The sequence below is a fragment of the Bos indicus genome, chromosome 13 (assembly GCF_029378745.1).
Source record: "Bos indicus isolate NIAB-ARS_2022 breed Sahiwal x Tharparkar chromosome 13, NIAB-ARS_B.indTharparkar_mat_pri_1.0, whole genome shotgun sequence".
In the NCBI taxonomy this organism is placed as follows: Eukaryota; Metazoa; Chordata; class Mammalia; order Artiodactyla; family Bovidae; genus Bos; species Bos indicus.
In genome coordinates, this window is record NC_091772.1 from 35,383,089 (window position 1) to 35,527,267 (window position 144,179).

General features: G+C 43.8%; 2 long non-coding RNA genes and 1 other non-coding gene across 4 annotated transcripts; 2 read left to right on the plus strand and 1 right to left on the minus strand.

Annotated features, from left to right (window-relative positions):
- The first annotated feature begins 16,053 nt into the window (after positions 1 to 16,053).
- TRNAW-CCA (transfer RNA tryptophan (anticodon CCA)) lies at positions 16,054 to 16,126 on the plus strand. The gene has a single exon. It is a non-coding gene; the product is annotated as a tRNA-Trp (tRNA).
- An 8,755-nt stretch (positions 16,127 to 24,881) lies between these two features.
- Positions 24,882 to 31,709, minus strand: LOC109568008 (uncharacterized). The gene is made up of 6 exons (XR_002182167.2): positions 31,570 to 31,709; positions 30,605 to 30,793; positions 28,402 to 28,458; positions 28,081 to 28,202; positions 27,468 to 27,553; positions 24,882 to 25,620 (listed from the first exon to the last, which is right to left on the minus strand). It is a non-coding gene; the product is annotated as an uncharacterized lncRNA (long non-coding RNA).
- Positions 30,588 to 92,785, plus strand: LOC109568009 (uncharacterized). Of its 2 annotated transcripts, XR_011570042.1 has the most exons (6): positions 30,588 to 30,725; positions 36,620 to 36,710; positions 70,819 to 71,082; positions 74,871 to 74,980; positions 90,185 to 90,377; positions 92,464 to 92,785. It is a non-coding gene; the product is annotated as an uncharacterized lncRNA (long non-coding RNA). The 2 variants fall into 2 exon arrangements; XR_002182168.2 differs by lacking the exons at positions 70,819 to 71,082; positions 74,871 to 74,980.
- Positions 92,786 to 144,179: the final 51,394 nt, after the last annotated feature.

The window sequence follows — 144,179 nt, forward strand, 5'->3', positions numbered from 1 at the left end:
AATAAATAAATAAAATGGAAAACCAACAAGGATCTACTGTATAGCACAGGGAACTCTGCTCCATGTTACATGGCAGCCTGGATGGGAGGGGAGTTTGGGGGAGAACAGATACATGTACATGTTTGGCTGAGTCCCTTTGCTGTCCGCCTGAAACTACCACAACATTGTTAATCAGCTCTACTTCTATAAAAAACAAAAATTAAAAACAAAACAAAGTGAGATCACATATGAGGACAGAGCATGTCCTTCACTTATGATCAGTGCTGGGGTAAATTCTAAGCACTTCACCTTCAGACATCTGTTTCATCAGAAATTGCAGAGATAGAAGTGATAAAGGCGAGCTTATCTGGGTGTCCAGAGCACTAAAGCTGATTTCATGCTGCTGCTGCTGCTAAGTCACTTCAGTCGTGTCCAACTCTGTGTGACCCCATAGACGGCAGCCCACCAGGCTCCCCCGTCCCTGGGATTCTCCAGGCAAGAACACTGGAGTGGGGTGCCATTGCCTTCTCCGCTGATTTCATGAGATCCTGTTAATTCTGGTGACCATACAAGTGAAGTGAACTGGAAATACAAACAGCAAGGAATCAGCTGGAGGGCAGAATATTCTTCTCATTACAGCCCTCTGTCCACGCAGAGGTGCCCTGAGTTGTCTTGGTAATTGTATTATCCTTGGAATAACCCTGAAAATCAGAAGAGCTGGGCAATTGCTCTTCAACTGTTGACTATCATTCTTATTTCCTAAACTCATGCTAAATTTCCTCTCTATGATGCTTAGAGTACTTCAGGTCTCTTTTTCCTACATGGATGTAGAACTCCAGGAGTAGGAATCATTTTGCATTTCATCGGAACATGTCTCCTTAGTGGTCCAACTAACTCCAACTGACTTGGTTCTTCTGAGCCTAACGTTCTTGCAAGGCATCCAAGGGATGAAAAGGAAGAAGAACAATCTCAGGAACAAGAGAGCAGTGCACCCGAGGGGTGGGGCTGATCTCTAGGTCAACATGGCTTCTCACGAAAGCACGTGGGTGGACTCCGGGGACCATGAACCCACAGGCAGTAAGGATAAAGGAGAGGTTATAGAATGACAAGGGCTGGCGTCAACTTTGGGCCTCAGCAGAGCCTCCCCACTCTCTGCCTGGGTATTTCTTCTGCTTGGAAATTCAGGTCTTGCCAAAGCTTTGCTTCCAAAAGATGAGAAGGCTGGGTGGGGCCTCAGGGGCCCAGGCGACGCCCTGGATCTCTCACAACTTCCCTGTGTGGACTTATCTGTGAGTCCTCTCCAGAGCCCGTGAGCAAGAAAGCCCCAATTGTTTCTATCTTAATTAAACTATACAGGAAAGAGAGAGTGCAAACAGGGTAATTAATTCAGATTTTGTCTCTGAAACCCCAAGTTCCTTTTGTCCCCTGGCCAGCAGGCAAGAATGAACAGAAAGATTTTGGCAAATACCTTCCTCATTCTCCTCTGTGGCCCTCCCTAGGCCCCAGCCAGCTCTCCAGAAACAGCTGCTGCTCCTAGCGATATTCTGGGCACACACACATGTTCGCTTAGCTAGCACCCTTCCTTGGAAAACAACAACAACAAAATACATAATGTCTACTTAATTTTACATCTTGGTTTTTGACAGAAATATTTCCCAGCAGTGACAGAAGGAAGCATTTAAATAAGAGTGATCATATTTAACAAGTGTCTTGCATTCGTCTTAGACAAAACTTTCCCTAGCTGTTTCTGCCTGGTGGAGGGAGACTTCAATCTGCCCCACCCCAGTGTCCTTCCAGCTGCTTTTGGAAATGGAGGGGTGGAACCAGAGGAGTTGGACCAGAGGGCCATTCTATTCACTCCCAGCTTTTGATATCTTTTAGGTTCCCTGAATATTCATTGAAGGGACTATTGCTGAAACTTCAATACTTTGGCTACCTGATGCAAAGAGCTGACTCATTGGGAAAAACCCGATGCTGGGAAAGACTGAAGCAAAAGGAAAAGGGGGCGACAGAGCATGAAATTGTTAGATAGCATTACCCACTCAGTGGACATGAATTTGAGACAATCTGGGAGAGAGTGGAGGACAGGGAAGCCTGAAGTGCTGCAGTCCATGCATGGGTGGGAGAGTCTGACATGACTTCACGACTCTAAGTAACAACAATAACAACAAAGATTCATTGAACAGGAAAGGAAATTGAACAGGCCACGTTTATGGAGCTGCCAAAGGTCTGAATCGAATTGTTCGCAGGGCAAGATGGGAACCAAGGCTGCTGACTTCTAACATGAGGTTCTTGCCTTCAGACCACATGGCTGTCTTGAGGGGCTGGGGAATCCCAGAGCAGAAGTGAGACAACACTTTACACACCCATTAGCTCTGGGCTGTGCTGAATGGACAGGGCTGGACTGGACCCATCAATCAAGTTCTCTTCTTGAGGCTGGATCCTGTCTCCAGCTGAGGTCATGAGATGCTACCCACAAGAACAGGCTCTGGGGCAAAGGACACAGAAAGGAGGGACTCTAGACATGGAGACAAATATCAAGGTGATATTAAAGGGGAAGAATTGCTGGTGTTTGATGCAGAAATAAAGTCATGAGCTTCTCACTGATGTTAGCAATGACAAAGTACGTTGCTACGTGCCCTCTGTTCCCCAGAGCCGTGGGATGTAGTGGAGCAGACAGTCCTAATCCAAGGAGTGAACTTTATGGTATTCAAACTCCTTTTGATGCAAACCGTACTGTAGTTTTGACCTTGACCAGATTTCTAGTCACCAGTTCTGATGCAGGGGATGCTTTTCCCCACAAGACCCCCCAGTTCTCAGGTGCCAGCTAGTAGTCCTACCATTCAACACAATTCTGACACTTTCTTCCTGGAGATAGCATCAGGTCCCAAGGTAAGGGGCTCAGTCCTACACGACTGCCCCCTACCCCGACTCCCAGATCCCTGGGTTTCTGGGATTCCCACAACCCCTTCCTGGGGTTTGATTAATTTGCTACAGTGGCTCACATTACTCAGAGAATCATTTTCCTTACTGCTGCAGCTGCTGCTGCTAAGTCGCTTCAGTCGTGTCCGACTCTGTGAGACCCCATAGATAGCAGCCCACCGGGCTCCCCCGTCCCTGGGATTCTCCAGGCAAGAACACTGGAGTGGGTTGTCATTTCCTTCTCCAATGCATGAAAGTGAAAAGTGAAAGGGAAGTCGCTCAGTCGTCTCCGACTCCTAGTGACCCCATGGACTGCAGCCCACCAGGCTCCTCCATCCATGGGATTTTCCAGGCAAGAGTACTGGAGTAGGGTGCCATTGCCTTCTCCATTTCCTTACTAGATCACCTGTTTATTACAAGGCATACTGAAGAAATAACCAGTCAGATGAAGCAATCCTTAGGGTGAGGTCCCAAACAAAGGGACCTTTGTGGAGGTCCTTCTGTCCTTGTGGAGTTTGGGACATTGCATGGTGGCAAGGGGAAGGTTCTGGCTGGAAACTTGGAAGCTCTCTGAGCCCCTCCTTTGAGGTTTTCTTTCTTTTTTCTTTTTTGGCTGCAGTGTGCAGCACGTGGGGTCTTAGTTCTCTGCGTGTGTGCTAAGTCACTTCAGTTATGTCTGACTCTTTTGCGACCCTACTGACTGTAGCCAGCCAGGCTCCTCTGTCCATGGGATTCTCCAGGCAAGAATATTGGAGTGGGTTGTCATTTCCTACTGCACTTAGTTCTCTGACCAGGCATCAAATGTAGCCCTCTGCATCGGAAGTGTAGAGTCTTAATACTGGACTGCCTTTTGTGTTATAATGGAGGTCTTGTTTCACAGATGCATTTACTGAATCATTGACCATTGATGAGTGACTCAACCTCCAGCCCTTCTCCTCTCCTAAGAGGTCAGGGGGTGGTATAATTCCAGGCCAGTAGAGTGAGGGAAGAGGGAGTGAGACAGAAAATGATGAGAAGCAAATCAGTGTATTACTGAATTGGCTACAGCTTCAGGAAAAGACACAGGTGTCCTGTCTTGCTGGTCAAGGTTTGCCTGTGAGTGTAGGCCTTTCTGCACTGCTGGGTTCAGTCTCCAGGTACCTTTAGGCAGTTTCTGATTAATCAGGTTCCATTTACCTCAGTTTAGCACTTCACTCAAATCCATAAGTGAGGGCTGGGACTGAGAAAACCCACCACTTGACCATCTCTTCTTATCCTGACATGTGCAACCCAGAATATTACCTTTGAAAGAATAGACCAAGGATGTGATACTGAAAACTAGGCCTCTATGCACTGGTGCTGAATTAAAGCTCAGAGACAGAGTTCAGGTGAAGTAGAATAGCTTTATTGCTTTGCAAGGCGAAGGGGCACACAGTGGGCTTGAGCCCTCCAAAAACTGTGTATCTCAACCCAGGAGGATCTGGTGGAGGATTTACAGCAACTATTCAAGGGTGGCTTTGCTGATAAGATTAGTGTGTGTGCAGGGCCTACATTCCTTTAATCGGGCCTCAAGTGGTCTCTTGACAAGCTTCTCTGGTTCTTGGGGCTATCAAACCATGATCTTCTCTCTGGAATGAAGAATGCTAATATCTTCCATTTGGTGGCAGCTTTAGTTCTCTGCTGCTGCTGCTGCTAAGTCACTTCAGTCATGTCCGGCTCTGTGTGACCCCATAGATAGCAGCCCACCAGGCTCCCCCGTCCCTGGGATTCTCCAGGCAAGAACACTGGAGTGGGTTGCCATTTCCTTCTCCAATGCATGAAAGTGAAAAGTGAAAGTGAAGTCGCTCAGTCATGTCTGACTCTTTGCAACCCCATGGACTGCAGCCCACCAGGCTCCTCCGTCCTGGCAAGAGTACTGGAGTGGGGTGCCATCGCCTTCTCCATTTAGTTCTCTAGAAGAAATCAAAGATGCTATTATGTGTATCCCTTCAGGTGGAACCAGGACCTGCCACAAATCTGCACTATTGTTTTTTGACAGCTCCTCTCTTTCTCCACATCCTCTCCCTTCTTTGATTAGCAACCATTGAATATGCCCTCTGGGGCTTTCCTGATAGCTCAGTTGGTAAAGAATCTGCCTGCTATACAGGAGACCCTGGTTTGATTCCTGGGTCAGGAAGATCCCTTGGATAGGCTACCCACTCCAGTATTCTGGCCTGGAGAATTCCATGGGGTTACAAAGAGTCGGACATGACTCAGCGCCTTTCCCTTTCACTTTGGGACTCAGGGAAGGTCATGGAGGCTGATGCTTATTCTCTACAAACAAGAAATGGGGGACAGAAAGGCTTCTGTTCCTAGAAGCCCCACAGTGTCTTGCTCAGTTTCAGATGGGATAGTGGGAGCTCTCCTCCAGCATGCAGGGGATGGCGGGGCATTGTCTACAGAGACTTCACAAACCATGATGGAATCAATACAAGCAGTTGTGCTTTGACTACTACTATACCCTGCATGATAAAATGATCCTTCCTAAAAAAAATCTTTTGTTGGTCTAAATTCTAAACAATTGCTGTGGTGATTGCTGCTTTCTATAATATATGTAAGCTAAAAATTATCATATTTTAATTACTTATCTTTTTTTGTTTTTTAAAAAATTAGTTATTTTTAAAACTTGTGGTAAAATTTACTACATAAAATAGGCAATTTCCCATTTTAACCGTTTTGAAGAGTAGAGTTAGTGTCATTACGTGCATTCATGTTGTTGTGCAGCCATCACTACCATCCATACACAGAACCCTTTTTCAATTTTTGCAAAATTGAAACTCCATCCCCATTAAACACTAACTTCCTGTTCCCCTCCCCCAGCCCCTGGTGACAACCCTTCTACTTTCTGTCTCTATGAATTGACTGCTCTACATACCTCATAGTAGCACAGTCATTACTTTATATAATAAACATATGGTGCTAACTTATGGAGCTAATTGCAAAGCCATCCCCACAGAGAACTCAGTTACCTATATAGTTTCAAGAGTAAGTTTCCAACATGACATAATTGTTGACATTACTCAGTCACAGTTGGTGTCTGCAGCCTCTGTGGTCTTAGGTATATCCACGTTTAAACCAATTCAAAATAAACAATGACTTTTAGAGAATAGTTTTAGAGAAGAAGAAATAGATCTGAGTCACTTCAATGCTATCACTCTGAGTGACCACTTGGAGTTCCTATTTGTGTTTAAAATTTGAAATAGTAAAATAGAATGTGAACTATGAGGTAAAATATTTTTGTCTGGTAGGTGTAAAATTTGGTTCACACATGAAATATTTTAAATTTGAAAAAATCTTTTAAAATTATTTTTTCTTTTGTAATTACTGATTGTTATAATTAAAAGTTACTTTTTCTCTTTTAATTACTGTTTGTTGTAAAACAAAAAATGGACCAAGAAATTGGTGAGCTACAGTCCATGGGGTGGCAAAGAGTCGGACACGACTGAGCACCTTTCACTTTCACTTTTCACTTCTGTTTAAGGGAAACGAAAAAATAAAATAAAACAGGCAGTTGATATTTGATAATATTATGATTTCATAAATGTCTACTAAATACCAAGATTACAGAGAACATAGGTGGTTTATTAAAACTATTTTCTTCCGATTTTATTGAGATGTAATTGACCTGTTATGTCAAGGCTGTATATTGTCACCCTGCTTATTTAACTTCTATACAGAGTACATCATGAGAAATGCTGGACTGGATGAAGCACAAGCTGGAATCAAGATTGTTGGGAGAAATATCAATAATCTCAGATATGCAAACGACACCACCCTTATGGCAGAAAACAAAAAAAGAACTAAAGAGCCTCTTGATGAAAGTGAAAGAGGAGAGTGAAAACGTTGGCTTAAAACTCAACATTCAGAAAGCTATGATCATGGCATCTGGTCCCATCACTTCATGGCAAATACATGGGGAAACAGTGAAACCAGTGACAGACTTTATTTTTGGGGGCTCCAAAATCACTGCAGATGGTGACTGCAGCCATGAAATCGAAAGATGCTTGTTCCTTGGAAGAAAAATTATGACCAACCTAGACAGCTTATTAAAAAGCAGAGACATTCTTTTGCCAACCAAGGTCTGTCTAGTCAAAGCTATGGTTTTTTCAGTAGTCATGTATGGATATGAGAGTTGGACTGTAAAGAAAGCTGAGCATCAAAGAATTGATGCTTTTGAACTCTGGTATTGGAGAAGACTCTTGAGAGTCCCTTGGACTGCAAGGAGATCCAACCAGTCCATCCTAAAGGAAATCAGGCCTGAATATTCATTGGAAGGACATGATGCTGAAGCTGAAACTCCAATACTTTAGCCACCTGATGAGAAGGACTGACTCATTTGAAAAGACCCTGATGCTGGGAAAGATTGAGGGCAGGAGGAGAAGGGGACGACAGAGGATGAGATGTTTGGATGGCGTCACCAACTCAAAGGACATGAATCTGAGTAAACTCCAGGAGTTGGTGACGGACAGGGAGGCCTGCAGTGCTGCAGTCCATGCGGTCATAAAGAGTCAGACATGACTGAGTGACTGAACAGAACTGAACTGAATTGACATATAGCATTATATAAGTTTAAGCTACCATTCTGGGGCCCAGATTGCTGCTGGATGCATCAAAGAGATCTTGGAATAATTGGACATGGATGGACTGAGCATAAACCTCTGCCATGGTCAGGGCAATGTCCCCTCTATTGCTCTGATCAGTGTGCACAGTGGTGTCCAGCACAGTTGTAAGAAATCATTCTCACAACTTTGCCAAGTTTACTCTCTTGGTTGTGTTTCTTCAGGTGGGATATTTTTGGAATTATGGGAAATTTTAATGAATTCTTAGAAGTCTCACCCCATCAGTGAAAAATGGTGCAGACTGTAGATATCAAATAAAAAGCCTTTCCCAAAGAAGATGGGGTCAGTATGAAGCTGTCCATGCCACAGATTATTTTGAAAAATTAATCCTGACTTTGAAGTTAGGAAGATCTGCTTAGATTTTATGAAAATGGCCTTTAACTCTGCAACAACAAAAAATGAACAAGTAATGTTGACATAGAAAATAGAATTAAATATTGAAGAAGAAAACATAGCAATGACAAAAGATGCTGGCCTACATTGCCACAAGAAACCCAAAGTGTAATGTGTAAATATCCCAGTCATTTTCCCCAAGAACTCAACACTTGTTCTAAAGGAACAGAGCAGGTAATGTCAAGGTTTACTCTCTGATTTTTGGAGAGGAAGAAAAACTATGAAAGATTTTAGCAAATATGGAGGCAATGTATAGTGTCTTCTGGAGAAGATACTTGGAAGACAATGGAAGTTTTTCTTAGTATGAAGACTTTTGAAAGCCACTGGGATCAATTCCCAAGAACAAAAATACTGGCAGTGTTGCTATTTCTGGAGTTTATTGTGAAATGGGATTCATGGAAATATCTGCTAAACTGTATTCTTTTCCTAACTGTTTGTATATCTATTGTCTCATGTGGAAGGAGCATTTTGCAATTACAATTAATAAGCATTGTTCTCAAATTCAACTATAAGAAGAAAAATGGAAAATCTGACCATAGCATAGAATGTATTGCACATATTCATGAAGAAGATCAATCAAAGCTAAGTCTGTTATTGACAGATTTGCAGGAGTTATGACTGGAAAGCAGAAACTATAATTTATTATTGTCTACTGCAACAGTGAAAAGTAGAAATTCTATCTCTTTAAAAAATAAATTAATGCAATTAAAAATATTAATCATTCCTTTTTTTAAAAATAAATTTTTATTTTTAATTGGAGGATTATTTCTTTATAATGTGTTGATTTCCTTGGTTCAACAACGTGGATTAGCTATAAATATACATATATTGCCTCCTTCCCACCCTCCATCCAGCCCCAGGGAGCTCAGCCTGGTGCTCTGTGATGACCTGCAGGAGTGACATTTTTGAACTGTAATACTTATTTCATTCTTAATTTTTTTATGGGCATGGCTATTATACAGCCATGTATATATTATGAAATTTAATGAAAGAACGTTTTCATTGTGCTTCTATTCTGGTCATAACTACACATTATTTCATTTCATAATTATGACTGAAAATAATTTTGTCATATAGAGGAAGGGAATGTTAAAACATGATCTGCTCTAGGCATTATGTTAGGAGTGCGGTTGTGATAGAGTCGTCTTTGCACGCTGCACAAAGAGGTCTTTTTTAATTGAGATATTCAGAATATTGTATCTTCTTAACTCTTGATCAAAGTTTGAGGTTGGAGCTGGGACCTGGGTCATACTTGACATCTTCCATGTCCTGGGACAGTAGAGTGTATCACAAACCTCGCTCATGATGGGTTCTTCAATGAACACTTTTTAAAAAGAAGTAAATGAATGAATAAGTGAATGAAAAACTCTTCTTTCTGGCAATCCCCTTCTGCACAAAGAAGCTTGTGGAATTTTAATAGGATTTAGAAGAGATTTAAAAATACACACACACAAAATTTACAAAGGATGAAATTGTTTATTAGTGTAAGGTTTGTGAGCTCTATAAACTTTGGTGTGATTTTTAATACCGCGGTTATATACAGTCTAATTAGCAAGAAAGTACGAACCATGAAAACGGTGTTCCTTTAATGAATAAAATTTAATTTGAGAGGAAGCTAAGTTGTTAGGAAAGATGACACAGTAACAAGAACTGCAATCAGCAGAAAACAACATGAAAAAGAAGGGACATCACGTTATCTGAATAGTTGTAGAAACTCTTATGTGTGTTATGGCACTGCTGTGAAACTTAATAGAACTTTTGGTTCAAAGCTTCAATTGTGGATCCATCACATTGAATCTAAAATAACCCAGTAACTCAAGAAGGGTGATAGTTCCTTCCTTCCTCTTCTGCACTCACTGATGGTAATTAAGAAGTAAGCTGGGAAAGCTAAAAAAAGGTACAATGAAAAAGAGGAAGTGTGTGAAAACGGCTGATGTGAGATTTCAGTCCATTTTCAGTTTGTGTGTGTGTGCTGTCCATACACCACTATGGGCTCTCACACTAGGACTCCCAGCTCCTTTCAGAAACACAGGAGAACCTGTCCACTCTTTCGACTCTTTGCGACCCCATGGACTATAGCCCATCAAGTTCCTTTGTCCACTGAATTTTCCAGGCAAGAATACTGGAGTGGGTTGTCATTTCCTTCTCCAGGGGATCTTCCCAACCCAGGAATCAAACCCTTGTCTCTTCTGTCTCCTGCATTGGCAGGTGGGTTCTTTACCAACTGTGCCAGCTGGGAAGCCCCTTGTGTGCATGCTAAGTCACTTCAGTCGTGTCCAACTCTTTGCCACCCTATGGAATGTAGCCCTCCAGGCTCCTCTGTCCATGGGATTCTCCAGGCAAGAATACTGGAATGGGTTGCTAGGCCCTGCTCTAGGGGATCGTCCTGACCCAGGGGTTAAGCCTGGGTCTCTTACCTCTCTCGGACTGGCAGGCAGGTTCTTTACCACTAGCACCAGCTGGGAAGCCTGGCAAGCCCCGTAGTTCCTACCAAGTATGTAGGCTAGTTAAGGGCTTGGATTGGAAGCATGAAACGTGAGTAGAGTTGGAACAAAAAGAACTTAGGGTGAATTACGTAGAAGAGGCTATTGAGTTAGCATCTGCAAAGGGTTTCTGTTAATGCAGAGGAGAGACCAGGAGAAATGTGTTGACTGCAACATTATTTATAACTATGAAATATCAGGAACAGCAGGGAAAGGATTAAGTAAGTGATGGTACCTCTACTTGTGAATCTCCATTATCAAGAAAAGGTGTATTATGAAGAGTTAATAATTAGACAAAAGAGTTGATCCCTGCTTCATTACTGTAATTACAGCTGTCTTATGGGAAAATCTAATTAGACTCAAAAGGAAGTGTCTGGCTCTCTTGAGATAAAATACACATTCAATAACCTGGCTCATACCATCTGTTATTGCCTCTCTAGAATCAGCATTTACACTTCTCTTGTGCCCTTCTCCTCCTTGCTGCATACATGTTATTCCCTGTACCTAGAAGAGTCTTCCCAGGTAACCCCTGATAATTCTTTCTGTCTTAGCTGGGATCTCACTTCATGAGGTGGGGGGTGGGGAGAAGACCTTCCCTGACCACCCCCTCCAGGACAAGATTTTGTGCTATCTATACAGGATCATAACTGCCCTGTTACCTCTGACATTAGACCACACGTTCAAAGAGGGTGAGCAGCATTGTATCCCCAGGACCTGAAACAATCCTTCACACACAAAACACTCAATGAATATCTGGAAAGTCTTAATATTAAGTGAAAATAGGAGGATCCATAATTGTATGTATAATATAATTACAACTATTCCTTTAAAAAAAACTATCTTTCAAACAACAGAAATGATACATTGTACAACAAAAAGTTGTTTCAATTGCCAATTTTCTATTGCCGCCATGTATTATTTTCACACCCCCCCCAAAGGATACTCTTGTTATTTCAAAAACACAAGAGAAAAGAGGAAACTCTCTGAATTCAATGGTGCTGTTGAGAATGGTGTTTCAAGCATAGTACCTATATCTATGATTTGAGTTAAAAAAAAAAAAAGGCTGTGGTAATCTCTGGGTGGAGGGAAGTTGCATTTATATAAACGACTCATATGTAGGCCACAGTGGAGATGGGCCCAGAGTGAGAGGGGAAATGAAACAGAGGGCTGGTGGCATCTGCTGGGAGGCAGGCAGGAGACTGCTCCTTGGAAGACAGAGGACAAGGCTTGCAAGACAAGTTTTGCACAGGAACAGGGGTGGATCAGTGGATCCGGAGGAAATTGAAGGGATGCTGAAGAAGTAGCTGGGGAAAGCATGAGGAGAACGAAGGACAAGCAGGAGCAGATAATCTCCAGGCAGGCAAGGATGGGCTCTCATGATTTAGATCCATGAAGGGAAAGAGGGAGAGGGAAACCCAGAGGGAAAAGTGGTCAAGTGGAGATGATGGAGGTGGTCATGGTGGGGGTGTGTGGATCTGTGGATCTAGGGCACATGGACAAACAAGGTCCTCAGAAAAGATCCCAAGAGAAAGTCAAAGAAGGAGACTCAACTTGACCAAAGGCATCATCATAATTTATCTGAAAAGAAGTTCAAGGTACACAAAAGAAAGGTGTCAAAGGTGAAGGAAACTTGGGAGTTCAACTCAGATGAATCAATCTCCCATGTGATGAAACTCAGCTGAAAGTCAGCAGGCATGTGACTACCCCAGCGCGGGACCCGGAGGGAGGAACTGGGGAGAGGGACGCGGGGGTGGAGATGAGAAGCTGTTTGTTGTACTAGAACCACTGGGTGGAGGTGAGCATCCCTAACAATTTCTGACTTGTTGGGCGGCAGCTGGGGCAGTTATGTAATGACCACTCCCAAGGACCTTCCTAAAATAACATAACCTCAGCAGCAGCTGATAATCACAAAGAAAACAACAGCACAAAAGGAAATCAGGGCGAGTTTTACTGACAGAGTGTTCCACCTTCAGCAAGAGAAAGCATGTCCCCCAGGGCTCAGGAGAAGAAACATGGAAGATGGTGGATGGGCCCTGTGGGGTCCAGGAGACTCGGGTCGAGGACTCTGTGGGACTGCCCGCCAGCCACTCCGATCTCCTGGAAACAGCCCCTGCCCTTCTCGCTCCGGCTCTGGCTGATCCTCTTTAGGGCTGGAGAGTCAGATCCAAGCTGGTTCCTGTCTGAGTTTTGGGACTGGAGACCCAAAGCCATGCAGTTAATCATCTTAGTGTCAAAAGCACTGAGGTGTGTCAGATGTTCACCAAGCATATCAGTTAAGTAAAATGAATACTTCCTCACCCAGGCCTCAACAAAAACGGACAGAAGAATCTGAGAATGCACCAGAAACCACCTGTGTATGTACACTACCAGTGAACCTGTTCTCTGTCTCAAGAACCAAGCTGTTGCAAGATCTCGCCCTGTGTCTGAGCAGTGATGTCATCACTACTCCAGGCAGGATACCTGCTGTGCCCACTCCCTGTCCCTGGCCGAGTGTGACCTCCAGAGCTTCTAGTGGTCAAGCCCCAAGTTCACACCTTGGAGCTGATGGAAATATGGCTTTGGCTGCACACACACACACCACTAGAGTGTAAAACCTAGGAGCACAGAAATCACATTTCCTGGCATGGGGTGATGCTGGTCGTCAAGCAGAGAAACTCAAACTGATGACCTAAGTAGGACAAGAGATGCAGATAGTCTGGGGGGCCACTCAGATCTCTTGTTTCAGTTTATTCTCAGGCTCAGCTGCATCTCATCATCAAAATTTCTCTTAGATTCTTGAGTCTATGAATTCCCCTTTGGAACTAAACTAGCTTGAGTTGGAGTTCTGTCTCTTACCAGCCCAACAACACACAGAGGCTAGTGAAATCAGCTTGGGCACTCACCGAAAAGCATCTAGCTGCCAAGGAAGAGGAGCACAAACCTAACAACAGAAGCAGGCTAGTAAGGATCTGGTGGGAGTTGAGGACCCAGAGGTTCTTGCCTTTTTAAAAATGATTTTTCTTTTATTTTTAATTGTAGGATAATGGCTTTATAATGTCTGTTAGTTTCTGCTGTACAACATGAATCAGCTATATGTATACATAAATCCCTTCCCTCTTGACCCTCCCTCCTACTCCTCTACCCCACCCCTCTAGGTCATCACAGAACACCAAGCTGAGCTCCCTGTGTTATACAACAACTTCCCACTAGCTATCCATTTCACACGTGCTACTGTACATGTTTCAATGCCACTGTCTCAGTTCATCCCACCCTCTCCTTCCCCAGCTGTGTCCACAGTTCTGCTGTCTGCATCTGAGTCTCTCTTCCTGCCCTGCAAGAAGTTCTTGACGTTGGAATTATCCCAGTGAATGCTGCTGTAGGTAACTAGATCAAGCTAGAAAGCTGGGACAGGGTGAATAAAGGAGGTACCTAAAAGAGCTGGGAAGCAGGTGGGGGCACCAGCAAGATGCAGATGCTGCTGTTACCCGTGACCACGACCATGAACAGGAGAGCAGTTTTAACCACCAAATTAGGGAGCTCATCATTTAGAGGAGGAATTTGGCTGATGTTGGGGATGGTCAGACACATGCAATGCACGTAACTCAAGCACTATATTCAAGGTATAGTGCTGCCAATCTGCAAGATTAGGACATAAATGCAACTCGTAAAAGAAAACTATATAAAATGTCAGCCATAGAGCAAATCATATGTCTGCACACAATGGGGTGACCATAGAACCCCACCAGCAACTGTCCCCGTATACTATTGTTTGGGCATAATTGTTCACAGCTCCCTCCTTCATTCAAAAAGTATCTGTTTGAAGGATAAATTCTATGGTCACCCCAGTGAATGGCTAACTCGATCCTGTGTCACCATGGAAGGGAGGGTTGGATTTCAGCGTCCTAACATGGAAGGGCAATGGCAACTTTTGCCCTGAAAGCTACAGGGAAGCCACAGAGAGCAGTGAGAGGAGGAGGAGGAGGGAAGTGGCCATTTGGGGAAGAAAGAAAAAAGCAAAACTGCTGGCCAGTGTCGGTAGGAAAAAAGAGGAAGATATAAGAAACAAATCAAATGATTTGGAAATAAGAAAATCAGCATCCAAAAGAAAATTGCCAAGGACAGAATGGGTGGAGCTGCCGGTGAGGTCTGGTGAGCTCCAAACACAGGACACGTGGTCCCAGGCACAGTGGGATGACTTTGGGGAACACTCGAGTGTCACAGATGGAGATGAGTGAGTCACAGAGGTAGAACCAGACCTGGCAGAATCTGGGGCTGGGTGAGCTTGCCGCAGACACTCAGGTCAGTGTGTTTCACTGCCAGGGACCAGAGCTGTGCAGTGATGATGAATAGTGAGTTCAGGACTAAGGTCTGGTCAAGGGAGAAAGCACCAGGTCGCCCTCTGAGGGGTCTATTGTTCTGAAGTTGTGCTTTTTACCCTGAGAAATTCAAGGTTTCTGGTCAACCCTAACTCTGGGATAGACACCGAATCCTAAAGATATGAACACCTTAGATTGACTCCTTAGCTCAGCAGGACAAGGAAGATGAGATCCAAGGAGGTGAAGTGGCTTGTGGTGTCCCTGCACAGCCAGACAATGGCAGACCTGCAGCTAGGACCATGGTAGCCTGATGTTCATGGTGATGCATGTGTGGATCATAAAGAACACACTGGTCCTTGAGATTTTTCCAAGAAACCCTTCCGTTAGAAAATCAACCTTGAGTCCTAAAACAGTAAAGGGCCTCAGAAACCTTGAAATAAAGATCAGTTAAATTCAGGACCTTCTGAACTTATTTGATTATTCTGTCTTTTTTTTTTTTTTTTGGCCCTGCCCCCCCCACGTGGAACATGGAATTTCATTTAGAGAGGCACATCTAACAACACACATTGGAAATGCAATCCATGTGGTCCTCGGCCGCTTAGAACACACCCAATTTTCCTGGGGTGGAGGTGCTGCCTTGTCTCCTTGGAGCCTTTGTGATTCAGGTCTGAACATACAGTCATGCTCTTCTGGTCAGTAAGCATCTCAACCCTCTGGACTTTCTTTAATTTCCACCTCTTATGAAACTATAAGCTGGATCTAGCCAACAGGTATGAGACCCCCTGATATCCATGGCTGTCATTTCCTCCCTAAGATTGATGTTTTATGAACTTTACTTGGTATTTCCCTTCATTCCAGACATGAAACCTACACTTCTGAGGAATGTAACCACATGCAGAAAAATTAATACACTGGAGATACTGCAACTCTAGGAAAGGAAGGAAGGAAACATTTATTTATTGAACATCTATTAAGTGATATGTGCCATGTGAGATGCTTTACATTGTTTTGCTCACTTGGTGTCTTTCCTTTGCCACAGTGTTTTCCATTCTAGACCGTCTTGGAAAGATGGTTTAATAATTCATGAAAACATACCCACAGGCTCAGAATTTTCCTTGCAGTGGGAGTGAAGTGCATGTCAAAAGGATGGGGTTGGACCCAGAAAATCTTTGATGTAGGAAAAGGTTTTGTGCAGTTGAGATACCATCTCCCCTTCCTACCTGGTCTCCATCCTCGCTGGCTTGTCCTGCTTCTTGGTTCCACTTAGTAGACTTATGCATAGAAAAGTACCAGGGAGTGAGTGTGGCATATTTATAATTTGAATAAAAACTAGAGGGAGGGACTTCCCTGATGGTCCAAGGGCTAAGACTCTGCACTCCAAATGCAGGGGGTCCAGGTTCCATCCCTGGTCAGGGAACTTGATCCCACGTGCTGCGGCTAAGAGTTCGCATGCCACCATTAAGATTCGGTACAGCCAAATGAACAAAAAACTAGAAAGAGGGCAGTGCTTGAGGAAAGGGAGTGAATGATGGATGGTGACATTTCTGGCCTTGTGGGGAAGGCTGTTCTGCAGGAAGAACACAGGAACAGTAATCCCTCCCAAGTCCCTCAGAGCACACTCTGTGGGCAGCTGTGTGCTCAGTCATCTGTAAGGTGGAAGCAGTGTGAAGATGCTGGTGTGGTGTTTTTACATCTCACACCTTTACTGGCTCTAGCACAGGCTGGTTTAAAGCAGCTTTCAGGTGCCTGCAGGACATCTGCACACCCTAAAGCCCTTGTTGGAGACTGGTCCCTGGATGGCTTGCGCCACTGTCCCATGGTTTCCTTTTTCTTCATCTTCCTCACTGGTCTATGTTCTCAGATTTCCCCAAAGTATAGAATGTAAAACTTGGGTGTAGATGGAGAATAGTTTTTCTTGATTTTGCTCTGCTCTTCTCAGTTGCTTCAGCCATGTCTGACTCTTTGCAACCCCATGGACTGTAGCCACCCAGGCTCCTCTGTCCATGGATTTCTCCAGGCAAGAACACAGAGTGGGTTGCCATTTCCTTCCCCAGGGGAATCTTCCCAACCCAGGGACTCAACCTGCATCTCCTGCATTTCCTGCACTGCAGGCAGATTCTTTCTGTGCTGGGCTACCAGGGAAGCCTGGGGATTAAAGAAAGTGTATGAAAAGGTCCCTCCCTGGAACAGTTGAACTGTGAGTAGCCTTGCTGGGTCAGGAAATGCAAGCAGATGGATGCACTATTGCTCTGGAAATCTGATTTGCCTGCATTAACAGAAGAAAAAACTTGAAAGTTTATATATGGATGAGATTTGGGATTTGCACCAAGCTCTGTTCACAGTTTTCCTGCTTGAAAAGCTGGATTCCTGCTTGAAAAGTTGAAATTTCATTTCAAAAGGAGAGAGAGAGAAAGGGGGAGAGAGATTGAATCTTCCTGGCTATGTGATGCGAACCATCTGGTCAGTCAAGGTCAGGACTGGTCCCAGTGGAGGCCCCCAGGGCATTTTTGGAAGGGGTATTGGGGAATCACTCTAGCGTGCAGCTCTGTTCACATGGCCTGAGAGAGAAATTTCCCCAGACCGGTGCTGACCACTGTTTACTTCTCAGAGGGACTCTGGGCACCTTGCCCTCACCACTTCCTTCCCACGCTCTCCCTTGCTTTCTCTGCCAATCTATAAACACTACAGTATTAACACCTAAGTCTTCAGAGAAATGAATTCTCCTCATCTAAAAAAGTGTTATTCTAAACTATTGCCTATAGAACTGGCTGTGCATGAGTGCTAAGTCATTCAGTCGTGTCCAACTCTTTGCAACCCCATGGACCATAGCCCGCCAGTCTCTCCTGTCCATGGAATTCTCTAAGCAAGAATACTAGAGTGGGTTGCCATGCCATCCTCCAGGGGATCTTCCCGACCCAGGGATCAGACCCACATCTCTTAGGTCTCCTGCATTGGCAGGTGGATTCTTTACCACCTGCAACACCTGGGAAGCCCATAGAACTGGCTAGTTAGAACTTATCAGTTCAGTTCAGTTGCTTAGTTGTGTTCAACTCTGCGACCCCCTGGACGGCAGAAAGCCAGACTTACCTGTCCATCATCAACTCCCGGAGCCTGTTCAAACTCATGTCCATCAAGTTTGTGATGCCATCCAACCATCTCATCCTCTGCCTTCCCCTTCTCCTGCCCTCAATATTTCCCAGCATCAGGGTCTTTTCCAATGAATCAGTTCTTTGCATCAGGTGGCCAAAATATTGGAGTTTCAGCTTTAGCATCAGTCCTTCCAATGAATATGCAGGCCTGATTTCCTTTAGGACTGACTGGTTTGATCTCCTTAGAGTCCAATAGCTGTTCAGAACTAAATGGAAGAGTTTAGCATCATCTTATGTATTTTTTTTAGTTTCATGGCCACAAATGCCTGAACCACGAATTGAAAATATGCTATAAGGTGAAAGGATCGATGATCACAGCAGAGAGAGGTCTGGGGAAGATTTACCAGGATTCTGTTAATTCAGAGCTCGAGAGGTAATCTTCCAAGAAAGTAAGATGATGGTCCAAAAACCCCACAGCTGCCGAGGGCCCAAACCAGAAGAGCCTAGGTGTTTCTGACAGCTGGCTCCATCCTGCTTCTAGAACAACATGGTTCAAAAGACACTGAAGGAAAGTCTGTTATATCATAGTTTAGAATGGGAGGCTGAGGATGGATGCATTCAAATTATAGATATTTTTGAAAGAAAGATATAAAAAGTTTAATGTGATAGTAATAGGGAACCTATGAAGATTTCAGCCTGGTGGATTTATCTTCAGAATTCAACAGAGTGCTCCAACAGAAGCCCATTTCTCCAGGGACTACACATTCTCAGGGGCGGACTCTGCCATCTAGGGACTTGTGTGCAGCACAGGTCCTCAGAGTGAAGCCGCTATAGCACTCCCTTGTCTGGGACACTCCAATGTCCAAATAAAAAAAGTAAAGAAATGGGGACTTCCCTGGTGGTCCAGTGGCTGAGACTGTACTCCCAATGCAGAGGGCCCCGGTTTGATCCCTGATCAGGGAACTGGATTCTTCCTGCAGCAACTAAGATTTTGCATGCTGCAATGAAGATCATAGATCTTGTGAAGCTAAATAAACAACAAAAAATGCAAAATGATAAAAAAGAGAGGTAAAAAAATAGGCATAAGAAGAACAAACTACTATGTATAAAATAAATCAGCTGTAAAATTATGCAGTACAGCCTGGGAATAGAGCCAGTATTTTATAATAACTTTAAATGGAGTATAATCTAGAAAAATATTGTATCACTTTGCTATACACCTGAAACTAATGTAATATTTTAAATCAACTATACTAAGGAGATCCAACCAGTCCATTCTGAAGGAGATCAGCCCTGGGATTTCTTTGGAAGGAATGGTGCTAAAGCTGAAACTCCAGTACTTTGGCCACCTCATTCGAAGAGTTGACTCATTGGAAAAGACTCTGATGCTGAGAGGGATTGGGGACAGGAGGAGAAGGGGACGACAGAGGATGAGATGGCTGGATGGCATCACTGACTCGATGGACGTGAGTCTGAGTGAACTCCGGGAGTTGGTGATGGACAGGGAGGCCTGGCGTGCTGCGATTCATGGGGTCGCAGAGTCGGACACGACTGAGCAACTGATCTGATCTGATCTGATCTGATACTTCAATAAAATTTTTTTAAAAGGAATAGATGAAAAGAGAAATATATATGTTATTCTTTTAAGGTACTTTTTTCTAAAGTATTCTTTGATAAGCTTTGTTTCAGGACAGGAAATAAAAGAAGTTTGCATTTCCTTTCACTACAGCAGTGACCATACCAACCACAGTTTCTGTGGTCAAACTACCGTTCTCTGATTTTTCTGATGCCCTATTTTCACTGCTATGAGTTAGCATCTATTAGCATTAACTATAGGAGAAGGCAATGGCACCCCACTCCAGTACTCTTGCCTGGAAAATCCCGTGGATGGAGGAGCCTGGTAGGCTGCAGGCCATGGGGTCACGAAGAGTCAGACACGACTGAGCGACTTCACTTTCACTTTTCACTTTCCTGCATCAGAGAAGGAAATGGCAACCCACTCCAGTGTTCTTGCCTGGAGAATCCCAGGGACGGGGGAGCCTGGTGGGCTGCTGTCTGTGGGGTCGCACAGGGTCGCACACGACTGAAGCGACTTAGCAGCAGCAGCAGCAACAGCATTAACTATTCTTCTCCTAAAAGGCGTTTACTATTTATTTAACATCCACAGCAATCAAGACAAAATTCAAAATAGATGCAGACAATACCCAGAGGATACTGGGACACAAAGACCAGAATCTTCATTTATTTATTTTTTGCTGAAGTAAAAGAATGATAACCCCTTCCCATCAGGTTTTTGATGTTGCTTTATGAAGACAGCGTGCCAAGCAAACGTAGCAACTGATAAGACCGTTTCAACAAAGGGGTCATTATCTTCAGACTTTTAAAGTAAATGTTCCAGTTTGGCATAATTTTATTCAGGTACCCTTTCAAGAGAGCCTGTGTTTATATTTTGTATTTTACCTGAGTAGAAAAACATCTCGTTTCTCGTACTTAGGAAGTGGTTTTAGCACTTGGAAAGACCTCAGTCACAGGGTGTGATAAGCAGGGCTGGCACAGCTGGAGGTTCTGACAATACCTGCCTGGGGCAACCCACTGTGAGGAGAAACCATCCAGAAATCACACACTAGGGTTAAGCCGTTTGGGGATTTGCATCAATTTGCCCAAATGAATGACGAAAAACCAAAGAAATCACTCAGTCTAGTGTTTATACATCAAACGGTTTCTTATAAACCTTTGGTTACAACTGTTTTTCACCTATTAAGACAAGTCTCAAAACTCCTGAAAGTTTAGCTAATTTACAGTTTATCACAGTACCATTTTTTTAAGGTGTTTTTTTTTTTTTTTTTTTTTGATGTGGATCATTCTTTAAAGTTTTTTTTTAAATTAAAATTTTTTTTATTTTTGACTGTGCTGAGTCTTTGTTGCTGCACACGGGCTTTTTCTAGCTGCAGAGAGCAGGGGCTACTCTTGTTGCAGAACACGGACATCGCACTGTGGTGGCTTCTCTTGCTGCAGAGCTCGCGCTCTGGGCCTGTGGGCTCCAGCAGCTGTGGTGGACAGGCTCAGCTGCTTCTCGGCATGTGGAATCTTCCCAGACCAGGGCTCGAACCCCCTGTCCCTTGCATTGGCAGGTGGATTCTTGACCACTGGACCACCAGGGAAGTCTCATCTTTTAAAGTCTTTATTGAATTTGTTGCAATGCTGCTTCTGTTGTTTATGTTCTGATTTTCTGGCCCTGAGGCGTGTGGGATCCTAGCTCCCTAACCAATGATTGAACCCACTCTCCCCACACTGGAAGGTGACGTCCCAAACACTAGATCACCGTGGAAGTCCCACAACAGCATTTTTTTCCTGCTGTTCTCTTTTACTATTCTGCTTCCTTTGAGCCGTTTTCTGTATCTCAGCCTTTGGGATCAGCATCAGGCTTCTTTGGCACAAAGCTGCTGGGGACTTTGCATCCTCTTTTCCCTCTGCCTCTACTAAATCCCATGGATGCAGGAGCCTGGTGGGCTACAGTCCATGGGGTCGCAAAGAGTCGGGCATGACTGAGCACAGCACAGCAGTGCTTTAGTAGCTCTGGGGTCAGCCTGCACCCCCTCTATGTGGCCAAATTTCAGTTATCACAAGACAGTTGCATTTGAATATCTGAATGATGTATCAAAGTGAATTTTCCAGTGAGAGACTGTTCGACACACACACACACACACTCTCTACTCTCTGACTGTTCCCTCCCTTGTTTCCTTGGCTGCTCCATACTCAGCCCTTGTGGGGTTCCATAGGGCTCTGCCCAAGGTTGGTTCTCTCTTCCTGAAACACCTCACTTATTCCCAAGGATTTGAATTACCACGCGTCTATGTGTTAATGACTCAAATTTGCCAGATTTTTCTATTAAGTCTGTGAATCTAACTGCTTACTTGACATCTTGACCCAGAAAACTTTCAGACAACGTAACCATCATCACAAAAATGGAACACATTCACACCTTCTGTTCCCATCCTGCACTTAGGTATGTGCTTTATCCAAGATGCACAGCCATCCTCCAAGATGCTGGCCAACATCCAGGACACCCGTTTTCTTCTCCCTCCTTTTCCCTGTCTACCTCCAACAAGTTCTCAGCATCCTAGACACGAATCGTAGGCATTCATCTGAGACATCTTTGCAAAGGGAACAATTCAGTCTTCCCGTGGCTCCTAAGAAAATATCCCGAGATGATGTGGCTGACAAGGTCATCTGTGTCCTCACTTCTCTGCTTGCCTCCCCTGCGTCCTTGTCCTCCCTGCTCGCCACACTCCAACCACACTCACCTTGCCCAACCCCATGTCAGACACACATGAGATGCTCAGTCCAGCTCACTGGGTTAACTCTCACCTCACACCTACCTAACTCTTCTCTCCTCCGAGGTCGCCTAGGGTCCTTCCTGTTTATTTTTACTTGTGTGTGTGTTAAGTTGCTTCAGTCACTTTGTGAACCCATGGACTGTAGCCTGCCAGGCTCCTCTGTCCATGGGATTCTCCAGGCAAGAACACTGGAGTGGGTTGCTATGCCTTCCTCCAGGGGATCTTCCTGATACAAGTATCAAACCTGTGTCCCTTGCATCTCCTGCATTGGCAGGTGGGTTCTTTACCATGAGTGTGGCCTGGGAAGTCCCTTTCTTTTTACTTGGTTCTTTTTATTGTATATTTTTGTATGGCAATATATTTTTAAAATTAATTCTTTGTACATGTTTGTTTGTTTGGCTGCATTGGGTCTTAGTTGTGTCGTGTGAGATGTTTCACTGTGGTTCTCAGACTGTCTTTGGTTTTGTGTAAGGGTAATTGCCCCTTGGCATGTGGGATCTTTGTTCCTGCATCAGGGATTAAACCCATGTCCTCTGCATTGCAAGGCAGATTCTTAATCACTGGACCCCCAGGGAAGTCCCTTGGCAATGTATTTTTAAATAAAAGTTATAGCTGTGCATGGTTTAAGAGCTGAATTGTTTTCACGGTTTTTAACTCCCAAATCCCAGTTCCCTGAACTTCCCCCTCCATTTTCTGCTCCCTAAGGCATCTACTTTCAGCAGTTTTAATTGATTCTTTTGGTAACATTCACTTCATCACTAAATAACATCAGTTCAGTTCAGTTCAGTTCAGTCAGTCAGTCGTGTCTGACTCTTTGCGACCCCATTGACTGCAGCACGCCAGGCCTCCCTGTCCATCACCTGGAATTTACTCAAACTCATGGCCATGGAGTCGGTGAGGCCATCCAACCATCTCATCCTCTGTCGTCCCCTTCTCCTCCCGCCTTTAATCTTTCCCAACAGCAGGATCTATGCAAATGAGTCAGTTCTTCGCATCAGGTGGCCAAAGTATTGGAGTTTCAGCTTCAGTATCAGTCCTTCCAATGAATATTCAGGACTGATTTCCTTTAGGACTAACTGGTTGGATCTCCTTGCAGTCCAAGGGACTAGCAAGAATCTTCTCCAACATTACAGTTCAAAAACATCAATCCTTGGGCGCTCAGCTTTCCTTATAGTCCAACTCTCACATCCATACATGACTACTGGAAAAACCATAGCCTTGACTAGATGGACCTTTGTTGGCAAAGTAATGTCTCTGCTTTTTAATATGCTGTCTAGGTTGGTCATAACTTTTCTTCCAAGGAGCATGCGTGTTCTAATTTCATGGCTGCAGTCACCATCTGCAGTGATTTTGGAGCCCCCCAAAATAAAGCCTGTCACTGTTTCCATTGTTTCCTCATCTATTTGCCATAAAGTGATGGGACCAGATGCCATGATCTTACTTTTCTGAATGTTGAGTTTTAAACCAACTTTTTCCTCTAACATACTTACTTACTAAATAACATATTAACTACTTAATTTTCCTGTTTAGGTGTCATCTATTGATTTCTCCATATGAAAGATGAGGATTTAATTCTCCTCCCGAACAAACCTTTGCGATATCCTTGGACACTTTCTAATTCCCTATTCTTCCAACATGAGTTATAATTTCAGTTAGGTTACACTGTGTGGTGTTTGCATTATTATTATGTTACTATTTAAAGCTGAGCCAAATGGTTGTGGATGAACAATGTTGCCTGCTGTATCAGTGAAAAAGGATGTTGCTGCCATCAAGCCAGCAGCCACTGTAGCTGCCGGACTGTGTGTACCCTGAGGGGATTCAGGATGGAGAAAGTAGGAAACTGGCCCTAGACAGCTAAGGTTCATGTCAAAGGAATGAATTCAGTGAGCCCAGACTCTTGTATTTTCCCATATATGCAAAGTGTCAAATTCATTAACTTAAGATATCCGGTTTTCTTTAACTAACAGTCATCTTTGGATGTTCTGACTAACTGGTTTTTGTTACAATCCCCCCTATAGGTCCTGGCTCCTCACTGAAATCTTCAGAGCAGTCCCTCAGAGATACCTGAGAGGCTGCCTTCTGGGCTTAAGTCCGCAGTATGTCTGCTGAATAAAACATAGTTCTCAACTTCTATTGTTGTGCATTTTTCAGTCAACATAGTAAACTAGGTTTTTCCTCACTAGGGTTAACTATTGCCTTTATAGAGGGCAGGCAGGAGGCTAACTGCTTATGTATTTATCACTAATTATCCACCTCTCACTTCCACGTGTGTTAGTATTGCTCAATAAAATCAATCCTGGGTATTCTAATATTTTTTCTTCTTGAAAAAGCTTTTCCAGGAAACTTCTGACCTAAATTTGTTCTCGATTTGTGCCAATTTGGGTTCTCCAGGAAGCAGACACCAAGATGGTATTTGAAGGGCAAAGAGATTTATTAGGACAATTGCCTGGGCGAGGGGAACATAAAGGGGCAGGAGGAGGCAGGGAGAGCCTTCAGACGGGGATGCAGGTCTGACACCTCGGAAGGGAGAGGAGGAAGGAAGGAAGGTGTGGTAGGAAGAATCTCAGACTGCACTGTGGCTCCTGGAAACCTCAGGGTGGCAGCCGGAGTCTCCTTAGAAGAATGCTATGTCCGGCAGAAGAGACCAGCTGTAGGAACCCTGCAATTGCAGGAAGGGGGACACCTTCCAGGGCCTGAGAGTGGGCTCTTGTCTAACACTTGGAAGTGAATTCATCGAGGAGACACATGAGCTGACAAAACAAAGATTTTATTGTGAAGGGGCACCCAGGCGGAGAGCAGCAGGTTAAGGGAAACCAGGAGGGCTGCTCTGCCACGTGGCTCACAGTGTCAGGGTTTATGGTGATGGGGTTAGTTTCTGGGTTGTCTCTGGCCCATCATCTTGTTTGGCCCAAGTCGGTCTGACTTAGGGTTCTTCTTGGTGGCACTGGCATCTCCCAGCTGAGATGGATTCTCATGTGAAGGATTCTGGGAGGTTGGTAGGACATACTGTGGGCTGGTGCCTCCTCCCTCCTTTTGGCCCCTCCCAAATTCTCCCAGTTAGTTTTCAGCAGCAGCACCATCTTCCTTATCAGGACCTCCTGCTGTGAGACAACTCATCCAAGTGGTTATCATCATGTCTGGCCAAGGCAGGCTGTTTCGCTCAATGGTCCCCTAACACTGCCATGCTGAGGCATTGTCTGGGAGCCGCCAGCTGGAAGCTGTCACTGACTGCTTCCCTTCTGCAAGTTATCGCCTGAAGGAAGAGCTGAACAGCCATCCCACATCTTTACAGGCTGGAATGGCTCCTGGTTTTCTGCTCCAAAGGGCCACAAAATGAGGCTGGAGACCTTGAGAACTTTCACCATCTCATGGTTTCCATCTTATTTCTTAGCTGTTTGCTTCTTCATCTGAGTTCTTTCTCTGTAGCTTCCTGAGGAAGAGTCCATGAGTTTTTGAAAGCTTGCATCTCTGAAAATGTCTTTATTCTACAGGGAAGGAAAATTTGCCACCTCAAAATGTCTCCTTGGCATACAAATTATTTTGAGCTGAAAGCAATCGAGGCCCCAAAGACACAGAAAGTCACTTTCCCCTTTCCCCTTACCTGCCTAAAGAATTTAGATAAAGGGCCTTTTTCCAGAATAGGTCTATTACTGGAGATGTTTGCAAAGATTACAGGCCAGGTGTGGTTGGGGAAATTTGGCAGGGCCCAGAAATCGGAGTCCACTCTGTGTCCCATTGTCTCTGCTGACCCAGCAAACATTTGTCTGCCAAACATTTGTTTTCTCATCCTCATGTCGATTGCTCCCTCCCCTTTAAAGTCCAAAACCACTACCCCAACATCCTCTTTTGGTTTCAGCTGAACATGCTCTTTAAGATGAGAGCTTTGGCCATTTTGGCAAATTACTCAGTTTTCCTGAGTCTCTCCTATGTGTGTTGTTGCTGTTTAGTAGTTAAGTCATGTCCGACTCTTTTGTGACCCCATGAACCTCCAGGCTTCTCTGTTCATGGGATTTCACAGGCAAGAATACTAGAGTGGTTTGCCGTTTCCTTCTCCAGGGGATCTTCCAACCCAGGGATTGAACCCTTGTCTACTGCATTGGTGGGCAGATTCTTTACCGCTGAGCCACCAGAGCAGCCCCTCTCCTGTGTATGCGTGTTATTAAACTCTTGTTTGATACGTAGAGGGACAGAGGAAATTTCTCCCTCCAGAAGAACTCTCATACTTAACAAACAGCTGTGCATAGGTATCTAGATAAGAAATAACTTCCCTTCAAAACTCTGCAGGCATTTTGTTCTGTTTTCTCCTACCTTCTAGTATTGCTCTTAACAACTTTAAAGTCATTCCAGTTCTTGACCCTTAGCTCCAGTGTTCTGAAACACAGTGGTAATGTGTCTCAGCACATTTTTCAGGCATCCTGGGGTTCTTAATTTGGAAACTCATTTTGAGACTTGGGGAAATTTATATGCATAATTTCCTTAGTGTTATATTCTCATTTATTTTCTCAGCTTTTTTCTTCAACTCTTAATTAGCACCTATAAATTTCTTATGATTTTTTCCTCTTATTTTTCCTTTTTAATTTCTGGGACATTTTCTCAATTTTAACTTCAAAACCTTTCAGAAATTAACATTTTTTCTCCTATTATATATTAAGTTTAAACACAACATTTGTCTCAGGAAAACTTCTTTTAAAACATTGTTCTTATTTTATGGATAGAATATCTTCTCTTATTTTGTTCTGAAGAAATTCACAAAGTTTTTTTTTTTTTTTTTAAGCTTTCTTTCCTTCCTTTTTATACATTTTTATTCTTGCTTAGTTTGCTTTGACTTCTGTTTTTCTTACTACAAGGCTTTTTCTGATGCCTGCTGATCCTTGGCTGTTCACTCATATTTAATGGTTGGATGCTCGAAGCTGACTGACAGTGGTGGGCATACGGGCATGGTTTTTAACTGAGATTCCTCAGAATCTCACATGGAAAATGGGGATACTTATGGTGTTATCTCATAGGGCTGCTGTTAGATAACATGGGTCAAGAGTGCATCATGGCCCCAGCATGGAGATAGTACCAGATAACACTAACTGAAGAAAAGGAGCAGGTAGCCTCCTGGACATAACTGCCCGCCCCCCCTCCCCCCAAGGGAAAGCAGCTGGAGATTCATTCCTTGTGGACTGATACTCCAAGATGAGAACAGCAGAACACTCTAGAGAGGAGGATGGGCCCTGCCCAGATAGAGGAGACCACGTATTTCTCATTCTTGAAGTCAGGAGACCTAGCCAACTGCACATGTACAGGAAGTATCCTTGGAGGTCAAAAGGGAGTGATGTCAACCTACCCATAGGCCTCTTCACCTGAATCCATCTTGGCTGAGAGATGAACACGTAGCTATAGGAGGATCCTGAGTTATACAAAATACAGACTCTGAAACAGGCAAATCAAAATCATTGGTCAAAGAAACTTGGAAGAAATGCCCCTTAAAAGTGACTCAAACACCCATGAGGGTGTGACTCTCCCACTAAGTCTGCCCATGTGTCTACCAATAGGTACTGTACTCTTTTCCTCCTAATAAATACTTTACTTGTTTCACTACTTACTGTCTTGTGGGAATTCTTTTCTGCAAAGCTGAAGGGCCAAGACCTTGTTGCTGACCTTTGCTCTAGGGGCTAGGATTCAGCACTCTCACGGTCATGACCTGACCTCAGTCTCTGGCCAAGAACAAAATCTCTGCTTGCTTCAAGTTACTGCAGGCCAAGGCCACCCGAGATCAATTTGAGTCTCGGCTGGACACTCTTGAATCTCTCTGTGACTTGGGAAGTTACTTAACTTCTCCATATATTGGTTTTATTTATCTGTACAATGGGATTATAATTTTGCTGCCTCAAAGAGTTATGAGGGTTCGATGAGGTAATGCATACAAAATGTTGGGAATATGGCTTGACCTCACTTACAGTTAGTGGTCAATATCCCAGACGGTGTCCCCTCACTGAATCACTTCTTCATGTCCTTGTTTGGGAATTTAAGGAGATGTGGTTGGAAAACTGATTCTGGTTCCTTCAGAGCAGAGACACATCTGGAATAAATGTTTTCGTTTAGTTAGTAGAGCTCTGCTCTTCCAAACAGACACAAGCTAGACCGTTGCTGAAGGGTGTATTTAAAAAGAAATAAATTCATGGTCAGCATCGTCTAAACTTCAGGATAGAATCTAAACTCCAAACCCACATCAACTGCTTATTGGCCCTTAAGAAACCCACCAGACATGAGATCCCAACCTGGTTCACAGCTCGGGAGCATCGGAGGAAGATGGTGAGTGAGTGTTTACAAAGCTCCTGTGAGAAAAAAATGTCTGGTCAGATTCTTTAGAATAACGACAACCGCAGAACTGAATCTAGATTGTTAGTTTTTTGAGGGCAAAGGGGTAGAGGTTGGGATGGCTTTGACCTTCCATTTTAAGGAAATCAGTGAGGAATGACCCTCTGAAGACTGGGAGCTAAGATCAGTGACGCAAGCAATGTTGTGTCTCTCGGTAACAAGGGTCTTTAGCATTTAAAGGCGTTCCCATGATGCCTTCCCCTCCCACACCATTTCCTCCTGGGCCCCTGGAATAGAAGACACACATCTTAGCCCCTTCGCAGAGGAGAAACTGCCTCCTTGGAATTGGTCATTTTACTTGGAATTGGGATCTGCCACCTCAGAATTGGTGATTTTACCCTAGTTTAAACAGTTTCTCAGAGTAAGCAGTGGCTTCTATCTGAGAAAAAGCGAAGTCGAAGAAGTGTTAAAAATCATGATTTGACAAAGATACTCAGAAAGTTGATTGAATATTTAGCTCTTGTGTTTAAAAATAACCATGGCTGCTGCTTCTTTTTTTTCCTTTTGCCTGTGTCACGTGACATATAGGATCTTAATTCCCAGACAAGGGATCGAACCCTCACCCCCTGCATTGGAAGCATGGAGTCTTAATGACTGGACCACCATGAAAGTCCAAGCATGGCTTCTTAAAGGTCTCTTTGGTTAAATCTACAATAAAAGACATCATTCACTAGAACAGACTAAACACTAAATTGCTTGAAAATGTGCTTGTCATAGATGTTTGATTGTTTAGAAGTAGATTTTAAATACTTCATGCAAAAGTATTTCAAGGAAGTATGCCTTAATAAGTAAAGTACGCACTTTTTCCTTTTGGTACACTGAAATAATTAATACATGCATTGTTATTCAGTGTATAGAAGAGTGCTTTATTAAATGAGTGATAAATATTTTGGTTGAGAGGTTTCAAGACATAAGATGCAGAGGACTGGGCTGGAAGTTTGCGGTTAGTTGATGCAAACTGTTATATATAGAATGGGTGGACAGTAAGGTCCTGCAGCATAGCACAAGGAACTATATTCAATATCCTGTGATAAGCCATAATGAAAGAGAATATGAAAAAGGATATATATGTATAACTGAATCACTTTGCTGTACAGCAGAAATTAACACAACACTGTAAATCAACTCTACTGCCATAAAAAAAAAAAAAAAAAAAAAGCCTGGACGGGTGGTTTTGTAAGAGTTCCCAGAAGGAGTGAAGACAGCAGGAAAGTTGCCAGCCTCCTCTCCTTCCCTGCGTACGAGCAGAATTGTGGACGCGATTGACCGAATGATGACAGTGAATATTTCCCCTGAAATTACAGGAAATGTAATTTCAGTGCTTGTAGTTTTTTTTCCCCTATGACTTCTTGAAATTCCTTTATCTATTGCATTCCCACCCCCCCCTTCTTGAGGCTGAACTTCTGATGGACTTTCTCTGTGTGGCTCTGGGTTGTGTCTGACATTCGAAAATACCCTTTCCTTCTGGGGGATGGGCTAGGCCACATGGCTCTAGGGTGGGGTCAGGGAGGGTGACTGAGCTGGACACAGAAGCTTCTATTAATAGTAATTCAGAATTTCCTATAAGAGATCTCCTCTTCTCTGGGGGCATATTTCATCTTTTCAGACTTACGACAGCATAGATTGCAGGTCCAGTCATCCATGAGATAGGCAGCCTTTTAGTTATCATAGGTAATTTGTAGTCCAGGAGCTGACACTCTATTTACTTTCCTTCAGTAAAAATGGCTCATTCTTTGTGTGCTTGCTTGTTTTTTGGTAGAGAGGGAGACTTATATTTGTTTAATGCTTTTTGCTTTTCTTGGCATGTTTGCTGATAGCAACATATCAGCTGTATATTGGAAGAACTGGCCTCTTACCAGTGAATGTCTGGGAGATTTGGTTGGCTGTTCAGAGCTTTTGCTTGTTCCTTCCTAGAGCATGCACAACGGTAACTCTAGGAGGACTACCAGGATGTTCAAAGGACTTTGCACATTGCAAAACGCTCCTTATGGAGAAGTGTTTATTCTGAACATAGCAGGTGCTTGAAAAATTATTGATTAAACCTATTATGCAAGCCTGCAGTAACCTACCCCATTCAGTATTTCTTATTAGAGAGTCACTTACAGTTTGACCAGGGCTCCAAGTTTCAATCGTTTATCTTCTGCTGAGCTGGACAGCCTGTGTTTATCCCTGGCTCTGTGACTCACCAACCCCATTACCTAGGACAAGTCGCTGTCCGTAAGTGGTGAGTAGTAACAGATGGGTTCTTACTGTTGACAGAGTCCACTTGCTTGGTCATAGCTTGTTTAACTTCTGAAACAAGAGTTAAAAAACCCCCATTGAATTTACTGATGAGATGATATGACATATGGGATTTACTTTGAAATAACCCAGGGAATGGGGTGGGGGAAGTAAGGGAGGGTAGAGATGAAGTGAGATAGTCCATGAATTCAGAGCTGCTGAAGCTGAGTGATCAGTACCTGGCAATTCGTACTAAATAATTTTGAAATGTCTCATAATAAAAAGTGAAAACAAACAAACAAAGAAGTTTACTTCAAAGGATTCAGGATTTAACAGTTTGGAGACCAGCTTCTGAAATACCATTTGGTATGTTAGCACTTTTTTTTTTTTTTTCGTTTTTAAACAAAGGAAAAGCCCTTCAGGTACTTGAGCCAAGTGGGAAAAACTATTAGGCCGGAGATTCTCAAGAGTAGCTGTGGGCTGACTCAGCCCGGCTCCTGGGCCACAGTGAAGTTTTGTCTAGTGGACCGGGTATTCCCCTGTCCCAGGCCGGCTTTGGCTGACTCATACAGCAAATCAGAGTTTCACATCTAACTGTTCTGGGCATTGTTTATCAAGGTTGGAACCCAAAGGCCTGGCTGAAATGAGGAGAGGCTATTTCACACCTTCTTTAAAGGTCACAACTTTCCTCCAGAGAAGCCTATTTTCCATCTGGAAGCTTCTATCTGATGTCACCCAAGCTAGGAACTTAAAAGGGGACATTTCCTAGAAGTACACTAAGCTCTTTGGTGACATTCATTTTAGGGTTAAAAAATCAGCTGAAACCATAAGCTGACTTGTTTACTTACAGGAGAGAAACGCCTGGTGAACGGGGAGTTCATGGTAACCTCAGCTGTTCAGACTGTCCTGACAGTGGACCAGCTATGTCACTGGGCCTCTGACTTCACAGGGCCATAGACCAGGACAGGCCACTGCCCTTGATCTTGACCCATTGATCAGACGTGAATGGGTCAGGACCTCCTCTTCCATGGAGGCCAAAAGCGGGGTCAGAAACTTTGCTTGCTCGGTGTGCAGGCAGCTGCTGCCCTGGAGGACAGCTGAGAAGATTTCCCAAGTCAGTTTTCCTCTTGCTTTTCAGTCTGGAGCCTGAGCCTCGGGATGGGGTGGGGGTGGGACCACCTTCCCCAAGCTTTCCATGTGAGGGCCAGTCTGGTCTTGAGTCCGCTTCTCTCAGCCCAAGGAAGCAATGTCCACTCTACATAGAATTTAGATACAAATCAAGCCAAAGATAAAAATCAAGCCATTGACATAACTGTGTCCTGAGAATAGATGAGCCAATATTTGCCCATATTTAGAAAATAATTGTTTTTAATTGAAGTATAGTTGATTCACAGTATTGTTTCAAGTGTATAGCACAGCCATCCCATTATATATACATATGTGTGTGTGTATAACTGAACATGTATAACATATATATACATATACACATATATACACATGAACATGTATATTCCTTTTCAAATACTTTTTCCTTATAGGTTATTACATAATATAGAGTACAGTTTTCCCTGTGCTATACAGTAGGTTCTTGGTTATTTATCTGTTTTATGCATGGTAGTGTGTATATGATACTCTCAGTCTCCTGATTTATCCCTCCCTCCACCCCCCTTCACTTTCACTTTTCACTTTCATGCATTGGAAAAGGAAACAGCAACCCACTCCAATGTTCTTGCCTGGAGAATCCCAGGGACGGGGTAGCCTGGTGGGCTCCTGTGTCTGGGGTCACACAGAGTCAGACACAACTGAAATGACTCAGCAGCAGCAGCAGCAGTGGCCACCCCTCTTTCCCCTTTGGTAGCCATGAATTTGTTTTCTGTATCTGTGCGTCTGTTTATGTTTTCTACAATATATAGATTCATTTGTGTCATGTTTTTGATTCCACATATGTGATATCATATATTTGTCTTTCTCTTTCTGACTTACTTCACTAAGTATGGTAATCTCTAGGTCCATCCATGTGGTTGCACATGGCATGATTTCATTCTTTTGTATGCTTGAGTAGTTTTCCAGGGTATATATATACACCACATCTTCTTTATCCATTCATCTGTTGATGGACACCCAGGATGCTTCCCTGTCCTGGCTATTGTAAACAGTGGCTGCAATGAACACTGGGGTGCGTGTATCTTTTTGAGTTATGCTTTTCATCTTTCCCAGATATATGCCCAGGAGTGGGATTGCAAGATCAGATGGTAGCTCTGTTTTTAGTTTTTGAGGAAGCTCCATACCGTTCTCCACGGTTGACTCACATTTTTCATACCTTAAATAACTATGTGGTAACTGTGGCATCTCCATTTTACACAGAGGGAGAAGGGGCCATCCCAGATCATAGAGTGGGAGCGCAGCAAAGCTACAGCTCAAAGCGTTCTTTAGCTGAGCTCTTTCTATTTCACTGGAGCAGATGAGTAGCCCCAGGTTACAGCGGAGATTGTTCTAAAGGTGCGGAATTGTAGGAATTCCTAAGGGGTGGGATCACGTAGCATGGCCCTCATATCCCAGCATCCTCTGCAAACTCTTCTAATCTGCCCTGGATGGTAACTTTCTTCTCTTTCTCTCATCTCCTTAAAAATCTTCACAAGGCTCATCTCAAATGTCACCAACCTTCCCTGATCTTCCCAGTTATGATTAGTTCTATTCCAACCCCCCACCCCACTCCTCCACGATGCAGTTTTCTTAACCATTTTGTCTCAGTTTACTTTTTAAAAAAATATGTCTCACTTCCCTCCCTAGATTGCAAACAGCTTGAGGCAAAGGATACAGTTAAATAAATTTTAGTTTTTTATTAAAAATTATGACCTGTTAAACATGTAGAAAAGAATCAAATACACATGTTCTCACGAGGTTGAGATTATTAACCATCCTGGGGGTTGCTCTCTGATCACACATCCTTCCTTCCACTAGAGCCAACTGGAAACAATGTTGCACTGTTTGTATTCAGCAGCCACTTGTTTTCAGAAAGTTGAAGATTCATTCATATTGGTGTTTGTGGCTGTAGGTCATTGATTTCATTATGAATCTGGTGATGTATAATATTCCGTTGTAAGAAAATACCATGATTGATCCATTCTCCCATCAATAAACAATTGGGTTGTTTCTCACTTTCTTGCTTTTTCAACAATAATACCAGGAACATTCTTTTCATGTCCTTTGGTGTACATGTGAAAGAGATTCTCTGGGCTTCAATTGCATGTGTGTGTATGTAGTTTAAAAATCCTCCTGTACTCTGAGGTTGTAAGAATATTTTTTAAAGCTCACTGCTTTTCCTCTGACATTTAGGTTTATAATCTAACCTGTAATTCATTTTGGGTATGGTATACAGTAGGAATCCATTTTCTCATTTTTTCCTCCTCGTAATACATAACTACCCCTTTTAATTAGTAGCCCTTTTTAATGAATAGTCCATTTCATACACATTTCTCTGCAGTGTCCCTGGTAGAAGATGCAGTATTTCTGATCCCTGGTGTGCACCAGTGCAGCTGCACAGATTTTTACCTCTCTTACCCTGGGTTGAAATGTAAGTGGAAATAGATGCATTGGCTTATATAGTATCTCATCTGTTTGAAAGTTATACCTTAGTCATCAAAGAGCTATGGAATCAGGGGCTTGCACTGATGCTTTGAAGGAAGAAAATGTTAGGCTTGGGGTTATCAGTCATCAATTCAAAGCAAAGTGTGGAAGACAGGGTTTCCTCAGCAGCATTAAACAAATCCTGCGTGCATGTTAAGTTGTTTCGGTCATGTCTAACTGTCATCCTATGGACTGTGGCCTGCCCGGCTCCTCTGTCCATGGGGTTCTCCAGACAAGCATACTAGAGTGGATTGTCATTCCCTTCTCCAGGGAATCTTGCCAACCCAGGGATTGAACCCACGTCTCTTATGTCTCCTGAGTTGGCAGGCCAGTTCTTTACCACTGGCGCCACCTGGGAAGCTCCTAAACAAATCCTAGTTTCTCCTTTAGTTAGAGGGCAGATTGAGCTGAGTTCCGGCCTCAGGGACTGATCAGTTGATTAGCAGAGCTTTATGGAAGGTCGAATTCTTAGCCCTGGCAAGTCTCCTGCCAAAGTCAGGACTCTGATAGGAAAGAAGTAGAACCTTAAAGCTTGGGTTGGGGCAATCTGGGTATTTGTATTTATAAGCCACCGATATGCAAAACGGAGAAGGCAATGGCACCCCACTCCAGTACTTTTGCCTGGAAAATCCCATGGACAGAGGAGCCTGGTAGGCTGCAGTCCATAGGGTGGCTAGAGTCGGACACGACTGAGTGACTTCACTTTCACTTTTCACTTTCATGCATTGGAGAAGGAAATGGCAACCCACTCGAGTGTTATTGCCTGGAGAATCCCAGGGACAGGGAAGCCTGGTGGGCTGCCACCTATGGGGTTGCACAGAGTCAGACACGACTGAAGCGACTTAGCAGCAGCAGCAGCAGCAGTAGATATGCAAAATCCCCTAGCCTTCTGTAGCCTGGGAAGTGGCCCACCCCTTCCCCCATTAAGAAAAAAGGGCTCTTTCTCTTTTATAAAAAACAGCACTCGCTCCCTTCCTGAGGACCATGCAGAAGCTTTAAATGAGGTGGAGGCTGGTGTGGTCAGGCTAATGCCTGTCTTTGTATGGCACCTGCTCTTCCCTCCCCTCCAGACCACCAGATGCACCCGAGGTTAAATCCCAGGCTGGCACATGCTAAGGCATGGGAAGGAATTTGTACCCTCAAATCACTCCAGGCCCTGGCTACTCAGTCCTGGCAGGGACAGGAAATCTACATCTGAGAGTAACTCTTGGTGGTTCAGGATCAAGCCGAATCCATGTGTGTCTGGATAAAAAGGGTATTTGTCAATATGGAGCGACTCCTGTTAATTAGGAGGGACCAACCTGGCAAGAGCCCAAGAACGAGGAGTTGGCTGACTTGCTTTGCTCAGAGAAAGTGATGGGCCATGGTCAATGAAGCAGAGATGCTGAAACTGCCATGGCAACCATGGAGGAAGGGATCAAAAGGCCCTGAGAGGTGGGCCTGCTGCAATGATTTGCTATTTAAGATGGAGAACTCACCAGCTGACACTGCTAACATTTAGGAGATCCTAAAGGATATCTATTTACTAAGATGATAAGAGACGTGCTGGCTACGGAAGCACTGACATTTCTGGGAGCTCAGTAGAGGTTGTCTTTTGTACATCAGGGATAATGGACACAGACATTGTTCCAGAATTGGGATCCCTGGTAGTCAGGGTGATGCCAGGTGGAAGCACCGAACACCATCTCGGAAACCAGGTGGGTGTAATGACCAGAGCGGGCCACAGAATTTGAATAGCACTCTTGCCTGGAAAATCCCATGGACGGAGAGCCTGGTGGGCTGCAGTCCATGGGGTCGCGAAGAGTCGGACACGACTGAGCGACTTCACTTTCACTTTTTACTTTCATGCATCGGAGAAGGAAATGGCAACCCACTCCAGTGTTCTTGCCTGGAGAATCCCAGGGACGGGGGAGCCTGGTGGGCTGCCGTCTACAGGGTCGCACAGACTCGGACACGATTGAAGTGACTTAGCAGCAGCAGCAGCAGCATAGAGGTACATAGAGATGTTTACTAGAATGTATTGATCCTCAGACAAGAGAGATAGGCAGACTTGGAGGGTCTTAGTCAATGTTTAAATTCAAAGAACCTCAAAAACAGGTGAGCATAAGGCTGAGGTCAGTCACCACAATGGCAAGGTAGGGACCTTGCTCTTTTTCTGAATAGCTTTTAGATGTAAAACTCGATTGAAAGAGAGGCTGGCTTGCCATAAAGGACCCCAAAATACCATGGCAGTTGTGTAAAGAGGTGATTTTCCTGGTCTTTCTCCCAAAGGTTTACCTGGGTACCATATACTGAAGAAAGTCATGGAGCCACACCTTTTGAGGACTATTGGATGCAGGACAAGCTGACCTGATAGGGTCAGGTGAGTAGGGGCAGGTGGAGTAGGGGCAGGTGGAGATTAGGTGGTAAATGCAGTCTTAGCAGGTCCATCTCATAGCGGGTCTACTAAGGCACAGACTCACCCAGTGGCAATTTCCTGAATTCCTGGCTGTATGATGAGAATTAACATGCCTAGTAAAATTAAGGCTGACACCCTAGGCTTCCTAAAGGCAGGACCAACTCTGGTACAACAGATGCTCCAGAACTTCCTATGGGATTAGACTCCAGGTAGACTTCCTGTAGAACACATTCTTGCTAGTTTCTTTTCCTGCCACATCCTGCTTCCCTCACTTCCCTTCCCACCACCCCCCCAAACACTCTCAATACTTGCATCTGAATTCAGTTTTAGGTCTTGCTGTTAAGGGAACTCAGTCTAAGACACGTACTATCTCAACTGTTTTCCCTTCATTTTATGCCTTTGCTGTTGTAAATCATAAAATGTTTTTCAAATATCCCATTAGAGTGTGCTTGGATCTTGACAAATATAATGAGTTTTTAAAAATGAATTGTTGGTGAATTTGATCATACACTTTTACTATCCCTTCTATGAGATAGACAAAATTTTCTCCTTTAATGTATTTAATGATAAAATATGTGACTTTCTATGTTAAACCATCTGGTTGCATTCCTGGCATGAATTCAGTGATGATTTTTTTTTTAAAGTATGTTCTTGGATTAATTTTGTACATATTTTGTATAAAATTTCTGTGACTGTGTTCAGGATTAATATTTTCTTTCTCATACTCTGATTCAATGATGAGGAGGTTATAATAATCTCATTGGATTCCTTGGGGACTTTTTCTGATTTTATATTCTCTTAAAGAATTAGTATATTCAATTGTTTGAATCCTTGAATAATTGGTAAAACTTGCTTCTAAACTTTTGGGGCCTGAATTTTCTTTGTGAGATGATACTCAATTATTGGTTAATTTTCTTTAAGGGTTCTATGACTATATATCTATTTTTGGCATTAATTTTTTTGTACTCAAGAAATAATTGATAAATGAATGAGTTACTTATCTTGGCATATGTTGAAGTCACTATGCTTTAAAAAGGAAGTTAATCTATCAACTAACAATAAACTGATGGGAATTCCCTAGCATTCTAGTGGTTAAGACTTCTCCTTCCAGTGTAGGGGGCACAGGTTTGATCCCTGGTTGTGGAGCTAAGATCCCACATGCCTCGTGGCCCAAAAAAACAAAAACATAAAATAGAAGCAGTATTGTAGCAAATTCAATAAAGACTTTAAAAATGGTCCACATCAAAAAAATTAAAACAAACAAAATGAAAAGAAAAGAATAAAATATTTAACTATAAACTTAAGGAGGAAAGCTATTTACGTACTGAAAACTACAAAACATTGCTGAAAGAAATTAAAGATGTCAGTAAATAGAACACAATCCATATTCATGAATCAGAAGATTAAAGACTGTTAAGATGTCAGTGGTACCCAAATTGACCTACCTACTTAGTGTAATCCCTATCAAAACCCCAATGATGCTTTTTTTAAGAAATAGAAAAATCTATCCTAAAGTTTAAATGAAATTTCAAGAGAGAGTTTGGTGAATCCCCAAGGAGCCAAAGCAATCTTAAAAAAGAAGAGTAAGCTTGGAGGCCTCACACTTCCTGATTTCAAAACTTACTGCAAAGCTGCAGTAAGCAGAACTATGATCCTGGCTTACAGACAGACCTATAGACCAGTGGGATGAAATAGAGAGCCCAGAAATAAACCTTTATACACATGGTCAAATTATTGTTGACATAGATGTCAAGATCATGGGGAAAGGAGAGTCTTTTCAACAAATACTGGGAAACTGAATATCTACACGCAAAGAATGAAGTTAGACCTTTACCTTATGAAAGTGAAGTGAAAGTGTTAGTTGCTCAGTTGTGTCCAACTCTTTGCAACCTCATGGACTGTAGCCCACCAGTCTCCTCTGTCCGTGGAATCCCCCAGGCAAGACTACTGGGGTAGGATAGCCATTCCCTTCTCCAGGGGATCTTTCAGGCCCAGGGGTTGAACCTGGGTTTCCAGCATTGCAGGCAGATTCTTTACCATCTGAACCACCAAGGAAGCCCCTTATCTTATATCACATACAAAAATTAGATAAAGTGTAAGAGCTCAAACTACCAAATTCTTTAAGGGTTCTATGACTACACAATATATCTATTTTTGGCATTAATTTTACCAAATTCTTAGACAAAACTATAGTGAAAAATCTTCATGGAATTGGATTTAGCAATAATTTCTTTGACATGACACCGAAAGCACAGGCAGCAAAGGAAAAAGAAAAGATAAATTGACTACTTCACAATTAAAAACTTCTGTGCATCAAAGGACACAATCAATTCAGGGAAAACATAAACCACAAAGTAGGAGACAATATTTGTAAATAATTTATATGATAAGAGATGAATATCCAGAATATATAAAGAACTCCTACAACTCAACAATAACAAAACAAATAACCTGATTTAAAAACGAGCAAAGGACTACTTATGAGAGCCGGGAAATGGAAGTGACTTAGATATTCATCGACACACGAATGGATAAAGAAGTTGTGGTATATCTACACCATGGAATATTACTCAGCTATAAAAAAGAACACATGTGAGTCAGAATGAGGTTCATCCACCTAGAGCATATTATACAGAGTAAAGTAACTCAGAAAGAAGGACAAATATCGTATATTAATGCGTATATAAGGAATCTATAAAGATGGTACTGATGATCCTGTTCACAGGGAAGCAAAAGAGATGCAGACATAAAGGACAAACTTTTGGACACAGCGGGGGAAGGAGAGGGTGGGATGACTTGAGAGAATGGCATATACATTGAAATATATACATTACCATATGTAAGAAGGATGGCCAGTGGGAATTTAGTCTATAACACAGGGAATCCAAAGCCTGTGCTCTGTGACCACCTGTGGGTGGAATGGGGAGGGAGGTTCAAGAAGGAGGGGACATATGTATGCTTATGGCTGCTTCATGTTTATGTATGGCAGAGGCCATCACAATATTGGGAGGTAATTATCCTCCAATTAAAATAAAATAAAAAATTTTTTAAATGAACAAAGAACTTGGAGGCATTTCTCCAAAGAAGATATACTAATGGCCAATAAGTACCTGAAAATACACTCATCGTTCATCATTGCCTAAATGAAAATTAAAATCACAAAGAGAGAATCCCTCACACTCATTAGAATGGTAAATATATATATAAAAACACAGAAAACACTGTGTTGGTGGATATGCAAAGAAACTGGAATCCTTGTGCACTATTGGAAGGAATGTAAAATGCTGCAGCTGCAATGAAAAACGGAATAGTGGTTCCTCTAAAATTAAAAATAGAATTACCATCTGATCCATTTCTGGGTATATACCCCAAAGATTTGAAAGCAGAAACGTGAAGAAATATTTGTACTCCCTTGTACATAGCGGCATTACTCACAATAGCTGAAAGGTGGAAGCAACGCAAACATCCATTGACATATGAATGGCTAAACAAAATGTGGCATATATGCACAATGGAATACTGTTCTGTCTTCAAAAGGAAGCGGTCTCTGAACCATGCTACAACATGGATGAAACTTGAGGGCATTACACTAAGTGAAACGCGCCAATTACAAAAAGAAAAAAATGCCATGTGATTCCACTTATGGAATCATAAAATTCATCAAAACAGGAAAGTGGAATGGTGGTCTCCAGGGGTGGAGGAATGAAGGACTGAAGGAATTACTGCCTAGTTGGTAAAGAGTTTCAATTTTTTTAAGATGAAAGGAGTCCTAGAGATGGATGGTGATAATGTTGCACAATAATGTAAATATATTTAATAACACAACTATGCACTTAAAAATGGATAAGATGGTACATTTTGGGTTATGTGTATTTTACCATAATAAAAAAAGAAATGTGTTGATTTACTGAACTAATCCCCCAAGAGCTTGATATGGTATATTATCGACCTCAAGTTTTCACTTCTCTCTTTATTCATAACTTTTGCCATCTGACTACCACTCCTCCCAACCAACAGAGCATATTTCTGTATCCTTTGTCAAACCAGCCAAGCCCAGAGAATCTGCAGATGCATGAGCAGTTATAAATGATTCCTGTTTAAAACCCACTGAGTTTTGATGTGTTTCTCAGCAATGGCAAGCTAATTTAAGTATAAACACACTTCAGATTTTAGAACAGTATCTATAATGCCTATGAGCGTTTCACACTTGCATCAAAACTAATAGAAGAGCATACATGCATTACCCCAAATTAAGGAAATAAACATCGCCATATACATTTTCCACATTCCTTTCCCAGAGCTAATTATAATCCCGATCATTTCTTTGCTCTTTTAAAAAATAATGTTGTCATCTTTTTCTTGCCTTCTTGCCTTTTTCAAGAACAATTTTACCAACATTTTATGAATCCCTAAACAAGTGTATTGCTTAGTTTTGCTTATTCTCTAAACTTTATATAAGTCCGATTTTACTGTGTGAACTTGATTTGGTATAAAATTGCTTCTGAGACTCGACCACATAAGTGGGGCATGTTTTTTGTTCATTTTTTTCCCCTCCATTGGTAAATTACTGGTTCTTTCTTTGGTTGCCCTTGATGATTTAACGTGAAAACTTTACAAAAGACAAAGTTAAGTAATGCATCCCCCCCCCCCCCCCACCACCAAATCAGAGAATCTTGATGATTTAACACCGGTTTCTTCACTCCCAGTTCCCAAGCGGATGCTGTCCAGTCACTTTGAACTTCACACATTGAACACTGTATCAGTTTGTACAGACTATGATTGTTCAGATTTCCTGCAGGGCTTGCCTGCCCTGTCTACTCATCAGGTTTCTTGTATTTCAGACCTTCGCTCTGTCTTCCAAGAGCACCCCCAAAGGATATCTGTTCTTAAAGTCAGTTTTTTAAGAATTTCTTTTTGAGGATCTATTATGTTAATCATTCTCAGTTTAAAAAATGTCTCCATTTTCCTCTTTTTTAAAAAAATCTTTTTTATTTAGTTTAGTTACTATTTTGACCGCGCTGGGTCTTTGTTGCTTCGCGCAGGTTTTCTCTAGTTGCGGCGATCAAGAGTTACTCTCTAGTTGCCATACGTGGGCTTCTCATTGTGGCGGCCTCTCTTGTAGCAGAGCATGGCCCCGGGATGGGCTTCAGTAGTTGCAGCACGTGGTCTCAGCAGTTGCAGCTCATAGGCTTCAGAGCGCAGACCCGGTAGTTGTGGCTCATGGGCTTAGTTGCTCTGTGGCTTGAGCGATCTTCCCGCATCAAGGATTGAACCCGCATTCCTTGCATCGTAAGGTGGACTCTTAACCACTGGACCACCAGGGAAGCCAAATTTTCCTCTTTTTCTTAAAAGATAGTTTCACAGGTGATTCTAGGTTGATATTCATTTTCTTCTGTAATAGCATTAATATTGTTATTAATACCGTTTTCTGTCTTAATAACACTTTTGCTGTTGAAAAATAACTCATTTTAATTCCTCTGTAGAAAGTCTGTCTTTTCTCTCTGACTTCTTAAAAGATCTTTTTTGTTTATGTAACTTTGAAGTTTGCTGTAAGGTTTCTGTAGGTATACATTTAAAATTACTCTGTTTGGATTTGTTGGACTTACTGAATGTGTCACATCAGTTCTGGAAGTTCTCAGACTCACTTTTTCCAATATTCCTCCATCCCTGCTTCCTTTATTTTTGCTTTTAAACCCTGATTGAATGTATGTCAGTCTTTCTCACTCTGTCACTTGGGCTTTAATATTTTCTTTTCATTTTCTGTCCCTCTAGGGTATATTGTGGTGGTTGATCTAGAACTATCTTCCAGTTTACTAACTTGTTCTCTGATTGAGTCTAAGATTTACTCTTCAAATTTTGCTTATATTAATTATACCTTTTGTTGCTTACAATGTCAAAGTCCTTTTGAAGATTCCTCTATTTCTTCTTTTTGCTCTTTCTTGTTCATGGTGTCTTGTTTCCATGCCTGTTCATAATTTTTGAATGTGAGCCCTTGATCTCTGTCATTTTGCTATGGGGATTATTTAAAGCCTAGTTGGTTTGAGTACACATATTTTCAGGGAGGATTTGCATTTACTTTTTTCTGGCACTGAAGACATTGCCAACCACAGCTATTTTAAACCAAAGTCTCTGCTCATGCATTTCCAGGCTGTGCAAATCCTCTAACCTGAGGGCTGGTTAGGGACTGGGAATATTCGGGGAAGATTTAAAAACCTTCTTCCAGAAACAAAGCAGAAATAGGCCTATCCTTTGTTTTATGCTTCTGTGAGGTAGATTTTTTTTTTTTCTTACTTCACCTGTTCCTCATGAGAGGATCTAGTCTTTTCCTGAGTCTGGGCTGTGCCTGCATGTGTGTGTGTGTGTTTAGGTTATAAGGGTGTTCATTGTTTTGACTCCCTTCTTATTCTTTAGTTTTTCAACCTTTTTATTTTGTTTTGAGGTATAGCCAATTAACAATGCTGTGATCCTTTCAGGTGAACAACGAAGAAATTCAATCATACGTGTACATGTATCCATTCTCCCTCAAACTGCCTTTCCATCCAGCCACATAACATTGAGCAGAGTCCCATATGCTATACAGTATCCATTTTAATTACAGTGTACATATCCATCATGTGCTAGTGGTAAAGACCTGCCTGCCAGTGCAGGAGATGTGAGTATAACCCCTGGGCGGGGAAAATCCCCTGGAGGAGGGGATGGCAACCCACTCCAGTATTCTTGCCTGGAGAATCCCATGGACAGAGGGGCCTGGTGGGCTACAGTTCATAGGATCACAAAGAGTTAGACACGAATGAAGTGACTTGGCATGCACACACATACATACCCATCCCAGACTCCCTAACTATCCCATCCTCCCATCCTTTCCCTCTTCATCCCCCTCACAACCATAAGTTCATTCTCTATGTCTGTGATTTTTTCAAATGATGCAGAACCCTGCCCCCTCTGTCTCTATGTGAGGCTGTTTAAACAGAGGCTGAATCAGCCTGAATGATAGATCCCTCTGGATCAGCCTTAGAGCTAGTGTTGGCTTGCCTCGCTGAACTTGTGCTTCTACTTGGTTCTTATGGGAGCTTCCTTCCTTTCTTGCAAGCTTATTCACTCACTTAAAATATTGAACTTTATCTAAATTTTTAGATTTTGTAGCAGAAGGGTTTCAGGATTTCTGGTCCATCTTCTTCCTAAAAGCAGAACTTAATTTTATAACCTGCTCTTGAATCTCGAATCTATTTCTTTCATGTATGTTGAAGTTATGTGAGATTGCTGTGCCATGTGTGAATTCCACCTCTTCCATTAGTCCTGTTTTGCATTTCTTTTATGTCTATCCTAGCACCTAACTTAGTGTGCTGTACTTGTTTGGGGTTTATCATAATACTTGTTGAATGAATATACAATACCTTCTCTTATCTCTCTAGTGAGAGAGGTTTTATAAGTGTTTTTGAGAGCTTGTTTTATATATTGGGTCATCTGTACATTCAAAAGGTCCCATTCCATCTACTCAAAATTTCTTTTCAAAAATGTGAATCTATTTCCTTCTGTTTTGACCTCTGAATATGGAGAATAGGCAACTGGCAGTTTCCTCATTTTGAAAACAACTAAGCTTTTAAACATTGTAAACCTAACACTTCAATAAAAATCTTAAAACATTAGAAAAAGCAAGTTTTTAAATGACATTAACATGGCTCTTTAGCACCTCTTTTCTAGAGTAAACAGCATCATTGCTGTAGTCGTAAAGAAATATACTTCATGGAGTCGGGTGTGGCATGGTTAAGGTTTTATTCTGACAGTTCCATGTATCTGATTGTGCTCCAGGAGAAACAGCACACTTAATAAGGACTTGGAAAGGGGACTCGCCCACCAGGCATTTTTACTGAAACTCTCCGTGCGTCATGGACCCCTTGGCATGATGTTTCGGGTAACCGGGTCAGAGAATACAAGCCTCTGAGGCTCTGTGGTCAGCCCTTTACGAGAGCTGCATCCGCGTTCTGTGAAAACTGTGAGATGCTGCAGGCTGGAGGTACCGCGGCTCACCACGGCAACTTCCTGCCTCCCTGACTGGGATGCTCTTCTCTGAGGCCTCATGTGGCTGGGTGTGCCTGCCCACCCCCCTACACCCCCACCAGTCTTCCACCCAAACACAACTTGGCCAGCCAGAGGCTGAGGAAAGACCCAGATCTTCATTTTTCTTCCTGGGAAGGGTGCACCTTGGCCACTTACTTTGTGGTCATTCATCAGTGAACTTTAGGGCAATGGTCATGGTGTTATTTGAGGCTCCTGGTGACTGTTGGGGGAGCAGAGACATGTAAAGATGTCCCTGGATGAAAAGATGGTCTGTTGATTTTTTGCCTTTTCAATAAGATAACCACTGATCCTCTAGCAAGAATGAACTTGGTTTCCCTATAGTACTCAACCTTGTCCTTTGTTCAGAGAGGAGAAGAAGGCAAGACACAGGCCCTGCCTCTGGAAAACACCTCTCTAGAGACGGATTTCTGCAGTCTTTCATTCATTTATTCAACAAATATTTTTTGAGCATCAACTATGTGCAAGGTCTTGATGTGGGCATTTGGGATACAAGCCAAAACAAGGATCCCTGCCCTGAAGGACAGCCATCCTAGGTATCCGCACATGCATTTTTATTCTCAGAATTGTTACCGAGTCCAAGCTGGCTCTGCTTGCTACACAACAGGCCAATAAATCAGAGACGAGGTACTGAGGCAAGGAATACGAATGTGTTGGAAAGCTGATTGACCAAGAAAATGGCAGACTAATGTCTCAAAATAACCATTTCATCTGGATCTGGATGCCAGCTTTTTCTGTAGATCAGAGACAGGGAGGTGAGGAAAAGTAAAAAGACCATTAATGTTGCAAGCATTTCCTAGAATGGCAAGCCTCAGGCAGGGGATGAGTTAATTTCTTCCTTCCTGGCATCTATAGGTGGACAGGGTCCTGAACAAAAACACTTTAATAGTCAGACAGAGGGGCAGGATTTTCTGAGGCAGACCATTATGTATGATTATAATGACAAAAGCAATGAAAAATAAGTTTAAAAAACAATTCCAACATAGAAACAGAATTGGATGCTCCTCCCCACCCTACCCCAGCCCCGCCAACAGAAGGCTTCCCTGGTGGCTCAGATGGTAAAGAATCTGCCTGCAATGTAGGACACCTGGGTTTGATCCCTGGATTGGGTTTCATTCCCTGGAATAGGAAATGGCTACCCACTCCAGCATTCTTGCCTGGAAAAATCCATGGATAGAAGAGTCTGGTGGGCTACAGCACATGGGCTCACAAAGGGTCGGACACTACTGAGTGACTAACACTTCCTGACTTCCCCCAAGAGAATCTGGCTTTGAAATGCCCCCAAGGGAGACTACTCCTTGAGGAAACCTACTGAATTATTTTGTAAGACACTGGCTACTTCCTAGCCTAATGCAGTGGAAAGCATTGTAGGAGACCCTCGTATGTCTACACTGATTTTGGAGCCTCAAGCAATTCACAGAACCGGGGCTGGGTACATGACTTGAGGGCCCAGTGCAAAATGAAAAAGTGGGACTTCTTGTCCTGAAAGCAGGCAAAAAGCTATTTTCTTTCCCCGGGAGCCTCCCTCTCCATACGCTGTGGTGCTTTGTAGTTTTGGTTTAAGGTCTCACTCCCTTAAGCACGAGGACACTTGGAAGGTGAGTTCAGACTCACAGACCCCCAGGCCCCACCGTGTGACAGGGTGAACTGTGTATGCCTGCAGCTTGGCCCTTTTCAGGCCGTGTCCAGGCTGTCGGTGGCAGACAGTAGGGTTGGTGGGTGGTGGCAGCCAGGGAGCAGGTAGCCAAGAACCCGGAGGGGGCAGGGAGGCAGCAGGGCTGGGACAGTAGGTGACTCCAGCCCCCTAAACATCTTTATCATCTTACTGGACTTCCCTGACAAAACACAAATTCAAAGACCAAACTGCTAAGAATATTAATTGATAATAAATTAGTCCTCAGGTTCTGAGACCTCAGAGTGCTAAGCCTTGTGTGACTACAAGGCTGGCCACAAGGCTGGTCCTGCACAGACATATTAACTAGTGTATATAAGAAAGGGATAATAATGCCTCTCTTCTAGCTCCCAGCTCTGTTCTGAGACCCAAAAGAGGAATCAGAGGAAGTATTTTGAAAAAGTTCTGTATCATATGTATATATGTGTGTGTGTATATAAATATGTATATACGTGTATATGTGTGTGTGTGTATTGATTAATATAATAAGGTGCTTCTTTACTTGAGCCCAGTTTCCTACATCCAAGATATCATGTTGGCTTAACGTGATCCACACATATAAAGGGCTTCACACCCAATGGTAAATATTCCATTTCCCGACTCTGTCGAAACAGCTTATCTACGGTGCCATAACAGCCTGCTATAAAGGGGACATGTGATTTGGCCTCTTGGAGGTCTCATAGCAGGCAGATGGCAGAAAAGCTCCAAGATCAGCTTTGCCCAAGAGCCCCTGAAAACCTCCTTGTTGTGTTACAGGAAAATTCCATGAAGTGTTAAAAAAAATGTTTTTCATGGCAGTTTATTGGTCTTGAGGGGCTGGTATCATGTAGAGGTTAATTAGGCCTGGACTTGAACCCAAATCTACTGATACTGGGAGCATGATCTAAATAACCCTCTCCACTTACCATGAAATGGATGTGATATACAACTATTTTTTTAATGGTTATTTATTTGGCTGCATCAGGTCTTAATTGCAGCACTCAGGCTTAGTTGCCCAGCAGCATGTGGGATCTTAGTTTCCCGACCAGAGATTAAACCTGTGTCTCCCGTCACCTGCATTGGAAAGCAGGTTCTTATCACCAGCAGGGAAGTCCTGGATGTGATGTTAACAGCACCTTCTTTAAAGGCTTCTTGTAGCATGAAATATGCATGCAGAGGACTCAGCACAGGACCAGGCATGCAGTAGGTGCTCAGTAAATGTTAATCATGATTACTTTCAGCTTAGGAATTGTTTCAAATCAGATCAGATCAGTCACTCAGTCATGTCTGACTCTTTGTGACCCCATGAATCGCAGCACGCCAGGCCTCCCTGTCCATCACCAACTCCTGGAGTTCACTCAGACTCACATCCATCGAGTCAGTGATGCCATCCAGCCATCTCATCCTCTGTCGTCCCCTTCTCCTCTTGCCCCCAATCCCTCCCAGCATCACAGTCTTTTCCAATGAGTCAACTCTTTGCATGAGGTGGCTAAAATACTGGAGTTTCAGCTTTAGCATCATTCCTTCCAAAGGAATCCCAGGGCTGATCTCCTTCAGAATGGACTGCTTGGATCTCCTTGCAGTCCAAGGGACTCTCAAGAGTCTTCTCCAACACCACAGTTCAAAAGCATCAATTCTTCGGCACTCAGCCTTCTTCACAGTCCAACTCTCGCATCCATACATGACCACTGGAAAAACCATAGCCCTGACTAGATGGACCTTTGTTGGCAAAGTAATGTCTCTGTTTTGAATATGCTACCTAGGTTGGTCATAACTTTTCTTCCAAGGAGTAAGCGTCTTTTAATTTCATGGCTGCAGTCACCATCTGTAGTGATTTTGGAGCCCAGAAAAATAAAGTCTGACACTGTTTCCACTGTTTCCCCATCTATTTGCCATGAAGTGATGGGACCGGATGCCATGATCTTCGTTTTCTGAATATTGAGCTTTAAGCCAACTTTTTCACTCTCCACTTTCACTTTCATCAAGAGGCTTTTGAGTTCCTCTTCACTTTCTGCCATAAGGGTGGTGTCATCTGCATATCTGACGCTCATGCAAGAGACTTGAAGAGTAGTAGATAGTTTTGGCTGGACACATATTCGATGAGTATCATTCTTAGCACCCCAAATAAATGAGAGAGACTAAGTCTGATGGGTCACTAGAGACTCATGACTTGTCTTCACGAACTTGAAAGTCTCCCTTCAGGAAAGGTCTATTGGGAGGAAGAGGAGAAATCACAACAGAAGCGATATCTCAACCATCCTATTGTGACCCAGTGAAAACCTTGACTTTTCCCTGTTGTCACAAAAAGGCACAGATAATACTAAAGAAAGTGAAAATGTTAGTCGCTTAGTTGTGTCTGACTCTTTGCAACCCCAAGGACTATAGCCCACAGGCTCCTCTGTCCATGGGATTCTCCAGGCAAGACTACTGGAGTGGGTTGCTATTTCTTCCTCCAGAGGATCTTCCTGACCCAGGAATCAAACCTGGGTCTTCTGCATTGTGGGCAGATTCTTAACTGTCTGAGCCACACACGTCACAAATTCTGAACCCTGCACGGTATTACTTTGAGCTGAATTTTGTTTACTCTTCGGTTTGCATACACCTTTCTGGTCTCGTTCTTCAAGGTCTGCCCATGAAAGTGAACTGTGTAGAAGACTGATAACTGTGGTTTATGGAGAGCCATTTCTTAACCAGGTCACACATGGGGATCATATTCAGCACCCAGGATTCTCACAAGCTCTCATACATTTGCTTCAGGATTAAAGGTTGCTGATTACAAAACTACCCCTCAAAGAAATGGCCACAACAGGTTACCCACCACTAAGGAAAATACTGCACCAGAAACATCCAACTGCATCTCCTACATTAGAGTTGTTGTTCAGTTGCTCAGTCGTGTCCAACTCTTTGGGACCCCATGGACTGCAGCACGCCAGGCTTTCCTGTCCTTCACTGTTTCTCGGAGTTTGCTCAGATTCATGTTCATCAAATTGGTGATGCCATCCAACCATCTCATCCTCTGTCGTCCCCTTCTCCTCCTACCCTCAATCTTTCCCAGCAACAGGTTCTTTTCTAATGAGTCAGCTCTTCACATCAGATGGCCAAAGTATTGGAGCTTCAGCTTAACTCCTTACAGTTAAGAACACAGAAAAGCCAGTTCCTTTTGTGACCTGATAAATATGTGACGCCATCTGGTGATGAGTTTTCAAAAATCCAGGCTCGCTGTCGCATTTCCCAGGTCTCTCCAAGGCTGACACACACCATCCTGGAACTAGGAAGAGAAGGAACCATTTCAGTCAAAGCCATGCCGCGCCGGGGCAGAAGCACAGCACAGACCCAGGAGTCCCTGAAAGGTCACGTGCATTCTCTGCTCATCTGTTTACGGTCTGACTATGTTTACGGTCTGACTACATTATATCTAACCCAGTGGACGAGTTATCTGTGATAGCTCTACTCAAAGCCATACGTCCTTTTGTATTTCAAATGATATCCCCCTTGAAAGGTGGGCACTGACTGATCTATTTCTGTTATTGGGTTCAGTTCAGTTCAGTTGCTCAGTTGTGTCCGACTCTTTGCGACCGCATGGACTGCAGCACTCCAGGCCTCCCTGTCCATCACCAACTCCTGGAGCTTACTCAAACTCATGCCATTTGAGTCTGTGATGCCATCCAACCATCTCATCCTCTGTCATCCCCTTCTCGTCCTGCCTTCAATCTTTCCCAGCATCAGGGTCTTTTCAAATGACTCAGTTCTTCCACCAGGTCAGCTTCAGCATCAGTCCTTCCAATGAATATTCAGGACGGATTTCCTTTAGGATGGACTGGTTTGATCTCCTTGCAGTCCAGTCAGTCAGTTCAGTTGCTCAGTCATGTCCGACTCTTTGTGACCCCATGAGTCACAGCATGCCAGGCCTCCCTGTCCATCATCAACTCCTGGAGTTCACTCAGACTCACGTCCATCGAGTCAGTGATGCCATCCAGCCATCTCATCCTCTGTCGTCCCCTTCTCCTCTTGCCCCCAATCCCTCCCAGCATCACAGTCTTTTCCAATGAGTCAACTCTTCGCATGAGGTGGCCAAAGTACTGGAGTTTCAGCTTTAGCATCATTCCTTCCAAAGGAATCCCAGGGCTGATCTCCTTCAGAATGGACTGCTTGGATCTCCTTGCAGTCCAAGGGACTCTCAAAAGTCTTCTCCAACACCACAGTTCAAAAGCATCAATTCTTCAGCGCTCAGCCTTCTTCACAGTCCAACTTTCACATCCATACATGACCACAGGAAAAACCATAGCCTTGACTAGACGGACCTTCATTGGCAAAGTAATGTCTCTGCTTTTGAATATGCTATCTAGGTTGGTCATAACTTTTCTTCCAAGGAGTAAGCGTCTTTTAATTTCATGGCTGCAGTCACCATCTGCAGTGATTTTGGAGCCCAGAAAAATAAAGTCTGACACTGTTTCCACTGTTTCCCCATCTGTTTCCCATGAAGTGATGGGACCAGATGCCATGATCTTCGTTTTCTGAATGTTGAGCTTTAAGCCAACTTTTTCACTCCCCACTTTCACTTTCAAGAGGCTTTTTAAGAAAGGCAATACCAAAGAATGCTCAAACTACCACACAATTGCACTCATCTCACATGCTAGTAAAGTAATGCTCAAAATTCTCCAAGCCAGGCTTCAGCAATATGTGAGCCATGAACTTCCTGATGTTCAAGCTGGTTTTAGAAAAGGCAGAGGAACCAGAGATCAAATTGCCAACATCTGCTGGATCATCGAAAAAGCAAGAGAGTTCCAGAAAAACATCTATTTCTGCTTTATTGACTATGCCAAAGCCTTTGACTGTGTGGATCACAATAAACTGTGGGAAATTCTGAAAGAGATGGGAATACCAGACCACCTGACCTGCCTTGCAGTCCAAGGGACTCTCAAAAGTCTTCTCCAACACCACAGTTCAAAAGCATCAATTCTTGGATGCTCAGCTTTATAGTCCAACTCTCACATACATACATGACTACTGGAAAAACCAAAGCTTTGACTAGATGGACTTTTGTTGATCTGAACATCCTAATTCTCCACCAAGAACTCTATTTGGTGAGTGATGAGTGAGAAACTGATATCCACCTTTATTCCTTTCTTTTTTTAAAAAATATTAAAAGCTAGGGAGACTTGGCAAGCACGTGTTTTCTGCAGGTGGTGGACTGGGTCCTGGACAGGCCAGATGACCTGACCGCAGGGGCGAGGCTCAGAGTGGGCTGCCCTGCATCAGCTGTTTCTGGCTGGCTGGCCTTTGGCAGGCAGTTCATCCTTCTGCACCTCAATGGCCTTCTCTGTGAGATGAATAATAATCTTTGAGTAGGGCTGGAGAGATTGGAAATAATAAAGTTAGCAGCCAGAACATACAGGATATCCCAGTACATGGTATTAATTGCACTGTAAGATTTGCAGATTCACATTATCTTTGTCTTATTATTAGTTAGTAGTAACTGTGAAGATGCATGTCACACGGTAAATGAAGCTTTCACGGAGGTGCAGGTGTTAAACTGGAGGGTGGTGATGGGGGATGGGGGGCGGGGCTCTGACCACATGTCTCTGTGCTTTGAGCTTCAAAAAACATGACTAAGAAGAAGGGAGTGAGTGAATGAAAGACGCCCAGTTGTGTCAGACTCTTTGCGACACCATCGACTGTAACCTGCCAGGCTTCTCTGTCCATGGAATTCTCCAGGCAAGAATACTAGAGTGGGTAGCCATTCCTTTCTCCGTGAATCTTCCAGATCCAGGGATTGAACCTGGATCTCTCGCATTGCAGGCAGATTCTTTATTGTCTGAGCCACCAGGGAAGCCCAAGAAGAAGGGACTATTATTTTACAGGACAAGACACCCGAGGCAGGAAAACACTGGTTCCCTGTTCCTCCACCCGTAAGCACAGTTGGCAGCCCAGCTACAAGCCCACAGTGCATTCAGGAGCCCTATGAGTTGAAAAAATGTATTTCTTTGATTAAAAATGATGGCCCTTCAATGTGAGAAATGTTACTTAAAATTTAAATTACAGTTCACGAGACTTTTGAAGACCCGCAAAGAAAGCATGACTCTGGAAGAAATGTGATGCTTGAAAAGATCGTGTCTGCTCAAGAGCCGTTTGCATTGTCACCAGTTTTGTGATCTGTGGGCCTCAGCTCGTATAAAGGTCTATTGTATTTTTAGTGTGGAAGATTCCATTTACATTTAGTGGTGTCTCCCAAGGGGCTTCCTCTCCTTACCAAAGGCTTAAGGTCTTCCACTGCTGCATTTTAAAAAGCAAATCAACAACTTTGATTAACCAGGCTCAGAGGAAGGACTCCAAAAAGGCTGCTGAAATGACAACCGGCTTACTCTTCCACACAAAAAAGAACACAGGAAACTCTGGAGTTCAGCCCTTCCGTTCTGGCAGCAACCTCTTCTCAGCAAGTTCCTCTAAATGCCTGTATCATTGAGACCCTTCTGTGTCTAAACAGGACATCTGCATTTCCCGATCAGTTTCAGTTTCGGGCTTGGGGAATAATTCTGCTCAACTTCCAGACTTGCCCTTTTAATAATACTAGTTATCAGTGTTATTTGTATAACAACTGTTTAGGGCTAAATGGCAGGCAAACTCTCATTTTCCTGTAGGAGGCTGGTTTTCTGCTCCACTTCATGGGCAGGAAACTAATGTAGAGAGAAGTTATGAATGTGCCAGGGTCACCAATTAGACACGGTGGAGTGGAAGTTTGAACCCAGGTGGCGTGACTCCAGAGTCCACCCTCTGCGCATTCTGCTCTGAGTGGGCACTGGGCTTCGATTTAGGGTACAAATTGTCCTCAGCAAACAAGAGCTGATGACTCAGCATGCCTGATGCTCTGGAGAACAAGTAAGTTGTGATTCCTACCTGTGTCAGCACCGTGACGAATCACTGAACACTCTTTACTTACAGCCTTCCAGGGGAGGTAGGTATTCTTATCCCCATTTTTCAGATGAGTAATTGAAACTCAGAGAGGTTAAGTCACTTGCCCATAGTCACACAGCTGGTTAATGACAAATTCTGGCTGCAAACCCAGCTGTTACTGACTCCCCATCTGAGGTTTTTTTCCATTATGGTGTGCTACCAGTTTTACAGGAGATGATAAAGATGGATAAGCCCAGGCTTTGGTGGAAAGTTTCTCCTTCCAACCTTCAAGGACTGTCAGAATTATCACTAAAAGTTCATTTGAAATTCACATTACCTCTGTCGTAAAAACAATTTTGTCTGGTATTTTTAACTTCCGTAACCCTGGTATTGGTGATGGCTGTCGGCATTTTCAAGTCTGTTTAAGAAGAGTATTCAAACTGATGTGAAGCATGTCTCAGCCTACTTTGAGTGGCAGGTTTTCACCAGTGGATCTTCTGTGTCAGGGATTTTTCACATTAGATATTCTTGAAATTACGTGCTGCTGGGCATGGTAGATAATGCTGAGCAGGTTGCTTGGGCAAGATGCATCTTCATCATAAAAGTCAAATTATAGAATAAGTCAAAAAGAAAAAGTCAAATTTCTTTGTTCTGAGATGAACTCAGAACAAAGGAACAAAGCGAGGTGCTCTTTCCTCTTCTGATCAGAGTTATTCCTCCCAGAAGAAATTGTTATTGCTAGTTTCTTGGGTACACTTCCAGAAATTTAAGTAAAATTTAAAAGGTGAATATTGGATTGAACATCCCCACGTATTTGGTTTAGGAAAAAGTTCATTTGTCCCTTCTGGCAAAGCATTTTATCCATATGCTTCCGAAATCCTTTAGAATGAGTTTTATTTAGAATGAGTTTGGTATTTATAATTCATTTGGTATTTATAATTCTCACCTCCCTACTTCTTACTTTAGTATCTGTACAAATTTGCTTCTGAGTCTTACTGTGGGCATGGAGAGAGTGTTCAAACATCCACCATAGATTGAGTGGAAAGTGGAAAAAACTCAGAAAACTCTTCCAAAGGCTAATCATACTTAGATGGAGAGGAAAGACTTATGGCGGTTCTGGACATTACAGGACCACAAACCGGATATGCTTTTCTTTTTCATTCCCACCTTTGGGTGTGTTTGTGTCGTTGGTTCTTCCTTGTGCTACACCACGACTATTTGAATGTTCTTGTTTGCTTGCTACTTAACCATCCAGGGTGGCAGTCATTGAAGGTACCTGCTGCCAACTGAGCAGATAGCCCAGGACAGAGAGCAATGCTCTATCAACTCTCGCGATGCCATTTCTCCATTGCTTCAGTGTCACTTTGGACACCTCGCCTTTGACTTCCAGGTTCAGCCTGATGAGTAAAACAGAAGTGTGTTGGCTTAAGAAGCGTCTGTGCTCATCAGAAGCTGGTGAGTCACTGTCTTCTAGGCTAGCGTCAGTGTTCACTCAGTACAGCCTTGGCTCCAGCCGTAGCCTCTGCCCCAGATTGTGGTTAAAATGCTGACACTTTCCCCATTGCTGTTTTTTCACAATCTCCAGACTACTTCGTGTCCCAGAGGTCAGGACATTGAGAGTCATTACTCACCCCCAGCGCATTCCCATTTCTGGCCCAAAGACCTACGGGAACTTCCTGTTTTAAGTTCTCCTGAGCGTTTTTGAAACTGCAAACTAAAGAGAACTCAAGGATAGTTTCAGGTGCCACATCTTCTCCGACATTGAAAAATTCCAGGAGTTTCGCCGGGGACGCTGCTGCCTTTTCACTCTTCTGGCTGTAACTCAGAACAAAACTCTTTGCCGTCCCAGCTGGAAAGTGCATTTTCTGGCAACTTTGGGGGTCTTTTGAGGACTCTTTGGGGGGAAAATTACATTCTCAAGCCCCTGTTTGGGGGGTTTACAAAGCTTCATGAACCTGTGCTCTTTGCTGAGTTTGTTGCCAGCTCTGGGGCAGGGCTTTCTGGGTGACGTTAGGGGTAAAGAGCTTGCCTGCCAATGCCGGAGAAGTAAGAGACACAGGTTTGATCCCTGAGCTGGGAAGATCTCCTGGAAAAGGAAATGGCAACCCATTCCAGTATTCCTACTTGGAAAAACCCACAGAGAGAGGAGCCCGGCAGGCTATAGTCCAAAGGGTCGAAAAGAGTCAGACACCACTGAAGCAATTTAGCACTGCCTGGGCAGGAAGCAGAGTGTCCCAGCTCCTAAACTGGAGAATTTGACTTGCCAGAATTTAATGATTTGGGCTGGAGCAAGCCTGCTTTTGCCAGTACGGATGTTTGGGAAACTCACCAGTCTTGTCTGTATTCCTTCTGTGGGAAAGAATCCTCACTGCCTCTTCCTGCCTGCAGGAGAGAGGCCACCCACCTGCAATATTCTTCCATCCAGATCTGTGGCTGGAGGAGCAGTGGGCCGAGTATGGTCAGACTTCTGGGACAGAGAGACAGACCCACTTGATCCTTTGAAAGGGATCAGGAACGCACTTGAGAGGTTTATAGGCTTTGATGTTTGGGAGCTTGGGAGGGACCACAAGGATGATACCAGCTGCAAGACCTGCCTCAGATGCCCCTGGACCACAAATGGGACTGAGGCCTCTCCATTGTGAACAATGAGGCCCCTCACCATGGTGTCAGCCTGGGGACCTGACCTGGTGCTGGATGGGTCTTGCCTTTGTAGGTGCCCAGATTGGAGGCTAGGATTCTTTTGAAGCATTCCCACTGCTTTCATTTAAAATATATATTTCATTTAATTATATGCATTTGTTTCTCTTACTACAAAATAATACATATGTATACTAAATTTTTAAAAAATTACTGGAAAGCAAAAAGAAAGCAAATGATATCCTAGTTCAGGCAGAATGACTATTGTTCATTCAATAGCTCTTTCCAGATATCTAGATCTTGATATAAAGCCATTATTTTATTTATTTGTATATTTATAGTGTATAAAATAGTGAGAGAAGCATAATTTTCTTTGTCAAGAAGCGAAGGGACTAACAGAGGAGTCAGGTAATGAATAAATGGACAGACAAATACCTGATTACAAAATGCTGAGCTTGATGAAGGAACATGGCATTTGATGGAAATAATAGCAGGTGCTTTCCAGGGCTTCCCCGGTGGTGCTGGTGGTAAAGAACTTGCCTGCCAATGCAAGAGACATAATAGATGCGGGTTCAACCCCTGCGTCATGAAGATCCCCTGGAGAAGGAAATGGCAACCCACTCCAGTATTCTTGCCTGGAAAAGAGGAGCCTGGTGGGCTACAGTCCATGGAGTCTCAAGGAGCTGGACACAACTGAGGTGATTTATCGACCTAGCCTGCACAACAGCAGGTGATATGACAGGGCTGATGTCACAGAGGAAGGACATTTAGGCAGACCCGGGAAGGACTAGAACAGAAGGAGCCGGCGGTCTCCAGGAATGCAGGCTGAGATAGGCCCAAAGGCCCTAAGACACGCAGACCTTGGCGGGTATCTTACAGAACATTCCTCTGATGGGATTTGTCTGATATTTTTTTTCTCATGGTTGCCTGGGGCCATGGGTTTTTGGAAGTAGACCAGAGAAGTAAATATCATCCTCTTCACATCATATCAAGGGCAGATGGTGTCAACATAATGGCTGCTGTTATGCTCACTTTGGTCACCGGCTTGATCCCCTGTAAAGTTACCATGACCCCTTTCCACATTGTCATCTTTGGAAGGCAGCCACTGTTACTACCCACACCTCAGGAGTAGGAGTTAGGCTTACCCTCTTGAAAATGAAGAATCTCCATATGTTACTTGGAATTCTTCTCCATGAGAGATTTGACTTTTCTCTCCCTTTACATTCAAGTGTTTATATCAGCCGGGACTTGCGTTATTTAAAGTTTGTATGCATTTTTTAAATCTTTTAAAAACTTACATGTTTTAAACCTATACATTTAGGTTACTCCTTTTTGTTGTATGGTAAAGAATATTATAATGAACAAATGTGTGTACAAGATTTTGCTGATCTCTTTGCTCATTTATTGAGTGTATATTTCTAGACATAGAAGCTTGGAGCAGAACATATGAACACTGTAATGTCTCTTGCTATGTTCTGCCAGGTTGCTTTCTAGGTATATTACTCAGCATCTATTTCTATCTGAAGACGATGATACTCCCTGTCTCAACATGTCTTGGTGAGTGTTAAGCATTAAAATTTGTTGAAGGCTTTGTTAAGTTGATAGGAAATGTATCACCTTTTTTAGCAAATTTAAAAAATTTTTAAATATTTTCTAAGATGGTACGAAGAAAAGTGTCTCTATTTTAATTTGTGTTTCATTGCCAGTGAGGGTATATATTTTTGCTGCTTTGTGATGGGGGAACAAGCACAGCTGACGTGGTGGTCTGGCCTCTAGCTCACTGCTGAGCTGTGGTTTGGCTATTACAAAGCATCTCTTTCCTGCGAGAGCCCTAGAATCGCCCAGATAAGAAAGAACATGAAGAAAAAGTGTGGGCTAGGCCCACTTTTGCCATGATGCTCAGAAATGGTAGTTGCTACCCTTCTCTGATCACTCCGCAGTGTGATGGAATATTGTGGAATACCACTAGATGGGAATACTGAAGGCAAAGAAGGTTTTAGGATTTGCCTGATGACCTGAATTAGAAACCACCTTCCTTCACTCAAATCTTCTGTGCTGTATCTAGATGGTGAGCTGTGTGCTCCCCATGCCATGGTGAATATTGCATCTTCCCACCTTGAAGGAAGACCTTGAAGCCTAGCGAAGTCTAGTTAATCAGTACTTTTGGTGCTTTAGTAGGGTAAGTACAAAGCCTGAGTAACTTTCTGGAGCTGGGGATGGTTTCACAGAGGAAGTGACAAAATAGAGCTAGGTCTTCATAACAAATATGAGTTTGTCAGTTGGAGAAAAGAAAGAAGAGCGTTTGACACCAAGATGTGGTGAAGCAGTGAAAGGTTTGGAATGTGGGTATGAAGGATGTATTCTGGTAACCACACGACTGGGATCTAACAGAACTAAGCAGAACTGATGTGCACAACTCCAAGCCTGGGATTTGGGCTTCAGCCTCCCGTACAGGTCTCCCCTGCCCTAGTTCCCTTCCGGATGGCTGGAACGGGGACACTGCCCACATGGTTATGAAAGGCATGCTTGGCGATGGCAGAGACTGTCACCCTGCCAACTGTAACACATTTGTAAAAGAGGATTGCCCCACCAGTATGTCACCTCTGATATTTTTAAGTGAGCAAGAAATAGCTTCTATTGCCATTGATTCATTATGTATCAAACACAGTAGTTTACTATGTACTTACTAAATACACATCAGCCAGCTTACTGTAACCAACAAACCACAGGCAGAGAGGGCAAAATAGTGAAGGGCTTGGAACGCCACACCAAGGAGCTTGGGCCTGTTACTGTAGAAACAGGATGATTTTTAAAGACAGCATAGCATGCTGAGTGCACGTGTGGAGAGAAAGGGACACTCCTTCCAGTCCAAGGACAGCATCCTGGTCTCTGAGATCGTTGCTCAGTTTGGTTTCCTTTGTCAGCCTCCACTAGGCTTAACCAACTTTTGGATGTGCCAGATACAGATTCTACTGGCCTCTTGAGCATCTGCAGATACCTCAGAAATAAATTAGAAGAGACATTTGAGGTAGGTTGTTTAACAATCACAAATTCCTCCTCTTCCTCTGTGTGTGCCCTGTACTTTTCTGCTCCTTCCTTCAAGAGACAGAGTATGTCTGGGACTTCTCCGGTGGTCCAGTGGCTAAGACTTGGCACTCCCAATGCAGGGGACCCAGATTCGTTTGATCCCTGGTCAGGGTACTAGATCCCACAAGCTGCAACTAAGAATTCACGTACCACAACTAAAGATCCTGCATGCTGCAATTAAGACCCAGTGCAGCCAAAGATCTTAAAAAAAGATAGAAAGAGTATGTTTGCTCCCTCCTGAAATAGAGATATGGCCATACGACTTGCTTAAGCTCGTGGGACATTAGCACACGGGACACAGGTTGGCTCAAAAAGCACTTGTGCATCAGAGTTCGGTCTTTCCTGCTCCCCTAGACCTCCCCTAGACCTCTAGAAATCTGGACTGGTCTCCTTAAGATTGAACGAGCACACGGAGAACGGCAGACAGACATGTGAAGCTACCATGGAGGAATCATGCCAAACAATCCATCAGATGACTGGGCCTCGTGAGTGACTCTAGGTGAGACCAGCAGGAGACCTAGCTGAGCCCAGCTCAAGTTGCCAACCAGAGAGTCATGAATAACCCACAAAGTTCTGATATTTGGTTATAGAGCAATAGGCAACTGATACAATAAGGGGAATCTCACTGTTAAGAAGATCACAACTGATGCCAGTACAGAAGAAATCATCAATAGAAACATAACAACCCTGCCTCCATTCACTCAGAACTCCCAGTGATGCCACAGAGCAGCTGCTAATATTCTGTTTGAATATATGGGTTTATTTTTCCACAAAGCTGAATGGAAATAATTTCCTTTAGTCACTCCAGTTTTGTTTCTATTATTTTTTTGTCTTTCTATTTTTGTCCCTTCTCTTCTTTTTAGTTTCTCTTGTGAGGATCGTCTTATTAGATATTTTAACTCCACATAAATTCCTCTCTGTACTTGGGGTAACACCAGAATGTTGAAATTTCCTTTGCTTTGTGGATGCTCATGGTTCTTCCACATGTAGCTTCAATTACTTCTTCTTTTCAATTTCTTGGAGTTTGTGCTTAATTAAGAAAGAAGAATCTTCTTTAGATTTCTTAAAGTTTTCCTTGATTTCTCCCCCAAATTAAATATGTAATCTTTGCATTACAATTATCTGAAATTATCAATATTATTTATATAAATCTCTGTATAGAACCCTGTCTCCTATATGACAGCAATTGGTAATATGAAAAAAATTCAGAATTGCACGATAGGGAAAGTTGTTAGCTATAAAACACTTGCTCACCAATGGTTCTTTAAATTTCATGAATAGAATGCATTTCTTATTAAAGATTCATCTTTTCTATCTGAAAAGTCATATCTTTCAGTCAAAACTTTAACATCATTGTGGTTTTTCTGTGACATTCCTGCATTTAGTCACTAAATATTCAATATAAGTTTTCTGTATACTTGGCTGGGGCTTAGAGATATAAAGATGAATACAGAACTCTGCCTTCAAGATAGAAAGCATGTTGATAGATAATAATACTACTTCAACAAGCTAAGTGTCATAATAGACACACACAGGGCGTTCCAGGAGTTCAGAGGTCTATGTGTGTGTTTGGGGCCAGTTGTGAATAAGAAAAGGTCTGAAGAAGGAGATACTGGATTAGGTTGTAGGTTACAAATAGGAGTAAGTCATGAGATGCATATGTGATGTCAATGGGTTGCTGAAGTTGGGGCCACAAGCTGAGACGCAGTTATGGGAGGAAAACACACAGTGTGAAGTAGGGCATGATGAGGAGGCAGGTGCACAGAGCCTGGCCACTGGTCAGAGACTCTAGAGAACCAGGTTGAGGAAGGGACTTCATTGTGCAAAGCAGAGAGAGCCGCTGGAGGAGTTCAAGTAAGATATGGTGGTGGGTTTGGAAGGACAAGGAGACCATCAGAGCCCATTACCCTTGCATATCTGATAGAGAACAAAGAACTGAAATAGGATAGTGCCAGCTTTGCTGTCGTTATGGGGCAAAGACTTTACTAACTTTGTTGCAAACTTTATTCCCAGGCTTCTTCAGCCTAGTTGGCTGTAAAGAATAAATTTTATAAACGAAAGGTGAAAAGAAGTGCAATGTCCAAGGGGCAGGAGTGATAAGAGATAAATGAAGAAATGGTTAGAAAGTTGAGTTGGGAGAACTTGCAGTCGACTGGCTGTGGAGGTAAGAGAGAAGGAGTGAAGGGTAACTTCCGGGCTCTTGTTTGGTGAGGGAGTGGGTGGCAGAGCCCTGACATGGGGACACAGGAAGGGGTGTGGGTCACCATCACCAGCCTTGGAGGAGACTGCTCCAGCCTTGGCAGAACCCTCTTAGCGTGACACCAGAGTCATTAGTCATTGGTTTGGTTTGCTGGACAGATGACCAGTCAAGTTCATCCTGTTGGAATTGGTCTTTCCCTTCTTGATTTTTGTGCAAGGTGAGGATTTTGGCTGCAGGATGAGGAAGAGAATCAAGCCTTGCTCAAAAACGTGACACCATCATTTGAAAAGTTGTCAGTTTACAGCAAGTGATAGATACATGGCCCAGAGGAAATTTCGCAGAAGTTGTTATTGCCGTGTGCGGAGACTAAGCCTCACTTTACGATCAGACTGGCCTGACGGGCCTCTCTCCCTGCTTCAGAGGAAGGGAACCCGTCTGCTGCTCTTTGAGGGTGGTCATTGACACAATGGAATATGTAGTTGGCATAACAATTTTGCTTAATGGGCTGTACACTTTTTAACACAGGCAGCTCTTCGTGTAAATATTAGTCAGGAAAGAGTTTTTTTTTTTTTTTTTTTTTTTTAATGTTCAAGAGAAGCTGTTTTAGTTAAACAAAGGGCAGGGAGTTCCTTCCTGAATGGTTAAAGTCCTCCTGATTGTATTAGCAATGTGCTGAATACAAACTGCTCCTTGGCTACTTTCATGACGTTTATCAGAATTCTTGTTAAATAGCATTTTCCCAAAAATGATGTGAGGAAAATCAAACAATGGAGCATACAGGTGATTAACCAGGAAAAACACAATGAATAGAAAAGTTTTTATGCTTCTTCACTTTGACATAAAGGGAAAAAATATACACTTTTCTCTTTAAAGATATAATTTGTAGGTAAAAACTCAGTTTCATTGTCACTATTATGTATGTTAACTTTTCATGCTCAATGCAATCTTTTAAAAAAAGTAACATATTTTAAATAGATGCTTATATTATAGAACATTCAGACAATACAGGTAAGAACAAAGAAGAAAATACTCATCTCTCACAATTACTCCATCAGTTTTCTTTACTTATATGAAGAGAACAGCATTCACCAGTTTGTTGCGGGGAGAACATGGTCTGTGACTGGAAGGAACATACGTATGGTTTGATCACTGGAGGCCATGAAGGATAAACTCAAATACAGATACCCAGTCTGCTGGGGGCCCCTAAGCAGAGATGAGCTGGAGGATGGAGATGTGTCATTTTGTGCTTCAAGTTGCAATGAATGGAATCTGCACTTCCAGATTCACGGGATCAAAAGCTGAACTCTTCTATGTAAGAGAAGGGAGAGGATTCTGAGGTTTCTTTTGGGAAAGAGCAAGATGCCAAACTAGGAGGAGGAAAATAGGATCAAGAGAGGTGGCCATGGCAGGAGGGACAGGGAGATGAGAAATTTCTCAAAGCTGTAGTGTCTGGAGAGGACTTCTGGTTTAGTGTGAGATACATGGTGCATCCCGTGTCCTCTGAGACTCTTCCCCAAAAGCCAGGATATTCTTCATCAGTCACTAATGCTTTTGAGGGAGTAGGTTTTTTCTTCTTTAAACATAGGATCCTTGCTACCTGGCTATTTATTATGAGTCCCCCCAGTTACCGGTTCTTTTCTTTTCCACTATGGTTTATCTCAGGATATTGAATATAGTTCCCTGTGCTATACAGTAGGACCTTATTGTTTATCCATCTTATATATAATAGTTTGCATCTGCTAACCCCAAACTCTTAATCCATCCCCCCCTTCCCTCCCTCTTGGTGACCATAAGTCTGTTCTCTGTGAGTCTGTTTCATAGACAAGTTCATTTGAGTCATATTTTAGATTTTGCATGTAAGTGATATCATATAATATTTGTCTTTCTCTGTCTGGCTTACTTCATTTGGTATGATAATTTCTAGGTCCATCCATGTTGTTACAAATGGCATTATTCCATTCTTTCTTGTGGCTGAGTAGTATTTTATTGTGTGTGTGTATACACACACACATATATATACACACACACATACATATACATATATATAATCACATCTTCTTTATCCATTCATCTGTTGTTGGATATTTAGGCTGTTTCCATGTCTTGGTTATTGTGAATAGTACTGCTATGAATTTAGGGCTGCATGTAGCTTTTTGAATCATAGTTTTGTCTGAATATATGCCCAGGAATGGGATTGAAGGAGTAGATGGCACCCATTTGCCTGTTTGTTGAAGGAAGTCCAAGCTAACTAGCGTTAACATTCCCTAATGCAGTGGCCAGAGAGAATCAGTCAATGCTTCCCATTTTTCACTCCAGAATTATGTTTTGTATTTTGTCTTAAGTAGGCATTTTCTTTCCACCTAAAATGAAGAAGTAGAGTTGATCCCCACCCATTTTTCTCTTTTTCTACGTGATTGATGTGGTCAACTTCCGGAGAGTGTGACCTCAACAGAATGCACATCACTGCAAAGTGGATTTCAACTCTTGCAAAAGAGGTTGGGATTTCATGAAAGTTTGCAAGTGGTATTGGAAGAACTACTCAAAACATCTGCCAAGTCACTGACACATGAGGACCTGGCTGCATTAGAGCAGTTGGTAATAGAAACCAACAAAGAGGACCTCAGATGCTGCATCAATGAGTGTGACTTTACTATCAAAGAATTAGGGAAGGCTCCTGGGGAAAGGGATGAAACACTTGAACTGGGCAAAAGCACCCAACTAGCTTTCTGGATTCACTGTGAAACTCAAGAGTGCAGCAAAGCACATCATAGATCTACCTAGGATTAACTCTGTTCTTTCTGAAAATTGGTGCATGGATAGTTTTAACCTACATCATGTAGGGCTGGCTTCCCTGGTGGCTCAGGTGGTAAAGAATCCACCTGCAATGCAGGAGATCTAGGCTTGATCTCTGGGTCAGGAAGTTCCTCTGGAGAAGGGAATGGCAACCGACTCCAGTATTCTTGCCTGGAGGATTCCATGGACAGAGGAGCCTGGCCGGCTACAGTCCATGGGGGTTGCAGAGTTGGACATGAACTTTGTTGGATTTATGAACAGATTATGAACGACTAGCACTTTGCTTTCGTTAAGTGTTAAATAAACTTGTTTTTGCCTTTGTTAGTTTAGTTTTCCCAGATAAAGTTTGAGTCAAACCTCATTTTCAGACTCTTGACTATAAAAATTTTAGCTCATAATAGAAAATCTAAAACATGAACGAATATAGAGGTAATAGTGTAATAACCTCCCTTGTATCCATTATCCAGCTTGAATAGTTAAGTCCCCTACATACAAACCTTCAGGTTGCAAATGTTCAAATGTGTATTCCATCAACGTCAGGCATGAGTGAAACTGCATCTCGCCCTCCGTCTCCTATTGCTGATGACCCTTCAGCTCTACCATCTCCCACCTCCTCTCCCTCCTCCAGTCAGTAACTCTTCTTGCCTGTCCACTCGATGCCAGCCCTGTGTGCCAGCTGTTGTATTCTAGTACTGTACTTCAAGGTACTGTACTGGCAGATTAAAAATGTTTTCCTTGTTTGTTTTTTATGTATTATTTGTGTGAAAAGTATTGTAAACCTATTACAGTACAGTACTGTATAGCCGAACATGTTAGTTGGGTAGGTTAGTTGTTAGTTGTTGGATTTATGAATAGAGTAGACTTATGAACATGCTCTTGGAATGGAACTGGTTCAGTTGTAGAGGGCTTAACTGTATACATATAATACACTCACTCTACTCTCCTCATCCCCAACTCTGTATCCTCTTGCCAATGAAAAATTAATCAGTTGATCTAGGAAAGAAACAGGAAATTTTACTTGAGCCAAATACATGTATATATTTGTATGCACATATATACATATGTGTGTGTGTGTGTGTGCTCAGTCTTGTCTGACTCTTTGTGACCCCATGGACTGTAGCCCGCCAGGCTCCTCTGCCCAAGGGATTCTCCAGGCAGGAATACTGGAATGGATTGCTATTTCCTTCTCCAGGAGATCTTGACCCAGGGATCAAACCCACGTCTCCTGTGTCTCCTGTATTGGCAGGCAGATTTTTTACCACTGCATCACCATGGAGTATAAAACATGTAAATCATATCTGCACAGCTTGTAAATTTCCACCAATTTAAAATTATATTTATTAATCATACAAACCAAGAGATGCAGTATCACCAGCACCCCAGAGGCATGCTTGGGCTCACTCCAATCACTTTCCTCCCAAAGGAATGACCATCCTGACTTTTAGCACTGTACACGAGGGCCGCACAGCCAATTTTGTCCCCTCCCAGCCCACTCCACCCTCCTCTGCCCAACTCTGTATCTTCTTGCTAACAAAAAATTAATCAGGTGGCCTAGGAAAGAAATGGAAATTTTTACTTGAGCCATATTGAGGATTCTAATCCAGGAAGAGCCTCTCAGAAAGGTTTGAGAACTGTTCCACCCATTAGAGGTCAAAGCACAGTTGTCTGAGTTTTTGGAGACCGAGGGCGGCACATTGGATGACATGTGATTGACAGTTTACACAGCCCAGATCTGTAAGTACAAAGTGATGGGTCATTGCGGCCCCTACAATATGGAGGAGGAATGTTTTCTTTAAGGAGTTGTCTTGTTGGTGCCGGGAGAAGGTTGCCCTTTGCGGTTAAACAGGTATTTCTGCTGATGGGGGAGTCTGCCTGATGCATAACGCAGATACAAAATGCAAATGTGGGGAGAGAGTGGGCCAAAGGGCAGAGAAAATTCTTTCATGTTTAAATTTTTCTTATCTTGCCATAAAAATGAATTTTATTTCATGCTACCATTTCATCTGAAAATATTTCAGTATGTAAGTCTAAAACACAGAGACCTAAAATATAAGCATGATGCCATAATAACATTTTAAAGCTTAACCATAATAACTGGCAGCAAATATCCTGAAGATAGAAATTTCCTTGCTTGTCTCATAGGCGTGTGTATTCAGTTGTGTCTGACTCTTTGCAGCCCCATGGATTGTAACCCACCAGGCTCCTCTGTCCATAGAATTTTCAGGCAAGAATACTGGAGTGGGTTGCCATTACCTCCTCCAGGGGATCTTCCCGACCCAGGGATCAAACCCAAGTCTCTGGTGTCTCCTGCTTTGGCAGGAGAATTCTTTACCACTGCGCAACCAGGGAAGTCCTGGTTTGTCTCAAAGGTTTAAGATATTGGAAGTTGCTTGAATTATGATCTAAATAAGATCCACAGGGGTTCTGAAATGTTTTTTTAACCTGAAGGTTCCCCTTCTCCCTTTCCCAGTTCCTAGCACTTTCCCCTCCTGTTTTCTCTCTTCCTCACTGAAATGTTATTTTATTTTTTTGGTTGTTGAACTGGATATTTATTCTACAGAACTTCCCATGGTCTGACCTTCATCACTGCATGCTGTGGTGGTGTTTATTACCTCTTTCTGTCTCATTTTGATTCTGTAACTTGGTAGTTGTTGGGTTTGATCCGATTCAATTTTGATATTTTGGCAAGAATCCTTCATAGGTGGAGTGGAGTTCTTCTAGACACACAAGGCTGGTTGTCTCCTGGTTGTGATGTTTGCAGCCATAGATTATCATTGTTTAGACCCACTGTCATTATGGATTTGTAAAATGGTAATATTCTATTATTTCTTTTTCATTTATTAGACATAATGCTTCTAAAAAGAGAAAATTATCCTCATCAAAAATTTGATTACCCTGAGGGTCAGTTTATATAGGAAATGAAGAATAAACGCTCAATTTTTACCTTTTTATTTACAGCAAAATAAAAATGAGTTGGTGGCCTACTACCTTTGACAGGTGACTTTTGATTCCTGGGTTGGGAAGATATCCTGGAGAAGGGAGCGGCTATCCGTTCCAGTATTATTGCCTAGAGAATTCCATAGACAGAGGAGCCTGGTGGGCTGCAGTCCATGGGATCTCAAAGCCTTGGATACAACTGAGTGACTAACATTTGCACTTTCCCTTTTCATGAACTCTTGTCATGCTTTGAAACATTTTTTAAAAATGTAAACCTACTTAAAAATTAAAAAAATTTTTTTCCGATGTTGGGGGTCAAAAAGGGAGGGGGCGCCAACCTACAATATGTCTTGCCAACCTCTTAGAGACCTTGGCACTGGAATCCATCTTGGCTAAAAGATGTGCACATACATCAGGAAGGACTTTGAGTCAGATCAGAAATGCTCAACGAGCAAGATGATTGGCCAGAGGGAACCTAGAGAGCTGCCCTACAGAGACAATACAAGCCATCCTAAAAGCACGAAGTCCTCCAAGCCCACTCATCCGCATGTACTTTCTCCTGATAAACACTTAACCTGTTACACTACTCAGTCTTTTAGTTGAATTTTTAAATCCTTTTTATTTTAGATTGGAGTAGAGGTGATTACTCTTGCCTGGAAAATCCCATAGATGGAGGAGCCTGGTAGGCTGAAGTCTATGGGGTTGCAAAGAGTCGGACACGACTGAGTGACTTCACTTTCACTTTTCATTTTCATGCACTGGAGAAGGAAATGGCAACCCACTCCAGTGTTCTTGCCTGGAGAATCCCAGGGACGGGGGAGCCTGGTGGGCTGCCGTCTATGGGGTCGCACAGAGTCGGACACCACTGAAGCGACTTAGCAGCAGCAGCAGCAGAGGTGATTAACCATGTTTCAGGTGTATAGCAAGTGATTCAATTATACATATACATGCATCTATTCTTTTTCAAATTATTTTTCCATTTAGGTTCTTACATAATATTGAGCAGAGTTCCCGGTGCTACACAGTAAGTCCTTATTTTAAATATAGCAGTGTGTACATGTCCATCCCCAAATCCTGATCTATCTCTTCTCCCCCACCCTTCCCTCAGGTAATCGTAAGTTTGTTCTCTAAGTCTGTGAGTCTATTTCTGTTTGTAAATAAGCCAAGGGATCTATGTTGAATTTTTTTTCTCCAAAGAAGACAAGGACCAGGGAGAGACTTACATCACACCCAGAGGCCCTCATCGACTAGTGGCTAGGATTTGGCACTCTAAGTGCCACAGTCTGGGCTTGATTCCAGGATAGGGAACTGAGATCCGGATTTGAGCTGCTGTACCCCAAGCCCCACCCATCAATCAGAACTAGCTTGCAAGGCAGAGCAGCTGGAAGGCTTTGAATGGATGTTTCCGATTCTCTGCCAATCTGAAGATTTGAATCTCAAAGGTGGGCTTCCTGTGCCTTCCCTTTCTCTGGCAGGAGACCACCCCCTGCCAGAGAAAGTGATGGGGAAATGTTTGTAGAAGAGAGACTTCGTTGCGATTTCATTTTCAAAAAGACTATGATTTACTGAGCTTGGACGATGTGCTTTTATCCATTACCCACTTATCTCTGGATATCACCTGGGTTTGATCCCTGGTCGAGAAGATCCTTTGGAGAAGGGAATGGCAATCCACTCCAGTATTCTTGACTGGAGAATCCCATGGATAGAGAAGCCTTTGTGGGCTACGGTCCAGGGGGTCACAAAGGGTCAGACACGACTGAGTAACTAACACACACCCACTTATCTCAGAAACATTGTGATGATATGAACTCAGATCCCTATAGAAGAAGAAAATGAGGTTAGCAAAGCCAGAAGCTCATCGGGACCACTTGGCTTGTCAGAAGCCTACAGGGCCTCTCATCTGTCTGTGTGGCTTCTAGGCAAAGTGGTTTCATATCCCCCTGTTCACAGCCCTCTGTGCTGGGCTTTCTGGGGCACAGAGCCCTGCCTGCTCCACAAGACACCTGCGACACCCTTTGAGGACCACATTTCAGGCTTCCTCTTGACATGATACCTCTCCCACCTCCCTCCCCCCAAGAAAGGAGGCCTTCTCGGACCCTCTACGTAAAATGGCAGCCCCCACTTCCTTGTCCTGCCCCCTTTCCTGGTTTTGCATCAGTGCCTTCTATATAAATATTTTGCATCAGTGCCTTCTATATAAATATTTTGCATATTTATTGTGTTTGTTGCTTGCCTGTCTCCCCATTAGAATTTATGCTCCACGGGAGCAGGGATTTCGGCCTGTTTTGTCCACTGCTGTGTCTCTGTGTAGAGTAGTCTCTCAGAGTGCACGCAGAGCTGTGTACCCAGGGCTCCGGGTTGTCTGCTACCTGTGTGGGTTGGAAATGCATCTAACCTTCAGGCGGACTCCCCATCAGCATTTTATCACGGTGATGCCTTCGGGGCCCGAATGATCTGCATTTCCCGGTTCCTACCAGGAGGTGGCAGTGTACTCGCTCAGCCGGAACCGGCTCTGCTGAGGTTTCCCTGATGCAGCAGCGGCTTGGTGCCTCTGGCCCAGGACTGCCCCCATTGCTGCTGCTGCTGCTGCTAAGTCACTTCAGTCGTGTCCGACTCTGTGCGACCCCATAGACGGCAGCCCATCAGGCTCCGCCGTCCCTGGGAGTCTCCAGGCAAACACACTGGAGTGGGTTGCCATTTTCTTCTCCAATGCGTGAAAGTGAAAAGTGAAAGTGAACTCGCTCAGTCGTGTCCGACCCCTCAGCGACCCCATGGACTACAGCCTTCCAGGCTCCTCTGTCCATGGGATTTTCCAGGCAAGAGTACTGGAGAGAGAATTCTCTGTCGATCTACGCCTGAAAGACCTGTCATAAAACCAGATGAAAAGCCCTTCTCTATTTATCCTGCTGAAGTCAGAACAAATCGTTAGTAACACTTAAACATAGATCACGGGGCCTGGTCAAGTATACATTGAAATTACCTGCAAGAAATTCTTGGGGGGCACTTTCGTTTATCTTGGGATGTTTCTTCGTTGTGATTGTTTAAATATCTCCCCTCCCCCACCTTCCCAAACACCTCTATGCCAGTTGTTTACTGAGCTAAATTGAACAACTATTTCTTATGTGCCACACAATTTGGGGAAAACATAGAAATTTTCTTTTGGGAAAATGTTCTTTGTTAAAAATTAAAAAGCAGAAAAATAAGAGCACAGTTCATGTAGCTTTCAACATGAGTAAATATATTTTGATGCTACTGCTGCTGCTGCTAAGTTGTTTCAGTTGTGTCTGACCCTGTGCGACCCCACAAGAGGGCAGCCCCCAGGCTGCCCCGTCCCTGGGATTCTCCAGGAAAGAACACTGGAGTGGGTTGCCATTTCCTTCTCCAATGCATGAAAGTGAAAAGTGAAAGTGAAGTTGCTCAGTCGTGTCCAACTCTTAGCGACCCCATGGACTGCAGCCTACCAGGCTCCTCCATCCATGGGATTTTCCAGGCAAGAGTACTGGAGTGGGATGCTAGGCATGTTTAATAATCATGCAAGAAGTATTACAGATTAAAGAGCAAGACAATTTAATAAACATTTCTTGGGCACCTCCTGTGTGTCTGGCACTAAGTTCAGTTCAGGGAAATAAAATAAGAATCAAAAAAGGTCATTGCTTCCAAGGAACCTAATCCCTAGTGAGAGTCAAAGATATTTGTACAATAAATTATGATACAAACAGAATAAAATATATGATAAAAAAATAAACTGAAAGTGTTCATAGACTATTCACCAAGATTTTTTCTTTTTTTTTCCCGTGCAGTCATGTCTGACTCTTTGTGACCCCATGGAATTCTCCAGGCCAGAATACCGGAGTGGGTAGGGAATCTTCCCAACCCAGGGATCAAACCCAGGTCTCCCACATTGCAGGCAGATTCTTTACCAGCTGAGCCACATGGGAAGCCCAAGAATACTGGAATGGGTAGCCTATCCCTTCTCTAGGGGATCTTCCAGACCAAGGAATTGAAAGTCATCTCTCAAAGATACTACGGGACCAACTCATTTTTATTATGCTGTAAATAACAAGGTAAAACTTGAGCATTTATTCTGTATTTTCTATATAAAGCAGAGTCTCCTGCATTACAGGTTGATTCTTTACCAGCTGAGCAATGAGGGAAGCTCGTTCACCAGGATAGACTGTATATATTCTGAGTCATACAGAGACTTCACTTGAGGTGAAAGAATAAACCTGGATCTGTTACAACTGATTGCTGTAAGAAAAACTAGTTCCTCATTGATATCAAAAGGTGTTATGTCATTAAAAACTTTGGTATGAATACAGTGATAAAATTAAAAACAGAAAAATTAGGATCTAAAAGAAAGTACTTAAGGATTCCAAGGCTAAAGTGTATGTGTGTTTTGTGAGTCAATCAACTCCCAAAGAAGTCTATCAATAATAGATAGATGATGTTTTGCTGATGTTTTGATGATGGTATTTATGTAAATCTACAGTTATATATGTGGAGTTAATAAATAAATAAATATTGATTAAAAATAAAGTTGATACCAGCAATGTTGCACAGGAATGTAGAAGCTGGAAGAAATAATTTTGGTCAGGGAAATCAGAGAAGACTTCCTGGAAGAGGTGGCTTTTACACCATCCCTTGAAAGATGAGCAGGACTTTGGTAGAATGAGAATGGGAAAGAAGTGTATTCCAAGCTAAGACACAGGCAAAACCAGAAGCCCAGAAGTGTGATCATTTTGTGCTCTTGTGTATTTGGAGTGTGGGGCTGGGGTTAAATGTGGATTGTGTGGATCTAGGAATGTCCAGTTCCTAAACAGGCAGGAAGCCCAAAAAGGAAGAAAGAATAAAGGGGAAAAAAAGGGTCAAGGTCTGGCAAATAGATGCTTACTGTGGATTATGAGAACCAAGAAGTAAATCAGAACATGTGACAGCAGTGGCCCTCTTCCCACCTCCCAGTTCTTCCCATTTAAACAAAAATTCTTCCTTTACTTATTTTCGGCTGTGCTGGGTCTTTGTTGCCACACAGGCTTTTCTGTGGTTGCGGCAAGTGGGGGGTGCCCTCTAGTTGCGGTGTGTGGGCTCCTCACTGCGGTGGTCTCTCTTGTTTTGGAGCACGGGCTCTAGGGCATGTGGGCTTCAGTAGTTCTGGCACATGAGATTCGTTGCCCTGCAACATGTGAAATCTTCCTGGGAGAGGGATCAAACCTGTGTCCCCTGCATTGGCAGGCAGAGTCTTAACCACTGGACTGCCAGGGAAGTCCTCCCTTCTTATTCCAGTTTTACTGGAAGAATAAAATGGAAATAGCAAAATATTATCCCTTCTTCTTCCACCTCTTGACTGTCTGGAAAGAGTAATTAATAACTAAAACTACAGGCAATGTTCTGTTGTTTGGATGTACAGTTTATCTCTCCATTCCCCTACTAGAGGGCATCTTGATTTCTTTCAAGTTTTTAAAATTATGAATAAAAGTAGTATAAACATTCATGTTCAGGTTTTTGTGTGGACATAAAAGTTCAGCCCTTCTGGGTAAATACCAAGGAGTTTGATTGCTGGATTGTATTGTAAGAGTACGTTAAGCTTTGTAAGAAACTGCCAACTGACTTCTGAAGTGTCTGTACTATTTTGCATTTTCACCAGCAATGAATGATAGTTCCTCTTGCTCTGCATCCTCACCAGCATGTCAGCGTTTTGAATTTTGGCCATTCTAATAGGTGTGTAGTGGTATTTCACTATTGTTTTCATTTGCAATTCCCTGATGACATAAGGTGTTGAACAATTTTTCATATATTTATTTGCCATTTATCTGTCTTTGGTAAGCTATATGTTCAAGTCTTTTATCTTTTTTAAAATTAAGGTTTTTTTTAATTGTTGATTTTTAAGAATTCTGTATATATTTTGGATAATAGTCATTTATCAGAGATGTCTTTTACAAATACATTATCTCAGTCTACAGATAGTCTTTTTCTTTTGACAGTGTTTTTCTCAGAGCAGTTTTTAATTTTAATGAGGTCCTGCTAACCAATTATTTATTTCATGGATTGGGCTTTTGGTGTTATATCTAAAAAAATCATCAGCTTACCCAGAGTTGTTTAGATTTTCTCCTACTTTTATAATTTTGCATTTTAAATATAGATCTGTGCATGAGAACAGACTTGTGGTTGCCAAGGGGGAGGGGGTGATGGTTTGGAAGTTTGGGGGTAACGGATGCAAACTCTTATATGTAGAATGGATAAGCAACACATTTCTACTGTATAGCATAGGGAATTATATTCAATACCCCATGATAAGCCATACTAGAGAATAATATGAAAATGAATGTATATTTATGTATAATTGAGTCACTTTGCTATACAATAGAAATTAACACAAAGTTGTAAATCAACTGTACTTGAATAAAAAATAAACAGAGGTATATGATCCATTTGAATTAATTTTTGTGAAGTGTGTGAGGGTGTGACAGAGATCTAGATTCATATTTTTGCACTTGAATGTCCAATTTTTCTAGCAACATTTGTTGAAAAGATTGTGTTTGTCTGTACTGCTCAATACATGAATGTGGGTCTATTTCTGGGCTCTCAGTTCTGTCCCATTGATCTATTTGTCTGTGTCTTGAATTCAAGTAGCTACCATCCTTCAACTTTGTTCTCCTTCAGTATTTGGTTGGCTATTCTGAATCCTTTGCTTCTCCATACAAAGTTTAGAATCAAGTTGTCAATATCCATAAGATAACTCTCTGAGATTTTTATTGGGATTGCATTCAATCTTTAGACCAAGTTGGGAAGAATAGACATCTTGACAGCATTGACTCTTTTTGTTCATGAACATGGAATATTTCTCCAGTTATTTAGTTATTCTTTGGCCTGTTTAATCAGAGTTTTGTAGTGTTTTCAAATAGATTTTGTATGTATTGCTATATTTATACCTAAGTATTTCATTTTTAGATGCAATGTAAATGGTATTGTGTTTTTAAATTCAAATTTGATTTGTTCATTACTGGTATGTAGAAACTGACTTTTATATATCAATCTTACATCCTTCGGCTTCGCTGTAACTATTTGTTAGTCTAAGGAATTTGTTGTTGTTGTTGACTCCTTTGGAATATATAGACAATCCTGTCATCTACAAAGACTGTTGTTTTCCTTTCCTGTCCAGTCCATACACTTTTTGTTTCTCTTTCTTGTCTCATTGCACTGGCCAGAATTCTAGTATGATGTTGAAAAGGAGTAATGAGAAGGGATACCCTTTTCTTGTCTCTGGTGGAGCCATTTTTAAGATTTCATTTTTATACTGTTCATTGCAAATGTATAGAAATACACTTGATTTTTGTATACTGGTCTTGTATCCTGACCACTCCATATGCAGTCTTCACATTTATCATTTTAATGGTTGCACACAATTTCATCAAGTAATACCCTATAATTTCCTTAATCTTCTCAACCGGTTAGATTTATATGCTGTTTATAAGGTTCTCATGTTTATAAACACTCCTGCTGGAAATAATTTTGCACATCCAACTATTTTCTTTGTAATTATTTCTTTAGACTAAAGGGTTAAAGGGAATGGATATTTTGTATGTTTCAAATTTTTATTGCCAAATTGGCCTTCAATGGAGTGTTAAAGCCTGAAGCTGATGCATACATGTGCTTATTACCTACAGCTCACCTAGCATCTCATGACAGCTTATCCAGTCTACCACAGTACAGCTGTTTTGTGAGGTCACCAAAATATGAATAAGTCAGAAGGAACAGATGGCCCTTTGGCATGATGGTGTCCTGTTTTGTGTTGCGTCACTTTGACTTCCTTTAACTGTCACCATTAATCCTCTTGTAGACATGAGAATTAATGTAGACATGCACAAGGCTACTGACTTGGTGAGAAAGGTGGGTATAAGCCTTTGGGAATCACCATCACTCCCATCAGAGCTAGAAACACGTCTTGGAGCACCCGCCCCATTGATGGTAAGTTGGTATCATCCTCTGCGTTGCACAAAGCAAATGACTGTCATCAAAATCATCAACATGGATGGTGCTTATCCCTCGCTCACTATGTACAGGGAACTGTGTTATGCGCCTAACATCTCCTTTAGTCTTCACAACCCTGTGAGGTAGGTAATGTTAATATTCCCATTTCATAGGTGAGTTAACTAAGTCTTTGAGAGAGTAAATAACCATTCAAGCTCTCTCCAGTAATAAGTATTGAACCAAGGGTTGAAGGTAGGTTTGTGTGGTCAGCGTCCTTGCACTAAAGCATCATGACGTATCTGAGGAACTGAAAGACTGCTTTGCAGAGATAATAGCAATAGTTTTATAAAGATACTAACATCTAAATCATTTGCTCCACCTCAAAAATAGCTCTGAGACATCACAGCACTGCAATGAAATGTTTAACCACCAAGTAAACAGCTTCAGACCAGCAGATGAAATAATTTGATTGTCCAGTTAACTTTCAGGGAAACTGGCCAGGTCTGCCTGTGGTCCACTCTGGCCATACGAGCTGGCCTTTCTGTTCACAAGTTCTGCACCTGTTTGGTATGCTAAGTCACTTCAGTCGTGTTCGACTCTGTGTGACCCCATAGACGGCAGCCCACCAGGCTCCCCTGTCCCTGGGATTCTCCAGGCAAGAACACTGGAGTGGGTTGCCATTTCCTTCTCCAGTGCAGGAAAGTGGAAAGTGAAAAGTGAAAGTGAAGTCGCTCAGTCATGTCTGACCCTCAGTGACCCAATGGACTGCAGCCCCCCGGGCTCCTCTGTCCATGGAATTTTCCAGGCAAGAGTACTGGAGTGGGGTGCCATTCTGCTTTCAAACCCTTCCTTTCCTTGTGCCAGCTCCCTCACAGATACAAAAATAATAGCTTTCTAGTAGGCTCCAAAACCTCCTGCTTTTCATATAAGATGTGGAAATGATAAGACCATGCAGAAAAGTTGATGAAACTAGCGCTGAAATTTAGTAATGTTTCTAAAAATAGAGCTCTGAAAGATTTAACATTATAAGTCACTGTGATCCCCAGAGAAAAAGCGATGGTGGTGGAGGTGTCTTCCAGTAAGTATGAAAGTGTTTTTTTCTTACCCCCTCAAGAACATTTTCCTTTGTAATGTGGGGTCACCTGGCATTTTTCAAAGGACACAGATAGTGCTAGTGAATTCAGATGACAGTGAAGTTGTGGGGGGGGGTGGGGACCCTGGGGCAGTGATGGCAGGAACTTAGGATCAGGTCCTGACTCTGTTGGGTGACCTTGGACAGATCATGAGCCTCTGGGTTTAGTTTGCTTGTATGTGAAATAGGAGGTCACAATACCTTGCATCACAGAACTGCTGTGAAAAACAGCTCTAAGTGAGATACTATTTGGAAAAGAACTTTGGAAATAACAGAATTACCCAAATGTCAAGTAGCGGTTGCACCACCCACTTTCAGCTTGTTTGAGTTGAGAGAGATTCAATCAGCTGAAGTGCCAGGGGCAAAGATCCTGTGTTTAATTTGATTTTCTGATATTTTCCAAGATTCAGTTAAAAGTTCTTACTGACACAAACCTTCTTAGAGATTTTTCCAAGCTTCACGTGGCCTCTTGCTTGTTTTATCCTTCTCCACTATGCTGAACGAACTTCCTCTTTAGTTAATGTGGTGTCTACCAGGTTTCTCTTTCATAAAGTTTCAAATTTCTCCTTTCTGATTAAAAAGTAATTTGTGGGGAGATACTTTGAGACTGCATAAGTATCCTGTTCCTATCAAGCCTTAACCGTTTGTTTTAATGGATTCTGATTCCCTTGTTCCTTCTACATCCCTTGGTGACTCTACTATAAGAAAGGGCTATCTCTTTCCCCCATTTATTATTATTATTTTTTATTGTGTGTGTGTGCTCAGTTGTGTCTAACTCTTTGTGGCCCCATGGACTGCAGCCTTCCAGGCTCCTCTGCCTGTCAGGCTCTTCTGTCCTTGGAACTTTCCAGGCAAGAATATTGGAGTGGGTTGCCGTTTCCTACTCTAGGGGATCTTCCCAACCCAGAGATGGAACCCACATCTCTGGCATCTCCTGCATTGTCAGGTGGATTCTTTACCAGTAGTGCTACTTGGGAAGCCCATTTTGTTTATGAAAACTCACAAACTCATGGATTGTCATTCAGTGCAATGGGGCATAATCTATCATTATCATTACTTTGATGGTCAGTTGTCTCCACTTTGACCAGAGGCAGGGGTTTAAGGGTGGCCAAGATTGTTTTTGGAGAAGGCAATGGCACCCCACTCCAGTACTCTTGCCTGGAAAATCCCATGGATGGAGCCTGGTAGGCTGCAGTCCATGGGGTCGCTAAGAGTCGGACACAACTGAGTGACTTCACTTTCACTTTTCACTTTCATGCATTGGAGAAGGAAATGGCAACCCACTCCAGTGTTCTTGCCTGGAGAATCTCAGGGACTGGGGAGCCTGGTGGGCTGCGGTCTATGGGGTTGCACAGAGTCAGACACGACTGAAATGACTTAGCAGCAGCAGCAGGATTGTTTTAATCAGGTATGGTGGGATGTACAGATATGACAATGACTATCATGAAAGGAGACATGTGTCTTCCTCATGGATCCCTAGACATGGGAGGATGCTCACGAGACCATGTGGGGAAGCACCATACAGGGCCAGTCAGGAGACAGAGGAAGTGGGGGGAGAATGTGGGAGCCTTTATTATCATTTCCACAGGAAGGAATGGGTGAGGTGCGGTGGGTAGGGTCAGGATGGGCTGGTTTCACCCTTTCAGCAGGCTGTGAGCCCCAAGGACTGCCCTTCCTTGTCGAGAGCCTGGCCTTGGGGTGATTCAGGCAGGAGAATAGGGACCCTGACGCTGAGAGCCCAATAGAGGATGTGGTTGGGGTATGGGCTCCAGAATGGTTGATTTGCATAAGAAATGGTTGATTTTCATATGATTGCATATGAAAAACAGGCTCTGGAGGAGTTATTGACTATCTCTAGGAATTAGCTAACCCTGGGAGGGACAGTCCCTCCAAAGTCAGCAAGGCCACAGATGTCAGTGCACCAACTACAGAAACAGGGAAATGGCTCTTACAGGGAATCCCAAGCTAGCATCTATATCCTTTTGACATATCCCTGCCATTCTCTTGAGTTTTCCTTATTTTCTGGCACAAGAAGTCTGCCCTTCTTGTTTTGATATGAAGATCCATTTTGTCTGGTTTGTGAGCTTAGAATTGTTTTAACTTTCAAAAATCCAAAAGGAGAAAAACCAACAACCCTTAATTTCAAGTTCCGTGTTGTTGTGTCACTCAGTTGTGTCCAACTCTTCTCAACACGATGGACTGCAGCACACTGGGCTTCCCTGTCCTCCACTACCTCCTGGAGTTTGCTCAGACTCGTTGAGTTGGTGATGCCATCCAACCATCTCAAGCTCCTAAAGGATTTCTAAATTCTGGCAACTGTGGGTTGGAGGTAGGCAGTCTTGTCTCCTCTGAGGATGTGGGTCTCGGACGCCAGAGAAAGGATCTAGGAAAAACTATGGGAGCATTAAGTCTCTGTGATCCTGTGTTTTCCTCATGGGTCGCCTCATTATTTCATCTATAGGGCATCTTAGGGAGCAAACTGGTTCTACTCCACTGGGTCTGGACCTAGTCTTTTCTTGGGAGTTTGGGCAAAGTCGTATTTAGGTCTGGAGATGTTGACCTACTGGATAGGACACTGGTTCATTAGACTGTGTTTGCGGGGAGCCCTCAAAGTGGGGAAGCAATTATAGTATATTAACACATGTATATGGAATCTAGAAAGATGGTTCTGATGAACCTGTTTGCAAGGGCAGCCATGGAGACACGGACATAGAGACCAGACCTTAGAACACAGCAGGGGTCGGGGGAGGAAGGAGCGGGTGGGATGTGAGGAGAGAGTAACATGGAAACGTACACTCCATATGTAAAATAGATAGCCAGTGGGAATTTGCTGTGTGACTCAGGGAGCTCAGACCTGGGCTCTGTAACAATCTAGAGGGGATGGATGGGGAGGGAGGTGAGAGGGAGGTTCAAGAGGGAGGGGACACATGTATACCTATGGCTGATTCACGCTGATGCTTGGCAGAAACCAACACAATGTTGTAGGACAATCATCCTTCAATTAAAAATAAATAAATTAAATTATATATTAAAAAAGGAGGGAGGGGGGAACCAGTACTGAGATCTAATGTGAAAGTGACAGCCATTGAGCTAGACCCGAGATCACATCAATTATGGGTGGACAGCCTGACTTCTTGTTTCTCCAAGTATGGAGCACAGACCAGCAACCCTGGCACCCTCCAGAAACTTGGTAGAAATGCAGACTCTTGGGCTCTGCCCCAGACTTGCTGAATCAGAATCCTTGTTTGAACATGATCCTGGAGGTTCCTGGGTGTCTTACAGTTTGAGGAACACTACTCCAACAGCCCAAACTACTGATCTAGAGCTTTGGGAGTGACAGGAGAGCGAGTCTGTTCTGACAACCAGGTGAAGAAACCCAGCAGAACCTTTGAATCTTTCCACCTGGCTTCAGAAGGGTCCCCAGCACCAAGAGCAGAGGAAGAATGGAGGGGAAATGAAAGAACTATCATTCTGTGTCATGTGGAGTCTGTTCAAGGTGCTGGGCACTTTGTTTTCTTAAAATAGATTCCTATAATACCACATACAATCCTGTTCATAAAAGCATGTGGGGATAGGATTAGTGCTCTTAGAGAATAGACCCCAGAGAGCTGCCTGCCCCTGCCACCACTTGAAGACACAGCAGGAGATTCCATCTAGGAACCAGGAAGCTGGTCCTTGCTAGACCCCCAATCTGCTGACACATTGACCTCGGACTGCCCAGCCCTGAGGACCATGAGAAACAGATGCTTGTTTAAGTCGCCAGTTTGCCACTCTTTTGTTATAACAGCCCAAGGTAGATTGCGCATCTCACCCGCAACACAGTCGTGTTTCTGGAGGCCAGTGGTGGTGGCCATTGAGGCAGGACCTCCTCCCTGGGCCTCACCCATGTACAGTGGGGAAGATGTCTGTAAAATCAAACCACCTCTCTCTTCTTCCAGATGAAAGTTTCTCAGTCATGTCTGACTCTTTGCCACCCCATGGACTGTAGCCCACTAGGCTCCGCTGTCCATGGAATTCTCCAGCGAGAATACTAGAGTGGGTGGCTATGCCCTTCTCCAGGGGATCTTCCCAACCCATGGATCAAACCCAGCTCTCCCACATTGCAGGCAGATTCTTTACTGTTTGAATCACCAGGGAAGCCCTTCTTCCAGAGCCTTAGGACAAATCATGCCTTTGGGGCCAGACAGTGGACATCCTCACCAGGCGATTTGGCCCTGGGGAAGCTTGGTGAGGGATTAGCTTTTGGAAACTTCTTCTCATTTGTCTAGGCTGAGATCCCTTTTAACAATTGGGTCACCCAACCCAAGTGTAATTTGTACGAGTCAGAAAAACCCTTGGTGTCCCCCAACTCATGAAGTACACCTGCTTTGCAAAAACAGCTTCATCGTTCTTAGGTTGTGGAGATTCCATCTTTCCTGCTAAACCCATGTTTGTCTCGCTCTCCCCACCAGGGCCCCTGCCTCCCCGTGCTATGTCATCTGCTTCCACCTGCCAGTCTCACAGGATGCTGTCCCCTCTGCAGCACGCATGGCTCAGTTCTGCAAGTCTGTGGTTTCCCACCACTACCCAAGAGGAAAAGGAACAGGGTCCGGCAGATGACACTTCACCCCACATCCACTTGGTCTGTTCTGTCCAGTGGACTTTCCACAAAACTTTGGCTTGTTTTTCTTTCAGTTGCCCTGTCTACCAGCCAGGGCTCCTTCATGACCTTGTAGCATGGATTCCTGCTCGCCTTAATGGGTCTTTGTGAAACACAATACAGAACAAGAATTCTTTCATTTATCCTGCATTCTTTCTCTGCTCTTAGCACTGGTGAACTTTCTGAAGCCGGGTGGAAAGATTCAAAAGTTCTACTGGATTTCTTCACCAGGTTGTCAGAAATGGAAACTTCTGGGTGGACCCGGGTGCTCTTGTTAGTTTTTGAAACTCTAGTAAATTCCAGCGTGACCCTGCCTTCCTGGCCGTGATGGCAGCAAGGACTCTTATCTAGATTCCAGGGGCCATGAAGCCAGAGATGGATCGAGAAGGTAGAAGGATGGTCTAGGGAGTTACAAAAAGCAGATATCCTGGAGCAGTGATACAGGTGGGGCATGGAGCCTTTGGAGCCCGGGCACGGAGCTCTGCGTAGGGGGTGGAGGGGGAAACATCTGCCCTGGCTGCCCCAGGGGTCTTTCTCAGCTGGGGAGAGAGCGGGTGGTTCCCTGAGGCCCGAGCTGGAGGGAAGGTAAGTTCAGGTTAGTGGGGAGTGCTAGGGGACTCCCCTGGGGGCTGCACTCAAAGCTGGCTGCTGCTTTGTTATTTTCATTCATTGGTTTTGTTTTAGATTCCACGGAATAGAAACAGACTCACAGATGCAGAGAACAAACTAGTGGTTTTCCCAGGGGAGGTGGGGAAAGGGGCTGATCAGGGAGGGGGATTTAGAGGTAAAGCTGCTGTGCTGTGCTTCGCTTAGTCACTCAGTCGCGTCCGACTCTTTGTGACCCCATGGACTGTAGCCCACAGGCTCCTCTGTCTGTGGGAATTCTCCAGGCAAGAATACTGGAGTGGGTTGTCATGCCCTCCTACAAACTACTAGGTATAAAATAAATAGGTAACAAACAAGTAATGTATAGCACAGGGAATATAGCCAATATTGTATAACTGTATTTGAGGTATATAATCTATAAAAATATCAAATCACTATATTGTATACTTGAAACTATGTAACATTATAAATCAACTAGGCTTCAATTACAAAATAGGAAAAACTGGTTGTTGCTGGGAACCAGGCCTGATGCCAGAGGTGCCTTGAGAGGGGTCCCTGCAGCCTCTGGGACCCTTGCAGAGAAGGGCTGGCTCCTGGGAGTACATGTGGCAGGGGGCACAGCCCAGGAGACCCCTGAGGGCTGAAGGCTGGGAATACCAGTTGTGACAGGGGCTAATCAGACCCAGAGCCCCTGTTTGATAATAGGGTACTTGTTAAAAACTCTTTTTCTATCTCAAAATGAATGGTTAATAGAACCTCCTTCACTCGAAGCTCATTTTTACGTCTACAAGATGGATGATACCATGGATGGTATCAATGCCCCTCTGCTCAAAGCCACCAGGAATTCACCTGCTCCCACGTGGATGGACAGAGGTACTTAGTGTGGGTGACTCATTGACTGTAGTGTAGACTCAACATGATTAATGAGATTTTACAAAATTGCCAACAACTCTTAGCAAAGTAAAAAATAGCACAGAAAACTATCTTCCTTTGATTAGCAACAACATGTACTAGAACATCCAGAGTATTTGTAACCATGTGGAAAATGCTCGCACTTTGTGTGTGAAATGGAATTATGTTCCGGGCTGGGCAATGCTGGGTTTGTCAGTTTCATGAATGTTCAGTTATTTGACAACCATACAGGGCCATGGGGTGATTTTAATGTCGAGGGGCTGAAGGGAGCGAAATAGTGTCTGGTACCCTAGACCATCATTTTTCATTACTGCTTCCCCTGTTGTTATGACAACCCCACCATCCCACCGCAGGGAGGAGGGGAGAGAGGGGCCATATTTTGTTGATCAGCTCTAGGAACCAAGTTATAGGTGTAGTGGTTTATATACATCTTTTAATAGAGATAAATTTGATGAATAATATTATGTAAGTCACAGGTGTATACTATAACAATTCACAAAATTTCAAGGTTATACTCTTTTTGTTATTGTTGTTGTGTAGTTGCTAAGTTATGTCTCTTTTGTGACCCCATGGACTGTAGCCCACCAGGCTCCGCTGTCCATGGAATTTTCCAGGCAAGAATACTGGAGTGGATTGCCATTTCTTTCTTCAGGGGTTCTTCTTGACCCAGGGATTGAATCTGCATCTCCTGCATTTGCAGGCAGATTCTTTACCACTGAGTCGCCAGGGAAATTCCTTTTACATTTATTAAAAAATATTGACTACGTTGCCTGTGTTGTACAATAGAGCCTCGTAACTTATCCGTTTTAAACCTTAGTGGTTGGTCCTTCGTAATCCTTCCCCTATTGTGCCCCTCCCGCCTCCCCTCTTTCCAATTGTAATCTCTACTTTGTTCTCTGTATTTTAAACTTTGTTTCTTTTTTGTTATATTCATTAGCTTTTCTTTATTCAAGCCTTGAAACGCCTTTAATTGGGGTGTATTCTAACAGTGGTTTTACAAATGGAGAAAGCGAGGTTCAGAGAGGGCAGGTAACTTGCTTTTAAACTCACACAGCCAGAGAGTAGAGGAGCCTGAATATGAGTTAAGTCTGTTTCAATTCACAGCTGAACATGAACAAAAAGGTGCAGACAGTGAAGACAGAGAGGCAGAGGACCTATCTGGTCAGATCTCCCCTGGAAGCTCAGTGAAAAGGAAAGGGTGTTTGGTTTGTCCCTTTACAGTTTTGGGCATGGCTTAGGAGCTGCTCTGCCTGGAGATGTGGAATTAACCAGGTGAGTTATTAGGATTCATCCCAACTCTATGAATTCTTTTGTTATGAAAGCTCCTTCGTTTTTTAAAAAAGAAATTTCAACAGTGAACATTTTGGATTGTCAAGTACACTTTTTTTCTCTGAATTGCATATTCAGTTCAGTTCAGTTCAGTTCAGTTGAATCACTCAGTCATGTACGACTCTTTTTGACCCCATGAATCGCAGCATGCCAGGCCTCCCTGTCCATTACCAACTCCCGGAGTTCACTCAGACTCATGTCCATCAAGTCGGTGATGCCATCCAGCCATCTCATCCTCTGTCGTCCCCTTCTCCTCCTGCCCCTAATCCCTCCCAGCATCAGAGTCTTTTCCAATGAGTCAACTCTTCGAATGAGGTGGCCAAAGTACTGGAGTTTCAGCTTTAGCATCATTCCTTCCAAAGAACACCCAGGGCTGATCTCCTTTAGAATGGACTGGTTGGATCTCCTTGCAGTCCATGGGACTCTCAAGAGTCTTCTCCAACACCACAGTTCAAAAGCATCAATTCTTCGGCGCTCAGCTTTCTTCACAGTCCAACTCTCACATCCACACATGACTACTGGAAAAACCATAGCCTTGACTAGACAGACCTTTGTTGGCAAAGGAATGTCTCTGCTTTTTAATATGCTATCTAGGTTGGTCATAAATTTCCTTCCAAGGAGTAAGCATCTTTTAATTTCATGGCTGCAATCACCATCTGCAGTCATTTTGGAGCCCCCCCCAAAATAAAGTTTACACTGTTTCCACTGTTTCCCCATCTATTTCCCATGAAGTGATGGGACCAGATGCCATGATCTTAGTTTTCTGAATTTTTAGCTTTAAGCCAACTTTTTCACTCTCCTCTTTCACTTTCATCAAGAGGCTTTTTAGTTCCTCTTCACTTAGTAGGGTTTTAAGTGGGCAAACCATCAGGAGGACATTCATCCCTGAAACCGGAAGTTTGTCCTTTGGATCCTTGGCCCTGGTTTTACCAGGTCCATCACTGCGGCTGAGGAGCTGGCTGTCCTCAGGTGTGGCTGACCTTGGATGTGAGGACTGCTTCTTCCTTTGGGATATTGATTCCAAGAGGCTTCTGGCCTCAGTGCCTTGTTCAGCACTCAGGTCTCTCTGGGGATGTGGACCCAGGTGGTCCCAGCCCAAGCTACTACACTACAGGCCTGCACTGGCGCAGAAACCCTGGGTCCAGCAATCCACACCCATCGCAGCAGAGATGTGGCCTCATTTAAGGACCTGTGATTCCCATGGTGGTTCCGCTGCAGTCAGTGCAATTCACCCAGCACCTCTAACACCTGCTCTGTGTCAGGCCCCAGTCCCTTAGGGCACTGACAGTGCCCAGAGCAGCCAGCCCAGGGGAGGAGACACCCACGCAAGGCTCTCCCACAAGTGTGCGGATCCAGGAAGTATCACTGACTTACAAACAGTAGGTCCAAAGGTTAGGAGCTGCTAGGCAAGTACAGAATAGTCAAAATGAACACTGCATTGAAATCTATCAGCAAACACCATTCAGGTTACAAAACTGAATTTGTCCCGCTTTTCTGGAGTCTATATATTCAGGGAATTTTAGAACTTAAGAGACTTAAGAAATCACCTATTGCATTGGCATGTATTGCTTAAAACAAGGCATCCATACTGGTGCTGTGACTGTGAACTAGCAAAAATGTATCCCAGGTAAGCTGTAGATCTGGTGTGGTTTCAGAATTCTAGGCAGAATTTGAATGGGATTTTTGTTAAGTGGTTGGTTATATGCAAGAATTCCTTGTCTTAGTTTTTTTCTTCATATTTTACCTGTATGCTCTTATGATGCTGTATTTTAACACATTATTGACTAGAGATGTTTCGATACGTTTTCAGAGAGTGATACAGTTAACATCACTGTCTGTAGGTGTTAGAGATTAAAATTGATCAAAGGTTCACTGTATAACTTACGATTGTCGTTACCATTCACATTTTGCTCTGTTGGGGTTTTGTTCTAACCTTATATATATTATAAACACAAGCTTATTGCCATAAAAATTTCAAAAATGATACACCACAAAATTTTGAGTGAAGAAGAATTTTTTGGTGAATTTTAAGCAGATACTTTCTCTAATTGTCTGAGCGACCTATATACTAGTGTCTCGAAAAATGATAGCTCTTCAGAATATAGTTCTGATTCAGACAATGTGAATATTAGACCAACAAAAAGACAAAAACCTTAGTGATTGATTCTGATACAGAGAGTGAAAATGAAACAGTGATGGAGACGACTTTGCAGATGTGGCAGTAACTAATATAATAACCTGCAAGTGTTAGTGAAAAAACTAATTTTTAGCCAGCCAAAATAAAAATCGCCTGCCACAGGTCTTATTTTCGACAGAAACCCCTCTGTCAATAATGAGTTTAAAAGTGATGTTTGCTTTGGAATCTTGAATCTGGTCCTTTTGAGTTTTTAATGGGCTCAACTTATTAAATCCGATCATTTTATCTTTGCTTTCCTAGGCTGCCATCTACAGGCCAATCAGGGTAATAACACCTTAGCAGAGAAGCTGGAGAGGAGGAAGGGGTTGCAGGGAGAGCAAAAATAATTGATTCTTCTTTCTCTGCTTTACTTTCTAAGGGATGCTTACACATATTATGTTTGTGTCTCTACACATATTTTGATTCTGGTGTTGAAAGTTTAAATGGTCTTTCTATGCTCTTCTCTGGCTTCCTCACTTTAACGTAACAGGAGGTCCCATTTGTCTCCAGTCCTGGAACCTTATTTAATTCATTAACTAAAATAATATAAAGACAATCAGCTTCTGGGGACACAGGAGCCTCAGGAGCCCAGACTGCAGTATTGAAGGCAGCTTCGTCTCTGGCCGCCTGCCCCCACGGCCCTCTGCTGATGGGAAGAAGGGGTCCCTTTGCATAATCTCAAACACTTAAAGTTGGAGGGGGCATTAGTGATTGTCTAGCAGTGATTCTGGTCTTCCCAGATGACTCAGTGGTAAAGAAGCTGCCTGCCAAGGCAGAAGACATGGGTTCCATCCCTGGGTTGGGAGGAGCCCCTGAAGAAGGAAATGGCTATCCTCTTCAGTATTCTTGCTTGGAAAATCCCATGGACAGAGGAGCCTGGCAGGCTACACACAGTCCATGGGGTCGCAGAGCTGGACACAACTTAGTAACTAAACAATAAACCAGTGATTCTAGCCTAGAAAACTAGGTTACTGTGGCTAGAATTGCTCCAGAACTGTAATTCTTGATGGTTGAACTTTTCCCCAAGTCCTGGGGAAAAAAATAATGAGTAGAATGTTCTCAACTTACAGTCTTCTCCCATGCAGTCTTCTTAAATCTTTTTATCTACTGCCCGTGTCTAACTGAACAGGCAACAAGACTTGAGATGGAGACTCTGGGGGTGGATGAATGGGGGTCAGCAGCTGCTCTCTTCCTCCTCCCCCCAAAACTCAAATAAAACGCAGAGATTTCAACCAGTCTAATAAGACTATGGAGATAAGATCTACTTTTCCTTTTTTTTTTTTTTTTTTCGCTTGAATTTTAAAACAATTTCTTATGATAAAATGAAATCTATCAGAACTCCATGAGGAGCTCACATGGCTGGCTGCACTTCAGGACTCAGGAGAATCTCTCAGCCCAAAGCCCTCATTTCACAGAGGAAGCAGCCCAGGCCCAGAAAGGTGAGGTGAGAGAGCAGAGCAACAGGGCTGGTAACTGGAAGAGCTGGGCCCTTCTCCCATCAGCTCCCATCACATCCGGTCCAGCCTGTGTCACATCCGGTCCAGCCTGTGTCACTTCTGGTCCAGCCTGTGCTGCTTCCAGAACTACAGACGAGTTCTCCCAGGTGAAAGTCCATCCATGCAAACATTCTCCTTTGACTGAGACATGCCATGTCCGGAAGCCATCTGTTCAGGTGTGCAGGGCGGCTGCCACTCGGGGCACTTTGTCCCCCCTCCCATTCCCCCACTCCCCCCCTTCCCCCTGCAGGGGGTGACTTGGTGACTTGTCCTAGTGGAAGGCTCTCCCTGCAGGGGAGTTTAGGTCATTCAGTGCTGCTTGGGAAGGCAGGTGTATGGACCTGTCTAGGGTCCTGGGGCGGAGAGGGAGCACCCCCATGTAGGAGGGGTGGTGGGCTCTTCATGTCCGACTCTTTGCAACCCTATGGACCATAGCCCACCAGGCTCCTCTGGCCATGGAATTTTCCAGGCAAGAATACTGGAGCAGGTTGCCATTTCCTTCTCCAGGGGATCTTCCCGACCCAGGAATCGAACCCAGGCCTCCCGCATTGCAGGCAGATTCTTAACTGAGTCACCAGGGAAGCCCCAGAGGGAAGACAAGGACCATCTTTTTCCTTAACTGTCACTAATGACCTCTGACCTCCATGTTGCTAAATTAGTGGCGGCTCTCAGCCTTCAGCTTGCTTGACCTCAGGGGCCTGTCACCCCCACTCACAGTCTTCACTTGGCTTCCCTCTCTTGTTTTCGCTGTCCCATTGGTCCTGCCTCTTCCATGCTGGGTCTCCCGCTGCTACCGACAGTCTGTCTTGGAATCCCTGGCCTCTTCCCTCTTTGTCCCCACTTGCTCCCTTGAGGTTTCACCTGCCCCCTGTCTGTAAACAGCATCCATATAGTAACTCCCAAATGTCTAGCCCAGCCCAGACCTCTCTCCCAAAGCACACATACGTGTATCCAACTCCCTACTGGATACCTTCACATGAATGCTCAGGAGACAGCAACCTGGATGTGTACAAATTCCCTCCATATCTGCCCCACCTACAACCTTCCCCCATCCCAGGCATCGGCAGCTGTACGAGTCCAGCTTCTTAGGCAAAATCTTTGACTCCTCTTCTCACATCTCACCTCCAATGCTCCAGGAATTCCAAAGGCTCTGCCTTCAACCTATGCTCTGAATCAGATCACTCCTTACCTCCTGGCTGCTTGCTGTTACCAGACTCAGGTTTGGCTACTTCCCGCTCTTGAGAAATTATTGTGAGTTGGAAAGGAAAGCCTGCTTCATTCAGGAGGCCAGAAACCTGGGAGAAGGTGAACTCCTGTCAGAAACCCAACTTCAAAGATTCTGCTCCAACATGAAAGTTTTTAAAGGGAGAATTGTTTGCGGGAGGGAATCAGAGTCTCCCTTATCTTCCACTGTCTGTAGACTTTCTTCTGATTGGTTGGTGGTAAGGTAAGAGGGTGATGCTCCAGGAATCTCGTACTTAGCATGCATTCACCATCCTCCACCTGGGTGGGGGCCTTAGTTCCTACAGAAGAACCCAAAGATATTGCTATGTGTATTTCTTGAGGAGGAGACAGAACCCTGTCCCATGACTGCACCATTTTTTTTTAAGGTTTGTATTTGCTTTTTTTTTTAATTGAAGTATAGTTGATTTACAATGTCATGTTAGTTTCAGTTACATAAAATTATACACACACACACACACACATAAATGGGCTTCCCTGGTGGCTCAGATGGTAAAGAATCTGCCTGCAATGCGGGAGACCTGGGTTTGATCCCTGGGTTGGGAAGGTCCCCTGGATGAGGGCATGGCAACCCACTCCATTATTCTTGCTTAGAGAATCCCCATGGACAGAGGAGCCTGGTGGGCTACAGTCCTTAGGGTGGCAAAGAGTCGGACGTGACTGGGGGACTAAGCACACCATAGCATATATTCAGATTCTTTTCCTTACAGGTTATTATAAAATATTGAGTAGAGTTCCCTGTGGTCTATAGTAGGTCCTTGTTGGTTATCTATTTGATACATAGTAAGGTTTGTATGTTAATCTGATCCTCCTAATGTATCCCTCCCCTACTCTCCCTTTGGTAGCCATAAATTTGTTTTCTATGTCTGTGGGTCCCTTTGTGCTTTGTAAATGAGTTCATTTGTGTAACTTTTTTTCAGACTCCACATGTGAGTGGTATCATATGATTATTTGTCTTTTTCTGTCTGATTTATTCACTTAGTATGATAATCTCCAGGTCCATCCATGTTGCTGCAAATGGCAATATTTCCTTCTTTTTAATAGCTTAGTAGCATTCCATTGTACATATGCACCGCATCTTCTTTATCTGCTGATGGACGTGAAGGTTGCTTTCATGTCTTGGCTATTGTAAATAGTGCTGCCATGAACATAAGGGTGCATGTATCTTTTCCAATTATAGTTTTCTCCGGCTAGATCCCAGGAGTGAGATTGCTAGATCTTACGGTAACTCTATTTTTAGTTTTTTTAAAGAACATCCATGCTGTTTTCTGCAGTGTCTGCACCCATTTGCATTCTTATCAGCAGTGTAGGAGGTTCCCCTTTCTCCGCACCCTCTCCAGCATTTATTATTTGTAGACTTTTTTGGGCAGACTTTTTGATGCACTTTGTTTCTTGTCAGCTCCTCCCTTGTCTCTGTATCCCCTCCCTTCCCTGATTAGCAACTGTGTGAACCTTCCCTTTGGAACTCAGGGAAGATCAAGGGGTCTGAATGAACTCTTATTTCCTCCAAGCAAGAAGTGGTGGTGCAGGGGTGGGGGAGACATGGAGAGGATTTGTGCTGGGACCCGCAGAGTCCCGCCATGTTTCACCCCAGCCCCCACCAGCCTCAGGCTGCCTGGATCACCGCGGGGCTTCCGCTCGGCCTCATTTCCACTTTTATTTCTCCCAGGGGTTTGTCTCCTGAGATGCTGACACCAAGGTGGCATTAAATGAGGGAAGATTTTGTGAGGGAATCTGCCCACGAGGAAACATCGGGAAAGGGAAGAGGATGCAGGGAAAGCCATGAAGCTGCCAAGTGAGTCAGCCCCCAGGTGAAGAGGAGAGGGAGATGGACAGATGCCAGGAGGACACTGGCTCTGAAGGTACGCATATCTCTGGCAACCCCCTCCCCGCTCCTGTCCTGCAGAGGGGTTCGTGTTTCCCAGACCAGTGTGTGCCTCCGAGCCCTTCTCTGCTTCGTCATTGGTCAGGAGCAGCCTTCAGAATCACAGCCTCAGCACAGAACTGGGTCTCACATTCTGGCAGTAATACAGATATATAAAAGAATATATATACCCATGCACGCACAATGGGTGTATACATATTCTTTTATATAACTGAAAATTCCCTTGTAGGTTATTATAAAAGATTGAGTTCCTTGTGCTCTACAGTTGCACAGTTTCACCCTCATGGAATGGGAGTCTGGGAGGCCCCCGCTAAACCACCACCCCACATGATCTTGTCCCACCCCGGGACTTTTCTCTTTGACTTTCATGCCCAAGTCGTCTTCCCATCACAGGTGAGAGGTAATCTCCCTGTGAGGCCTGCACCTGCCACTTGCTCCGCCTGGGTCGCTTTCCCTGAAGATTAGCTTGGCTTCGGTCCCTCATCAAACCCCTTCTCCACTTCCTGTTTCAGGGAGGCCGATCCCAGCTCCATGTTTTTAGTATGTCTACCTGCATCTCCCATACGTGCTCTACTGTGGCCCTTCATCTGTGTGTCCTCCCTTGTTTGTGACAGGCTGCGTAACTACTGACTTACTATGTCTGTTTTAATGGCCCGTGTCCCTCCCTGGAATGTCAGCTGCATGAGCACAGTGGTCTTGGTTTTGTGTATTAATATGATCCAAGTTCCCCGAACACTGTCATGCACATGCTGCTGCTGCTGCTGCTAAGTCGCTTCAGTCATGTCCGACTCTGTGCAACCCCATAGACGGCAGCCCACCAGGCCCCGCCATCCCTGGGATTCTCCAGGCAAGAACCCTGGACTGGGTTGCCATTTCCTCCTCCAATGCCTGAAAGTGAAAAGTGAAAGTGAAGTCGCTCAGTTGTGTCCGACTCTTAGCGACCCCATGGACTGCAGCCTACCAGGCTCCTCCGTCCATGGGATTTTCCAGGCAAGAGTACTGGAGTGGGGTGCCATTGCCTTTGGCTGAATGAGTGTTGCCTCTCACTTGCCCCTTTCTGTATATGTTTCTCTATCAGTTCCCTGTCTCTGCTGTTGGTTGAGGGTCAAAACTCGCTTCCAAGGCCCCATTCTGGGGGCAGGGCTGGTGGCCTCTACCACGCCCCCATGACCCCTGCCCCCTGGGCTTCAAGCGTTTGTAGCCTCCCCATCTCTTATCTTCTCCAGGTGGGTCTGCGTGGCCAAGAGGTCACAGCAGAAGTGATTTCCGAGGTCGTTTCCGAGGTTTCAGCATAGAGACATGGTGGCTTCTTTGTGCTGTCCCTCAGATCACCTACCCTGGGGGATGCCAGTTGCCATGTCATGAAAACACCTAGATGGCTCAGGAGAGGCCCACAGCGAAGGAACTGAGGCTTGGGGGTGCGTGGCCCCAGGAGGGACCCGTGTGTGGGGAGGCAGAGCCCCGGCCCAAGTCGAGCCTTCAGAAGAAGCGGCTCCAGCCCACACCTGCCCTGTGGGAAGTCCTGAACCCGTACATCCCTGCTGAACTGCTCTTGATGCCTGACCTTCAGAAAATGTGGGATATTATCCATGTCTGGGGTTCTAAGCGGCTAAGTTTTGGTAATTCGCTCGGGCATCAATAGATAACGAGTACACTGAGTATTAATATCATTCACTCGATTTCAGAGATAATGAACCTGAAACTCATAGAAACTGACCTGCCTAAGTTCCTGCACCACAGATGGAACAGGCAGGGCTTCACTCTCTGGAAGGGCCAGAGTCCACTAGTCCCCACAAATCACTTTCAGCTCTGCATTTTGTATGTTGGAGGTGAAAAGTCATGGCAGAGGGAGACTAGCATAGGCTTGTTAATTAAATCAGGAAGATGAGTTGTTGTTCAGTTGCTAAGTCATGTCCTACTCTTTGCGACCCCATGGACCACAGCACACCAGGCTTCCCTGTCCTTCACTGTTTCCCGGAGTTTGCTTAAACTCATGTCCATTGAGTCGGTGATGCTATCTAACCGTCTCATCCTCTGTCTCCCCCTTCTGCTCCTGCCCTCAGTCTTTCCCAGCATCAGCGTCTTTTCTTCGCATCAGGTTGCCAAAGTATTGGAGCTTCAGCTTCAACATCAGTCCTTCCAATGAATATTCAGACGAGGCTCAGCTACAAAAAACCAGAGAGTGGGTCACTAGGTAATGAGACCTCCAGAAGAGCTGAAAAACAGAACCACATGCCTGGGCGATCTGCATCCGTATCCTTTGGCTCAGAACGTCCAACCCCACGTCTGTCTAAAAAACGACATCAGGCCAGAGGAATGCGAAAGCTGTCTGCCCCACGAATTGTACCTCTTTACCCGTCTGTAATAAAGCCAACCTCGCATCCATTTCAACTTGGCCAGGCTTTCCATCAGGTTTGCGGCTGTGTTTGCTTGCAGTAACCAAGGCTTTAAAATCTCGGTGATGCAATCTTGCCCGCTGCACCTCTCATTTTAAAAATGCGTGGATGTGGCAAAGCAATTAAGTCATTTTGTTTCAGCTCCTGATTTGACTTCTCTGCTCCCCAACTCTTTCACAATATTCATTCCACTGAGTTAAAAAGAAACCTGGTTGGAACCGCCTTTTTATTACAGCGGTCAGCAGCTCCCCTTTGTTGTGCTTTATCTGTAGGATGGGGGCCAGGGTTTACCGGTTGATCAGTGAGAACTGGCGTGCATCACCCCCTCCTCCCCCGGAGTCTGGGCTCAGCGGGAGGCCACTGGGCCGTGGCAACTCCCCAATGACATTATTTCTATTAAATGACAGCCGAGGGTTTATGGGGTGTTTCTGGCCCTAGCTCAGTGGAACCAGCAGGGGTGGGGGCGGGGCTGCTTCCTGTCTCCTTACCTAGTGGTTCCTGCTTCACCAGGAAAGATCACAAGACTATTTGATGTCGGTTCTTGGAACAGCAGTCAGTTAATTAAAACTGCTGAGTGTTTGAACACATGGAAGGTGCGGGGCACATCATTGCCAGCGCATGCTGGTGTCAGACAGACAGAGGCCTTCAGAGGAGCAGGGGGGTGGGGGAGACAGACATACGGCAGCATCTTCTCCTGGACAAATGCCCCTGACTCTCCTGCCAGCGAGTCTCTCAACCTGAGAACTAACTGTGGAAACAAAGTGACCAGTTTGATTTCAGCTTTTCATCTTTCCCATCTGAAGGCAGCCTCACGGGAAGGGGAGAGGGGCAAACAGGACATCAGGGGTTCTGAGTGACCTCTGAACTTGGCCATTGTCATGACTAATGCTGTCCCCAAACGCACGTGTGTTAAGATTGTTGGAAATGGAGACACATGGTCACCGAATCGTGTCTTTTTTGAGAGACTCCTCTGTTTGGAGGCCTGGCTCCCTGTGCCAGACTGACCCCTGCATGTTGTCAGGCCCTGAAGGAGCCAGAAGGGACCAGTATACTGGTGCTTTCTTAGGTCTTGGGAGGTAGTAGGGTTTGTTCTCTGCTTGTTTATGCCACTCAATTCAAAGCTGTTTATTAAGTGGCCCTGGGACCTGCTATCAGCTATCTAGGTGCAGGGCCCTGAGGCTCCTGAAAATATAGATAAAGACATTAAGATGTCTCTGCATCGAGACAACAAAGATCCCACTTCCCTCCATGGCAGGGGCCGAACCCACTCCTGCCAAGGGCTTCATGGCCTGAGGTTTATGATATTCACAAACTAGAAGACTGTGGGTTTCTGTTGAGTAAATTGTAAGGATGTAGTCAATACTTCTTGTATTAAAATGGGCCTATTAAACATGGTCTGGCTTTAATGAAAGTCATCCAAATATATTTTCTACAATAATCAAGATTGTAGAATCTTGTATATAGGGCTTCCCTGGTGGCTCAGTTGGTAAAAAGTCTACCTGCAATGCAGGAGACCTGAATTTAATCACTGGGTCGGGAAAATCTCCTGGAGAAGGAAATGTCAACCCACTCCAGTATTCCTGCCTGGAGACTCCCATGGACAGAGGAGCCTGGCAGGCTATAGTCCATGGGGTTGCAAGACTCAGACATGACTTAGCAACTAAACCTACCTACCTATAAACACACACACACACACACACACACACACACACATAGAGAGACTGTTTACTCTATGCCTGAATATCTTCACATGCATACAAATTCTCTGTTATAATTAGGTAGATGATTTATAAATCTAAGCATTAACCTCATGTTTGGAACAGGGCTATACTAGAATCACACTACCCAGTGTTCAGGCATGGAAATATGAAGACTCAACTGGGGAATAATGGGTAGATGGTGATCCCTGCCACTATTTCAGGTGCAGAAGGAAGACAGTCTTCACTTACATATCAACCACACTAGTGAGTGACTGCTTTGAACCGGCTGCACTTTATCAGATGCATTCATCTGCTGATGTCCAATTGCAAGGCTGGTTACTATTTCAAAGAAAGTTACATAAACACACTTAATCTGTATAATTCCTTCCCTTGCAGTCTGGAGATCTGAGAGGCTCAAGCTGGGGAATGGAGAAAACTTCTGTATAGTTCTCCCTTTTACTCAGTAAGCTGTATAGGTGAGAAGTGTGAGAATGAGCGAAGGCAGGAAGGGGCCCAGAGCACATGGCTTGTCTGGGATGGAGGGCATGAGGAAGTCAGTTTTTCCTCCTGGGCTTACAGCTAGCCTCTCTCTCCCTACTGGCTATTTCCCTCCACCTATAAACACCATCAGATCATTTTCTCCCCATGGAAACAAACAAACAAAAAACCAAACCCAAAATAAAAATCACCAGAAATAAAACCTCCAGCCCTTCTTCCCCAGGGACCCTCAGTGCCCTCCTAGGACCACCCACCGCACATCTCTTCTCTTCTCACACATGCACCTTAAAGGACCCCTGTGTTGGGCCATCTCTCTTACTGTCACCCCGATCATCCCAGAGCAACTGTCAAGGGGCTTCTTCCTATTGCAAATCCAAGGGCCATTTTTCCATCTTCTTGGTGGCTTTCTTGCTTTGTCCTTTCATGTTTCTGGACACTCCCCTGCCCTGCTTCTGACCACGGTCCCCTGAGTTGCCCTCCTGACTCTGGGACCCTCTGCTCTTGCTGGACACCCACATCCCAGAGCCCGTCTGCTGCTCATAGTGCTTCTCACTTTACACCCAGTCCTGGGCCGTGTGTTTCCCGCTTACAATCGGCTACAACCTGGGATGTCTGCCCAGTTACAATCTACAGTCTGAACGTCACTTCAAAGCTTAGATCTGAACATCCAGCTCCACCTGGAAGCACCATAGAAACCTCACATTAGCAAGTTCAAGGTGATTTCATGATCAGGGTAGGGACTATGTCCCGGTCATCTTTGTATCTCCAGCACTGAGCATACAGGAGGCACTCAGTAGTAAAGTAAGTCAGACAGAGAAGGAGAAATATCGTATCAGTCAGTCAGTCAGTTCAGTCGCTCAGTCATGTCCGACTCTTTGCAACCCCATGAATCGCAGCACTCCAGGCCTCCCTGTCCATCACCAACTCCCGGAGTTCACTCAGACTCACGTCCATCGAGTCGGTGATGCCATCCAGCCGTCTCATCCTCTGTCATCCCCTTCTCTTCCTGCCCCCAATTCCTCCCAGCATCAGGGTCTTTTCCAATGAGTCAACTCTTCGCATGAGGTGGCCAAAGTACTGGAGTTTCAGCTTTAGCATCATTCCTTCCAAAGAAATCCCAGGGCTGATCTCCTTCAGAATGGACTGGTTGGATCTCCTTGCAGTCCAAGGGACTCTCAAGAGTCTTCTCCAACACCACAGTTCAAAAGCATCAATTCTTCAGCGCTCAGCTTTCTTCACAGTCCAACTCTCAAATCCATACATGACCACAGGAAAAACCATAGCCTTGACTAGATGGACCTTTGTCGGCAAAGTAATGTCTCTGCTTTTTAATATGCCATCTAGTTGGTCATAAGTTTCCTTCCAAGGAGTAAGCGTCTTTTAATTTCATGGCTGCAATCACCATCTACAGTCATTTTGGAGCCCCCCAAAATAAAGTCTGACACTATTTCCACTGTTTCCCCATCTATTTCCCATGAAGTGATGGGACCAGATGCCATTATCTTAGTTTTCTGAATGTTGAACTTTAAGTCAACTTTTTCACTCTTCTCTTTCACTTTCATCAAGAGGCTCTTTAGTTCCTCTTCACTTTCTGCCATAAGGGTGGTGTCTTCTGCATATCTGAGGTTATTAATATTTGTCCCGGCAATCTTGATTCCAGCTTGTGCTTCATCCAGCCCAGCGTTTCTCATGATGTACTCTGCATATAAGTTAAATATACGAAATACCGTATAACAAATCTTATATATGGAATCTAAAAAGAAATTATACAAATGAACTTCCTTACAAAACAGAAAGAGACTCACAGACTTAGAGAATGAACTTATAGTTGCCAGGAGGAAGGATGGGGTAAAGGGATAGTTAGGGAGTTTGGGATGGACATGAACACACTGCTGCTGCTATTGTTAAGTCGCTTCAGTCATGTCTGACTCTGTGCGACCCCATAGATGGCAGCCCACCGGGCTCCACCATCCCTGGGATCCTCCAGGCAAGAACAATGGAGTGGGTTGCCATTTCCCTCTCCAATGCATGAAAGTGAAAAGTGAAAGTGAAGTCACTCAGTCGTGTCCTACTCTTAGCAACCCCATGGTAGCCCACCAGGCTCCTCTGTCCGTGGGATTTTCCAGACAAGAGTACTGGAGTGGGGTACCATTGCCTTCTCCTATGAACACACTGCTATTTAATTTAAATGAATAACCAACAAGGTCCTACTGAATAGCACAGGGAACTCTGCTCAATGTTATGTGACAGCCTGGAGGGGAGGGAAGTTTGGGGTAGAATGGATACATGTATATGTATGGCTGAGTCCCTTTGCTGTTCACCTGACTCTATCACAACATTGTTAATTGGCTATACTCCAAAACAAAACCGAAAGTTCAAAAGAAAAAAAAAAAAAAGAGGCACTCAGTACTTGTTTGTTGGCTGAGTGAAGATCTTACTCAGAAAGCAGGGTCAAGCAGAAACGTTTGAGAACCTAAAGAGCAGGTGTCAGTTCCAAAGGGATGTGGAATGTGTCTAGCCCATTAGGCAGTGCTTCCTAGCACCAGCCAGTGGGTATCCCAGGTCAGCCAGCATGGTTGTCTTTTAATTCAAAACGATGCCACACTTGAAGAAATGCACTGTCATAGCACTTACCAAACATTTTGCATAAATTGCCTCATTTAATCACTACAACAACATAAATATTAATTTCCCCATCTCATGGGTTTGCAAACTAAACCTTAGAAAGTTTAAGGAACTTGAATGTGGTCACACAACTGTCCCCAACACTAACCTTCACCACTCAGCTTTGGACGTCTGTACCTTTGTTCTATTTGTTTTATGTAGTCATTGTTATTTTAGATCATCTGTTAAAGAACATGAGCCAGCAATGTATGGGTCTCTTAGACTATGTCAGAGGCACTCTAGTAGTAAAAGTAATGCCAACAGGACAAACAACCACAAAAACAGGGCACATGCTGGATACACAGGCTGTTGTGGTGTTTCCCAAGTATCAGGTTTATTGCTGCAGCCGCCCTTCAAGCAACCACTCTTATCAGGCCTATTTCACTTTCCCAAGGACAGCAGCTGGTCTTGATGGAGCCTGAATTCAACCAGGTGGTCGCGCTCCAGAGTCAGGCTCTTAATCCCATCAGAACGAACAACATCCGGAAGAAGCTCCAAGGTTCCAAAGTACATGGATGTAGGTTCTCTCATTTAAGTTCTGTGATCCTAGAGCCATCCCATCCATCCTCTCAGTGCCCAGTGTGGACTTTCTAAAAATGGAATTTCAGACACCGCTTATTGAATGAATGACCCTGTGTGAAGGTGATATTGGGTGATGATGGCTTCATGCATCCATCACCCAAGTACTTTCTTTTCCTTTTATTAAGAACTTTCAGGAGACAAGCTGCCTTAATCCAAAGAAAGTATTCCCAGTTGTCGGGGGCTGGTGGAAAGTTCTTTTCAGTACATGGAGCTGTCCTCACCCCAGCCCATGGTGACTCACTTTTGAAAAATTTATCTATTTGACAGCATCGGATCTTAGTTGTGGCATGCAGGATCTTTCATTGCAGTGTACAGACTTGTGGCACACATGCTCCGAGGCATATGAGATCTTAATTCCTCCCACCCCGACCACCCAACCAGGGATCCAACTCTCCATTCATACATGACTACTGGAAAAACCACAGCTTTGACTAGATGGACCTTTGTCCGCAAAGTATCATAAAGTAAGCTGAGCGCTGAAGAATTGATGCTTTTGAACTGTGGTGTTGGAGAAGATTCTTGAGAGTCCCTTGGACTGCAAGGAGATCAAACCAGTCAATCCTAAAGGAAATCAGTCCTGAATATTCATTGGAAGGACTGATGCGGAAGCTCCAATACTTTGGCCACCTGATGCTTCAAAGAACTGACTCCTTGGAAAAGACCCGGATGCTGGGAAAGATTGAAGGCAGGAGGAGAAGGGGACAACAGAGAATGAGATGGTTGGATGGCATCCCCGACTCAATGGAAACGAGTTTGAGTAAGCTCCAGAAGTTGGCGATGGACAGGGAAGCCTGGTGTGCTGCAGCCCATGGGGTGGCAAAAAGTCGGACATGACTGAGTGACTGAACTGAACTGACTGCCAGGGATCAAACCCATGTCTCCTGCATTGCAAGGTGGATTCTTAACAACTGGACCACATTGAAGTCCCACCCACTTGTGAAATTTATGTTGAATGTGGGTACAGGGCTACATCCCCGTGTACTTTCTGTTTCAGCCTTTGCACTTAGTTCTGGGTGGCCCACGGGCCCAGTCCTTCTGTTGAATTATTTGGTACATGACTGAACAGCCCTGATTTGACAGCCATGCCATTTGTACCATAAGGTTTCAGTTTTGTGTGAGCAACTTGCTCCCCTTCTGAGAGCTCACAGCTACAAGCTGGGAGATACTTTCCAAGCGACCTCTGTCACGCTTAGACTTGCTTTTATGTTACAGATAGCAAGCAAAGTGGTTTCAAATGGTGTGTCTACTTTTGAAGAATTTATAAAGAAGGAAAACCTAAAAAAGGAGTATTCTTAGTGGAAATTGTCCTTCATAATAGGGTCAATTGTGAGAGATCTTAGGTGAAAAAGACTCCCTGAGATATTTGGCCAACGTGTGAGGTAGTGAAACAAAACTTTGGATGTAAATTTTAACTTTTGAACTGAAAAATCAAAAACAGTGTGTGCTACTGAAGATCAATGCCTCCATTCACGTATTGGCTAGCTTAGCATTTTTCAAGATCTTTCCTGCTCACCCTCAACGAATCAAGGTTTATACTATACATCTTTTGTATTTTTTCCTATTGGTCATCCCTGGGCCCTCACCCTGAGATGTAATTTCCAGGGACCAAATATTTCTATGTAATTTAAATTTGTCTGCTCTGATTAATTTACATTTTATAAACGGATCATTTTGCTTCCTTCCATCCATCTCACTTTCTGTCAGTGGCGGGATTCCTCAAGCTTCCAAAAGGCAACATTACCTGAGTTTAATGTGAACTTCTGGCTCCCTGAGGTATAGCTCAGGGACATGCATTCCTGCTTGACTTTTACTGGAAAGAGCACCTGAGGAAACACAGAAATGGTTTCAGATTTGACTTGCTTTACTAGATGAAGATCTGGTTTGGAGGGGTAATTATCTTAAAAAGAGTTTCCTTCCTGGCTCAGTGATAAAGAATCCACCTGCCGGTGCAGGAGATACAGAAGATACAGGTTCAATCCCTGGGTCAGAAAGATTGCTTGGAGAAGGAAATGGCAACCCACTTCAGTATTCTTGCCTGGAAGATTCCAGGAACAGAGGAGCCTGACGGGCTACAGTCCATAGGGTCACAAAGAGACAAACATGACTTAGCGGTGAGCACCTTAAAAGGCCAGGTCTGAATGGTGAGGACAGAAATACTGAGAGGGAGATGAGTTTAAAAGGGATTTGGTTTCTCAAATAGTAGATAGTTTTTATCATAAGGATTAGATAAGAGAAGAATATTGTGGTGACCTAAACTGTCCCCCCACCCACTAAATTCATATGATGAAACCTTAAGCCCTGATGTGACTGTACTTGGAGATGGGCCCTTTGGCAGGTAATTAGAGGCTTTATGAGAAGATGAGGCTAAGACTGCTCTCTTCCTGCTGTGTGAGGACTAGAAAGGAAGTGATTCCCTGAAAGCCAGGAAGAGGGTCCTTACCAGGTACCACATTGTCCAGCACTTTTAATCTTGGACTTCCAGCATCCAGACCTGTGAGAAACGAATGTCTGCTGTTGAAACTACCCAGTCTATTGTATTTTGGTACAGCAACCCAAGCAGACTAAGACAAATATGATTTAGAAAAGAGTTATTGATTGCTTTTTCCAGTGATTTTAAACACACGAGATGTGTTTGTGACCCCCATGGACTGTAGCCCACCAGGCTCCTCTGTCCATGGGATTCTCCAGGCAAGAGTACTGGAGTGGATAGCAATTTCCTCTTCCTCTTCCCAGGGATCTTCCCAACCTCAAGATTGAGCCCACGTCTCTCATGTCTCCTGCATTGGCAGGCAGATTCTTTACCACTAGCACCACTTGGGAAGCCCAAACACATGAGATAAACATGACATTTTGGCTTTTTACAAAATAGTGTGTTTTTCCCCTTGTGGTCTCATGGTCAGGCATGGCATCTTGCGTTTCTCAAAATGAGTCTTAGTTTGGTTAAGCAGAAACTCTTTATCATACCTGTGCAGATTGCACCCATCAATAGGGCTGGGCATATTACAAGGAAGGAAACAAGTATGTATCACAAGGTCAAGAGAATTGTTTTGCTCATCCGTGAATCTCTAGACCCAGAATAATGCATGGAAATGTAGCTGATACTCAAAACTCTTCTGCTGAATGAGTAGGTGGAGTGAGGACATGGAGCCTAGGGCTGGAGATGGAAAGAACTGGCTTGGGAAGCACTTGGGTCAGGATCTGCGTCTTCCAGGGAATAAAGAGATGCAAGGTGATGAGTTCCATTTAGCCTCATTTTCCTCTTCAAAATGGGCATCCTAACACCAGGATTGCAAGGTGCTGGTGAAGATTCAGGACAAAAAGTACACAGTGTGGGGCAAGGGCCCAGAGGTGGACAGGGCCCTCTGTGCTATTGCAGCTCATTTCAAAAAACCGCACGGGTTGGAGGTGGCAGAAAAGAGCTCATGGAAGAGCCAGAGCTTGATGAGCATTCTAAAGGAATAAGGATAAAGAGAGACAGGAAGATTTCTCATACCATTAAGGGAAATAGATGATAAATACGTACAAAACATGAAAATCCAATCCAATTCAATCTGCTCCAATTCAGTCAAGAGAAGGCAAACCTAAGCCAGTTCAATCCAATCCAATCTAATCTAGTTCAGTCCAGGCTAGTCCAGTTCAATCTGGGACAGTCCAATAAATTTCAGGCCAGGCCAATACAGTTCAATACAGGCCATTTGAATCCAATCCAATCCAGGTCAAGACAGGCCAGTCTAATCCAGGCTAGTGAAATGCATGCCAATCCAATCCAGTCCAATCCAATCCAATCCACCCTAGGCCAGTGCAATCCAGTCTAGTCCAATGGAATTCAATCCAGCACAATCCAATCCACTCCATGAAATCACAATCAAATCCAGGCCAGGACAGAGCAGTTCAAAATAGGCCAGACTAGGCCAGTCCAGGCCAGGCGAGGCCAGTTCAGTTCAGTTCAGTCACTCAGTCATGTCTGACTCTTTGCAACCCCAGGCCTCCCTCCCCATCACCAACTCCCAGAGTTTACTCAAACTCATGGCCATTGAATCAGTGATGCCATCCAATCATCTCATCCTCTGTCATCGCCTTCTCCTCCCACCTTCAATCTTTCCCAGCATCAGGGTCTTTTCCAATGAGTCAGTTTTTGCATCAGGTGGCCAAAGTATTGGAGTTTCAGCTTTAGCATCAGTCCTTCCAATGAATATTCAAGACTGATTTCCTTTAGGAAGGACTGGTTGGATTTCCTTGCAGTCCAAGAGACTCTCAAGAGTATTCTCCAACACCACAGTTCAAAAGCATCCATTCTTTGCTGCTCAGCTTTCTTTATGGGCCAACTCACATCCATACATGACTACTGGAAAAACTGTAGCCTTGACTAGATGGACCTTTGTTGGCAAAGTAATGTCTCTGCTTTTGAATATGCTATCTAGGTTGGTCATAACTTTCCTTCCAAGGAGCAAGCGTCTTTTAATTTCATGGCTGCAATCACCATCTGCAGTGATTTTGGAGCCCCCCCAAAACAAAGTCTGTCACTGTTTCCACGGTTTCCCCATCTATTTGTCATAAAGTGATGGGACCAGATGCCATGATCTTAGTTTTCTGAATGTTGACCTTTAAGCCAACATTTTCACTCTCCTCTTTCACTTTCATCAAGAGGCTTTAGTTCTTCTTCACTTTCTGCCATAAGGGTGGTGTCATCTGCATATCGGAGGTTATTGATATTTCTCCCGGCAATCTTGATTGCAGCCTGTGCTTCATCCAGCCCAGCGTTTCTCATGATATACTCTGTGTGTAAGTTAAATAAGCAGGGTGACAATATACAGCCTTGATGTATTCCTTTTCCTATTTGGAAGCAGTCTGTTGTTCCATGTCCAGTTCTAACTGTTGCTTCCTGACCTGCATACAGATTTTCTCAAGAGGCAGGTCAGGTAGTCTGGTATTCCCATCTCTCGAAGAATTTTCCACAGTTTGTTGTGATATACACAAAAGCTTTGGCGTAGTCAATAAAGCAGAAGTAGGTGTTTTTCTGGAACTCTCTTGCTTTTTTGATGATCCAATGGATGTTGGCAATTTGATTTCTGGTTCCTTTGCCTTTTATAAATCCAGCTTGAACATCTGGAAGTTCACAATTCACGTACTGTTGAAACCTGGCTTGGAGAATTTTGAGCATTACTTTGCTAGCATGTGAGATGAGTGCAATTGTCCAGTAGTTTGAATATTCTTTGGCATTGTGTTTCTTTGGGATTGGAATGAAAACTGACCTTTCCCAGTCCTGTGGGCACGGCTGAGTTTTCCACATTTGCTGGCATATTGAATGCAGCACTTTCACAGCATCATCTTTTAGGATTTGAAATAGGTCAACTGGAATTCCATCACCTCCACTAGCTTTATTCATAGTGATGCTTTCTAAGGCCCACTTGACTTCACATTCCAGGATGTCTGGCTGTAGGTGAGTGATCACACCATCGTGATTATCTGGGTCATGAAAATCTTTTTTGTACAGTTTTTCTGTGTATTCTTGCTACCTCTTCTTAATATCTTCTGCTTCTGTTAGGTCCATATCATTTCTGTCCTTTATCGTGCCCAATTTTGCATGAAATGTTCCCTTGGTATCTCTTATATTCTTGAAGAGATCTCTAGTCTTTCCCATTCTATTGTTTTCCTCTGTTTCTTTGCATGGATCACCAGGAAGGCTTTCTTACTTCGCCTTGCTATTCTTTGGAACTCTGCATTCAAATGGATATATCTTTCCTTTTCTCCTTTGCCTTTCGCTTCTCTTCTTTTCCCAGCTATTTGTAAGGCCTCCTCAGACAACCATTTGGCCTTTTTGCATTTCTTTTCCTTGGGAATGGTCTTGATCACCGCCTCCTGTACAATGTCAGGAACCTCCATCCATAGTTCTTCAGTTCAGTTCAGTCCAGTTCAATACAATGCAATCCAAACCAGTTCAATACAGTCCAATACAATTCAATCCAAGCTAGGCCAGTCTAATTAAACTCAGTGCAATGCAATGCAATACAATCAAATCCGGTCCCATCCAGGCCAGTCCAATCCAGTCAATCTCATCCAGTCCAATGTCAGGCAGTCCAATCCATTCCAATCCATATAATTCAGTCCAGTCAAATACAATTCAATCCAACCCAAAATCGACAGTATGATATCAATAATAGTTTATTGTTGTTGTTGTTGTTTTTTAAACTTGACCCTAAAGGCATTCACATTTCTGATTGTATAGATATGCTGTTGCAGTAAATTACCTTTGGCTAAAAGAGGGGTAAATTTGGAAGGGTGACCATAGGTCTTCAATTGTATTTTTTCTATCATATTGTTTATACTTCTAAAAATAAAAGAATGCAAAAGAACAAGAGGTGGCATTCTACTAGATTGAAAGGGGAGGGGATTCCAAGGCAGAGGCATACATTACATATCTATCGCCTAATTTTTTTTTACATTAGCAAGACTGCTTTTAAAAAAGACATCAATCAGAAATGTTTTCCTGACTTCCCCTCCTCCATCTTTCCTCCCCACATCAGTTAAAGGGTGTTTCCCAAATCTCCCTTTTCTGAACCTGTGGTTTAAGGAGGTAGAAATCTTATATCCTGAGCTATCTCACTGGATTTTGACTCTCATATCCAATACTTGTGTATGAAACAGAAAAGGGTGAAGTTTCTGGAATATGTGATTACCTGCCTTCCTCGTCCCCTTACTCCCTCTTGGCTATTTAATCATGGGGGTGGTGGGAAGAAAAGAGCAGGCTGACCTTTGTGCTGAGTGTCACAGGCAGGACACAGAACACAAGACATACTGCACCCTGTCAAAGACAGTTTTTCAACATTGACAACCCTTCCTTCAGAAACCCAGAGATCGCCCTTTAATTCCACGTCCTTCACCTCCAAATAGCACCATCATTGGCTCCTTGACCCTTAAAGCTTGCAGGAAACCTGGGGAGAGACAAAGAGCCCTGGGCCACAGAATGAATTGGCATCAAAAAGGGTGGCGGATTCATTTTGATATTTGGCAAAACTAATACAATATTGTAAAGTTTAAAAATAAAATAAAATTAAAAAAAAAAGGGGGGGGTGGAACCCAGATCTCCTAACAGCGAGTAAAAACCTCCACCTTCCCTGACCTTGCCATCTGTTCCTGTGCTGAGAAAGGTCAACGTCACGATCTGCTGTCTGAGCCTAAGGCTTTTTGCAGCATTGAATGAGTTTGTTTCCCTTTGTGTTTTCAAGGCTGCACATTCCCTGCAAACAGTGCCCTGGTAAGGATCTGTCACCATTAGTAATAATAACAGGCAGCATTACATGGAGCAGGCGGACTTGACATCAATCAGAGCTGCCCTCTGGCCGTGATGGGAGAGCAGAGCCCGGGTAGTTCTGAACCAAGAATATGATGTGACTGCAATGCTATTTCTGGTATATACGCCTCTCCAGGGACCCAAGAGTGTACAGAGGGTAGGAGAGCTGATTTTATTGGAATGTCAATCTGTTTCACTTTTTATCACACATGGCGTTTCTCTGAGCTCATTTCCTCTACCAAGTCTGGAGCTGTTGTGATTTATGTGGACTGAGGGCTCCCAATTGTGGGATCACACAACCCACGCGGCCAGGCTGGAGCCTGACCTGTTGCCTGCCCGAGTGTGTTGGGTTTGGCAGCAAAGCCGCCAACCTTTGGATGATGTGTGAGGCAAATGTGTTCAGGCTTTCAGAAGAGGTGTAAATCCTCGCTCCGACCTGGCTTCCCCGGGAAATGTTCATTTGGATGCGTTTTCTGGTAGCTCCTTCTCCCTAACCCAGCTTTGAGGCTCATGGAGAGTGGTTTTGGTCACGTCTTAAAACACAATTTCTGAAAAACTGAATCATGGGTTTCAGAGATTGCTCAGGGAAACTGAAATTGGTGGAACTTCGCGGGGTCCTCTCCAGGCCTCCATCTGCAGATCCTTCTCCCTTTCAGACAGCCTCCTCCAGGGCCTCCTCCATTTCAAATATCCGCCCCATCTTAAAATAAAAAAGAACTGTCCTGTTTGTCCCCAAAGCATCCCTCTCTGTGTCACTGTCTTCCCCAGGATGTGTCTGTACTGAGTGCCACTGGCTGCTCTGTGACAGTGCTTGGCACCTGCAGTCTTAGTGAATCCTTGCCCCTAGCCCCAAAGATGTGCCACCTTTTCCTTCATGAAAGATGGGGAAACCAAGCCTTGTGGAGGCAAAACACCCTGCCCAAGGCCATAGGCTAAGAGCCCACATCCTGGCTCCAAAGAGAGTTCTCTCAGTGGTGAGCTCAGATCCCCCCAGAGCTGGCGTGGACGTGCCTCATTTGATGAGTCACTAGGGAGAGGAAAGGCCATGATTTGGAACAACTTTGCAGGACATTGGGTCGTGGGCACATCATAGGATTGGCTGAGGTCTTTGTTGTGTTGGTGGCAAGCCCACGTCCCCCTCTGCTCAGTTCCGCTCTCTACATCCTCACAGGTGTTGATCTGACAGTCCTTCTCTGTGAACTGCCGACATGCCGGCCTGCATTCCAGAGCTGATTTGGGGTTCATGGGGGTTGTTTGCCACAGTGTATCTGCACCAGGAGACCCTGACCCACAGAAAGGCCAAGCTTATTTCCTCATCTTCAAGGTAAAACCCTCCTCCCAAACCACAATTCCTGTGCCAGGATTGGCTCTCAGGCTGATGGACAGTGGGATCATCTTCTCTCTGGCCTCTAAAGGCAATTTCTCAAAAAATGCAGAGCCCCATCAGGAGTTTGTTCTGGGATGTTAGGTCTTAAATACAAATTAACAAGGGCATCAGCAGCCCCACCCTCACCCCATTTAGGACACATTACCTTCCAAGGAAGGGGCAGTAGTGAAGACGGTTCCTGTAAGCTTACCCTGAATTCAACTACTTTGCGTGTCTCTTGAGAACAATTAATTGAAATTTGACAAAAACAATCAACACTTTAATTTTAGGCACAACTAATAGTTTCTTCCTTCCCAAATCAAGAAATTCTTAAGAGATCACAAAACTAAGGGCAACCCCCAGAACACCAGAACAAAGACATTTCATCGGGTCCAGAATGTGAGATCAGGTCATCTCTTGCTAATTTGAAAAACACACATGTGGCTTTTCATTTATGAATGTTTTGAGATTTAATTTATCAAGCTTTAAAAAAGAAAGATTTGGGGTCCAGTCTCAAAAAGGTCATCTGGTTACACTGCAGAGACATTGATGAATGACCTCATTACAGAGGGATGTGGAAGGACCTCATTGGAAACTTCCCACTTACATCTTATTACTGTGAACAGCTCTGAGTTCTTGAAACAGCTGATCTGTTTTTATCTCGTGGACTTGCCAAATTGCAGAGCTCGAGGAGATGGCATCAGAGCACAGGTCCAGGGATAAGATTGGTTTTGGAAAGAAGAGACAGGACCATGGATGTGCTAAGTCACTTCAGTCATGTCCAACTCTGTGTGACCCCGTGGACTGTAACCCACCAGGCTCCTCTGTCCATGGGATTCTCCAGGCAAGAACACTGGAGTGGGTTACCATTTCCTTCTCCAAGGACCAAGGATCCTGAAGGTTAATTAGGATTCCAAGCAAGTTGGATGTTTGCGGCAGCCCCACCTGTGTGGCCCCAAGCATGTGTGGGAGGAAGGTTGTGTTGACTTAAAAAACAGTGACAACCTAAAAGTTGAGGATTATGAGAGAATTTTGTTCCCAGGAAGAGTCAGGTTATACAGAAGTTTGCAACAAAAGGGCAAGTAGTCTGAACATGAACAGTGTTTTTGTTAATTAAAGAAAAGCAGATATCCCAAGATAACGAATTTAGTGCTTTCCTGTGTAAGGAAAGATGCAAGAGTCTGGGCTCACTGAAATCATTCCTTTCCTATGCATCTCAGCTATGTGGGTCAGGCATCCTGTGTTTTTCACATCCTTAGTTGCTCAGGGCTCCCCATAGGGAGTGGCTGCAGCCTGATATCTGCCAAGCTCAGGGATCCTCCTCCTTCTTGAGTGTTATGGAGGGCTGGAATCGCTGATGACTGTAACATCCTTGTGTATTGCTATGGCAGGAAATACTCTATGTCACAGCTGACACCTGGATTGCCTCCACTGGACAGGAAAGGCCCTGAGGGAGAGAGAGCCTGTCCTTCCAGGAGGGAAGGTCCCCTGGGGAAGATGAGGAGTCTAATCCTGAGGATGTTCTGCACCAGATCAGTGTGGATGAAGGTGAAGGCAGCACACAGAACCCAGTGGCCTTGAAGGGAATTGTTCAGGACAGTGGGTCTTACAACTCTCAGTTCAGTTCAGTACAGTCGCTCAGTCATGTCCAACTCTTTGCGGCCCCATGAACCTCAGCATGCCAGGCCTCCCTGTCCATCACCAACTCCTGGAGTTCACCCAAACTCATGTCCATTGAGTTGGTGATGCCATCCAACCATCTCATCCTCTGTCGTCTCCTTCTCCTCCTGCCCCCAATCCCTCCCAACATCAGAGTCTTTGCCAATGAGTCAACTCTTCGCATGAGGTTGCCAAAGTATTGGAGTTTCAGCTTCAACATCAGTCCTTCCAATGAACACCCAGGACTGATCTCCTTTAGGATGGACTGGTTGGATCTTCTTGTAGTCCAAGGGACTCTCAAGAGTCTTCTCCAACACCACAGTTCAAAAGCGTCAATTCTTCAGTGCTCAGCTTTCTTTATAGTCCAACTCTCACATCCATACATGACTACTGGAAAAATCATAGCCTTGACTAGATGGATCTTTGTTGGCAAAGTAATGTCTCTGCTTTTGAATATGCTGTCTAGGTTGGTCACTAACTTTTCTTCCAGGGAGTAAGCGTCTTTTAATTTCATGGCTGCAATCACCATCTGCAGTGATTTTGGAGCCCCCCAAAATAAAGTCTGTCACTGTTTCCACAGTTTCCTGATCTATTTGCCATGAAGTGATGGGACCAGATGCCATGATCTTCGTTTTCTGAATGTTGACCTTTAAGCCAACTTTTTCACTCTCCTCTTTCACTTTCATTAAGAGGCTCTTTAGTTCTTCTTCACTTTCTGCCATGAGAGTGGTGTTATCTGCATATCTGAGGTTATTGATATTTCTTCTGGCAATCTTGATTCCAGCTTGTGCTTCATCCAGTCCAGCATTTCTCATGATGTACTCTGCATATAAGTTAAATAAGCAGGGTGACAATATGCAGCCTTGACGTATTCTTTTTCCTATTTGGAACCAGTCTGTTGTTCCATGTCCAGTTCTAACTGTTGCTTCCTGACCTGCATACAGGTTTCTCAAGAGGCAACCCTCACATTCTGCTTTTCTTTTTTTTTTCATCTTCTAAGAATGAAGTCATTACCTTCTCCTGTCCGCTTTGCTCTGTTCCTGCTGATCCTTGCTTATAGCCTCTCATCTTGGTATCCTGGCCTCTCCTGAGAGCTGGGTGCTGATGGGGGACACATGACTTTTATGGCACCTGTGACCTTCTCAGGTAACTCCTACCCATCTTTTTTTTCAAGAAAGCTTGTAGACTTTTTAAATTGACAGTTCTTCATATATACAGAAGTCCTTGTAATTTCTCCTCTCAAGTGTAAATAAAGCAATAGCACTTTATTCTCATATCTCAACAGGACACAGGACCCCAAGGAAGGGGGTCTACCATGTCCAGCCTGATTCTCCAGGGACTTGTCCCCCTGGGCCTGGAGCAGGCCCCTGGCTCCTAGACTGGTTGGCCTGGAGAAACCTGGGATGACCCAGGATGACCTAGGATGACCCCTAGGATGGACCTAGGATGACCCCTGTCTCCCAACCTGCCTTCTTGGGTCCCTGCTTAGAGTATAGATGCATCTTCACCTCCCAGAGTTCTGAGTCCCAAGTTGCCTATGAGTCCAGGGAATTGTCCCAGCACAGGAGAAGTTCCCCACCCTCCTTATCCTGTTCCCTGTGCCCCAGGTTTCCAGGAACCATGCAATAAATAAATGCTTCAAGAAAGCAGGGAAGCTCCTGGGCAAGGAAGGGGTGACTGAGCCTACTCATGGCTTAGGGAGAGACACTGTGCCCCTAAGAAACTGTGGACATGGAACTGTCAGAGACGGGATGGGGACCCCAGTTGGCCTTACGCCGTAACTGAGACTGTCCTGCTGAAGAGCAGGCCTGGAATAGGAGACCCAGCCCAGCAAGATCCCACACTTCCCAGGCCCCCAAAGCACTCCCACTCATCTTAAACTCACAAGGTGGTGGACTTTGAGAGTATAAGCCCTCACTCTCCCCGCTGGCTCTCGGAGAGGAAAGTGTTTACATCTGCTAACCCCACCTCCCGCTCCATCCCTCTGCCGCCCCCTCCCCATGAGCAACCACAAGTCTGTTCTCTCTGTGAGTGTGTTTCTGTTTCGTAGATAAGTTCATTTGTGTCTTATTTTAGATTCCACATGTTCGTGATATCACATGGCCTTAATTACATTTTTGAAGTGAATCTGTCTGCTGAATGAATTTTAGTGTGAAGACCAGTTATTTTCTTTTTAATCCAAATTAGGGAAGAAGAAAATGAAGTTGTAGTCGTAATTTTTTTCTAATCAGTGGCTTTCAATACACGTGTGAAACTGCCTATTGTGAAAACAGTATTTTCTTTTCCAGACAGGAGCAATTAACTGGAAGTATTGAAGTCTAGGCTATGAATATTCTCACCAACCTGAGGTTTTTATTTCAGCTCTTAAGAGGAAGGTCATAAACATTAGAGTTGAGATCAGGCTTCCATAATTGAAAGAACCTCTGCATAAATTTTTATGTGTGTGAATAACCACCCCATTTGTTGGTTCCTAACCCTGGATTTTACGATGAGGTTTTGAATCCACTTTCTGTTTTTTGTCCAAAATGGAAGGGAATGTGTTACATTCAAGAATCAGCTACAAATGGACTGTTACTCCTGAGTGATCATTGATGACACATGTCTTGATGTGCTTTTTTCCTCAATTTCAAGTCATAGTAACCTGCCCCTGGTTCATTCCTGCTTCTTCATTAAGAGCATCTCACTCTTACAACCTTTTCCCCTCCTGTTACTATTTGGGGCCTCAAGTTAACCACTCAGCTCAACATCTGATATAACCTGCTTTTGTCTCATCTTTCTCTCTGCCCTGTCCACTAACCTTCCTGAACAGTAGTCCTCTGGCATTTTGTTCAATTCCCCCTAAAATGATTTAGAAAAATTATATATCTGCTGGCCCATCTTTAGGTTGACACCTAAAATTTAAGTGATTACAAAAGATGTAAATCTCTAGTCTAAACACTGGCATTGAAAAATAAACCTGTTATAGTTCTCTTTAAATATATCTAGTAGAATCTGAATAGTACAGTTATTTGATACCTGTTCATTAAAAAAATGCATGGGCAAGCATGAGTGGGAAATTTTATTTAAAACCATATTTTTATCCCATTTTCTTCCCTAAATATCACCTTACAGGCATGCTAAGTTACTTCAATTATTTCCAACTCTTTGTGACCTTATGGACTGCAGCCTGCCAGGCTCCTTTGTCCATGGGATTCTCCAAGCAAGAATACTGGGTTGCCATGCCCTCCTCCAAGGGATCTTCCCAACCCAGGGATCGAACTTGAGTCTCCTGTGGCTCCTGCATTGCAGGTGGATTCTTTACCTCCGAGTCAGTAGAGAAGCCCAAATACCACCTTGGAATACTTTCATTAGAAAATTTCATATTGGTAACCCTCCTGCTTCTCTGAAGCAAAAATATGATTACAAAATCAAAGCTTAAAAATGCTTTCATTTCTTTTCTTCAATGCAACTATCATTAGTGAGATGTCTATGAAAATATCATAACTATCTTACATACTTTTATAAGTAATTATTAAACTTAATACTAAAAATGTATTGGAACCATGCCTCTTAATGGGGTGGCTGCAAAGGGAGTAGATTTGGGGTATTGATTAACAAGAAGCCTCACCTACCCCAAAGATTATATTTTAATTTTTTAAATTGAAGCATAGTTGATTTACAACGTTGTGTTAATTTCTTCTGTACAGCAAAGTGACTCAGTTATACACATATGTACATCCTCTTTTATATCCTTTACCCCTATATTTTAAATGATCCTGTGTTTGATATACATTGTTATACCTTAGGGCAATGCATACCTACAAAGATGTGAAATGGGAGGAAGCAAGAGTTACCTTAGTCAAATGAGAAAAGAGTGACTGTGAAAGAGGAGACAGAAAAAGAGAATCAGAAAATGCAAAATGCTCATGGGTGGTTTTAAGGAAGAATACATCGTGGAAGCTGAGAATCTGAGAATGGATCCCCTTTAACTCTCCTCCCTGCCCCCAGAGCTGCACAAACCCAGTTCTGAGATGATCGCCCTAAAGTACTATCATACCATGACCGGTAGGTGGAGTTTCTTCTGCCTTTCTTCTTTCAGGGAAAACTCTTCTGAAAGAATTAGTTACAAATATTTTGAATGTATTGAACATCAAGTTTTGGTGGGCAGGGGAGACTTTATCTCCTGATAATATTAATGTAGTTACAAATACATTTTCTATTAAACTATTGTATTTCCACTATGATTCTCTGTGACTTTGTTGAATGAATGTATATTTTGTGTCTATTACCCCAACTGAGCTCTGCGTTCAGACCCAGGGCAGGTGCTGGCTTGGGCCAGGACCCAGTGATGAAGGCGGGTCCCTGGGGATTTCATTCCTTCACTCTGGTCTCAGTGCTGCAAAAGCATTGCCTGGATAAGTTGACATGGGCTTGTCAGCTTAACCTGGCATATTTCAAATACATGTTAATTAGTGCCAATTTACTACCATTTCATTTCAGGGGAAAAGACAAAGACAGGCAAAATAATAAATGTAAAATTATTAATAAAATGTCACCATGAGATTTTATCTAAGGCTCATTATATATCATTTTGGATATAACTTATGATGAATCATGAAAATATTATATAGATGCTGTATAGCTTAGATATATTAACAGCTTTTAAAAGCTATCTTAGTTCTCGTCCAATCTATTATGCTTTTTGAAACTGCCCTTATTTCCTTTGGTAATTAGGGCAGTTTTTTTGTTTTTTTCCTGAGAATCCCATTGGTCTTTAGACTGATTGTTAATTATTTGTCTGCCAAATAATAAGTAATGAACCATTTGAATTTGCCATCACTGTGCTAAAAAGTTAAGGTCTGTTATCCAAAAATGCATTTTTTTCTAGATTAAGAGTTATATCAAGGTTGAGTAGACTGAGAAAATAAACCTTACTCTCATTCCTGCTTTTCTGCCCTTTAGTATGAAAAGCTTTTTTCCAGCAGCTATCTGTACTATTCAGGTTCACAGAGTCACAGTCATGAATTAACTGAACTTGATTTCAAGGCCAATTGATCCATCATCGAGGTTTTGGCATGAAAGTTTCCTTTCTTCTTCTGGTGGAATCAAAGAGCTGGAGGGGATTGTGAGAGAGTTGGGAAGAGGTGGGGAGATGCACAGATGATAGTGTCGTAAGACCTAGGTTAGGAATGTGGGTGTTTTCAGCCCAGGAACACCCTTTGGCTGCTGCTGTATTACATTTTCTCCCACTGGGGGAAATTATCTTGAGGTGGAGCTATGTGGTTTGGCACATCTGATTTGTTCTAAGTCTGAAATTAAATGTGCCCTATGTGTTTAATTCCATATGGGAATACCAGAACATGCTGAAATAGAAATGCCAAGTACTCTGTAGGACTGAGCAAAGACATAATTCGATTTTGGCCTCATCTATGTTTCTCTGGACTATATTGTGATGGGAATATGGAAGCATTTTGCTCCTTTTGTTTTTTAATCTTGACAATGAGAAGTAAGAGTTTCTTTAGGGCCTTGAGTGGGATTGTTGCCACTTTGCTCAAGCTACACCTCACAGAAGGAGTGTACATTTCTGCTGTCTGTCTGCATAAACTTTCCACAGATCAGAGTACAATTAGTGGGAAGATCTCAAATTGGGAATTGGAAGTCGGGACCCTCAGGTCTGCTTCCAAAAAGTCAGCTGACCTTGGGCAGGCTGCTTCCTACCTCTAGTCTTCAACATCATCTTTAAAATGAGTGTTGTTGTTTTTTTTTTAAATTGGAGTATAATTCATTTACAATGTGTTAGTTTTTGCTGTACAATGAAGTGAATCAGTTATATGTATACATATTTCTCCTCCCTCTTGAGTCTCCTGCCCCATCCAATGCCTAATCCCACCCCCTAGGTAGATCATCACTGAGCACCAGGCTAAGCTCCCCGTTCAGTTCAGTTCAGTTAGTCGTGTCCAACTCTTTGCCACCCCATGGACTGCAGCATGCCAGGCTTACCTGTCCATCACCAACTCCTGGAGCCTGCTCGAACTCATGTCCATCAAGTCGGGGGTACCATCCAACTATCTCACCCTCTGTTGACCCCTTTCCTCCCACCCTCAATCTTTCCCAAGATCAGGGTCCTTTCCAATGAGTCAGTTCTTTGCATCAGGTGGCCAAAGTATAGGAGTTTCAGCTTCAGCATCAGTCCTTCCAATGAATATTCAGACTGATTTCCTTTACGATGGACTGGTTGGATCTCCTTGCAGTCCAAGGGACTCTCAAGAGTCTTCTCTAACACCACAGTTCAAAAGCATCAATTCTTCAGTGCTCAGCCTTCTTTATGGTCCAACTCTCACATCTATACATGACTACTGGAAAAACCATAGCCTTGACTAGATGGACCTTTGTTGGCAAAGTAACGTCTCTGCTTTTTAATATGCTGTCTAGGTTGGTCATAGCGTTCTTCCAAGGAGTAAGCATCTTTTAATTTCATGGCTGCAGTTACCATCTGCAGTGATTTTGGAGCCCCCCAAAATAAAGGCTGTCACTGTTTCAACTCATTCCCAATCTATTTGTCATGAAGTGATGGGACCAGATGCCATGATCTTAGTTTTCTGAATGTTGATTTTTAAGCCAGCTTTTTCACTCTCTTTCACTTTCATCAAGAGGCTCTTTAGTTCCTCTTCACTTTCTACCATAAGGGTGGTGTCATCTGCATGTCTGAGGTTATTGGTATTTCTCCTGGCAATCTTGATTCCAGCTTGTGCTTCATCCAGCCCGGCATTTTACATGATGTACTCTGCATATAAGTTAAATAAGCAGGGTGACAATATATAGCCTTGATGTACTCCTTTCCCAATTTGGAACCAGTCTGTTCCATGTCTGGTTCTAACTGTTGCTTCTTGACCTGCATACTGATATCTCAAGAGGCAGGTCAGGTGGTCTGGTATTCCCATCTCTTGAAGAGTTTGTTGTGATATACACAGTCAAAGGCTTTGGCATAGTCAATAAAGCAGAAGTAGATGTTTTTCTGGAACTCTCTTGCTTTTTCTATGATCCGGTGGATGTTGGCAATTTGATTTCTGGTTCCTCTGCCTTTTATAAATCCAGCTTGAACATCTGGAAGTTCTCGGCTCACGTACTGTTGAAGCCTCACTTGGAGAATTTTGAGCATTACTTTACTAGCATGTGAGATTGAGTGCAATTGTGCAGTAGTTGGAACATTCTTTGGCATTGCCTTTCTTTGGGATTGGAATGAAAACTGACCTTTTCCAGTCCTGTGGCCACGACTGAGTTTTCCACATTTGCTGGCCTCTTGATGAAAGTGAAAGTGGAGAGTGAAAAAGTTGGCTTAAAGCTCAACATTCAGAAAACAAAGATCATGGCATCTGGTCCCATCACTTCATGGGAAATAGATGGGGAAACAGTGGAAACAGTGTCAGACTTTATTTTGGGGGGCTCCAAAATCACTGCAGATGGTGACTGCAGCCATGAAGTTAAAAGACGCTTACTCCTTGGAAGGAAAGTTATGACCAACCTAGACAGCATATTCAAAAGCAGAGACATTACTTTGTCAACAAAGGTCCATCTAATCAAGGCTATGGTTTTTCCTGTGGTCATGTATGGATGCGAGAGTTGGACTGTGAAGAAGGCTGAGCACCGAAGAATTGATGCTTTTGAACTGTGGTGTTGGAGAAGACTCTTGAGAGTCCCTTGGACTGCAAGGAGATCTAACCAGTCCATTCTGAAGGAGATCAGCCCTGGGTGTTCTTTGGAAGGAAAGATGCTAAAGCTGGAACTCCAATGTGTTGGCAACCTCATGAGAAGAGTTGACTCATTGGCAAAGACTCTGATGCTGGGAGGGATTGGGGGCAGAAGGAGAAGGGGACGACAGAGGATGAGATGGCTGCATGGCATCACTGACTCGATGGACATGAGTCTGAGTGAACTCTGGGAGTTGGTGATGGACAGGGAGGCCTGGCGTGCTGCAATTCATAGGGTCGCAAAGAGTCGGACAAGACTGAGTGACTGAACTGAACTGAACTGAGTGCAGCACTTTCACAGCATCATCTTTTAGGATTTGAAGTAGCTCAACTGGAATTCCATCACCTCTACTAGCTTTGTTTGTAGTGATGCTTTGTAAGGCCCACTTTGACTTTGCATTCCAGGATGTCTGGCTCTAGGTAAGTGATCACACCATCGCAGTTATCTGGATCATGGAAATCTTTTTTCTATAGTTTTTCTGTGTATTCTTGCTACCTCTTCTTAATATCGTCTGCTTCTGTTAGGTCCATACCATTTCTGTCTTTTATTGTGCCCATATTTGCCTGAAATGTTCCCTTGGTATCTCTAATTTTCTTGAAGAGATCTCTAGTCTTTCCCATTCTATTGTTTTCCTCTATTTCTTTGCACTGATTGCTGAGGAAGGCTTTCTTATCTCTCCTTGCTATTCTTTGGAACTCTACATTCAGGTGGGTATAACTTTCCTTTTCTCCTTTGCCTTTAACTTCTCTTCTTTTCCCAGCTATTTGTAAGGCCTCCTCAGACAACCATCTGGCCTTTTTTCATTTCTTTTCCCTGGGGATGGTCTTGATTACTGCCTCCTGTACAATGTCACGAACCTCCATCCGTAGTTCTTCAAGCACTCTATCAGATCTAGTCTCTTGAATCTATTTGTCACTTCCACTATATAATCATAGGGGATTTGATAAAGGTCATATCTGAATGGTCTAGTGGTTTTCCCTACTTTCTTCAATTTAAGTCTGAATTTTGCAATAAGGAATCCATGATCTGATGAGCCTCAAGAGGGAGGGGCTACATGTATGTATACTTACATTTTCCATGGGTTGGAGTGCAATTAGTGGGAAGATCTCAAATTGGGAATTGGAAGTCAGGACCCTCAAATCTGTCTCCAACAAGCCAGGTGACCTTGGGCAGGTGGCTTCCCACCGCTGGTCTTCAACAACCATCTTTAAAATGAGGGTTGTTGTTTTTTTTTAAATTAAATTGGAGTATAATTACCTTACAATGTTGTGTTAGTTTCTGCTGTGCAATGAAGTGAATCAGCTACATGTATACATGTTTCCCCTCCCTCTTGAGTCTCCTGCCCACCCCTCCCCCAACCCACCCCTCTAGTTCATCAGAGAGCACCAGGCTGAGTTCCCTGTGCTGTATAGCAACTTCCCACTAGCATCTGTTTTACACATAGCAGTGTATGTATGTCAATGTGTGTGCATGCTCAGTTGTTCAGTCTTATCCGACTCTGTGACCCATAGACTGAAGCCCACCAGGCTCCTCTGTCCATGGGATTTTCCCAGCAAGAATACTAGAATGGGTTGTCATTTCATCCTCCAGGGGATCTTCCTGACCAGAGACCAAACCCATGTCTCAAACCCGAGTCTTCTGCATTTCAGATGGACTCTTTTCCACTGAGCCACCAGGGAAGCCCCATATTTTCCGTTGGGGTCAATTAAATTGCTTTCTCTTCACCCTGTAGTAAACCTCCAAAATTTCCTTATAACTAGTTGTTGTTTTATGGTTTGGCTGCTGATGGCATGCAAGTTCCATGACACCAGGGATCCTGTGTCACAATTGCTATGTCACTATTTCATAATGACTGTTATGGAATGGATGAATGAACTGTGTTAGGACTAATGAGCAGATAAGGAGAAGCATTGCTGTGCAATGCAACACAGAATTGTTGCATGCAACAAAGAATGAAAAAGGACATTGAAGCTATTATGTCAAAGAGCTGGTCTCAGCTGAGAAAAGCCTACAAGGAAATGACACGTGTGAGCAAAAGTTCTGTGAAAACAGGGCTCAGGGGGTCAACTTCTTTAGCTGTCTCAGTATTCTCATACTTCAGGGACTCTTGGGATGCTGGGAGCATGGAGAAGCTGGATAGCATATCTTTTTTTCCTTTGTTTTAATCTGTCTGTGTACTTCAGTCATCCTCCTAGAACCCTCCCAGAGTCCTTCTAGATTGTAGCATTCCTGACAGGAGATGCAAAAGTCTTTTGAAAAGTAAAGTGAATATATTAGTTGCTCAGCTGTGTCTGACTTTTGCATCTCCACGGACTGTAGCCCACCAGGCTGCTCCTCTGTCCAGAGGATTCTCCAAGCAAGAATACTGGAGTGGGCTGCCATTTCCTTCTCCAGGGGATGTTCTGGACCTGGAGATCGAACCCGGGTCTCTGCATTGCAGGAAGATTCTTTACAGTCTGAGCCACCAGGGAAGCTCTAAGAAGCAGAACATTAAATGAGGGACCAAACTTGATCCTGAGATGACTGAAATTCAGGGAAAATGTTTATTTTTAGTTCTTCTCCCAAAAATGGACCAAAGAAAAAAAAATCTCTCAGTATGTTAGCGACTAGATAAAAAGTTAATTATTAAAATGAAGATTTTTTGTTTTATGGCTCAGCTTCCCATTTGGAAAGAAAACATCTTTGAAATTCAATTTCCTGTGGAAAATTCTTCTAAAAAAAAAAGAAAATGGCTTTTCACAGGCCAAATCTTGAACTTAAAAATGTATTTTATACATATACAAATAGATGTATTTATATAAGTGTACATGTGAATGTATATAAATATTTAGTATATACATTTACATTATAAATCATTTTAGGGGGAACTGAACAAAAAGCTAACACAGCATATTAGTTTATGAGAATTGCCCCGGCCAATATTCCAGTCCCAACAATAAAGATTTCTGGTGGGGGGAGGAGGTCCCCAGCCCACAGCCTTAGTTATCCTATTGAAGTCCCTTTTAACTGGGTGAAAGAGGTTGCCAGTAAATATAATCCCAAGATCTACCTCTGAGAAAGTGGATCTTTGCCCATCCTAAGTGAAGATGGAGTTTGTATTTGAAAAGGTCTTTGAGGAGATCATAGGAACAATCTAGAGTCCTACCTCCTCTGTCTGCCAAGTCTTTCCCCCAGAAATCTTGCCTTCACATTGATCTTAATTTGAATCACTTTCTGCGGATTTACAGGGGTGAGCATAGTGCACACCTTCCTTTTAACCATCTTCTAAGTTAAATCCAGGGCTTCCCTGGTGCTCTGATGGTAATGAGTCTGCCTGTAATGCAGATTCCTGGTTTGGGAAGATCCCCTGGAGGAGGACATGGCAATCCACTCCAGTATCCTTGCCTGGAGAATTCCATGGACAGAGAAAGCTAGTAAGCTATATAGTCCATGGGGTTGCATAGAGCTGGACACAATTGAGCAACTAACACTTCCAACTTTCAAGTAAAATCCACTCCAACTTCTTTAATATAATACCTGCACATTCAGGAGCACTTGCCACATTTCAACTATGTCCCAGGCATCAGTAAGACACGGGGAACCCAAATGCCAAGGACGTGGCCTCAGTCCCCAGCAGCCTTGCCCTGCTCTGGAATGGCCGTGTAAACACCCACCATTGTGGCTCATGGGGACATAGCCTGTCATCCGGAGGCCTGGAGAAGGGATCCTGCCCTTATCTTCTCCATATTTTGCAAACAAATTTGTTTTCACTTCTGTCTCCCCACATCCCTCAGTTTTATTTTTTTTCTGTTTGATTTCACCCTTAGGAGAATTTACCAAGGGGCAATTTACCAACCAGCTGCAGTAAAGGAAGCAGAGGCCTGAGCATCTCTCCGGCACAGGCTGTCAGAGGAGCAGAGGAGACAACCTGCAGGAGGCATTTCCTGCCCGAAGCACCTGCAGACTCTTGTGTTCAGAGTCAGCCCCAGGTTGACCCCTGAAACTCCATCTCATTGAGTGCATCTCCTGGCAGGAGACTTTGGGAAATCCCACCAAAGTCATGGGCATCTGCCTTCTGAGAACGTAGGCCTGTGGGCCTGGGAAGGCCGAGGGCCTTGGGGAGATATCCTTTCAGACTCATTTCCCTATTTTTTTTTTAGTGTATAACAAGGGTCCCCATCTCCGGGATCTAAGGCCTGATGATCTGAGGTGGAGCTGATGTAATAATAACAGAAATAAAGTGCACAATAACGGTAATGTGCTTGAATCATCCGGAAACCATCCCCCTGCCCAGGTCCATGGGAAAACTGTCTTCCATGAAATGGGTCCCTGGTGCCAAAAAGGTTGGGGACTGCTGATATATAGGTTCACAGGATTGTATTTGTTTATTTATTTATTTGCTTATTTATTTTTGGCTGAGGCATGTGGGATCTTAGTTCCCTGACCAGTGATTGAATCCTCACCCTCTGCAGTGGGAGGGTAGAGTCTCAACCACTGGACCACCAGGGAAGTCTCTCATTTCCTTCTTTTGTTTTGGAAATTTCTTTTTAAATTTAAGAGACTCTCTGCAGTGGCCCGGGGGCGGAGACAACTCTGGCATCTCGGTGTGTGGCTACTTTTTGTAACTTCACCCCTGAATCCCTCTTGTTCAGTTCCGTGACCCTCTGTGTCATTCTTGCCACGAAATCCTGTTGCTCTCTGCTCTTGCTCCCAGTGTTATTTCTAAGATGTCAGCTGGCACTATGGAATGCCACCAAATAACCAGAGTGTCCTAGTCAGCCCAGCCTGGCCAGATGGAGTCCCCAAATGGGAACCTGATAGCTGATGAATTAAAATGTCACCCCAGTTGAATTTTGCCTTCATCCCTTTCTCTAAAAATGATGATGGAAGTGCAATGATTCCTATACAATCTGCCCAAGGCTTAGTGTGCATCTTTTTTTGACCAGATGTTAAGCATTTAAAATATTCATGGAGTTTTCATACATACTAGTTTCAGTGATGTTAAACTTTCTGGGCATTTCATTTTGCACAAGTAGGATCTCCCTTTGCGCACTGGTAATGGTTGCTATGCAGCGGGTGACTAGAATTCCTCCACAGTGCTAGTTTAGGGCTTAGCATTGGTTTTTCTCAGAAAGAGTTCAAACCCTGACTCTCAGATCCTGGGATCTTCTGAAAAATGAAGTTAATCCACAGCTTGATATGACAGGAGGTCATTTCAGTCTTTTATAGCCATACTTAGAAAGCACTATGCTATTAACATTATTAATTCCAAAGAACATTTCTATACCTGACAGATTAAAGTTTATTTCCCAGTATTGAAAGCAAAATCTTGTCCCCCCGGTGATTCCTGAAACTCTGCCTGGGGTGGGCGTGTAAGTCCCTTCATACTAAAATTAAGCTTATTTTCACATTCTTTAGGTGGGAAGGAACATGGGATAAATCAGTTGTGCCCATAGCTTGAGGTTTGCATTTCTGGAACTTGCCTGATTTTTTTTTTTAAAACCAATTAAGTAATATATTTCTGCTTGGGAACCCTGGGCTTAGTGGAGGACCTGATTCAGCTATTCAAGTTTTAAGGGAAGAATGGATTTCTGATTTCTCATGGTGACTTTTGACCAGAGATGCCAATGTTTTTTGAGCATATGGTCCCTTTTAAAAGTAAAAATACAAATGTGCACACATGCCATATTATAAAGCTGTATTCTTAACAGCCTTTGATGGGAAAATTCACAAGTTACCACGGATTCTAGGACCCTGGTCATAAATCTCTTGTGCTCTCCGTCTCAGTCTTTGGATAGGCAATCAGGGCTGGAAAAGAAGGAAACCAAGTTCCTGCTGGTTTAACTCACTCCCCGTGGGTCCCTAGAAAGGATTTCAAAGGGGGTCTGACCTGATTCCTCCATGGCCTGAAGGATACACACCCCCCAGTGAGCAGAGAGAACTTGGACCTGAATCCGGCTCCTTTCCCTGCTTGAAACTTCCCTTGAAAGCCCCTGGGTCCCCCAGCCTGTGGGTGGCATTGTTGGAAGATGAAGGCGATGCACAAGCCAGTGATTCACGTCCGTGTGGGTGGCCCCTGAAGGCCATTTGCAGAGGACGTGAGATTGTTTTAAAGCTTCATAAATGAGCAGCACAGGGCTCTCTGGGGGCCTATCTGGGGTTTACTCTTTCAAAGAGATGCAAGCCAAGTCCAGCTACCCAAGGTGAAGCCAAGGTTAGGTTGCTCTGGCCGATTCTCCAAGGCGGGGAAATGATGGATTTCTCAAATGTGGACCTCCCAGTGGCCTTCTGGAAGGTTCTTTGTAGTCGTGGGAGCCATGGGTACAAAGGGAAGCCCTAGCCTCTTCTGGGTAGGGCGACCGCAGAGGCGCGGGAGGATGGTGAGCACCAGTCTTCCTCTATGCATCCTGATGGTTCACATCTGGACCCTTTGGATGCTCCCCTTTCCTTTGGTGGTTTTGGAGGTCAGCGGGGCTCCCCCTCTGTGGTTGGGCCCACCTACACGGGGTCCGGAGGCAAACTCACCCCAGAGGCCCGGCGGAGAGTGGATAAGTGGGGAGGGTGTTTGGCAACTTCCCCGCAGCACTGTGGACTCTCAGAGATACAAGTGGATTCTGTGCCAGACATGGGGGCCGCCCTACTCCAGGGCAAGGAGCCTGGCCATCCGGGTCTGAGGGGGCAACTGCCCAAGCTGAATAGAGACCCCGGGGTGGGAAGAAGACCCCCCAAAGGGCCCCGCTTTCCCAAACTCCAGCTTGGACCCCGCAGGGCGGTGAGGGCTGCCCCCAGCCTCCCTCATTATGTAAAACCAGCCCTCCACCATCACTCACCCCAGCTTCCTGTTTTGAAGCGGCAACATAATGGAGCCTCTGTAGCTCGTTTGTTTGACTAAGGAATCTAATTCTGCCGTGTGGCTGGCTCCCAGAGTGGAAAGATAAAATTCAAACTGTCAGGAACTGTCAGGGTTTTTTTTTTTTTTTTAGGCCACAGGAAGTGGGAATGAAAAAAACACATCTCTTTCAAGTTAGGTTTGAGCATAATTGTAAGTCTATGATCAGAAAGGTTTTATAAGCCCACCTGGACACAGGAAGGAAGGATTCCCATCCTGCTCTGTCAGGTCAGGGGGGTCCTCACAGGAAATGTGCTTGGCTAACTCTGTACTTAAGAGTGGATTTCTGGGAGGCATCAACTTTTGCAAGTCAGCATGCAGCCAGCTTGTACTAAGTGGGAAATGGAGCATTTGGAGAGAAAAAATAAATTAGCTTTGGCACCACACCTTGACTTTTTCTTCCCCGGGCTGTAGAAAAAAGTCCCAGGGAATGGGCCAAAGATTATAGAGGAGAATGGAATTGAGGAAAACAAAAGCTTTGGAAATACAAAGTTGAGAGTTTGGCCCGAGACACTCAACAAACACAGTCACAACATCCCTATCAATATGGTAACAAAGTCATTATGCCATTTATTCTGGGGGCTTGCTTTTCATATGATTTGGGTACAAACTGGCTGGAAAGGAGACTTGGGAAGGCTTAGGAACACGTGTGGTTGATATTAGAAGCTGAGATGCCTCAGCCCTGGGCTAGTTTCCCTGAAGACAGAGGCAAGGGAAAGGTGACTACAAAATCTTTATCAACCTGCAGTTCTTTATGTTCAGAGATGCAGAGCATTCTTGGCATGAGAGAGGCCAAAAATCTTTACAATTCCAGTCTCTGGGGAATGGCATGCGCTGAACCACGAGGCACTGAAGAAGGTCTCATCCATGTGCCATGTTTTCAGGGGGTTTTCCAGGAGAAGACTTGTTTGTGGGGCGTGTGTGGGTGAAATGGTTGGATTACTTCTGATCCTCTCCCTTCCTCCACTTCTCTCCTGGCTTTTGTTATTAGGACTTAGAGTCTAAAGCTACAGAGAAGTTACATCCAGTCTTCTCATTCCTATTTCCTCAATTCCCTTAATTCACCTGGATCTTGATGTCAAAGAATGACATCTCCCTTTGTTAAGGGTTAACTCTCCTCCCAGCATCTCAACAGATCCAGCACTTTTGGGAGATGATGACCTATACTTACTTCATCTATAATTCCTCGGCCTCCAAGATCTCAGCAATACCTTATATATTTCTTTCAGAGTTGAGAAGCAGCAAGGAACCCAATGGGTCCTCATTTTCCTGCCTTAAACACTATAAACTCCCACGAAAAGATGTGTACATCTGTCAGTGACATGAGCCCTAAGAGCCCACCCCTCGATGAGCCACATTGGCACATGGCAAAGCCAGGAGACCTGCCTTCTGCCCCTGTGGCCCCACCTTGACATGATGGGCAGCAGGATGCTGTGGGAAATGACCAAGTCTGGAATTCCCAAGCTCAGATTGGGACCATGGCCTTGACACTGACTACTTGTGTGATTTGGGGCAAGTCACTGAACACTTACAAACTCTCCGAGTCTCGGATTCCTCTTCTGTGACAGGGTCATATCTACCTCACCGGGTTTCCGGAGGATGGAATGCTCTATGAAAACCTGTTCAGATGTAAGTTGTTTCCACGCTCATAATCTGAATGATGAAGCTGCTTATTGCCTTGATCTTCTAGTAAATATCATCATATTCATCAATATTTACAGAATGTTCACAACACACTGGTCTCTGTACTGGGTTATAGGAAAACAATATTTAATATGTCTAACACTACAACATTATCATCCTTCCCATCTTTCCCTTCTCGAACCTGTTCGCCTCTGCTGGACCTTGATTAGTTGCATCCCCATCCACCTACTAGTTCAACCAGAAACTTTAATGGCATGCGACTCATTTCCCTCACTAATCACATTCAATGGGTTCCAAAGCTGATTAAGCAATTTTCTTTTTTTTTCCCAAAACACAGATTTCTATATAGAAGCCTAGATGGCTTTTTGTTTTGACAAACTTAAGTCCGAACGCACTTGCCAAGTGATGCTTGGTCTATCACTATCTGATTCTAATGTAAATTTACTGCATCCTCTCCCAGACTTCACTCAGCTCCTCTTTGCTGGTAATGCATGACCAGTTGCTTTCCACAAATTTTCCAGCCTCCACGTCCCTCCAGCTGTAGCCTCACCCAGGAGTCTCACAAGCCAGCCTCCCTTCTTTGATGCTCTCATCATTTATCTTTCAGTGTCACAGGTTAAATGTGTCATCTGAGAAGCCTCTCCTTCCATTAGAAGTCATCACTCTGCCTCTGTTCTCCTGCATCTTTTTTTTTTGTTTTTTGTTTTGGTATTACTATAGGGCAAGAAATGGGACAGCATTACAGCAACGGTGTACACACCAGCCCCTTCCAACTTGGAAGCACTTGAAAGCCCAGATGCTCCAAGTCTAGTAGTTAAATTCCACTTAAGCCCTTTTATTCAAAAACTTACAGACTATGTGGGAGTCAGGCATTAACCATAGAGAGATCAATGACAATGCAACAGACATCAGCTCCACTGGCTCCCAAATGGGTGCTGTCCTGCTGGGTCGTGGTGTCTGGGAGCAGGGGCGCAAACCCAGGATTCCCTAGACCCATGTGTGCAACAAACGCTGCTGAGCAGCGTGGCTTTCTCATCCTGAGAGTGCAGACCCATCAAGGGCAGCTTCTAGAAGGCAGTGCTAGCTTTACACTCAGCCTTTCACTTGTTCATGGGACTTGACTGAGTGTCTGCTACATGCCGGACTCTAGAGAGTGAAACAAACCCAGTCCCTACCTTCAAGGAGCTTCCATCCTCCAAGCAATGTTGGTGATGTCATTGCCAAGGGAACCAGTGGTTGGAAAGGCCTGAGGATGATAGTGAAACTGACCACTCAGAGCTGACGGTCCCAGATTGAAGGGGTACCTTCTACGTCTGCCTTGATGATCAGAACTCCCAGGGCACCACCAAGAGAGAGAAAGAGGCAGAATCACATTAAGCAACACCATGAAAATGTCACTTCTGATGACATTTTCAACCTTGTTCAACAGATGTAGGGCTGATCTGTAGCTGGAGAACTCTTGGGTACCATTAAAGAGACCCTGGGGACAGCCCAGCCCACGTGGGCTGCAGTGCTAATGACAGCAACCCTCATGACACAGATGACATCACATTGGTTTGGTCAGATGCACAATCAGGAACATCAGGGGAGAATACTTCAATAGAAGGCCATTTGAAAAACAAAAAAATTTATTGATAAAATCTCAGAGGACAACAAAGGAAAATTTAATTTTTTTTGAAGTAGAGAGCTGACTTTGCTTTTTGATTTTCTTGTAAGGACCTGAAGATCATCTTAATTTAGAAGATTTGGTACAAATAAAAAAAATTTTTTAAGCACAAAATTATAAAACCATAGAGATGGTTGAGTCAAATTCTGTAGCTTTATAGAAATTTGGGTTACGAGAAATTTTGCCTTGTCCAAAGTCATGTGATGAATTACTGGCTAAACCAGGATGCATGGCTCAGTTTTCCCACATCAGAGGCTTCTCTTGTTGCAGAGCATGAGCTCTAGAGCACCAGGCTCGATTGTTGTGGCACACGGGCTTAGTTTCTCTGCTGCATGTGGAATCTTCCCGGATCAGGGATCAAACCTGTGTCCCCTGCATTGGGGTTCTTTACCACTGAGCCACCAGGGAAGCCCGAAGTGTGTTATTTTTAAATACTTGCTCTGTGCAGGACCCTGGGCTGAGCATTGCAGGGGCTACAGTGATAAACACAATGCTACTTTTAAGGAATTTACAACCTGTGGGAAAACTGACTCATTTAGGGAAAAAAAGACTTGTCCAAAGCAGATTGTGTTTTGTGTCATCACAGAGGTAGAAACTAAATGAAATTATGAGAGGTTCAAAGAGATCACAATTATAATTGTGAAGATGGGGCTGGAGATGGAATCAAAAGAGGCTTCACAAAGGAGCTGCCTTTGACCTGACCTTGAAGGATGGATAGGATTTCAGTAGTTGGCGATGAAGGGAGGGGGTTGTTACGTGAGGGGACCTGAGCCAGATGACCCCTGTCATTACAGACGTTCAAGGCTGAGGTCTGTCACAGACACTCCTCACACAGCAGGGAGTCAATAGCATGTGTTGACTGATTGCTGCTCTGTACTAGGGTTCCTGTCACTCATCTCTGCCTTTGGCAGGTGAGGTTCACAAGCGCTATGAAGTCTCTAAAGACCTTCATCATGTTCATGAAGCTCCTTGCTTCTCTGCTTTGCCTCTGCAATGTACAAAGTGCCTGACTCAAGTATTTGTCCCTTTCCTGCTCTCAGAACACACGTGACTTCCAGTCCACAGTTGTCAGTGTAGATGCTGATGGTGTGCCATTTATCTGGGCAAAATCTAAACCCAGGTTCTGGGGTTTTAGCTCCATCCTCTCCGCGGCTGGAGCTTCCTACTGCCTGGCTCCAGGGAGTGGCTGCAGACCCTGTGGGTGTAATGAAAGTGCTCTTTCTGTTCTGCCTGTCTTCCTTGCAATGGAACAGCCAGGTCGGCTTTGTTAACCTTGATGTATTGTGCCTGCTGGATTTTCCTCTCCTGGCCTTTCCCCAGGAATCTGCCCCAGGAACCCATTAATTAAGCCAGAGTCTCTGCAGTGGCTGTGTCCAACCCTCTCTAGAATTGGCAGCTGATGTTCTTTTGCTGAAATGCTCAGACGCCCCGATCTCAGAAGCTGAGAGCAAAGCCATTGTCTAGAACAGTGTGGAAATTCATTGGGGAGTTCTGTCAGTGGGACTGTGTTGCAAAAATAAAAAATAAATGAAAGTTAATTTAAAAAATAGCTACAAGCAAAAGAACCTTTAAGCTCAAAAATCACTTAGCAAGAAAAATTAGAAAGGATCCAGTATTTTTCCCATGATGATGTCACACTCATTTCATGGCCTGAGGTAGGAGAGAGTGGACTTACAGGGCAGCAGGCTTGGGTAATCCCAACACCTCCACCCTGGCCCACGCGGTCCTGATGGGTCAGGTGCAGGGTGGGGCCCATCTGTGTGGCTATTCAGTGACTCAAATAGTGACCTTCCAGCAAATGACTCTTCAAATATGACCAACTGTGAGCTGGCATCCCAGGTTTAGACAAGGTGGCCTTACTCACTCAACCATTATATCCTAAACCCTGTATCACAGTCGCTCAGTTGTGTCCGACTTTTTGCAACCCCCTGGATTATATCCCTCCAGGCTCCTCTGTCCTTGGGGATTCTTCAGGCAAGAATACTAGACTGGGTGCTATGACCTCCTCCAGAGGATCTTCCTGACCCAGGAATCGAATCCAAGTCTCCTGCATTGTAGGCAGATTCTTTTCTGTCTGAGCCACCAGGGAATCCCAAGAATGCTGGAGTGGGTAGCCAATCTGTTCTCCAGGGGATATTCCTGACCCAGGAATTGAACCGGTGTCTCCTGCATTGCAGGTGATTATTTACCAGCTGAGCTATGAGGGAAGCCTTGCCTTTTGGAGCTCACAGTGGATTAAGGTCCCTGTGCTATCATCAGTAGCCATAACTTTGGGCCACATGGGGATACAGGCATGGGAGAGGGCACGCCAATTCACAGATGACTTACAACCCTCCCGGACATGATATGAGCAGATCCTTGAAGACTTTGCTCGCTGGGTTTTGTACTTGATTGTGTCTTTGCCACAGTAACTCTGTGGCCTTAAACGCTTTCAGGTTCTCTCTCTATGTAGGCTGTGCCCTCTCCTGGGGTGGGATCAGGAGATGCACCTGGTCACTGACTTACCAACCAACCAGAGGTTCCATCTACTCTGTCACTTTTGTGGAGTCCTGCCCCCAGGCCACAGGTGTGAGCCCTTGCACTCAGGACACAAAAGTGGAGTCCAGAACCCAGGTCACCTCCTAAGCTGACTGAGCCCCCTTGTAACTGTTGCCAAAAGCCCCCCTGATCATCACTAACAAACTTTTTGACCCCGGATTAGGCAAAAGTGCCCACCCTTGTACTTACCCTGTAGCACCCTAACCAATCATCTAATGCCAACCTTCCAGGAGGACTTTTCTATCTCAAGGCTATAAAATTTGGCTGCTGCTGCTGCTAAGTCGCTTCAGTCGTGTCCAACTCTGTGCGACCCCATAGACGGCAGCCCACCAGGCTCCCCTGTCCCTGGGATTCTCCAGGCAAGAACACTGGAGTGGGTTGCCATTTCCTTCTCCAATGCGTGAAAGTGAAGTCACTCAGTCTGTCTGACTCTAGCGACCCCATGGACTGCAGCCTACCAGGCTCCTCCGTCCATGGGATTTTCTAGGCAAAAGTACTGGAGTGGGGTGCCATTGCCTACTAACCCACAAAAACTGTCAACTCTCCCTGGTCTGTCAGGAGGTCGTCCCACTGCACTTGGAACACCTTCATTATCTCTGCTCCTTACTCTTAATGAACTCACTCCCTTCTGAAATGCTCTGTGTCTGGAAATTCTTCTCCAACCTGTGCTTTGACTGCCTCCAGAACTTTATCTGTAAGAAGAGATCATGACATTTTGTCCCTTGGGTCAGCATGGAGGCTCTATGATAAGTGAGTTAATATAGGATTTCTCAGGAAGGCAAGTCATACAGTTTCTTGGGGCTGCTGTAACAAATGGCCAAGAACTTGGCAGCTGAAAACAACCACAATTCATTCTTTTCACAGTGCTGGGAGGCAAGAGTCAGAAATCAAGATGTTGGCAAGATTGACTTCCCCTGGAGTTTCTGAGAGACAATTCACTCCAGGCCACTGTCTAGCCTCTGGTGGCTGCTGGCAGCCTCTGGTGCCCCTTGGTTTCTGCCTCTGTCTCCATGCAGGGTTCTTCTCTGGGTCTCTGTTCCTGCTCCTCTTCTGTCTTTATAAAGACAGCTGTCATCAGATTTAGGGGTTGCCCTAATCCAATATGATGACCTTATCTCCAGATCCTTACCTTAATTACATCTGCAAAGACCTTTATTCAAAATAAGGTCAAATTCTGCCATCCTAGGTAGACATATCTTTGGGGACCAGAATTCAACTCACTACGGTAATTTATAGTTTTGGTGATCTTCAAGCATTTACATGGCAGGTAATCCTATCTGGAGCACCCATACTATCTATTTTGAAAATGCAAAAATATTTACTATGATCTGAGGTCAAGTCTTAGGCTCAGAAGAGTCAGGACCTGCCCTCCCCTTCCCTATTTTGTTAGCACCTTGAGGAGTTGGCTAATGGTGACGCTCTTTTTTTCCTTTCCTCCCTCTTAAGATCTCCTGCCAGTAATGTAAAAGAGGAATATATTTGGTTCACATCCATCTTGGCGCTGACCTCCTCTCCCTGCAGAAGAGGTTGGTGGCCCTTAGCCAGCAGCTTTATATTCCTTCTTGCCTCTCCCTGCATATACAGGTAATGACAACATTTCTGAGGTTCACAGGAGTACAGGAAGGAGGCTGCCCACAGCCAGAGCTGCCAAGGCCAGGAGCAGGATCTCAGCACACCTGGGGTGTGTGCCATGGCCCTTGGTGGATGCCCTGTCATGGGCAGCCATACAGATTGGACCAGAGTGATTGTCCAATTTGCCACCAGCTTATCTGGACCACATTTGCAATGTTTTACCTAGCAGTGTAACCTCGATAAACAGAAACTGCCCTACTGTTTACTTATAAAACTGCATCCCCAAGATGTACATCCTTTCAAGATTTTTCTAGTTCTCAAATGCTGGAGAGGGTATGGAGAAAAGGGAACTGTCCTACACACTTGGTGGGAATATAAAATGGTGCAGTCATTACAGAGAACAGTGTAGAGGTTCCTCAAAATATGAAATGATCCAGCAGTCCTCTCCAGGGCATATATTCGGGCAATACTATAATTCAAAAAGATGCATGCACCCTATGTTCATAGCAACACTATTCACAATAGGCAAGACATGGAAACAACCTAAATGTCCATTGAAAGATGAATGGATAAAGGTGAGAGATATATGTATGTATATATGTATGAATATTACTCAGCCATGAAGACGAATGAAATAATGCCATTCACAGTTATAAGGATGGATCTAGAGATTATCATACTAAGTGAAGTAAGTCTGAAAAAGAAAAATACCATATGATAACACTTATACATGGAATCTAAAAAATATGATACAAATGAACTTACCTATGAAACAGGAAATAGAGACAGAGAGAACAGACTTGTGGTTGCTAAGATGAAGCGGGGGTGTTGGAGGAGGAAAGGGCTGGGAGTTTGGGATTAGCAGATGCAAACTAGTATGTATAGAGAGTAGATAAACAACAAGTTCCTACTGTATAGCACAGGGAAGTATACTCAATATCCTGTGATAAACCATAATGGAAAAGAATATGAAAGAAATATATGTATATCATACTTCACTTTGTATGATAATCTTTTGATTCATCCCTATAGCTTGAATGGCATTATTTCATATATGTGTGTGTATGCATAACTGAATTACTTTGCTATACAGCAGAAACTAACACAACATTGTAAATCGTCTATACTTCAATAAAAATTTTTTTCTAGTTCTTAATCTTCTTATGTAACAGGTCATAAGTCAGTCAAATGGGTTGGACTAGTCCAGATAAGCACAAATCACTCAACTGGTAGGTTAAGAAGAGGTGCGGACACTAGCTGAAGGGTAGGAAGAGTTAGATTTTGAATTTAGGTCAGGTCTGAACTTTTTTGAATAATTTACACTCCCTGAGACTCAATTTTTCTGGTTATCAGATCAGAACCTTAATATCTGTCCTGATTGTCTAACATGGTTTCTTTCTTGAGAGTTAAAAAATGTGGAAGTTAATTGCATAAAAGCTAGAATTATATTGTTACTAGTGCACAAAGTTTAAGGAGATGTTCTCAGGGCCATGCCTGAGATGTTCTCAGGCCTCTCTTGTGTCACCCTAGTTACTAGAAATCATTTCATTCAATAAATAATTAATAATGAATGATGGCAGGCTCCTGAAGCTCCATCAGTGTTCTGGGCATCGTAGGGAATTGATGATTCTGCTTAGTGTGGAGATGGGCAGATGGAGGGTCAAACTCCTGATTCTAGAACCATAAAGTCTTCCTTTCCAGTGTTCTATACAAGTTTTGAATTTCTTTCTTTATCTGAATTCTAGACTTCACTGATGTACATGATGGGGTTTGGGGATGCTATATTTTCTGTCAAAAGGACATCAGAAAGGTAGGAAATATACATTGAGTACTTACTGAGTGTCAAGTACTATGTGCTAGATACTTTACATACATTTGTTCATTTCATCCTAAGAATATCACCATAAGGCAGGTCTTATTATCTTCATTTACAGATGAATCAACTGAAGAGATTAAATACATTTCCAACACACAACCAGTAAATGAATGTATCTGTCTCTGATGTTAAAGTTCAGTGTTCATTCTGTTAACCCATGTAGTTAATGAGGAGGAAGTGGAGGACTTCCTGTAAGTGTTGTTGGATGATTTTATACAAATGTTTAGGTACCTAACATTGGAGTGACTGTCAGATGACAAAACTTAGATGGTATATTAATAGGTGAGAAGGAAAGAGTGAGAATGAGACAGAGGAATAAAATTTAAAAATCCAGAGAGACAAAGACTCACATGCATGGTCCATGTTTCTCTGACCTCAGCCAGTCAATAGAAGGGTTGATTAGAAGCGGGTCCCTTGAAAGACATTGACTTTAGAAGACAGCTGTTTTCTGATGATTGCATCCAGAGGCAAAAAATGTGAGTGTAAATTATGTCTGAATGTTAGTGATGTCAAAAAAGAGAAAGGAAGGAAGGAAGAACGAATGAATGAGTGAATGAATGAGGGAAAGAGACAATTTGGAACGCCCAGGGCCATTCTCCGCTCCCTTGTGGCTGTATTTTCCCTTGGTCATGAAGAGTAAAGAACACTGATTATAGAAATGATCCGATTCTTTGTGCTCCTCCTCTTGCTGCTTGCCATCAGTGCTGAATCCTTTTTCTTTTCACACAAACACACACATAAGCACACAGCCCAACTCATCAACAGACCATGTTAAGTACTTAATGCCAAGCACTGTGAAAGGCACAGTGTGAGGGACTCAGTCCGTGTTATTGAAGGTTCAAATATGTGCTTATGGATTCGAACTATGAGGAGACACAATGCCTTTTAGGGAAGCAATTGTGTAAGTACTTTGTTCTGTTTGAGAATTTACAAAGTCGAGTGCCCTTAACACCTATTTCAGTTAGATGTGAATGCACTGAGTATAAAATTAAACTTCTCTCCAGTGGTGGTTGTGCAGCTAAGCAAGACTGGCTCAGAGTAAGTGTGACACATGGGACTTGGTGAAAACCAGAGAGGTGGGGAGACCAAAACGTGGGTCTGGTTTGCTTTAGTGGGTAGAAGGTGCTGGAGTGCTTTCGCAGAGCCAGTCTCGGGATAACTGGTACATCATCCACATGGCAGTGAACTCGGGGATGTTGAAGCCCTTCCCAGGCATTTCCTCTGCTCCTGGCATCAGTCTTTGTATTTGGAAAGCATACCCAGTGGAATGGTGGTTTCCTAAGTTTTAGGTCCTGACTGCTTTCCTGAGAAACATTAGAATAATCTTTGTTCCAAACTGTCCTTCCATCCTGCCGCTAAAAATCCAACTAACTAACCACCTCACCAAGGATGTCATATAGGTTCATATCTGCTAAGCTACTTTAAAGAAAAACTTCGGGGATGGTCTCTCTTGATATCACATCAGATCTATGAGATAAAAGAATAAAGAAAAGGAAAACTATGGGAAGGAAGATGAGGATAGATGATGGACATCTTATCCCAAGTTGGCCAGGTGCAGAAGAGCCTTGTCTGAAGAAAACTGCACAGGGATGGACACAGGCTTTGGAGTCAAATGGATACTTGGTGCTCAACTTCTGGTTCTGCCCTGACTACTTGTGAGAGCTTCCCAGCCCCGCCCCTGCATTTGGAGTGTTCCTCATTCCTCGTGTGATTAAAAAATATATGTCATTATTATTGGGCTTCCCTGGTGGCTCAGTGAATTCATCTGCCAATGCAGAAGATGCGGGTTCCATTGCTAGGTTGGGAACATCCCTGGAGAAGGAAATGGCAACCCAGTATTCTTGCCTGGGAAATCCCATGGACAGAGGAGCCTGGCAGGCTACAGCCCATAGGGTAGCAAAAGAGTTAGATACGACTTAGTGACTAAAACAACAACATTATTGCTGTTATTTTATATATTTCCCTAATAGTGATTTGTTGGTTGTTGCAGAAATCTCTCACTGCCCTAGGACCCTCAGAAATTCTTGCAGCTTAGACATTCTGACCTCCAGCTACAGAAATGAGGCTGTGGAACTTGCCAATGGGTAGATACCTTGATTTCCCCATTTGCCTTTCTGCAAGGTCTGGGTGTATTTATGGTCAATAAACGACATAATCTACTACTAACCCAAAGAAGAAAACCATTTACATGGCAGCAGTGGCTTGAGGTTACGAAACTGGAATTTGAGAAAGTGAAGGGAAATTTCCAATGCCCTCGGATTTAGCCTGGAGCGTCTCAGCCACTGTTCCACGGATGGCCCTGCCAACATCGCAGGGCAGAATGACAAGATGCCTTCATCTTCAAGGCATCTCAGGGATGACTGGGCAAAATCAACAGTCGGAGAAATATTGATGTGTAAATCAGAGAGAAACCACTTATCTGTGAGTCTCGTGTTTAGTTTAGGGTTCTCTGGAGTTTGAAACAAGAAAGCTGACACTGTCTGGGGCACTCCCTGGAAGCGTGGGAAACCACAGGCTTTGGAGAACCCAGGACCTACAACCATGTGGGTTTATTTTTTCCACACACTGATAAGTTCTAGCTTTAATTCCTTCACGTACTTACTTTTTATTACTGCCCCTGCTCTGGGTGCCCATTAAACATAATACACAGGCTCACCCAACATCAGCAATAGCAACACAAACCATTGCTTGTACAGTTAATGGAAACCAAATGTCCAGTAGCTTGCAAGTAACTCTGCATATCATGTTTTTCTTTTCCCCACTGGTTTAGGAATCTCTCTCCCTGAGCTAATTTTCTTCCCTGTTCACTCCATTCCCGGCCCCATACATCCAGAGTCTAAAGGTCTTTTGTCAGCTGCACTTAGAGAGACGTCCATCTCCTCCAGGGTGAACTGGCCTGCCTTGTTTCATTACTTAACGTGGCCTTCCTCACAGATGGGGATATTGACCTTCTGAAATTCCTGCAGAGATGAAATACCAACCCCAGCAGTCCACAGGAGAGTTAACAGACAGCTTCGGCACAGGCAGCCAGACCTTTCAGAGGGGTCAGATTATGAACTTGGGAAATTTTGGGGGGAATGGCTAAATGCAGAATATAACCCACATTATGATTGGCTCTTGGCACTGGGGGCTGGGGGAAGAGTCCAAGGTAGGGAATATCTCTGCCCTTGGTGAGCGGAATTAGAAACTTCGAGCTTTTTCTGCAAAGCACATTAATGCTGTTGATTGTTCCTTGATGGAACTTTTTAGATGCTTTGTTCCCACTTTAACCAGCCTTGCACATGGCCCTCATTTCAGTGGTCTTGGCAATGAATGAGTTGGAACCACCATCTTTTTTTTTAACCTCCTGTTCTCTTTTGCCCAGTTTCAGGCTTTTCTAGTAGTTTAAAATATTACATGGATGATCAGTAAGACAGAAATTAGTAAGAAGTTTCCTGAGACATGAGGTATATGTCTCATTGTTATCAAAGGTGGAGTCTGGCTGCTCACCACTCAACAGCCTATAAAGAGGCAAGGATGGTGGAAAGGAAAGTTTGCTTTATTTCAGAGTCTGGCAACGGTAGGCTGGAGGGCAGACTCCTGTCCAAACGCTGACTCCCTTCCCCGCCACTGACAATCAGTGGGCAAGAGCTTTAATAGGTGCGGGGAGGGGCTACATGCAGAAACAGCACAGTCAGCTCTGACAGTCATTTTGAAATTGGGCATTGGTGGTCTGACCAGCCTTATCTTGATTGTTTTAAGTACAGTTAGTCTTTAGTTTCAGGGTCATTTTATTCTTATTTCTTTGAGGCAAGTTCTCAGAATTATGGCAGCTTATGTCACTGCTTCTTGGCCTTTTGGCTAAGACCAGATGTAGTATGGGGGCTTCCCAGTTGGCACAGTGATAAAGAATCTGCCTGCCAATGCAGGAGATCCAAGAGACAGGTTAAATCCTTGGAACAGGAAGATCTCTTGGAGTAGGAAATGGCAATCCACTGCAGTATTCTTGCCTGGAAAATTCCATGGACAGAGGAGCCTGGTGGTCCATGAGATCACAAAGAGTCAGACATGCCTGAGCAACTAAGCACATGTCATGGCTCCAGTCTTGTCCTTACGTAGCTAACTTCTTCCACCTGGTGGGAGCTTCAGTGTCTATAAGACAGTTCACATGACAGGGCTTAGAATATTATCTATAGCCCTTGAGTAGGAACTTAAGATCCTTGATTATAAAGAATAAACTATTATTTAGTCTTGTTGGACTGCTTGCCTTTGTTTCTGCATTTTCTCCCTTCTCTGATTAAACTTATTCTTAAGCTAAAATTTTTCTATATGAAAGGGCAGTCTGAAGACACAGTTGGGGGGGACCCTGCTCTACTTCACCATGACTTTACTGGGTCTTGAAGTTACCAAGTCAAGTCACTGGTGGGGGAGCCAGGAATATAGTTGAGAAATGTAGGTCCTCCATTCAATGAGAAAATATGCTCACATATTTATTGTTTAGTAACTAATCAAAGATTTTTAAGTTTCTAAACATTCTGAAAAATCTGTAAATTTCATTAAGATGTTAGTCCAATGATCTCTTGATCAATTTAGTTTTTTCCTTGGTCCCGTCTTTCGGTTGCCTGGCCTTTGATTATCTTTGTTACTTACTCCCTGATACAAAGAAGGGAAGGGTCCCAGAGAGAAGGAGAGATAAAAATATGACTCTATATTCTTTCCATTTTGGAATCTGTTAACATTTCTTGTGTATAGGAGACTGAAACTCTGAATAAAATGTGTTTGGAGGTGTGTATTCAGGTAGTACAGTGTAATGGTTAAGAGTAGTCTAGAAAAAATCTAGACTTGAATTACTTTGATTATAATTATTAATTACTCTAAGTATGACTAGACAGTGCTCTTGCCTGGAGAATCCGATGGACGGAGGAGCCTGGAAGGCTGAAGTCCATGGGGTCGCTGAGGGTCGCACATGACTGAGCGACTTCACTTTCACTTTTCACTTTCATGCATTGGAGAAGGAAATGGCAACCCACTCCAGTGTTCTTGCCTGGAGAATCCCAGGGACGGGGGAGCCTGGTGGGCTGCCGTCTATGGGGTCACACAGAGTCGGACACGACTGAAGTGACTTATCATCAGCAGACTGTTTTACCTTTCTCATTTGTAAAATGGGAGTAATATTAATTTCATAGGATTATTAAGGGAATTTAGTTATGAAAATCCTTAGCTCTTTTACCAACATATAGGAATGTCTATTGAATATTATTATTACGATTATTATTTTTATTATTGTAATAGAGAAGAACAAGTCTGACTCTGTATTGAATCTCTTTCTTTTACTTTAACCTTGGTATTATATTGCTTTTACTACAAGTTAAGAATGGCTTCCCTGGTAGCTCAGTTGATAAAGAATCCACCTGTAATGCAGGAGACCCCGGTTTGATTCCTGGGTCAGGAAGATCCACTGGAGAAGAAGTAGGCTACCTACTCCAGTATTCTTGGGCTTCCCCTGTGGCTCAGCTGGTAAAGAATCTGCCCCAAATGCTGGAGACCTGGGTTTGATCTCTGGGTTGGGAAGATCCCCTGAAGAAGAGAACGGCTACCTTCTCCAGTATTCTGACCTGGAGAATTCCATGGACTGTATAGTCCATGGGGTTGCAAAGAGTAGGAAATGACTGAGAGACTTAAAAAAAAAAAAAAAAGAATGTTGCCTGTAGCCGGAAATATACTGGAAAGCCCATTCTTAAGGCTCTGAACTTAAAAGTATAATGTTTTCCATTCATATAGGTACAGAAAGTTGAAGAACAGAGAATAATATTTGTCTTGTCGGAGATTTATAGGAACAGTATGGCCTGACCTATATGGACAGCTGCAAGAAAAAAGGATTCAAGCACCAAGAAGTTTGCAACAATCAGCCATACCTACTCCCCTTTTAGTATAAAAGAAGACTGAATTCTAACTTGGGTAAAAATGGTTCTTTGGGACACTAGTCCACCATCTTCTCAGTCTGCTGGCTTTCCAAAGAAAGTTGCTAATCCTTGCCCCAACAACTTGTTTCTTGCTTTATTGGCCTGTGGAGTGGTGAGCAGTATAAGCTTAGACTTGGTAACATTATTATTACTATTCTCTGCAATACCCCATTAATCTATCACGTATGGAACACTGATGGATCAGCTAGCAAATCATGACCCCACATGCCAAACATTTTATATGCAGTGTGGCAGGATATTTTGAGAATTTAGTTGATGGTTTTCTTCCCTCCTCCTTCCCTTTTTTTGTTCTAGCAGGTAGCAGTTACCCAAGTTGGTGGGCGCAAACCACGTGCTGTGCCATTAGACACAGCACAAGTTCTCTAAGCAGATAAGAGGAATGTCGGATCAAATGGACAGATGCCTTAATAAATAATTCTGGTGCTGCATGCATGCTCAGTCGCTTAAGTTGTGTCCAACTGTTTGCTACCCTATGGACTGTAGCCTGCCAGGCTCCTCTGTCCAAGGGATTCTCCAGGCAAGAATACTAGAGTGGGTTGCCATGCCCTCCACCAGGGCATCTTCTCAACCCAGGGATCGAACCCAAGTCTCCTGCATTGCAGGCGGATTCTTTACCCACTGAGCCACCTGCGAAGCCCATCCTGGTGCTACATGCTCTCGATTATTCTGTTTACCCAAGTCCAGAAAGTTAGGAAACTCATAGCTTTGGTGGGGGGGGGTGGGTGGTGGTTACGTTTGGCAGCAATCATTGTAAAAACACAAAAGAGAAAGTTCAGAAAATTTCTGCAGTTTCTGAGCTATGCTGCATAAGCATTTCAGATGCCTAAACTTTGCTAGGATCTGCTGTAGGAGCATTTACAATATCCATTGTAAATCAACTATGCTTCAGTAAAAAAAACTTAAAATGTCCAGAATTCAGTAGTGCTCACCTGATTTTTTTTTCCCCTGAATTTGGCCAACTTGGTCCAATCCTTGTGGTTGCTTTGTCTGCAGGCTTCTTCCAGGCCCCAAGAGCTTGTTTTCACTCAGCTTCACATGAGAAAGTAACTATAAGCCATTACAAAACTGTTTGGTCAACCTGACTGTGGTTCCTCAGTTGATTGGGATGGGGCTGTTCAGAACCCACTAAATTTTAGAGTCAAAAGCCCTTCTGGAAGTATTGAGGAGTGTGAGTAAGAAACCCTTGTGTTCAGCTCCCAGAAACTTTGGAATTGGCCCAATTTGTGTCCTGGCTTCAGCCTAATTAAAGCCAGGAGGTCAGTGATGGTAATACTCCCTGGTGATACATTGCAGTTCACTGAAGATGAAAAGTACGCAGGCCTTTCTGCTCTGGGAGGTCTGCTGGGTTAATAAAAATAATAATTAAAAAGTATTGAGCCCTTGCTGTGAGCTAGAGTTCTTGTGAGGCATTGAGTGCCCATCACAGTCCGTGGATAACACTATTATCAGATTTGAAGATGAGACAGATAGGCTAGGAGGGTCCAAGTCACTCACTAGGCTGCAGAGGTGGGGCTGGAGCTGAGGTCTGCCCACCACCTCCAAGCAGGAAGCAACCTCTGGGGAGTGGGAGAGTTGACACAACCAGGATCAAAACCTGGATCCCTCCTTCCCCAGCCGGTTCTCTTCCTGTTACATGGTGCTAAAGGCACTCTATATTTTGGATTATTAAACTTTAAGCAGCTTATAAACCCACTCCGTTTTGCTCACCCTGCAGCTGGGAGTGATTAGCTTAGTATGTGCCCTCCAGTCGGCACACAGAGTACAGGGGGCCCAGCTTTGCTCTCTCCAGCTCCGTCTCCTCCTGCAGCATCTCAACCTGGGTGCCCATCAGAGGTACAGGTTTACAGGTGAACACTGATGCCCTCTGCAGATGAGGTAAATAAGAGTCTGAGGTAGGGTCGGGGCAGACACGAATGTTTTCTGAAAGCTCCAGGTGAGCCCCATGGCAGTTAGGGTTGGGAACCATGGACTGAGGCGTCAAGGTGTAAGTCCTGAAGGTGGCTGTGGAAATGGCACATCATCTCAGTCCTGTATGTGTCTCAGTCAGCATTGCAGAGGGAGAGATGGGTCCACATCAATTGTTTTATGTAACACTTAGCACAGGGCCACGCACTGGGAATCTATCTGTTTTGGATGCTAATCAGCTCAGTTGCTCAGTTATGCCTGATTTATTGTGATCCCATGGACTATAGTCTGCCAGGCTCCTCCATCCATGGGATTTTCCAGGTAAGAATACTGGATGGGGTTGTTATTTCCTCCTCCAGGGGAACTTCCCGACCCAGGGATTGAACCTGCATCTCCTGAGTCTCAATTTTCTTTTCATTTGTAAAGTACCAAAATTTAGCAGGTGCAAAAATTCCATCTGCTAATGCAGGAGATACAGGAGACTCGGGTTTGATTCCTGGGTCAGGAAGATCCCCTCAGTCATGTCCGACTCTTTGCGACTCCATGGACTGCAGCACACCAGGCTTCACTGTCCATCACCAACTCCTGGAGCTTGCTCAAGCTCATGTTCATCAAGTTGGTGATGCCATCCAACCATCTCATCCTCTGTCATCCCCTTCTCCTTCTGCCTAATCAAACTAATCAAACTGATCACATGGGCCACAGCCTTGTCTAACTCATTGAAACTATGAGCCATGCCATGTAGGGCCACCCAAGACGGCTGCGTCATAGTGGAGAGTTCTAACAAAACATGGTCCACTGGAGAAAGGAATGGCAAACCACTTCAGTATTGCTGCCTTGAGAACCCCATGAACAGTATGAAAGAGCTACAGTCTATAGAGTCACAAAGAGTCTGACACGACTGAGCATATACATAGTTGATGTTAATTTCAGGTGTATAACAAACGGATTCAGTTATACATACATATGTATATGTATATATATATTCTTTTTCAGATTCTCTTTCACTATAGATTATTATAAGATATTGAGTATAGTTCCCTGTGCTATGTAGCATATTGTTATTGTTTATCTATTTCATATATATTAATAATTGTGTGTATCTCTTAGTCCCAAGCTCCTAATTTGTCCCTCGCTCTCTTTCCCCTTTGGTAATCATAAATTGTGATTGTATGATTTCTACCCCTTTTCTCACTGTTTTTTTTTACTTTTTTTTAATTTAACTATTTTTTAAACTATGTTTCAAAAGCAGTAACCTTGGTTTGTAACATTATATAACTTTCATGGGTATAGCATTATATTTCTACTGTATACACTATGGCATGCTCAACACCAAAAGTTTAGTTTCCATCTCCCCTGTCTGCTTGGATGACTGGGTTCAGCTCCTCAGGTCCAGGGATTGGTGCTAAGCCTTCTGAGGGAAATGGCTTCTTGAGGACCCAGGATGAGGCCAGGTAGATGGGGGTACTTGATGTTCTTCTCCCAGTGAGGAGACTAGGACCCAAGAGGCAGAGGAAGGCCTGTCCCTGGCAGGGTCCCTTTGACTCTCTCTCTGGAAATTTAAGGCCTTGACCTCACATTAGAATTAATGAGGAGTTAAAAAAAGAAACCTTCAGGGAGCCTGATTAACACAAACGAGCCAAGCTTGGGCATCAGTATTAAAAAAAAACCTCCCAGGGATGCTCCTGTTCCGTGAGGGTTGAGGACCACTGCTCTGGCACAGACTCTAAGCCCGCCCATAGGACCCCAGGCTGTCCTTCCCCTGGGGGCTCCTCCTCCTCCTCCCCCTCCTGTGGGTCATTGGAGCTGGGTTCAAAGGGCTCCTCAGGACTGCTTTTTCGGCAAAGCATCCTGTGTTAGTCCTCCTGGTAGGGCCACGAGAAGTTCCAAGTCCACAGAAAAATCCCAGCTGCTGAAAGATTCTCCTCATATCTGTCAGCTCCCTGCTGCCTGCACAGAACATTACTCTGGGAGGTTTTTCTTTCTTTCTTCTTTTTTTAATTCCAAGTTCCTGGCAGCCACTAAAAGTTCTCAAAGGCAGAAGCTGACTTTGATAGACTGTCAGTGGAGTTGAAAATTGCAACTTTTAACAATTTTCAAAACCCTCACTTTTCTGGTCTGTCTTTTGCTTTGGATATGAGTGTTAGTTGCTCAGTTGTGTCTGACTTTTTGCGACCCCATGGACTGTAGCCCAGATCTCTTCAAGAAAATTACAGATACCAAGGGAACATTACATGCAAAGATGGGCTCAATAAAGGACAGAAATGGTATGGACCTAACAGAAGCAGAAGATATTAAGAAGAGATGGCAAGAATACACAGAAAAACTGTACAAAAAAGAGCTTCACGACCCAGATAATCATGATGGTGTGATCACTCACCTAGAGCCAGACATCCTGGAATGTGAAGTCAAGTGGGCCTTAGAAAGCATCACTACAAACAAAGCTAGTGGAGGTGATGGAATTCCAGTTGAGCTATTTCAAATCCTGAAAGATGATGCTGTGAAAGTGCTACACTCAATATGCCAGCAAATTTGGAAAACTCAGCAGTGGTCACAGGACTGGAAAAGGTCAGTTTTCATTCCAATCCCAAAGAAAGGCAATGCCAAAGAATGCTCAAACTACCGCACAATTGCACTCATCTCACACGCTAGTAAAGTAATGCTCAAAATTCTCCAAGCCAGGCTTCAGCAATATGTGAACCATGAACTTCTAGATGTTCAAGCTGGTTTTAGAAAAGGCAGAGGAACCAGAGATCAAATTGCCAACATCCACTGGATCATTGAAAAAGCAAGAGAGTTCTAGAAAAACATCTATTTCTGCTTTATTGACTATGCCAAAGCCTTTGACTGTGTGGATCACAATAAACTGTGGAAAATTCTGAAAGAGATGGGAATACCAGACCACCTGACCTGCCTCTTGAGAAACCTATATGCAGGTCAGGAGGCAACAGTTAGAACTGGACATGGAACAACAGACTGGTTCCAAATAGGAAAAGGAGTACGTCAATGTATATTGTATGTATATCGTCACCCTGCCTATTTAACTTCTATGCAGAGTACATCATGAGAAACGCTGGGCTGGAAGAAGCACAAGCTGGAATCAAGATTGCTGGGAGAAATATCAATAACCTCAGATATGCAGATGACATCACCCTTATGGCAGAAAGTGAAGAGGAACTAAAAAGCCTCTCAATGAAAGTGAAAGAAGAGAGTGAAAAAGTTGGCTTACAGCACAACATTCAAAAAACAAAGATCATGGCATCTGGTCCCATCACTTCATGGGAAATAGATGGGGAAACAGTGGAAACAGTGTCAGACTTTATTTTTTTGAGCTCCAAAATCACTGCAGATGGTGATTGCAACCATGAAATTAAAAGATGCTTACTCCTTGGAAGGAAAGGTATGACCAACCTAGATAGCATATTCAAAAGCAGAGACATTACTTTGCCAACAAAGGCCCGTCTAGTCAAGACTATGGTTTTTCCAGTGGTCATGTATGGATGTTAGAGTTGGACTGTGAAGAAAGCTGAGCGCCGAAGAATCGATGCTTTTGAACTGTGGTGTTGGAGAAGACTCTTGAGAGTCCCTTGGACTGCAAGGAGATCTAACCAGTCCATCCTAAAGGAGACCAGTCCTGGGTGTTCATTGGAAGGATTGATGCTGAGGCTGAAACTCGAATACTTTGGCCACCTCATGGGAAGAGTTGACTCATTGGAAAAGGCTCTGATGCTGGGAGGGATTGGGGGCAGGAGGAGAAGGGGACGACAGAGGATGAGATGGCTGGATAGCATCACCGACTCGATGCACATGAGTCTGGGTGAACTCCGGGAGTTGGTGATGGACAGGGAGGCCTGGCTTGCTGT